Source organism: Aplidium turbinatum, chromosome 3 (genome assembly GCF_918807975.1).
Source record: "Aplidium turbinatum chromosome 3, kaAplTurb1.1, whole genome shotgun sequence".
NCBI lineage: Eukaryota > Metazoa > Chordata > Ascidiacea > Aplousobranchia > Polyclinidae > Aplidium > Aplidium turbinatum.
In genome coordinates this window covers 8,384,596-8,528,774 of record NC_137474.1, presented here as the reverse complement: position 1 = coordinate 8,528,774, position 144,179 = coordinate 8,384,596, and the positions used below count along the sequence as shown (strand labels likewise).

At 37.1% G+C, this 144,179-nt stretch overlaps 6 protein-coding genes across 9 annotated transcripts in view; 1 reads left to right on the top strand and 5 right to left on the bottom strand.

Annotated features, from left to right (window-relative positions):
- LOC145766507 (uncharacterized) overlaps window positions 1-19,234 on the bottom strand; it is a 24,695-nt gene extending 5,461 nt beyond the window's left edge. The window contains exons 1-9 of the mRNA XM_082578232.1: window positions 18,602-19,234; window positions 18,144-18,266; window positions 17,701-17,808; window positions 15,876-16,001; window positions 15,457-15,573; window positions 7,569-7,686; window positions 5,256-5,371; window positions 819-1,001; window positions 148-260 (exon numbers count right to left, since the gene is read on the bottom strand). Of these exons, the coding sequence (XP_082434358.1) occupies window positions 148-260; window positions 819-1,001; window positions 5,256-5,371; window positions 7,569-7,686; window positions 15,457-15,573; window positions 15,876-16,001; window positions 17,701-17,808; window positions 18,144-18,266; window positions 18,602-19,234 (1,637 nt within the window). The remainder of the gene's footprint in view (window positions 1-147; window positions 261-818; window positions 1,002-5,255; window positions 5,372-7,568; window positions 7,687-15,456; window positions 15,574-15,875; window positions 16,002-17,700; window positions 17,809-18,143; window positions 18,267-18,601) is intronic.
- Window positions 19,235-31,749: 12,515 nt separating this feature from the next.
- On the bottom strand, window positions 31,750-39,287 carry LOC145767385 (uncharacterized). The gene is made up of 5 exons (XM_082579195.1): window positions 39,187-39,287; window positions 38,475-38,609; window positions 36,899-37,008; window positions 34,291-34,402; window positions 31,750-33,522 (listed from the first exon to the last, which is right to left on the bottom strand). Exons 1-5 carry the CDS (start codon window positions 39,257-39,259, stop codon window positions 33,008-33,010), a joined length of 945 nt encoding a protein of 314 aa, XP_082435321.1. The 5' UTR covers window positions 39,260-39,287; the 3' UTR covers window positions 31,750-33,007.
- A 2,850-nt stretch (window positions 39,288-42,137) lies between these two features.
- Window positions 42,138-66,898, bottom strand: LOC145767165 (uncharacterized). Of its 2 annotated transcripts, none has more exons than XM_082578936.1 (13): window positions 66,714-66,898; window positions 64,877-65,010; window positions 64,210-64,367; window positions 63,626-63,813; window positions 62,114-62,216; window positions 61,304-61,395; window positions 55,415-55,553; window positions 54,278-54,393; window positions 53,179-53,257; window positions 51,080-51,160; window positions 47,251-47,419; window positions 45,555-46,114; window positions 42,138-45,090 (listed from the first exon to the last, which is right to left on the bottom strand). In XM_082578936.1, exons 1-13 carry the CDS (start codon window positions 66,824-66,826, stop codon window positions 44,494-44,496), a joined length of 2,529 nt encoding a protein of 842 aa, XP_082435062.1. In that variant the 5' UTR covers window positions 66,827-66,898; the 3' UTR covers window positions 42,138-44,493. The 2 variants fall into 2 exon arrangements, with proteins under 2 accessions (XP_082435062.1, XP_082435063.1); XM_082578937.1 differs by lacking the exon at window positions 66,714-66,898 and adding an exon at window positions 66,159-66,308.
- Window positions 66,899-73,351: 6,453 nt separating this feature from the next.
- On the bottom strand, window positions 73,352-82,046 carry LOC145767493 (uncharacterized). The gene is made up of 10 exons (XM_082579327.1): window positions 81,785-82,046; window positions 80,512-80,646; window positions 79,811-79,959; window positions 79,006-79,246; window positions 78,456-78,606; window positions 77,656-77,762; window positions 76,988-77,200; window positions 76,379-76,588; window positions 73,821-73,931; window positions 73,352-73,713 (listed from the first exon to the last, which is right to left on the bottom strand). Exons 1-10 carry the CDS (start codon window positions 81,970-81,972, stop codon window positions 73,551-73,553), a joined length of 1,668 nt encoding a protein of 555 aa, XP_082435453.1. The 5' UTR covers window positions 81,973-82,046; the 3' UTR covers window positions 73,352-73,550.
- A 5,857-nt stretch (window positions 82,047-87,903) lies between these two features.
- On the top strand, window positions 87,904-122,824 carry LOC145767316 (rap guanine nucleotide exchange factor 1-like). 3 transcript variants are annotated; one of them, XM_082579111.1, is made up of 26 exons: window positions 87,904-88,031; window positions 93,265-93,408; window positions 93,755-93,843; window positions 94,566-94,747; window positions 95,591-95,733; window positions 96,794-96,899; window positions 99,087-99,158; window positions 101,369-101,534; window positions 104,316-104,490; window positions 105,342-105,546; window positions 112,564-112,680; window positions 113,279-113,370; window positions 113,518-113,807; window positions 114,901-115,068; window positions 115,263-115,751; window positions 116,017-116,095; window positions 116,286-116,546; window positions 116,706-116,787; window positions 117,394-117,498; window positions 117,813-117,998; window positions 118,409-118,493; window positions 118,905-119,078; window positions 120,125-120,324; window positions 120,582-120,713; window positions 121,112-121,247; window positions 121,619-122,824. In XM_082579111.1, the coding sequence occupies exons 1-26, from the start codon at window positions 88,004-88,006 to the stop codon at window positions 121,733-121,735; spliced, it is 4,023 nt and encodes a 1,340-aa protein (XP_082435237.1). In that variant the 5' UTR covers window positions 87,904-88,003; the 3' UTR covers window positions 121,736-122,824. The 3 variants fall into 3 exon arrangements, with proteins under 3 accessions (XP_082435237.1, XP_082435238.1, XP_082435239.1); XM_082579112.1 differs by lacking the exon at window positions 99,087-99,158; XM_082579113.1 differs by lacking the exon at window positions 115,263-115,751.
- A 1,877-nt stretch (window positions 122,825-124,701) lies between these two features.
- On the bottom strand, window positions 124,702-136,000 carry LOC145767169 (adhesion G-protein coupled receptor G7-like). Its single transcript, XM_082578942.1, has 9 exons — window positions 135,913-136,000; window positions 134,963-135,074; window positions 134,085-134,236; window positions 132,904-133,067; window positions 132,379-132,532; window positions 131,299-132,008; window positions 127,504-127,735; window positions 126,238-126,756; window positions 124,702-125,524 (listed from the first exon to the last, which is right to left on the bottom strand). The coding sequence occupies exons 1-9, from the start codon at window positions 135,971-135,973 to the stop codon at window positions 125,382-125,384; spliced, it is 2,247 nt and encodes a 748-aa protein (XP_082435068.1). The 5' UTR covers window positions 135,974-136,000; the 3' UTR covers window positions 124,702-125,381.
- Window positions 136,001-144,179: the final 8,179 nt, after the last annotated feature.

The window sequence follows — 144,179 nt, the reverse complement described above, 5'->3', positions numbered from 1 at the left end:
ATTTCAAGAAACTTTGCTTGCAACGATTTCTCAACCTTGGTATAACCTGCATTAACGTTGCTTACATGAAAAGCGTGTAAATTTTTGAAAAAGGAAGTGCTGTTTGAGTTGAACTACTGACAAGCAGCTTCAAATTGTAGCGCTAACCTTCTGGGCTTGAAAGGAGCGATGACTGATTTTTCTGCAGAAAGTAGATGCTGTTGCCCAAGAGGCAACTTGGAATTGGTTTGTTGAAGCAAAGTTTGTATGGAATTCAGCTCCTGAAAAAATACAGAAACTCATCCACTGTTGCAATGGTTTAACGTTAAGCGACATTGAATCAAATCAATAAATGCAAAAAACAACGCATCGCTTTATCAACGAGCTGGCTAACATCAAATCACATTGTGGGCGGATCGCTCAAAAGATTATCGAGTTATAAGCAATTTGTTGTGGGAAGTTTTTTCAACGTCTTACCCATTCGAGTAAAAGCTAAAGTAAATATACCAGACTCAAAATCAGCTCCCTTCGATATGGACGAACTACTGCTGTCTGCTTCTACTATCACAAATTTTCGATGTTATCAAAAGGATAATTAATGTGAAATGGCTAGTTGACATGTGGCAATTACACTGCGTGCATTGTCTGCAAATCAGCATGCTTTCGAAAACAGTCGTTTTTAAACTCCTGTCACGAGCCCTTCAATCTTATCCGAAACAAACATAACATCGCAGAAACCTGAAAAAATCTCAAAAAAAGTGAAAACGTTTGCTTAAATCCACATTGTTTAGCGTTTTACAAACACAAAACCACCTGAAAAGATGCTAAGACCTCGCTACCTGAACAGTAGAGTTGAGCAATAAACTGGAATAATGCCGATGGACCCTGTACATAATGTATGGTAACTTAAGGTGGTGGAGGGTTAGAGCGTAGTTGACGTGCTCATTTTCGGCTAAATTTCCTAGGAATGGTTTCTCTTCCGTGTATTCCTCTTGGTACGAATGGTAAAAAAGTTTCAAAGTCTGCAAACACAAAGAAAACACTTTATAAATGATTTTTTTTTTTGCACTTTTCCATCAGAAAAAAAAATGGTAGACCACGTCAGTGTAAAAAATGAGTTACACAAAATTTTGTGCACAATTATTACGCTTTGTTAGAACAAGGTCGTGCAGCATGTTACGCAATGGTTAGGTTTTATATTGTACCAATGTGCACGATTTTGAGTTGTAGGCCGTACGGTTAGCTAATTAGGTTGAGTTCTCAAGATGCCAGTCTGACTCACCTCCCTTGGAAGTGAGGTATCGCTGTCGCATAATTTCAATGCAAAACAAAAACGACAAAAATACCTTTGGTGCATCTAACTCTTGCTGCGTAGGAACGCAGTAGTGAAAGCATGATGCTTTGAATACGCGTTGAGCAAAAAGGAAAGGAAATTAATCAGAAAATGCCGGAAAAAGTATGCGTGGGAGATGACTACACTACAACAGAAAAGAAAGTGTGTTTGGATTTGGTGTAAACTTTACAAGCAATCTTTGTTCAGTAGGTTGCATATGGTTATAACTGAACTGCAGTCTCAGGATCCAATTCAAACAAGCGTTCTGTTATCAGCTGGTGGAAAAAAGATATAAATTACAAGCACGACATACCTACATGTTAAACACTATATTCGCTATCATACCTTTGGCTATAGCAACTTTCTCTTGTAATTTAAATACTGGCTTAAGAATGTTGAAAATAGAATTTCTCTCATCCCAAGATCTGTACACGACACGTGGCAATTCAAATATTGCGGTGAATTTTTTTTATTTAAATACGAAACGAGCACACGTCAAACGTATCGAAAAACAATGCCTCAGTTTGTTAGGAAATTTCTCAAGAACATTTTTACATTGATTTATATTCTGATAACGCTATAGTAGTGAAAACTACCATGTTCATTCGCACCTATCACCAGATAACACCAGTCACCAGGTATAAAATAATTATTAATCGAAATGCGAGTTACAGTAAAATAGCATGAGTCAACAGAGTTTGTTTATAGAGTCGTCATATCCATATGACCTAGCCAAGGTGTCTGAGCCTTGGTTCATAACGACCATTCGAGCAATTACGCAATTTTAATTTCATCCAACTTTGCGACAGGGAAAAGACAGATACCTGATTGGAAATTACCGAAAAGAGTAGAATAAGGACCTAGAGAACAAAATCTATACATCTGCAGACGTTGAATCGATGTAACAATTTTGATGGATTTTGCTGTCTGGGGAAAGCTAAAGCATCGTACTTAAGATAAGACAGCAAAAAAAACAAATATATACAACAATTGAGAAAATTGCGTTAAAAAAGTGGTACATGTACTTTTTTCTGGGTCACTATAAACCTGATGGCGTGACGCATTGCTTGGGAATCATGACCCCAGGTCAAATGCACATCGCGGTTGAGCCGAGTGTGACAAATTACAAATTTTCACGTAATTGCAATTGATTTCCTTTATTTTTTGTTGAAATTTTTTTCAATCGCGGATAACCTTCTTTGTATCGAAGAAAAACTCGCAAAGCGCAAATATTTTACTTCATTTGACGTTAATTTCGTGAAACTGGATCGTTTGTGAGTACCAGAAACTAAATAGTGACATGAAACGGAAGGATTGCCAATTCTTTTTTTGCGATTGCAATTCTATTTGCGGTCCCTTTGAAATACATCCATGAACCCCCACTGGGCTCATATGGTCTTAACCCATTTAGTCCAATTGGCCTATTGCAATAATTTAACATTGGCAGACGTTGAACCAATGTAATAAGCATGGATTTAGCTAGAAAAGTAGTCATATGCCCACTAAATGCTCGCCAATTAAGCAACTTGCTTTAAAATTCAAATCGGATAACGATATTCCAAAAAGGAGATTATGAAGTACTTTCAATATTACAATTACAATCCATTAAAAAATACAAATCGTTGAAAGAAAAAGAAAAGGTTCAATAAATGCAATATTAACGTAAGATAGATGGAGTAAGGAATACCTTACAACCCGTGTGCAAAACCACATTTAAAAGTGAAACCTGTAAAACACAGATTGTCATCGTATCGGTATCATTCATAACCGATGCAATCTCGGACCGCCCAAGACAGTTAACCAAGCATGATATCTCACTGTTCGATGCAGGAAGCGTTTTACTGCAAAGCCATTGACGTCGCTAGAATAGCATCTGGACAGGAAGCGAAAATGTTAGACCTCATCTTGGCAGCAAACAGGATTGCCATAATTATTGCCGATTTTAAAGCCAAATAAACAACGACAATGCTACTAAAAGCGAAATTCAATTTACTGTAATTATATTGATGATGTTTGCCCTTCGTTTTCGAAGATGACCAACCAAGCTGAATTAGGTTTCAATTTGTAGTTGATGTGTATAAGTGCAAAGGTGAAGGTGAGACCTATCTGTTCGGTAAAGCCTCTGTTGCAAAATGGACATGACAATGATGGTTGTCTGGGTTCTTATCTTGTTCAAGACTCGGTCTCGGGCCTTGCAATGTTTCCGTATTTTGACAGCAGACAGCGTAAGCTATTTCTGCGCCTGTAGCCAACAAGACTGCGACCATGGCGACAATACTATTTTGTACATGGATCGCTATGACTGTAACATATGGTCGTTTTGCGGCTAAGCCTTTCTATACAACAAGTTTGATGAAAAAAAAAATACTTCATGGAGGCTTTCAAAGGGTCTTTGCAGCGCTTTTTTAACTACCCACTTATCAGATAACTGGAAGAGGCTTCGAAAGCTGGGAGAGGATTGAAGAAGTTGTTTGTTTAAATCTGCAAGTATTTACCTTTAACCAGCCGCATCAAGTGGCAGTGAAGTGCCACAATAATCTATGAAGCACAAGGCTTTCACTGAATATTAACTTTTTGAAGTTTGTCTGTGAAGAGACTTGACCAAAGGAAAACTATTTGTGTTCGCTTCTTCACTTTGATTGGCTAACCATGGAGTGACGTCAGTAACGGTTTACGTATGTTGAATCGCAGAAGACACATTGTTTTTACTGCTTATCACAACAATTCAGTGGGGAAATCTACAAAGCTAGAAAAAAGCAATAAATCTTTTCAAAATTGACTTAATGTCAAATACCATCCAGTAGGTTGACCCAGACAACAAAATCCGTTATTTTTACATTGATTCAACGTCTGCAGACGTTGAATCAATGTAAAAATGACGGATTTTGCTGTCTGACTAGTTCGAAATGTCATTCTTCATCCTTAGCAAACAGAAGATTAAAAAAATTGAAATCGCTAAGGTTTTGGATCAAGCACAGGCTACAAATAAAATTTGATTTTATGTTTCGTTACAGTTGCCGGTAAGGACAAAGCTTTGGTTCGACACTTACAATTTTAACTTCAAGCAAGCGATTGAAATAACCACTTCACCACAATCATTTTCAGACAAAATTGACAAGCGAAAAATAGAGGGAGTTCACAGCTGCGCACAAATTTTCAGCAAGCTAAGGTCGCCCTTTCTTCATCGTTTCCACTTCGACAGACGTTAAAACGATGGGAAAAGAGAAACTTTCACTGGCTCAAAAATAAACACAGTTGAAAATGCGAAGAAAGCGTTAAAAATATGATGCCGCCGACATTAGCCAATCAAAATCTCGCTTTGGCGATGACGCCATGAACAGACAGAAAGCTTGCTTCCTTTGAGAGAAGATAAATCAATCAAATACAGCAATGACAATTTTCATAAATCAAACCAGGAAGTTTGATTTTTCAGGTGCTTTCAAAGTGAAGGGTGTGTTTCAAATTCCATCCGGTGATTTTCAAGGAAAAACAGCAGCTGACAGTGGTAGTTGTTGAAAACCACTTACGCTGGTATTTATATTTAGACAAATTATGCCTTTCGGAGATGAGATTGCTGTCATCACATCGTATAATAATCATGAATGTCGTTATTGTACAGCATCTAAATTAATTAGACTAGGATAATATGAATAAGTATAGTTGTAAACACACAAAAAACATTATTTAGGAGAAAATATGTAGGCCCAATAATACCATGCATTCTATCGCAAAATTGTTGGTTGTTTGTTACACATCATGAAAAGACGTTTTGAAATTCATTTTTGCATGCTATTTTTTGCATGCTATTTTCTATGCCAAGATAATATCCTGACCACAACCAGTGCAATTTTACCATAGCTGGCTTGTTACAAAGGAAAGCAACATTTCCTTCAATGGGTGAGTAACTAACCCACTCCAACCGCTGATACAGCGTATCACTTACCTCCCACGCGTGCGTACACTCGATATGAATGTGTTTGGTGACGCAGCGACCTATTTCGACGTCTTCTTCTTTGGACAGCACGTCCCGCATGCAATCGTCAATGTGAGGACAGAGGGCTAAAAAAGAGATGAAAAATGCTGTTCATTATCGTTTGCACCTGAAGCCATGCAAAAATAAAGCGAAATGCCTATTTTGCGATTTAAGATGACCCTTGACCCAGTAGTAACTTATTTCTTTCGCGTGATGTAATGTTGCAATACCAAGAAATCGATCATGTTTTAGATAGAACTTAGGCGTTTTAAATAAAGATAACACTAAGCGTAGAAAATGATGTAACGTCATGACAGACAATAAAAAGGAGGCGAAGTACAAATTCAGCCTCAGTTGAATCCGCATACAAAAGAAAAGACTTAACTTTCCAACGGTTACTGAGGCGTTCAAGGAATAGGCAAGTGTTGAAATGTACTTGAAACAATGAAGATCACACGCGCAACATTGAGGCAATTCATGAATAATTCAAATGTTTGACAGCAATTGAAATCTCATAAAGCTTAACCAGAGCCAACACATGGAACTTAAACAACTATATCGATCTATTAAAGCATTTTAATTGTGATTGATGTTGCATCAGTGCAAAACTAGCAAAAAGAAACTTCAAGAAATGACAAATGCATAATTTGTAAGTTGAGTTGATGCTTTTTCTGTCGCACTCAGGCTTAAATCAGTGGTTGAAGATTTAGAAGCCAAGCTCCTATCTACTTTTAGACATGCAATTAGCCGTTCTGCCAACCAGAGCTGGGGACTCAGAGTCGGTGGGATTTTGGCGTGTCCGGAGTCGGAGTCGTTAAAAAAATGGCCAAATCCGACTTGATAAAAAACGACAAACAATAATTTTTTTGGTTGTATATAATACATTTTTTCAAAATATTGTTTGTTGTTCTCCGTATGGCGCTCCGAGTTTTGTTAGAAAATAGACATGTTTGTTGTTGTCAGTTTTGTGAAAGTCACCGCTTCAATTTTGATTACAAATTTAGTGAAATTAATTATCAAAAAAGGGTCAAAAATTCAGAAAAACCTGGCAACTCTCCAAAAATCTGGCAACTCTCCAAAAATCTGGCAACACTGAAACCGGAGTCGGCCAGTTATAAACCGAGGAGTCGGAGTCGCATATTTTTCGTCTGACTCCACACCCCTGCTGCCAACTAAACAACCACAAGCTCTCGACCGATGTCGAACCAGCATCCTTTCGAACGTCGTACCAGGGCTCTCACCACTAAACTAGGCAGCCGACGATTTTATGACTTTTATGTCATTGATCTTCAAGAGTAGAGGTAAAGGTCCCATACTCAGATACTGAGCATTGGGGAATGAGAAGATAAGGTTCTCATTATACTAAGCCTTCGGCACTAAGGAGAGTAGGGTGGCCAGTTCCTTTCTCTCGGCCGCCTTTACTTCAGCAACTACGCCCACCCAATTTATTACACCCTGGGTAGAGGTGAGCGGTGTTTTTCAAAAACCAGCTAAAGCCGGGAGTCGAACCAGGTTTGCATAATTGGAAAGCCAACGCCTTATCCGTTGCGCCATCCCACCGCCTTCCGCCATCCCATCTTCAAGAGTAGGCAGCAATAATTTGAGATTAATAAAACTTTTACCGATACTCCGAGAAAGTTGTTATCTACATTTCTGTCCCAAACGGTGCCATTACTAAAGCCACAAAGAATTCTCTAGTCATGGTTGTGAAATACGAATTGTAACAATCTTCAAGTAGCCTTTTTTAACAACAACTAAGCCAACTATATCTTCCAGAAAGAGAGGTGGCGAATGAAACGACATGGCAGCCATGTTGTTTTTTGTGAGAAGAGCGACAAAAAATATTGATGTTCTGATTTAACATGCAAACAGTCATTCTGTCAACAAATTCTACTGCACATGGATTGAATTCACCTTATTGAAAATCACAGCGCTATGTGCAAAGGAAAATATTAAAAATGTTACCACAAGATGAGATTTTAATCAATAACTTCCTTATTTGAATCGCAAGTCTTTAACCCTGTGATGATTGGATATTCAGCTTGACACAAAGAAAAACCATGTTGAACTGTCGTATTTTCTGGAACAATTCAATGTCATACTTACTCCCTAGCCAGAAAATCAGTCCTGTTGTACACTGATTCAATGTCTGTGCACGTTGCATCAACGTAAAAAGAACTATACTCTGGCTGAATAGCTCTTTGCCAAAACGTGACAAATGCTTGCGGTGATTAGAAATAGTCAATAGACAGATATCACCACACGATTATGTCAGTGCCTCACCATGCAATGCCTTTCGGTTGAATATCACTCCTGGTCCGCCCATGCAGAAATTGTGACCGTCCAAGCCAAGTTTTTCACGTACTTCAGGCACCCCGTGACCCGGCTGGCCCATGTATATCTGAAACCAAAACATCACATCTGTATACGTTCGTTAAACAATATAGTGAACGTCGTACGATAAAAAAAAGTGCCTTCAGGATAGGAAAACCCACATTCCCTACAAACGAAAAAACCCGTCCATTGTTTGTCAAAAGCACTTCCTTAATTCTTAGAAGTAAATTTGGCAGCTACATGCTACATAGCATATGCCTAAGACTCATTCAAAATCACATGAAACTTTTCACAATCACATGACTCATTTACAATCACATAAAACCAACTGTTTGCAATGGGTCATAGATTGCTATGTTGACTTATGGTTCTTCTACGCAATCTGGAATAACCAATGCAATAGCTTTAAGGTGATATGTTGACTGTGGGTCTGCTACTATTCGGTGAGTCCGATTCGGTGAGTCCGATTCGGTGAGTTCCTAACCTCTAACCCCTAACCCTAAAACGGCAATGATAATTAAGCTACGGTACCCGATAATTAAAAAAAAAAAAATGAAAAAATACCGAAACGGGCCATTCCGGTTGACTGTAGTGTTGTTATTTACACGCACATTGAATGACAATTGGGAAAAATAACGAAAAACAGCCCAACCGTTAGTGTGAGGTGCAAGCGCTGAAAGCATGGGTTAAGCTTTGTCCATAGATATTGCAGTTTCAGTAAAACCTTGATAAGGCAAATTACAAATATTCTAGTTTCTAGTAATTAAAGATATACTCAGCATCAGCAAACCAGGCCTCTAGTCAAAAACAAAGCATCACACCCGCACCGAAAATCAGTCATTTTTACACTGATTTAACGTTGAATTAATGTGAAAAGGGTCTACCCAGACAACAAAATGTGTCACTTTTACATTGATTCAACGACTGCAGACGCAGAGTCAATGTAAAAAGTGATGGATTTTGCTGCCTAGGTTAGATAGGAAGGATTCAATGAAAACTTCTGTAACAAACTGGTTTTAGTTTTGAAACGTGTCCGTCGTCGTCGTTCGTGTGAAGCAGAAAGTTTGTGATCAGCCGAATGGAAGGACTTGAAGCTAATTTTTCATGAAGTCATTAAGTTTGCGAATGCCTGTTATTTCTTTGAGAGGGGAATACATGGGACATCCAAAGATGATGTATGTGGCATTGTGGCTGTTTGCTTCGTCACACCACTGACACGCAGCAGAAGCCCTCGTGCCCCAACGTGCCAGTTGCCCAACCCCCGTTCTGAATCGATTCAGCGTCCCACTCCCGTCTTTGAAGCTCAGAACCAAGTGGGAGTGAAAAGGCAGGAAAGATGTCAAATGGAACGAAGTGGGATTATATATTCAGAGCAGTGCTCAGTTCCTCAGACCAGGCATCCGGCATGCTTAAATTAAATAGCTGGAGTTTTGCAGCATGCCTTACAAAAAGGCGCCGTGATGACTGATGATAAACGTTGCTTAATAGGGACATTGAGGGTGGATACGCGATCGTGTAGTATGTGGCAATAGTGCTATGATGCAAGTTCATTTTCGCAAAAAAAAACTCTCAATAGTGCAATTACAACTACAAGAAGGCTTTTTTAAAGTAAAGCACCAATGCAGTTAGATTTGTAAGTAAAAGTGAACAGTCGTTGAAAGCAGTATATGTGAAGAAAATACTAAGCAACAAGGTTATTTCCATCGTTTGAGGGGCAAATATTGATTCAATTGAGCTGACTTAGGCTCTTGGTGCCATGTTTGCCTTCAGTCTCACGGTAACGATCCTAACTAAATTGATCGAAAACTGACACAATAGATAAGAGTTGTGGGTTTTTAATTCAAAATCATCCTTCCGTTGGTTAATACCCTTTAAACCAACACAACGTGAAGGAGCGCGTGGTGCTATTGTTAATATACATACAGTATTTACCCCATTCGATTTATGGGTGTGGCACTTAAATCGAAATTGGGTCAGAATGGCTCATCAGGAATCAAAATTACGTAGCGCATCTGTACAATGTAAGCCCATTCGTCATTGCACATGACCAGGGAACTGTGTTCCAAAAGCTAGTGACAAACCGCCACTCCCACCGTAAGCGAACCCGCAGCAAGGTCGTTTGTATCTACATTTGTGAATATAAGTTAAGCTTAAAGTGAAAAAATTTAAATAAAACACACTCAATCAGATAACTTAAGTAAAGCAAAAGACAAACCACACGGGTGTTTCGTTCACGGTAAAGTTTATGTTAGTTGCATGTGGTCAATTGTGACGTGTAATGCAATGACGTAAAATAGCAAGCAATACGGATTGATCAGGAAAATTCAATTTTCAAAAACTTAACAGAAATATGAGCAACTGATGGTAGCTGTTTTTAATGGATTCGTTAATCGTTACCGCTGGGTTTACTGGGATGGGTTAAACATTTTTGCTTGCAACTACAGGAACCAATTTTCAGAAACTTTTTTTCAGAAAAACCAATTTTCAGAAAAACTGCTGGAACACATGCATATTTCAATATTTGAACAAGCTGGCGAATGATATAATTGCTTTTGGAAATAACATTAAGCTAACTTCTTATGTGGTTTAATGTGATTGTTACATACGACACATACATACACGTAAAGCAAATTTATTTAAATAAGTAAATACGAATTCTATTTGAATAAGTGTTACGTCTGATGGCTGCACCCAGCATGAAACCTTAGTTAGAAGGGGTGGGACTTAGCCAAATCAGTTTTTTTGTAATACACATACAGAAACGTACTAAGATCATAAAAAGAGTTTTCACGACTAAATGTCATTTGTCAAGTCAAGTACAGCACCAAGGAAATCAAATTCAAGCGAATGAAATCACTTTTCATCAATGTGGCTTAAAACTTGCATGACAAAAGTGTGTTGAAAGGAGACGAAATTATTTTTCCAATATCATAGATATTCTTACTTAGCATATTTTGCATACATTTGTGAAAATACACTAAGCAATATCTCGTTTTTTAAAAAAGCTCATTCCAACATGATATTACCGCAATAAATTAAAGAGTCAGAATGCCAGTTATGAATCTATTTGGAGCACATATTTAACAGCATACATAACCTTCAAAAGAAAACACTCTTCACCGTTCCTCACCAGTAAACATCCACAAAATATTTTCATGAGAGGTACTTAAAATTATACATACTATACAAAGAAACGGATCCGAGTGCTAAACTCAACAATACAAATTCTGAAAAGAAAATTAACCAGAAAGGTAGAACAGAATAAAGAATTGGCAACTTTAAGATATTGATGTCAAAATAACAACGGACGACGACCCAGCCAGCAAAGCTGGTCCTTTTTATATTGATTCAACGTCTGCAGACGATAACTCAATGTAAAAAGGACCAGATTTGCTGGCTGAGGAGGCTTGCGCATGTTTGGTCGGAATTGTGAAGAAATGTGACCATGCAAAACGCATGTGGATGTATCTGTATGCAATAGTCACATTCATCAAGAGAAACTTTGGTCCAGGGCAAAAGAAAAATGACTTGAAAAATATGAAAAACATAAACAATGTGCAGAAGAAAGTGCGGGAAATTAAGAAAGAGATTAACTTAAAAATGAGTAAAAAAGAAATGAAGTAGAAAATATCTTGTGAATGTGGTAACATTGAATACTTAAAAAGACCGGTAACGAACAAAAAGACTAAATCCTCTTATTTCAAACAACGATTTCAATAGAATTGTATTGAAAAAAGGGGATTTCTTGGTCTGGTAAACTTAGGAATAAATAATTCCCCTATTGTAAAAGGTTTGAACTAAACTCAAGTGAGGATCAATAGAGAGAAAGCTGCGAACGCAAGATCTATAATCATTATAACGGTATCGGATGAGCCTGTCAAGTTGTGAAGCACCAAAAAAGAAACTCAATGTTATGAGTATAATTCATGGATTAGCAATAATTCGCCATACAATTTGCACTAAGCAACCATACATAAAAATTAAAAGAAAAAAACTGGACTGTTGGCCAAAAAATAATGCTTCTCAGACTAGTTACACAATGAACATGGTTTACAAACGGCATGTGCAAATACACTTAGCTGGAATGAAAGCAGGCAATAATTACGTCAGCGAGGGAAATCCCGAAAGACGAGAAGTCGGTAGCCTACTTGGCGGCATTTTTAAACGGCCTTCCTGAGCTGCAATATTGCAAATCATGTTGCAAACAACACAATACGCACTCACAGATACTTTTTAGTTGACCTTGACGGTTTTCCAAAGCACATCTAAGTAATGCTTTAAAATTGACAATACTCATTTTAGCGCTGAATCTCCTAGCTGCTAAACAATTATAAATGATCAGTGAAATAGAAAGTTGCATAGCCTATAATCTAATTGCAAGGGATGGGGCTTTCTGATCTGGAAGAACATTTTCCCTCCCAGGGCAGTTGTGAAATCACACTCAATGTTTTCAACCGAATGGTTTTCTTTGCAAGGTTGTTTAAAATGTACTCCACAAAATACATTCAAGGGTTAGGCCAATTCGAATCGAGATAACAGTGCTTCTCGTCTGCTACTTTCACAGCGGATTTCCCCGTTGGCGCAGGGGTTGGCCATACGTAGAAATAACGTAAAAACGTCGCCAGTTAACATGCATGGACGAACTATCAGTTGTAGTTGGCTTATTTATAACCAACAAACTTGTCATTGGGCGTGTTCACGGCGACAGCGCCTTTCAGAAGTAACAGCACTTGATCAACTACTTCCGCAATTTGCATAGCGAAATGTGTCGCGACTGGGCCAGAGTTGATATCGGACCCAGGCCTGACGATATCAAGATCGTTCTTGGTAGCTTGAAGTTAAATAAAGAACGGTTAATATGATCTTTGATGTTTGGTATTCTCTCACTTGTAGCTTGCCAAACACGCCAATGCGACATAAATGTCGTCTCCTTACAAACAAACTTCATCAACAACCACAACCTAAAATATTGAGTTATTTTGACGCTTTAACATGTGAGCTTTCATTCGCCATTGAAAGAAGAAAGTGGTGTTGCTTAAATAGAGCCGACTTCGGCAATGAACGAATAAACATGTGACTCACAATCTCACATGTTTATTCGTTCATTGTGTGAGTGAGCCTTGAACACACCGATATTTCGGGGGAAGTATACAGTACAAAATTATGAAGCCACCTTAAAAGAAGTGGATAGCAAGCATATTCAAGGAACTGCATGTCTGCAAAGCACTTCTACACTGGAAGCATCCATTGCCGCTGTTTCGAATGAGTGACCGACGTTCAAAGATATTTCACACAGCGTGCTGTCATAAGTCTTCTTTAATCCTCGCCTAACGTTTTGTATAGTAATCCGTTGTTAAAGCATATGTCTTCCTTGTCATAGGGCTGTAAGAGTGCTGTGATAATCAACATGAACCATTGAAGATACATTTGACTTTGAGTGCTGTAAGTATGGTAAGTATATCTTACACATTTTCAAAGAACAAAACGTCTGACCGTCGGCAGACATTGAATCAATGTAAAAATGACGGACTTTGCTTTCTAGCTAACAAAACACTTTTTGTATGCATGCTAAGCCTTCACAGACGACAAAGATTGTTGAGAGAATGACGTTGTAAGCTGGGAAAAAAATTGTCATTATTATCGGTTGCGCGTTATTGTGGATATTGCTTCAAAACACAAAGCCGCTGCCTTTGGGGAAGTGCCATTACGACTTTCTAACTCATTGAATTCACTTCCTGTAGGAGGACGGTTGAATATCTGTACGCAGCCATTATTCAACATCAAATTTACGTCGGAGAAATCAATAAAAGCGTCAGATTCTCTTGCCCAGATCGGCGTCGGCGGCAACACACGTTTCTAAAATAACAAACTCCACCACTGAAACAATCTAGATTTGCTTCGTAATTCGTACAATGAACGTTGTCATATACTGTTCAAATAATCGATTACCTTCTATCAATCTGGCATAAATGGCAAACATAGGAAGAACGTTCGCTCCTTTCTACGCAATGTGAGCTATTAGTTACATTTTGAAAGCATTTGCCGCGTTTTGGCTCAGTCAAAGTAGTACAAATACAAAGAAACGTTAAAAATTGAATGATGCTGGGCGACGAAACGTCGGAATAATTGGAAATCATCAGTCACCTGAAAGATTAGCTTAGTTTACACTAGAAAAGTGTATCATGTTATTGAAAATGAGACATTGTTGTATTACCGTTGCCAGGAGAGCCACCTATCACTAATTGCAATCATCATGTCATCTTGCAACACTCTTTCTAAAACAGGGGTGGGGAACCTGCGGTCCGCGTGACTGTTCCATGTGGCTTGCGTCAAAATTTCTTTACCCAAAATATATTGAAACAACAGCTCAAAAAAGTGTAGGCTCTTTTTTTTGCTTTCTGCTCTTGCTCTCTTTTTGCCTCTCCTTTCAATGTGGTTGCAACTGATGTTCCTAGTAACTTCCAACATGAAATAGTAGAGCTCCAGAGTGACCGGTACGTTGAAAGCGATGTACCAAAACATTCCACTGCTTAACTTTTATCAACGCTACATAAATGCTGATGATTTTCCAGTCATGCGGAAACATGCTTTGAAATATGTGTCTCTGTTTGGAAGCACCTACCGTTGCGAGCATTTTTTTCCAAATTGAATCTAACAAAAAGTCGGCTTCGCTCCAGACTGACTGATAAAAACGTGGAGATGCAGTTAAAGAGTTTCAACATCTTCCGTGTCAGCAGACATCACACGACTCACCAAAAATAAAAATTTTCAGCCATCCCACTAGCTGTGAAAGTGAAATAAATCATTGTCTATTTCGCTACATTTTTTATCCGTAAATAAAATTTCGAAATTTTTAGTGGCCGCCTGTGTTATTTCTCATTTTATGTGGCCCGCAATACTAAAAAGGTTCCCCACCCCTGTTCTAAAACATGGCATGGGGAATGCTAGATCATAATTGTTTGATTGGTCAAAGCAGTCAAACGTTAATGTGTTGGTGTAAAACATAAGTAGTTTGTGTGAGCCCGGTTCGCCACACAAGAAACTAGACATCTAATTCACAACATCATACCTTTTATTGATTTGGTAAGTGTAACTAAACTACTCGGTAAATACGCTTCAAAAAAATAGAAGACAACGTGCTTCGGAGAGAACCTTCTAAAATTCAATTTTTAGGTCGACTAGCTGGGAAGCAGTTAAATTACAAACAACTCTACCATTTAGAAAATTGGAAACCAAACAGCGAGATTTGAAACCAACATCGGTCTTAGACGATTTGTCCAAGAAATAGTTCTACACTCTATAACTAAGCTCGGTTCCTACGTAGGACATGATTATTGCACTGGGAAATGGAAACTGTTCCTGCAGAAAAAAAACCAACAGAAACTCATACAATTACGTTTACTAACTAACATGTCCAAACGGATATATTTACTGTATATTAGTCTCCTTGCAGATCCATGAAAACATTGACTTGAGCTGATGAAAACGGTAATTGACAACGCACGGATCTTTAGAGAAGTAACAGACTCGCAGAGTAACCGTGAGAAAATCTGCCATTTTTTTCAAAATAATCTTATGACAGGCATGATATTCTAATCAACTATAACCTATCTCTAGAACTCTGTCTCTTATCACAAAACCACCAAAAGTCAACAAGATACCGCGACTTTATTTTGGCTACGAGCTGATAAGCATCTTTTCCAGGCCAGATAGAAGCCAGCAAATCAGTCCTTTTTCACATTGCGACGTATACAAACGGTGTAGGAGGGCAAAAGAACCGATTTAGCTTTCTGGAGAACACGTCAAGTGCTGCAACTGTAAACAGAGCATTGCTTACCATCAGCTTTGAGTCAATCTGGGTGAGGAATTGTTTCAACCGTTTGACTCGAATGTAGACATCATCGTCTGCCCGGATGAACCATTCATAGTCGTTGATATGATGGGCGCACATATACTGAAAAAATATGAGAAATTGATATATTTTAGATTTGAAAGCATTCAATTCTTTTCAGCATCAGCACTTTCGTATCTTCATTAGGATATTTCTATTGGCTAAAAATAAGTTTTTATAATTTTAAAAGAGTCTTGTAGCAAAGAATGAAGTACAGGTTCTTTTTTATAAAACTACCAATCAAACAAAATTCACGATTTCCCTGGTCAATCAAAAATATGACGTAAAAAATCTTTTACCGGATACAAAGTTTGCAAGAAAAGTTCTTTGAAGAGTTGCATCAATTTTACAAATGTTTCTACCACCTTGAGCATTTCAAAGGCTTTCTTTTGGGGAGGATATTCTTGATCGCTTGTTTCTTCCAAGTTAACTACAGGAATACCGTATTGTTTACTGATTCCACGTTGAGTAAAAAACTCAATCTTATCAACCTAGAATTAAAAAAAATAAATCTTAAATTTGACATGAACCAAAGAAGTGAGTAAGTAAATTTTTATAGGTTTTAAATATAGACTGCAAAAAATGCTAAAGTTTTACAAGACTCCTATCAATCAGCTGTGTTAAACCAGCTAAGGTCTGTCATGGCCACCTAAAGATACGGCCTGATTTGTCACATTTTGCAGAAATTTCCAGGTTTTTCTAACTTTGGGCGGAAGTTCAAATAAAGTGTTTTAAAAATTAGATTTTTACGCTTTCTTTATTCTTTTCCCCAGATGATACAATAGGTTCTAACATCCTTACATGTTGAAAAACAAAGAAAATTTGATTTCGAAGATTTTAGTCAGACTGTTAATTTTCAATAACAGTCTGATTTTGCGTTTTTCAACTTACTTTTTCTCATTTGCTACTGCTTCCCCAAGGCAACAAAAAAGTTTTATGTCATTAGGAAACCGTAAAAAGTAAAAACATCTCAAAATGTCAGTCAAGCACTAGCAGTAGCTGTAATCAAAATCTGCAAAATGTGACAAATCAGGCCGCAACTCCAGGTGGCCATGGGTCTGACTAAAAACTCTGTGCATGAAACATTCAGCAAACCATTACAACTTGTAGCTGTAAGTGCTTATAATGATCTCAGCTTGTAAACCTTTGGTCGACAAACTGAAGATTACAGCATTTAGTCTTAAAGTTTCCATGATCAACACAGCTGCCCTTTGATATCTTTAATTAGAAAGTAACAATTTTACATGGAGCATATAAAATCAATAGCCTAGCCGTAAAACAACCAACCACATTTCCAAGTTAAAATCACAATGATAGTGGAAGATTTTGTTTTGAAGGCTACTCTTTTCTGTTGTACTTTAAACGAAATCATTTAGTTCTTAAAAACCTTTTCAATCTAAGGTAGAATCAGGCCCGGATTTAGGGGGGGGCAGAGGGGGCAGTTGCCCCGGGCCCCCCGACTTTTGAAGGGCCCCCCTATGTGGAAAAAAATGTAATTTTGTGTTATTTTTTTTCTTTTGGCTTTTAAAGTTTCTGCAAAATGCTGTGCAGTACCGGACTGATGCTACTGTAGACGTAGAGATGGTTTTTCGCGCCGTAGGCGCAAAAAAATGTTTTGCACGGGGGCCCCCCGATCTAAAAGTGCCCCGGGCCCCCCATCAGCTAAATCCGGCCCTGGGTAGAATGTGCATTTGAAATCACACGTTGTCTGTTATGTTATCAGAGATAAACTCATTCTCTGTGTCTTTGTGCTTTAGCTAAATTTTATCATTGTTCTTCCTCATAAGGACACTACAGATGTGTTGAAAACGTTCAATGTAAATACTACATATTAAATGTGGTGATGTTACTTGACTTGATATGTTTGTGGTGATGTTACATCACAAGTTGTCTGCTCTAGATCGGCATGTGAGGTTTGCATGTGATTTGTTGTTTGTGAGGTAAAAATATAGTTTGTATACAAACCTCAATTACTCCTAGGCGTCATTTAAAAATGACTTACAGCACATATAAACTTAACTGAAAACATAGTTGTGTAACTGGCTGAGTGTTGGACACAATAAAGAATAACCTTATAAATAAAATTATTGAAAATCTAATGACACACTTTCAGTTCTAAGCTTTGACCAATCAAATCAACATTGTTAGTGCCTAAGTGAATACTCAATGTCGTATGATAAACTACCATACCTGGCCACCCCAAGTGTTGTTCACTGCAAGAGCTCTAGTGGATAGAAATTTTTCTGCAGTAATCACACCAACAAAGAGCTTGGTCTTGAGTGTATGTCCACCTTTGGCCTAAAAAAAACGTCTCTGTGGAAAGTTTTTACTTACATATAAAATTAAAATTGGTGGCAATCAGGCCACGGTAGCAATACATTTAAAATATGCAGCACTAAAAAGCAAGCATCTAACTTAGTTATATTCATTAAAAGAAGATATATAAACAACTAAAAATTCTAATGACCTAGCTTTTAACACTTAAAATGACTCTTTGCTTCTGTTTGTCAGCTATCAATTAGTGTTTTGTCTATTGTTTTTCTTTCCTAAACAGTCCACTGAACTCTGCTTAAACCACAAAACTTATGAAAAGTTCAGTTTTCATTGGGCAGTCACAAAGAGGTACCGTCAACCGGAGTGACTTTGTTCACTGGGGTGACTTTGATCTGGATGGGGTGACTTTGATCAGACACTGTTTTAGCTTTGTAATCGCCAATTTGAGTAACTGGACTTCGCTCAAATTCCAAGGATGGGGTCTGAAAGCTAAAACAGTGTCTGATCAAAGTCATCCCATCCAGATCGAAGTCACCCCGGTTGAGGGTAAGAGCAATGCTTAATGTAGTGATAGCAATGTTCAAAAAAAGTCAGAAGAAGTGTACAAAACTCTACAAAAGTTATGGAAAACTTTTCACGATTGATGCTTGCAGAACAAACATAAAAATTAAAAAGGCAGCTGAATATGTTTCATCAGAAACAAAGGTTAACATTAAAACTAATAAAAAGTGTTTCAGTTTGAATAATACAGCTTTTTATACTTATCAAGCATACAAATAAACATCAATGAGGAAACACAAAATATTTGAGTACTTACGCCAGATGGGAACAAACTGCTTTTAACTGGAAGCATGTTTTCTTGATTTTCACGAAGGGATATTGAGGGCAATCGCGCTTCCACGCCAGCATGCTTATTTAATTCTGGATATATTGGGCTGTGTTTCAAACCTTTGTTGATAAGTTGTCTAGCACCATCTATAGTCCACGGAATGGTGCGAGAATATATGATGTGTTGTTGAAATAGTAATGCCGTAAGCGATATGCCGACTAAAATACCAAATATGAAAGGAATTATTTTCTGTCGTTGGTGGGTGAAAATATTGACAAGCGCGCCCATGATACAGCTTTTTCCAAACTCTGACCATTCATTAATTGTATCTTTAAAGTGTTTTTCTTGTAAAACATTCTTGGATAAACTCAGACAACAATGAAGATCAACTGGAGAAACTTGCGAAAAGATTTGTTGATGCAAAACATCACCATGTTTCAAAGGCTTCTCAGACAACTGACAGTCCGCAACAAAATTGTTCCTTCTACTGCGGTCAAGTTGGCAATCAGCAGACACTGTTGATATGTCATATTTCATTGTAACAACATCTTCCTCGACATCTTTCTGTTTGGAATCAATTTCATTGTAAAGTCCTGCACTATCTTGCACGTGATGTGCCATCACGTCCAACCAAACCAATGCAACAGTTTTCTGTTGAAACACATTTACAGAAGTCACTAACTACAACAACATCAGCAATCTTATACAAACCAAGTCAAGACTCAAATGAATTCTGCCTAGAAAGTATGTCCTAAAGTACAAAGCATTATTGCACCACACCATAAGCTTAAAGACAGACTGTGAAGCAATGTGGTATAAACAGTTATTAATGAGCTTGGCCTACCTCAGATACGTTGCAAATTTACTGTGCAGCATATAGTCAAGTGGGGTAAAAAAAAATAGTGGGGTTATTGGGGTAAAAAAAAACACTTACCATCTCACATCTTAAATGAGTAGATATTCACTCAACTTTTTTAGTGTCTGTTTAAGTGGTCTTTGGAGATTACTTTGAGGGGTAGAGGAAAAAGATTGGATTTGACAAAGAAGAGCTATGTTAAATAGAGTAAATATGGCCTGCAAAGGGTGCAAAAAAAGGTTCGGAGGAGTTTATTAAAGGTTTTTGCTAAATTTTAGTGATAGGTAGTATGACTGTTTTAATGTTATATTGTGAGTACTATGTTGTGAGGCTACTAGATGCAACAAAGACTGGGGCCTCCAAATGTTTGTGTAAATTATTATTGAGGTGTTTTTTTTTACCCCAATAAAATTCGTTGATTTGGGGTAAAAAAAAACAGTGCATTTTATGGAATGTTTTGGCTTTGTATTGGTGTTATGTCAACTGCCAAGCAGTATATCACCAAAAAATACAAAAACAAACTTCTGGATGCATCAGTGCCAATGTATGCATGTGTTATGCACAATCAATTGATGTTTTCTGGAGTTGGGGGTCCGAGGTTAAAGTTAGTGTTGCGGGTTAGTCGATCAATAGCGCAGATTGAGAGTACAGAGTGATCCATTGCTTGATAGTGCACAACACATACAATCATACATACACCAACTGTTGTTTTATTTCCTGTCTGTTGTTTTTTAGTTGTATGTTCATTCACAAACTGCTGGTTGATTTTTTAGGATTCACGATCCGCGAAATTTAATCGCCCACTTGCATGTTCAAACCAGAGCTGCAGATAAAATTCAGGATGGCGTGCATAAGTATACTAGACACAATTTTTTGTCTTGGTGCTGTTTTTATTACAGTAATGAGACTTTGCGATTTCAGAATGTGTATTTTAATAAAAAGTGCATACAAAAATTGTGGGCAAAATCGTTTACATCATCATCATGACCCATCCGGTCAGTTTCGAGTATGGGTTTAGCATCTCTCACAGTCCTTGATATATGAGTTACACAAAGCTTCTTTCCTCTGGTGGAGAATCATTTACATTACATATGAAATCAATAGCAAAACATATGAAATCAATATTATAATAATAAAGAAGAAGCTGCTATACTAACAGGTGTTTTTTTTTACCCCATGAAAATTTTTTTTTACTTTAAAGCTGGGGTAAAAAAAAATTCAGGTATTTTGGGCATAATTTCCAAACCAGTTAATGGATTTAAAAAATTTCATTGGGGGATGATAGACATACATGGTCTGCATATTGTGACCAACTTTAGTGGTCATACTTGATAAGCTAAAAAATCTAGGACAACCTTTCTGAAAAAATTTTTTTTTTACCCCACTTGACTATACTTCAAAATATTGAAAAACTTTAAAAATACTTCAAGATACTTCAAAATACTTCAAATAAGGAACTATTGAACAACATAACTTAAAGGCAACTGTTCCAGACAATGGTTCACCTATTCAAACGTCATATAAAAACCGTTCAAGTCTACTGAATATTACGTCATGGAAGTTGCTAGAAAATGTGCCAAAATTGCACCATCGTTAATAAGACTTGTGTCAAACCTGTTTGGACCTGTTTGGGCCTGTTTCGGTTTGAAACCTGTTTAAACATGAATACATTGGATTACTAGCTTTGGACACCTGTTTTGAATTGCGTGACAATGTCTTCATTTATTGCGTCACAGTTACTTTCTACGTGTATTTGAGATATTGATATCTATTCTGGTCATTCGTGAAATGGTTGCTTGAAAGTTAGTCGCACATTTAACTGTTGGCTTAGTGCTTGCTAGCTGGACAAAAGTTCCGTCTTTTATCCAAGTAATCTGTTCTGTAGTGACAGTTTTCAGTGGTGCACGGCGTTGCACCCCCCTCGTTTTCGATAGCCTCGGGCTAATTTTACAGAAATACACTGTTTGAAAAGAAGTTCAAGTGTGTGTTTCTTCGGTCATTATATACAGACGAACGGATTCGGGAACTTTATGTTAAAATTTTCCCAAGAAGAGATTATGGTTTACCGCTGTGACCAGCAACTCAAATTTCTCGGTCACATTATCAGAAAAGAAGATTTCGAAAATCTCTGTCTAAGCGGCCGCCTTCTCGGGAAACGTGCTCGTGGCAGACAACAAACAACATTTATATATATCCAATTTCAATACATCAATCAGCCAACCAAGAACACTTTGGGACACTGCGCGACAAAGGGAACACTGGAAAAATTTGGGAACTGAGCATCTTCTAATTCATCAAAGGCCACATCGGCTATCATACTGTTGATGATGATACTTCAAAAATGTAATACATAAGGTGTTGCCAAGACTGCAGTAACTAGACTGCAGTAACTTCTGGACCGCTACAACAGCCTGTGTCACTGTTTGAAGCTTCTACAGTACAAGTATGTGAGACTGTCACAAATAAACTATCAGAGGCTTTTTCAGTCCAAGGACAAACATTCAAAACCAACCAAACCAATCGCACATTGATTAAAAATCTGACCAATCTTTAGCCAAAGTATTGGTAATTGAAACAAAATATGGCTGGTTCAGAAGAAATAACCTAGAAAACCTAATCTAAACTCAATTTAAGAAAAATTCATTTTAAACCACAACTACACACACATTGTAGCTAATTTTACAAAGTGGTTAAAAATACAAACATAATTATAGCCCTGTAGATATTTAGTCTGTCTTGTTTACTTAGTGCATAAGAACCACACTCAAGATCATGCGGCACTGGTTCAGCTCTCAGCCTGTCTCGGGGTGTGCACTTGAGCAACACAATTCAGGACTGTTCTCCATTTAGCGACACCTAGTGGATGGAATAATTCCCCAGCAACAACATTTCAACAATAGGAAAACTTCACTCTGTCAACCTGGATAACTCCCTGCGTCAGAAGCCTCTACAAGTACAAGTACGCGAAACTACCAGAAATAACCTATATTAGATCAAGGGTTTGTCATTCCGATGAGAAAGATTCAATACCAACCATATATTCGTGCCTTTACTTGAAGCCAAGTAGCCTACTGCACCTTGGTAAAGAGAGAAGTTTCCCTTGCATAGCCTAAACAATATATAGTCTATTCCCTAGATTTACATAGCGCTTGTTCGTGTAAATTTAACAACCAATGAGTTACTTCTGGCCCAGAAACCAAACTTTTGAAACTCTGACAGCTTGTTCTTATATAAAACAAAAAAAACGGTCTCGAAAACTTGCATGTCAGATACGAGCTATATATACAACATAACATACACAACCGTCAACCCTACTACCACAAGTTCAGCATAAGCAAATCAGCAGTTACAGTTACAGAAAAGCACAGCAGACAAGGCGAATAAGAGATCTCCATAACATACATTTTTTACAGACATCGTCTTGACAGCAGAGCAGAACTGCAGAAGTGGTCATAATATCAGTGTTGCCATGCTAGTTTTCAAAAATAAAGCAAATGAAGAAGAGAAAAACTTTTATTTTATCTGTTGTGAAAATAGTATGATTGATTGATAGAATCTTTATCCTCGGACTGGAAAAGCTTCTTGCAAAGCTTAATCTTGGCAGTTTCGCATACTTGTAGAGGCTTTGAATCACTGACGCAGGCCCGGTCACCGAGATTGAAAGAGTGAAGTTTCCAATTATTGAAGTTTTGTTGTTGGGGAGTTATTCCATCCATGAGATGCCGCTGAATGGAGAGCAGTCCTAAGAATGCCTTGCTCAAACGCACCTCCTGAGAGTCGGACCAGCGCCGCTTGATCTTGAAGCTTCTTCGTTCCAGAAGTCACGTTCACAGAAGCTAACCAAATAAGCTATTGGGGCGGACTATGCAGTAAGAATAATCAGTACGAAAAATTATGCACGTATATTTTTTGCGTGATCACAAAATAAGATTAAAAAATAAGTTAAACTCATTTATTTGTTTGTAGCCTATCAGACACAAACTCCACCAAGTTTAAATACGCAACAGCCACCACACAAACTCTCAAATCATAACAGCATCCCTTATCCTAGCCTACATCAATCAACATACCAGCCTACTGCAGGGACGTGCAGTCAGGGGAGGCAGGTGAGGCAGTGCCTCACCTGCCAACATTTGGCAAAGCAAAATTTATATCAAAGATATGGTTATCACAGAATAAATATTAGGCTATTTGTTAAAAAGTAGTAAATATTGCAAGTTTTTGGGTGCTTTTATTTGTGTGAATTGCTGTAGTCGTGCCCCCTTTCCCTCAAATTTTACGTTTCTACACCCAAACTATGCTTTAATTTTTTCTGTTTTTGTGGCGATATTCTTATCGAGCATTCACGTGGTCAAAATTGTTGAAATACGCGAGGAGAGGCAACGCCAAGCTGTGCCTCACTTCACATCAGAAAACTTCCATACACTGCATTATGTGTGCCTTTTTCTTTCGCAAAGTCGCCCAGAAATCATCATGAACGATTTAGCTACGATTTGAGGCTTGCCTCAAATGTAACGTCACAGCTATGAAACTTTTTTCGTCAAGCTGGAATGCCCGCATAGTACGTGGTATGTGACTTCTTGCAGTGTAAAGGATTGTTTCTTATAAAATTTAACTAAAAAATGGAGGAAGATTTAGTATCAAATCTAAGAGATTTTTAAAAACTAAACTTTCAATCCAAAGTTGAAGTCATAAATAAAGGAAGACCGTTCTAAATTTATAAGGTTTGTATCAGACGACTGAAGAAAAAAAAATAACTTGCAACTTTCAAAGAGATTGCTGATCAAAATAGAAGTGGCTGTGTGGCTATGCTTTAAGTTTAAAAATTGCCTTTTCTGCTTTCCCTGTCTCTTGTTTTTAATATCTAGTGATAATGTTAGGACTAAAGAAGAGTCTATAGAACAAATTACAAATGTTTTTAGTGCAAAAGGATAGGCGCGTGGATTTTATTTTTAATAAATGTGAAAGCATGCTGCTAATTTTTTTGATTAGTATGATACCATTTTTGTTGTTAAAAAATTTTATTGTAAAAATGACTTGAAAAAATTAGTGCCTCACCATCTACGAACCTCACCGCACGTCACTGGCCTACTGTTGTAGAAAGTGGGCTAAAGCACTATTATAGCGATCAGATCACATGACGTTGCGGATTCAAACCACATTTGCAACGTTTTACGAGCGTATTTTCTTAGTTAGTACGGTAGCGTTAACAGGAGAGTCCAGAGGGTACTTTTGGACTCGGGCCTGGGATCATTTTAGGGGCCCAGAGATAGGAAACCATCACGTTTTCTTAGATTGGCTACAGTGCTTTTCTTATAAATGTCTTGATTTTGGGCCCGATGATCTCATTGGTACCGGACCCAAGATATTCTCTAAGTCCTGACATCCGCCCAGTTCTCACTGGTTAAGTGGATTAACTCGATCGCGCGATGCTGGTTCGGCTCTCGGGTGTGCGTTTTTGTAACGCATTTCAGGGTTGCTACTAGAGATGTAAAAAAACGTTTTTTTTGTTTTGAAACAAAAAACGAGCTCGTTTTTTTTGTTTTTTATCGTTTTTTTTTTGTTTTTTATTCGTTTTTTTTTGTTTTTTTTACCTATTTTGACATTAAATGTCACAATATGTAGCAATTAAGGTAAACTTATTGCAATAACACAACAGATTATTCATCTGAGGACTCTGATCTTGCATAACTATTTCGTAGCAGACAAATAGACTCTTACTACATCAGATTTTTGTTAGTTTCATTAAATTTGTTCTTGTTCCCAAATAAAATAAGTTTTAATCTTTGATGTTTGTTTTGTATCTTTCTCCTGCATTGCGGGAATATGGGTAAAACTTTATACTTGTCACTTGTCAGGAAAAGTATTATGAAGCATTTATTCTCTCTGTGAACACTGAGCAGTGCTGAAAAACTTCACTTTAAAAGAAAAATTTCTTCATTTAGGGTTGTTAGTTACTATAGCAATAGTCAACATGGGTTCTGGGTATTTGAAAGGAACATTAACCTAACCTTTTCTGACAAATGCACTTACTTCTGACAGCTAAAAATATCAGTGATAAGATCTCTTGCATTATGTCACAAATGATCTGCAAGAAGCATCAATGACAAAGTGTCTAAGAGCTTACAACACACGAAAGGAATACTTCTGTTTCAACATTTATAAAGCATATACATCGTTGCTAAGCTATCAGTTAAAAAAAAATGTTTAAACAAGCTATTGGCAATAGCTTGCATTAGTAACTTATCACAAACAAGGTAATGTGTGTTCTGAATACTGCCATTCAGCGGCGTAGCCAAGGGGGGTTTCAACCCCCCCTTTGGCACGTGTGTGATCTCACGATATTGAGAATGATGCTTTTAGTCTCTTTATGTCTCTAAAACAAAGTTTGTCTAATTTTAAACGAAACTGCATTTAAAGAGCGAGTTTTGCCAATACCAAACATTCAAATATCAGAAGAAAACATAGAGACTTAGCTTTATTTCCGAAAAATGCCGAAGAAAACATGATCTTATCCTTTTGCTATGCCACCAGACAGCACTATTTTACAGGAATATTCATACCCACATTTTTGTTGAAAATGCTCTCAGAATGCACCAAATTCAAAGTCATTTTTCAAAATTTTCTGGGAGAGGCCCCCCAAACCCCCACCGCTGGGTGTGATCTTAGGCGAACACGCCGACGGGCTTTGCCCGTCGGCCGTCAAAAAAAAATTTTAAAATTCCTGACTACGCCACTGCAATGCCATCTTGTATTTGCCAAATTTTCGTCAACCTATTAAAGTGTGTAGGCTACAACTTATAACAAGTACCGGTATAGCCTACTAACACAGGCCCGTAATTGCCGGGGGGCTTGGGGGAGCAATGCCCCCCCAAGCTCAAAGTAAGAGATACATATTGTATTCAAATCTGTTGGGGAAGTCAAAAAACTGGTGAAAATGATTCTGTTAGCACCATCAACTAATGCTTGCTGGGAGCGTTCATTTTCAGCAATGAAGCGTTCAAAAACTTGTTGAAGAACATCTATGACTATGTCTCATGACAGATTGTACAATTTATTGCTGTTGCATGTACACAAAGAAGAAGTCTTTAGCTTGAATGTAAACGATATATCAAGGGACTTCATCAATGCAAACTCTGCCAGGCAAGCTACATTTGGTTTTCCAAATGAGTAATCCCAGACCCAAGACTTTCTATATTTAATTTGTTTTGATTCTCATAGCCTATGTCACTTTGTACAATTATCTTGCTTGTAATTTTGTAGTTGTGATGTAGGCTACTGGTAGGGTAATAGTTATAGGGTTCATCGTCGTCGTCGTCTGAGCTTCTGGGGTCGAGGGTTTATCCTTTTACCACCCCAGATTTACGATGTTCCCGGACTACACTGGAAAGCTGCTAGAGAGCAGCCAGTCTTTAGTTTCATCACCCATGACGCGCAGAACTTCCACTCCGTTAGGTGGCTTGAAGATGGTACAGTCATTGATGATGTGGTCTGCGGTCTGTTCCTCGGCACCACATTCACAGGAGGAGGAAGAAGCCATTCCCCATTGGTGCATGGTTGAGCGGAAAAGCCCGACGCCCGTACGGAGACGGTTGAGGCGCACCCTTGCCTGGCTCTGTAGTGTCAGGCCGATGGGGCGTGTGTCGGTGTTATAGGGTTATTCCAGACAGATTGCACGATAATGATTTTTAAATTTGGGTGAGTTTTTTTGGCAAGGCATCTCAGGTAAAAGCAATTACAATGGAGTAAGATGCTGGTTTTGGAAATATTGTCCATAAATATCTCTTAAAAACAAATCCATCAACATTGGATAGCTGTTAGCGTTTTTTGACGTTTACTGGCAAATATTACACCCCAAAGAGGATAAATTGGTTTGGTGGAGACCTGTACCAGACAAAGCCACGAGGGTCATTCCTGACAAAGTTGCGTGTTAAAAATATTGCATCTATTCTATTCTGCAATCATTTTGGCTGGAATTACCCATGTTTTGGCTGGAATTATCCCAATCATTCGAAATTACTGCTATCTAGCACCTTTTGACTTTATAACATATGCCGTGCCTTTGCCCGAAAAAACGCAAATTAGACTCATTGCAACTACAAATGTTATGTGCATAGCCTTTTACTTCGCAACAGCTTTTGAGCCCCCCCAAGCTAAAATGTATAATTACAGGCCTGTACTAACACCGTAGGCTACCTTCCATAAAGGGCACTTCCATAAAAGGAAAAAGAAATTAACTCATGTGCATTATGTCATGTATCAAATTGCATTAATTCAATGTTTGTCAGGTCTACTGCCACAGCCCACATGCCTGAGAATGAAGAAGCAAGTGAAACAACGTAGGGCTATGCAGAAAACATATGCTGCTGCCAAACACAAACACTTAGGAATTTCAGCACAACAATAAAACCATTTTTACTAGTTTAGTGTTTTTCAAGAGCACTATAATGAAACTAAGCTACAAATTGTAAAAAATTTGCAACTTTTCCAGAAAAATATAAAAAAAAACAATAAAAACAAAAAAACGCGTGTTTTTTAAAACACGTTTTTTTTTAAAAAAAACGGTTCGTTTTTTTTGCATTTACAACTCTAGTTGCTACCCATTCAGCGGCACCTAGTGGATAGAATAATTTCCCGCCAACAACATTTCAATCGAAAAGTTTACTTTGTCAATCTCGATAACCGGCCATGCGTCAAAGGCCTTTACAAATAGCTATGCGAAACTACCCGTGAGGCCTTGACCCCCAAATTGAAAACCACTGGCCTACGCCCAAGGGTGTTTTCCTAGCAAATATTATTTAAAAGGGGAGAAGTATAACACCTGGTTGCGTTGTTATAGGCAAAGTAGGCTATGAAGAAGCAGTCGGTGTAGTCTATAGCGCCCTAGCGGCTAGCGCGAGGGTCTCCAATTAATGAATCGTGGCCCAGTATATAGGCTAGCAGGTCGCAAATAAGTTGCTATATCGATAGTCGCAAAACCACACCACCAAAATGGTTATCGTGCGAAAGTGCAAATTGCTTGAAAATTCCTTAGCCATAAAGTAAATTGATTATAGTGAAACTATTTGCCACCATGAACTCCCAGTCCCATGCACTAAATGCATATAGGCTACAAATCGCATCTATAACCTGGAAGGCTATATCTACTACCAGTGACGATTGGTGAGGGAAAGCAAGGAAAGTAGTGCTTACCTTAGCAAAAACTATGCAAAATATAATGACTGAATTCTAGGTTTAACTTATTATTTTTATCACGTCCATTTTAACTTGAAAATTACTGTATTCGTGACTAGAATTACTACTAACACTTGTAAGTAGTCTAAGTCCTCACCAAACCGCATGTCTTGCCTATAAATGCCAATTGACGCAAACACTTCTGTCAGAAACAATCACTGAGGCTCCAGGTAAGCAACTATCAAACTTGCTTTCCCAGATTCAAAAATGTCAAAAAACGCCTTCGTTTTAACCAATCCTCACCCGTTTTGCAAAACGTCACCAGCTGCTTAGCCAATCAGATGTGTTATGGTTATGGTAGGTTAGTTGTGCTTTTCCAGTGACGTCAATGCGTACATTCGCTAGAGCCACTAGACCAGGAGTTCTTAACCTGTGGGTAATTACCCACTAGTGGGGAATTTGAGGATTTCAAGTGGGTAATTTGAAGTTGGGTTTGTTGTTCTATGTGTACTCCAGTGGTTCTTAAACGGTGGGAAATTTTCCACCAGTGGGAAATTACTGAATATCCATGCAGTGGGAAATTCTTTCTGGTCTGGAAGTGGGAAATTGTTTTAAGTTTTACTCGAATATCCAAGGAAGTAAATCTGATTAGTTAGTCACAAAAGTAATATTTTTTAACAAACACCGAGTCCTAGTGCATTGTTTTACAATTCATCTGGAATCAGATTTGCGTTGTGCAATCTCAAAAATAGAGCCTGACATTGACTCGATCGTCGCTGAAAAGCAAGAACAAAAATCGCATTGACATTAATGGACAATCTTTAATGTTATTTTTCTCATTGAAATTGTTCTTTTTGTTAAATACCATTGTGCTTTGGGATATGTCACACAGGTTACTAGGATTCATTTTGATTTTTCAGTCAGTTTTAAAAGTATGAGGGGAATATAGGTTTATTAAGTAGCGGAAGTGGGTAATGAAAGAAAAAAGGTTAAGAACCCCTGCACTAGACTAACTCGTCAGAATGGTATCTCGTCACGGTAAACGCACAGCATCATAATGCCAAAAAGCTTGTTGCTGTTTTTTGATGTCTCCTCGCCATGTACTTTAGCCTACTGTACTAGCTTTCATAGTCATGCCTTTGCCCTTTTTACAGCGTTGATATAACGTTACTTCGCCAATGAACGTTCAGGTGCGGATGCAATATTTAATTTGTTAAGCTTCTATACGCAGGAGGCAAACTTATCCAGTTTTTGTACAAATTGCTTGCGGTTGTAATGTTTAGGCCTAAGTGTTAGTTTTTGTAGTGTAGGCTTAACTGAATATCTGAGAATGAACATTCATGACGAATTAAACATTTAGACAACTATTATTCCATGTCTAACACAGGATTTTGGTCCTGCAACGTTAAAATTAAGATTGTTCATGACTTCTTAAACATTAAATGGATGTATGATCACGACATAGGCGAAGCACAATTTGACAGATTTTTATTTTTGATTTGTTTTGGAAATGCTCTCAGAGCGCACCAAATTGGAAGTGTTTTTCAAAAATGTCCTTTGCCCGACGGTTACGCCCTTCGTGCCTACTACCTTGCTGCAGCATATTTCCAAGTTGCTTTCCCAACGGTTTAAGCCACCGAACGTCACTGTCTACTACTAAAGCAGTGTAACAAATTCAAGGAGGGGCACTTGGTCACGTGCCTCCCTCCAACATTGAAAAGAAAAACACTTAGCCTAAATATTCTACATTTTTGCAAAATTTTCTTGCTTGTTTCACTCACTCAATCACATATCATTAACCTAACGGGTGTCATTACTCATTAGAAACGCATGCTGGTTTAAACAGTGGATTTAAAAAAGTAGCCTAGCCTGCGGTAAAGTTGTAAGGGCCTCTCAAAGTCTAAGACAGGCTACTAATGAATTATTTGAAAGAGAACCTTTAGCCTAGCCTACTCACTAACTATCCAACAAACAACTAAATCTCAATGTTCATAGAAGTAGGGTAAACTTTCGAAGTTTTACTGAAAGCCTACACCAATACACAATAGCCTACTAGCCTACAAACCATAAAAAATAAATTATTGAAATCCTTCTGCTGTCGTGAAATAAAAACTACTTGAAACGAAACTTGAATTTTAAATCAAAACTTTTCACTCAAACTTGTAACGAAATCCAGTTTTAATTTTATGATATTGGTCAATCACAAGATGTGCGTCTTAATCAAATGCCAAATTGCGACTAAAAGTGCGCAAAAAGTAATCAATAACAATCAGTCAACATTTCCTGAGGGGGCAATCCTTCCAAACTCCCAGCTAACTAGCTTTCTTTTCCGGCCTCGACTTTACATTGTCTGTTTTATGTTGAGCTGCAAATCTTGCTTAAAGTAACTTATGTTTTGACCGCTATAAAAACTAGACCTATAGGCCTAAGTAGCCTTGATGTCAAAGTTGCGTTTTCTATTGTCGGCCCGCGCGGCTACTTTCATTTCAAAACCAGTGAGAGAAAAAGGTTGGGGATCGCTGCCTAACGAACAATCTTTGTCTTTTTAAGTCGAAACATTACTCAGTTTAGTTTGTTTTTACTTTAGGCCACATAACAAAAACAGCACATGCTAAACATAGCAGAGGTCCAGAAAAAGATATAAGCGAACATGAAAACGTGTTTGAATTGAAAGAAAATTAGCCTTATTTGCTAAGTTTAAAACTAGGCGGTCCTAATACGTGACAATCCCGAGTGCTTTTTTCTGTATTGCATTTGGAATTCGCTTTGCATGAGCCAATGCATAACTCAATTCTAAACTTGTAGCTTTTACTTTTTTTCTATAGACCGTCACCTCTGCTATGTTTAGCATAGGCTAATATTGTTTTTCGTTGTAATGGTCAGAAATAAAACAAACTAAACCGAAACGATTATTGTGTATGAGCCAGTTCTGAGCAAACTTGCAAAAACTTTAACTGTAGGAAAGTGAAATAACTGCATTTGCGCTTTTTAGTATCTTTATTTGGGTTCCAAAGATCTCATTGGTACGAGGTCCAAAATACCTTCTCATCGGCCCTGACCACAGCACTGACAGTAAGTAGCTTTTACAGCTGATTTTTTACTTGCCTTCAGCATAACCACAGATTATAAACAAAAGATGTTTTCTCACAACGTTCTCCATTGAGTTAATGAAAGTATGGAGGACAGTCCATGGACAAGTTATAAAAAAAATTGTAAAGCACATTTCATTGATAAATCGTTACTGAATTACAGTCTTTCAACAATGTAAAGTAGCCTATAGACCTATTGTTCTTTACACAAATTTAATTAAACTTGTCCATGAAGAGACTACTTTGCTTTCTTGTATTTCTATACACCCTTAGAGATTCGCATCACATTTCAATGACACGTACAGAATTAGCGTAAGCCAAGTTATACAGCACATAAATTGTTTTCACAAAAATAAAACCCATGCGACAACAAAGAAATCAAAGGCAGGAAAACTCGAAATAGCCCTAAACGTGCGTGCATACTTTTTTAGACCGCCAAAAATGCCACGTAAGTGCGCTTTTCGATGCACAACTAGCTTTTTTAATTAGAATTATAATTATATCAATACATGTTTAGCCAACTGCAAGTTCAGAAAATAGTAATTTTAACCATCACAAAAATTATTTCGAGTGATCGAAAAGATTACAAGGCTAAAGTATATGAGATTAACGAGAGAAAACAAAGAAAAGCTTACAAACTTGTAAACTAACAACAATCTAACAAGAGAGTAAAGAACACCAGACCCACGGTTAAACAGAAATCATCGCTTATCACATCATTCATTCACCAACTTAATAATTATTTTTTGTAACCTGATGAGCCCAGCCTCATGGGCGAAACAAAATACTCAATGGATTAAAATAATTTTGTGGAGCACCAATTGACATTTTTATAATGATGCAATAAAATAAACAACACAACAACAATTTATTCACTTTCAGTTTTTCTCAGTGCGATATCTGGGCGAGCACAAAGTTGATATTTGGGCAAGAATCGCAAAAAGACGAACGCGAAGCTCTTACGCTAATCTAACTAATCAAATTTATTGCAGAACACATGACGATCTTTCACGAAACACAAGTGTTCCACGGAACAACGGTTGAAAATCACTTTAGGGTGAAAGTAAGGTTAGCAACTTTACCTTAAATCTATTCTTACATACGCAAATTAAGAAATCAATAGCTGCAAGCAGTACTTCAAAAAGTAAGCCACGAACTGCAATATTTTACAAAATCTTAATTAGGTCACGACCATAGAAAGCGACCTTCTGCTCTGAAATTCATAGAAGTCTTTTTAATGAAACTTGGGAATGAATTTTTTAAAGTTATTACTTGTTAGTCATCCTTTTGATTGGCTAAAAAGTCGAAAAGAACTTTGATTTTCTTACACCTTTTCGAATTCGGTCGTCTTTTACATTTTCTCTTTGTTTTGCTGGAGATTTTCTTCGCCAAAATGTGGTGAAATTCGACGCAAGAATCTTGGTCTGGTTTTCTGTTGCATTTCTTCGGCATAAATTCTTCTGGATGTGATTTTCGACGAAGGTTTAAGACAGGTTTCCACCTTCTACACAGCTTCTTGTCTTGTTTGCTTAATTTTTTACGTTTCTGAAGACACAACTTAACCATTCCTTGAGAATGATTCGCAGCCAAAATAGGTAATATCTCAGCACAAGCTTTTTTCTTGGGATTTTTCTTGCATTTTCGAAGTTTTTTTGGTGTTGGTATAAACTTCTGGCTTGGTGTAAAGGAAAAAGTTGTTTCAGGAATAAAGGATTCTGTTGTTGGAACCATTGCTGAGGTAGTTGTGTGAGTCGTAGATGTAGTAGGGTTTGTTGAAGTTGTCGTGATTTCTGTTTAAAAGATGTAAATTTTAAACGATGTCCTCATTGTAAATGACAAACATAGCCTAAGTGATTACGCCCATCGTTAGATAACTATTTTGCTGTAAATGTTAATGTGGCCTGCTTTCAAGTAGACTTATCTGTGCTGTAATGATATAAAATTATAATATAGCCTACGGTACGCAGGGTTTCATTTTATTACTTTCTATTCCAATGAAATTGTAGCCTATAGGCTAATAGTCTATCTATTTTGATAAAACTGATTTTGCTTGAACAAATTTAATCCATTTTCGTTTATCATTTCTAAATTAGTTAGCCTAATAGTAGTAGCCTAACAGTAGTAGCCTAATAGTTAGTAGTAGCCTAAATTAGTTAAATTAGGCTACTACAGTATCAACAATTGACTAACATGACGAACAGAGTAAAAAGTCTACACTTTTCTTTAATATTGAAAACGTTTGAAGTTACGTAGTTATTTCCATTTTATGTATTGTTTTTTGAATTATGCAATTCAATCTTATAAAGCTGTTATCAATTATCTGTCTGTAATATTAAAAAAATAATTAATTGCCTCTTTTTTTCTAAGATGTTAAAATTACTGTACAGTTATAGTTTACCGGTGAGCAATCATCACATATGGAGTCTGGTCCAAATAAGATCATTAAGCACCTTCTCAAGTAGGCTTCATTTTATTTTAACCTGTTCAGTCATTCACTCAGACTTGCAGCTTGTAGCCTAATGACTCCACTGACCACAATCATTAGTCTGTCAACTCACCTTGTTCACCACACACTTCATCTGCTCCATCGTAGCAATCAGGGTAGTTGCCACAAATGCTGTCGAAAGCCATGCAACGATATGTATCGTCGTTACAGAGCTCTTGACAGCCCTATAAAGAAATTTGACTTTAATTCTAAAAAACCAGTACCGCTTGATCGTGAAGTTTCTTTGTTAATAAAGCAAATAATATAAACTCATGAAAACTGATAAAGTAGCCTACATTATAGACTAGGCAGGGGTTTTCAACCTTTTTTGCAATGAGACCCCTCAGAGTGATCAACGTAGAGCCTCGCAACCCCACATAAAAATATTCAAGAAAGGAAAATTTAATGCAAAATTTAACCAAATTTAATTTATACCGACATCCAGTTACTGTATGTCTCGTTTCGATGTTTGCAAAGTTTTGAAATCAAAAAAACGTTATTTTCGCGATGCTATTAGGCTACTGCTTTTATTACATTCCATTTACTATCAAGCTTGACTAGATTATGGGAGAAAAGATAATAATTAATGAATAAAAGTTACGTTTTGACCAGTTGAATTTATTGTAATCTTTTATGGATTTGATAGAGCTTTGGTAGAGAGGATGTATTGAAATCAGTTTTAATGAGGTGGTTAGTGCTGCATATTTTCTCAACAAGCTTATCAATGCGTGAAACTGTTGCTGAAAACACACTGAAATTTTTCAAAGCTGTTAGAAACGATACCGATAATTCCATATTTCACATGTGTTGGTTTTGGTTTGGTTTGGTTGGTTTTTGAATACCAAACAACCTTGCTTTTTTGCCATCGCCTGGTTACTGGTAGCTTTAGTTTGCACGAAGCAACGTACAAAAGAACTACGTGAAAATTATCGAATGTTTTCCTATTTTTAAAGCTTTAGCAACGTCTGAAAGCTTAAAGTTTATACAATAGAGCATTTAGAGAAACCTCTGATCGAGGAATGATCGATTGCGAAAAAAGTTTTTTTAATCTTTTCAGGCAAAACATAATTAAAAACGATATATTGGATCTTCAGATGTCTCAGGGCCCCAAACGGCTCCAGACCCTTAGGTTGAAAGCCATTGGGCTAGAGAATTCCATTATTGCGGAGAGTGATCAGAGATATAAAAAAATCAAATGATATCAGACACTGTAGAAAACTATTTTCAGATTGAAGGCATCGAGACACCAACAGAAACATTTTTGTTTTTGTTAAAGCAATAATTTTAAACGGACAAACTTGTCGATATCAGGGATATCTATAACTACTATTTTTTTAAGGTAAACTTATGTAAACCTTTATCACAACAATGCAAAGAACAGTGACCCTACTGGTGTATAAAAGTGTTTTCAGTTCCACAGAGTATCCAATCCCGTAGTTATAGATATCCCTGGTCGAAACACTCTTATAACCTAATCCTATTTCCTCAAGGTCATAAAAATGTAAGCAACAACAACTTTTGCTGCTGATATTTGTGGCAAATGTCTATTTTAACTCTCTTCTCGTTCTGTTCCAACGTGAAATACGTTTGGAAAAATACAGCTATGTTATTGTGAATAGGGACAAAATACACAGACAATTTCAAGTGATAGCGGCCGTCAAATAATTGATTAGGCTTCTTACACCAAGGAAATAAATCAATAGCTTTTTTTCCTTGGTCTGAACCTTAAAACATTTACCAGGCTAACACTCACAGTAGTATTTCAATAAGAATTACTACTGCGAGTGTTAGCCTGGTAAATGTTTTAAGGTTCAGACCAAGGAAAAAAAGCTATTGATTTATTTTCTTAGTGATATTGCTTTCTGTATTAGGTAGATCGCCCATTTGAGGAAGTGTCATAGTACCAGATCACCTTTTTCAGTTGGTTTTTCCCATTTTTGCTTCCTACACCATAACTAATTTCAACCATTCGTCGGCCAGTTTACTCAGTGATTACGCGCCCGACTCAAGATCACGCGGCGCAAGTTCGACTCTCGAGGTGTGCGCTTGAGCAACGCACCTTCAGGATTGCTCTCCATTCAGCGGCACCTAATGAATGGAATAATTCCTCGACAACAACACTCCAACAATCGGAAACTTCACTCTGTCGATCTCGGTAACCGGCCCTGTGTCAGGTGCCTCTACAAGTATGCGAAACTACCGGGAATAACCAATCAAGGTTTTGTCAGTCCGAGGATAAAGATTCAAAACCAACCAACCAGTCATTACAAACTGATTTAAAAGTTTCTATCGGGCGTGCTGTAGTATAACGTACCAAGGAAGTTTTGACAGCAAACAAATTAATTTAAGACATAGACCTATAGCTGCTGGAATATTCAATGTTTCGATATCGATATGTGCGACCATACAATGCAAAGGTTCGCAGCATGATATCAAAAATTGACGGTGTAGGAAATAGCTTAGTTAACTTTTTATGCTTCCAGAACAATAAGACGTAGCGTTGTCGAAAGAAGAATAAACAATGTACCGATTTGGGGTATACATACTGGAATTAAAAGTAATGCAGTACAGGTACAGTATTACAAAAAAATGTAACTCCAGGACCAGTAACGGTACTAAAAAAGAAGCCTAATTCGGTACAAACGTAATTTGAAACCGTCCACCCAGCAAACCAATCTCACCTCGCATCCAATTTCATCTTCTCCATTTTCACAGTCAAATACGCCGTTACAAAACGATTGTTCAGTGAGGCACTTTGCGGAGTTCGAGCATGAGTATAGACATGATGTGCCTACGAGATGCAAAAGCAGTTTTACAAACAAAACCTCAAAATTTTGATACATACTGTAGGCAAGTTATGTTTTAAAATTTTGTTCAACGTTGGTGTTACATTACATCAACCATTGCTTGCGATAATTATGGAAGCTCTTTCTCACCTAACAGTGTACACTGTACAGCCTCCCTAGTGCCTCACTCTACCGTAAAGTGACGCATGCAGATTTCTGTTATGGCCTATGGGAGATTATGATTTAGCCTAATTTCGTTGCATTTTGGAGAAGCTAATTCAACATCATCAGGCTAACACTCAGTTCTCAAACTTTCAGTGACATTCTGAAATTGGTGGGGACAAAACAAATTTTATTTACACTTAAAGAAATGGGAGCTGATGTCTCTCAGCCTCTGCTCTGGTTCCTCCAGGTTATTGAGGATGTAAATTTATACAACGATCCTTCATTTAGGATGTAACCGAACAATCAAACAAAAAAAGTGAACAAACTCAGTCAGGTTCGGAAACTTGTATAATTAATCGATAAAGCTTTCGTCACCGTAAAGGCGGCTTGGGTGTACAATTTTACGATAAACAGAGTTAATTGTTGCTTTCGCTATAGCTTGATTTAAAAATGTGTTCAAAACTAACTTTATTTTGAAGAAATCAAACAATTTTTTCTTAGACATTAAATTCGAGACAAAACCAAAATGAAAAAATTTGCCTTTTAACGAACCTTCAATTTTAAGATATTTATAGTCTATATTTTTTGTAAGCTTTTTTGATCCTAACAAAACTATATGTAAATCTTTAAGCAACTTGAGAAAGGGAACAACTTTATATTTTTTCGGCGGTTTCTGCAGTTTGAAAGTCTTATGGGTGTTTCATTTCAACCGCATAACGAAAACACTGCTTGGATTTCAAAACGAACCCAAGTATGAAGTACACAAATTGAGGTTGAAACGAAATCTCTAAGATTGAACCCTTGCGCCATTGGATTGTATGAACCTGAGTTGACTTTCTGTCTGTGCTTTCTGTCCAGTCATATCAATAACTTCGAACGTGGAACACTTTGTGTCTTGCTTGTGTAAAACAGTAAGAATATACTGAGACCAGGGGCGAACTAGCCTTAGTGGGAAGGGTTAGCCTTAGTTAGGTGATTTCAACAAAGTACAAAAATGTGTAGACTACTGTGTGGGTCTAAAATAAGTTAATCCAACCTTGTAAACATACCAAACATGCAAACAAACATACCGTAAATACATCTACTTTTCTGTATTTTATGGAGGCGGTCGCCCCCTCCCCCTGGATCCGCCACTGACAGAGAGAAAATTAAACTGAATATCGTTGGTATGCCATGTTTACAGTAACGATGCACAATTAAGACTAACAAAAGCCCAAACAGAGCGTTGCCAATATGATGACACTGGAACTAAACTGTAACATTGTTATCTTTGCATAAAATTGCTAAGATTTTATGAAAAACGAACCACATTGTGAGGGATCCTCATCCGAGCCATCAGGACAATCAATTTTTCCATCGCAGGAATATATGTCACTGATGGAAAGACTTCCATCCAAACATTTCCAAATTCCCTTCTCTTCAGAGAATTGGTTAACAGGATCTAATAAAGTAGAAATAAGGTCGAATGCAGAAAATGCTTTTAGGTACAGTTCAACTATGCTACGGAATGTCTTGCGCCACGCTCTCCCAACATGTTTTCAGTATCAGTCTTTTAGTACGAGTCATTTCACGTTCTGCAAATCGATTACGCCGCAAAACTTTGTGATAAAATTTTCGTAAACTGAATGGCGCCAATTTTTTTTTGAAAAGCAATTTCATTTTTACAATGTTTTTTACAGATGATTGTATATATTTCACTTTCTTTGTTGCAAAAAAAAAAAAAAAAGTTAACATGAAGACCAATAACTCTCATAGCTTATGTCAGTAAGCAGAAAAAAGTAAAATGCGCTCCGTTGACAGCTTAGCTAACTAGTGTTTTCGGTTGTGCATTGCTTTAGCGTCTCCAGACGTCAAAACGATGCAAGAAGGTAAAAAATTTGTTTAGAGACATTATACTTTCATAAGTTACTTTAAATCATGTTTTCAGGTAGACATGTTTAAACCATAGGCTACTTTTTTAAACTACTTAAACCTTTTTTTAAACTTATAGATGTAGCCTATTTTTATAAGCACTGTACCTGCTTGTGCATTTTGCAGTGAAAGCATCCCAGACAGCAGAGCACAGACAACCTTAACCAAAAGCGACTTCATCTTTGTCTTTTGTTTTCCTTCAACGAAGATGCTTGAAATTACTATGAATGGCGCCACTAGCTTCATTTTATAGGCTGATTTTTAACTAAAATAAAAAAAGGCTTTTACATTCTCATAAACACTTTTATAAACAAATTTCATCTCACATTACTGTAACGTTATTTTTATTTTTAAAAACCGTTAGTTGTATCCTGTATGGTGAGCGAATATCGCCTGTTTTAAATCAAATTAAAACAACATTGATAAAACAACAGGTGTCTGCAGGAGGCATGCAGCTGTAATTTCCTGCATTTTGTTTTCGTTTTTAATATTCTTTGCGTCACATTTAAAAATTTGAAAGGCAATTTTTCTGGGGAAAATATTGTAACGAATTATCCCTTGGGAAAAAAGAAATTGGCTAATGTCAAATAGATAGTCAACGCGAAGTTGAAAGCTCAGACAACGAAAATTAATTCTTGCCAAATGGGAGCATGAAGTCGAAAATGGTTTGCAGCATAACTTTGAGCGTTGTTTATTTGGTTTTTTAATTTCTATGAAGCTTTGTTTGATTCAGATGTTTAAAACAAAGTTTGACACAAAACGTCTTGAAGTCGGTTTCGTTTCAAAATGAGTTTCTTAATGAAGATTTTTTGTTTTGCTTTACCGGAGTAAAATTTCTTTTCAAATACAGTATCAATATTTTCGTGACAAATTTACAAACGTACAACAATCCTGAAAAAACGTTTTTGCAAACATGATTTTAAACGTTATTTGAATTTATTTTTGTATTATGTGCATAGGTTAATTACTTTAAACAATAAATACTATTAATACTACAAAAAGTGTTCAATGCCAAGCAGAACAAATTACACCAAATATAGTTATTGCTTTCCAAATCCTCTACAGCCTGTTTCACCCTAAAAGGAGAATCATCAGAAGGTTCTTATTCAAATAGAATCTATTCTATTTGAATACGAATAGAATATTTGAATTCTATTTGAATACGAATAGGCTGTAGAAGATTTTAGTGAATAATAAGTTAATAACTATATTTGAGGTTAATAATTTTATATTCCATACTCTATTATTATCTATATTTCTCCACGACGAACTTGGCACCTTGTCGCGGTGTGAAGGCTTGTGTGAGTATCTGTGTTCCAAGTTTCCAACAAAATGGTACCCCAGACAAAGATCAGGTAACCGTTGCCCAGATGGCGCAACGCCCTCCCAGGCGCACAACTCTCTATAAAAACTACTATTTTATGTTAGGTAGGATACATAGGTTATTAGTTTAAAAATTTGTGCATATATATTTTCACTTACATACATGTCATGGGAATTTTCCCATTTCAATACTAACGTTATGGCAAAGCTAAATTACATTGAACAAGTTCTGAGAACATGCGCTATAGCCTTTGAGCGGCAAAGGAATTTTAGCGACCACTCGAACATAGTTGACCTGTTGCGCAATAGATTACCAGGTGCAAGCCGGTTAGCTCAAATCCCACAATCTAACAGACTGCTTTCTCAAGGTTTTATTTTGATAAAACCAGAACGGAAACATTGATGTGTTCGTTGTGTTACTGCAAACACAATCGCAATTTTAACTAAACCAAATCGGTGAAACACCGTGTCAAAGTGTAGTCTATGAAGATAAACTTACAAAAAACGAAAGTGATGGTGAGTGGGGCAGAAGGCCTGGATGTAAATAGCTAAGTGAACCCATGTGCAATATGCATTAGCGTTGGCGGAGGGGTACTTTGGGCCCAGCGTAATTTTAGGGGACCGAAATTAAAAATAAAGAGAAAAGTTTATCGGAGTTGTCTGTGACACTTCCTCTGTTTTCGACCCTATGTCAGTGGTTCAAAGTATCTACAAGCATGCGAAAGCGGTAGCTTTCAGCGTGTAAAGAGGCTTTCTTAAACAAACTTTTAGTGCAGAATCGTTCTGGTTCTCCAAAATCTTTTTTCAGCTACAAACAACCTTCCTATAAGTGCCATAACGTCCGAAGTGCAAAGAGCTACAACTGTCACTACAAACAAAGAAAATGCTCAGGGGTGATCAAAAAAGGTGTCGATATAAGCAAACTGACGATAGGCCTATAGCCGAATTAGAATGTACGTAAAAAATAGAAATTTTGCCGGGACCCAATGCTGACATAAACTAATGTAGTTTTGATCAGCTTCTGTTATGTTTCTAACAAAACTGTTCTGTTTCTATACCACAAAACTTCAATATGAATTCTTTTAACATATTTTTGGGCCCAAGTCGCCTACATTCGGCGATATCCTAATTCATGTGTAGGCCATTCTAGTTTGACGTTCTATGGCTACCATACCACATATCGAAACTAACCTCGAAGCATTAGTTTCACATGTAGGCCTATAGACGTTAAATCAATCTAAAATCACGACTGACTCGCTGACTACAGTGTTATCCTAAAGAGTGAATGTGACTTTGTGATGAAAAAGCCTGAAAGTTATTTTATCTTCTGTCGGTTGCACGTTCACGAAGAGTCTAGTTCTATAAACTGACATCTCAAAACAACAAAACAATTTATGCTGTTGAAAAGGAGCGATCTTCCTGGCGTGAGCACTATCTAACTAAGCTACTCACTATAGAACAGCGAGCATTGTGTTTCGCTGACCATACCAGTGCAGCCTACACACTAGCTCACTAACCATCAAGACTTTTTCCAAAAACATGTGTTTCTCGGCAGTCAATACTTTGCTATATATACAGTAGCAATACTTTGCTACACTCGACAGCCGAGAAACAAAACAATTTATGATTTTATAGAATTCCCAGTCAGCAAATAAATGTGAAAAACGACAGATTTGCTGTCTGGGTTGATCGCTGCCTTATCCATGACTGCTTGTGAGGACGCTGAGGCTCAAAAAAGTCCAACTTTCCGAGATGTTTCGTTAGTATTAGACATCATATCAACACAATTCATATATCAGCACACAAACATAAGATGATTCCCAGCCATCAAAATCTGCTCTTTTTACATCCCCTGGCGACGTTGAAATGATGTAAAAAGAGGAAGTTTTGCTCGCTGAGTTGTCCGAAACAAAAACATAAAGTAACAGTGCTGTTGCTTGGTCAAGATTTGACGTTTAATGATCGTGAAAAGATTGTTTGCGCATAGAGTAAAACTTGAGAAGGCAAACGTTATTTTTTCATAAATGTTACCATATTTTGTACATCGATTCAACATTAATAAACAATGGAGCGGTGCACAGTAGACGAAGCCTGATGCTACCCAGACAGCAAATCAAATATTTTTTACATTGTTTTTTAGAATGCTTTTTACAATGTTGTTTAAAACATAAAAAACGGTTGATTTGCTGTCTGAGTAGTAGTCAAAGCTCAAGAGAAAACCCAGTCAGCAATCCGGCAATTTTTACATTGTAGAAACGGACTGATTGGCTGAGAAGAAAAGACAAGATGTAGTAGGTTTGAATCAACTAAAAAGAAATAAAACTCAAAATGAATGTTGCCAAACGTTGACTTCATACAAAAAATATTGCTCAGCAACGTTCAGAAATAAAGTACTCCGCAGCTCTTGTATTTAAGAGACACGGTTATTCTGTAAAAAAAAAGCGAACTCAGCCTACAAAAGCCTGCCATTTTTACATCGTTTCAACGTTTCACAAGATTAAACTTGTGCAAAAATGGTAAAGTTTGCCCTACAAAAAGATTTCATGCTGAAATTTCCATTGAAGTCACACGGATGCAAAATCAACCGATTAATGCCATGAACCCTGAACAAAATGTAAAAGGATGGAAAATCGTACATAGAAATGAAAATTGCCCAATATTTTATGCTTTCTAGCAATGAATAAGTATTATTAAAATGACATTGCAGATAAAAGAATGCGGATTTGAAAATAATCCTGATATGATCTTGTTGATGATAATTGGACATTATCGGTCACAGTATCATCATCCGGGCTCGTGCCCAGCAAATAAAATTTGTCGTTTTTGCAGTCACAAAAAAAGACGAACTTTACCAACTGGGTAGCAACTCTAATAAAAAGCACCGTCTGGCCAAAATAACTTCCCAACTTCAAAAGACGTCAAATCAGGTGTAAAATTAACAGAGTAGAGCGTGCAATCTCAATGTGTTGCTGAACATGACGCTATACGTTGCATCCACATAACATATTGTCCAGATTGCGTAGGTACGGTAGCGTGGCATAGCAATAAATAAAGCTGAAAGCTGAAAAAAGGGAACCCTCGCTGGCTGAGGTCGTCGTTTTGCATTGATTCAACGTTTGCAGATGTTTAACATTGATTCAAAAGGCGTTGAATGTAGCGACAAGAAATCGCACATAATTTTGCTGGCTGGGGGCATTGTATCACTCTTAGATCCACTGAATACCTCAGAAAAGATAAACCCACACTCGCAAAAATCTCTCCCTTTCATACTAATCCAATGCCGGTTAAATGTAAACCCAGCCAGCAAGGCTTTGCTCATATGCGTTTATTTACACGTCTACAGACGCCGAATCAACAAAAAAGGTTGATTCAATGAGTGGAAAGACAGGGCCATACACGAGAAGGAGATGGGATGATAACCTCTGAGTCCAAGCCAATCATCTTTGATCATCCCACTACCCAGGTACATGCGCCAGGTGAAAGATGCTAGGCTGGGAATTCAATATGGCATTTTGCGGTAATTAAACGATCTCTGATCGCAAATCAACGCAAGAATTAGACGGCTGACGGTTAAATAATACTGTACTGTAAAAGCCACTGATGGCAAACATAATAATCAGACGAATTAAAAAAAGCAAAAATATTTTCATTGCCAAGGCGATGTCGTTTCCCAGCTATCAAAGCCCGACTTTTTCACACTGAATCAAGGTTGGCAAACGTTGTATCAATGCACAAAAGACGTGTTTTCGCGAGCTGGGATATGAAGTACAACAACAATCGTGACGTGAAAGAATGATAAATCTTGTTAAATAAATGAGAAGACTTAGTGTTACAAAAGTGCCTGGAAACGATGGAGAGATGCGCTTATGATGGAACTTCAGCTGGGAGAAGATTGCACTGGTGGCCACAAAACCCGCTCACTGATGAGATTGATTTCCATTTCCGCTAAAAGGTTTTAGACTTTCAAAGTTTTTAAAGAGGCCGTCTTTCCAGTTGGAAAACTGAAATAGTAATGTTCACAACTTCGCCAACTTGCTTTCGGCTACGCTTCACTGACCACCAATGAGATTTCGATGCTTGCATCACGTGCTTTACGAAGTTAGTAACTTTTCCGTTTCCTTAAATTGTCCCAATCCTTTGAACGAACTTCGGTTCACTGGTATCCGCTCCATCGACTGTCGCTTCTGGCAAGTTGCGGGAACAGCAGCCCCCGTTTCCGGCATAGTATTTTCAAATCTTCCGACGATAGAAGAAACATGGCCGGCGGTAGGAAGCCGCTCGTTGTTTTGCACACCTAGGACCAGTTGTTGCTGCTTTCCTGCAGGCGTAGTTCTGGGTCTCTGTTTCGAGCGGAAAGGCGAAGTATTTCCTTTTCGCGAGTTATTGACACGCAAAGACACTGACGATTGAAACATTTTGCCATCATTACCAGTGGCATCCGCGTGTTCGCCAATGGAGTTACCGTTGCATTCAAATTCAGCACGGCTATCTGAGATAAGCGGAGATTTCAGGTCAGAAGATTTCTGCGGCGGGGCGCCGTCCAACGGCGGATGAATCGCCAACTCGCAACCGCTATCCGTTAAAGTGGAAAAAGAGAGTTGATCTCGATGCAGTCGCTTCATCTCTTTGTCAGCTTCCTCATATTGCTTGTTGGCTTCTCTCAAAGCAGCATCCAAGTCGAGTGCAATCTGTGCAGAAATGATACAACCAAAAATGAAAAACTAACCACAAAAACCCTAAAACGAAGAATGCACAGTTAAGATATGATGATTTGACCTTTCATTGCATGACATATCATATGTTGTCCCTGAGGTCGAATTGTGCCATTTAGTTTTAAAAATAATGGTTTAATTTTTAGAATACCGGTAAAAAAATTACTAATAGCGTAGATTTGTTCAAGATTTTATGGAAGCCGAAAATGTTTATTATATTTTTGCTGGTGTTTTGCACAACAAACATTAAACCTAGTGTAGCTTGGTTGTGCACTCATTGTACATGTATAGAGTATGCTTGTAAAATCTCTACCAATACCATATGAAGAAATGAATGCAAAATTCTAGTGTTATAACAAAAATAGTCTTAAAAGTCGTTCCATAAATACACTAACTGCACTATCTAGAAAGGATCTAGCAACAGTAACACACGAGCTTACCCGCTGTTCATCAAAGCGTTCTCCTTTGTCGACGTTGTCATATGCTCCAGGTGACGTCACTGTGGATGAATGTTTTCCCTTTTTCCATGCGGAGTTGCTGTTGTTAGAGTTGACCATGCTCAGGTCAGCAGCCGCTGGTTGAGGATTAACGGGCAACCATGCTGAGTCTAAGTTATCGTAATCGCCGTTTATGCGTCCGTTTGTCCGAAACCTGGTCCGGGATGACTGGCCATTTGGTAGTCTTGACGATCCAGTGTAAGTTCGAGCAAACGCGCTGTTACTGTTATTCTCAGAACGGATCTGGCTTGGTGTCTTGACGTTGTCGATTAAATGGTCGCGCTCTAGTGCTTCCGTGGGAAACTTTCCGACCTTTGAACTTCCGGTATTACGCATCGGATCAGTTGCTTCCGACAGAAGACTCGCTCGAGTGTCGTTGTCGGAGGAAACCTGGCTGTTCGTCCTGGAAGGAGGGAAGTGGGCTTCTCCTTCATCCGAAGAGGAAGAAAGATCCAGTTGATTGTTCATAGAACCCAGAGATCCACCGAACTGATCAGACAAACCTGAAACCAGATATGAAGTCGTAAGTTTAACGTTAGATTACGCTTTATCATTATAAAATAAACACAATTAAATTACTGCTTTTAAAATCAGGTACAATTTGTCTATGAAAAATACAACATTTTTTGACTAGCTTTTAAAATTTTCCGTTATGCGATTTTCAGTAGTGCTTTCCCATTTAAATTCGAGTTCACTTTAGTTGAGAAATATCAGTGATGACAAATACGAAGGTGATCATTGCTGAGGCGTAACTCCTCTAATTACATCTTTACTGAACAATACATAACAACACAAGCAAGAACATTTTCAAATGTGCGCTTCGTACTTTAACAGATAAAACACACACGCGTTTGCCCTTGGCAACTCATGCGATAGCCACTAATTACATAGCAGACAAACTTAAGGAACAGAAGATGACACTAATTAAATTCAATTCGATGAAGGGCTTGAGGCTAACCAGTAACCAGATGTTAACAGAACTATCGAGTTGTAATGAAGACGGTAGTAGAAGAAATTCAATTTATTTAATAGTTGCATTACACGTGAACTTTTAAAATTGTTTGTAGTGTAACATGTATGACGTTACGACGTAATACACGTCGTTGCGTCGATTGCGCAAAACAACTGGCGTCCATGATGTAACAACTTGTCAAACGGGTGAACGTATAATGTACGTGGAGAAAACGTCACCAGCTCGAAACCATGCAAGAGCGCAAGCAGCTTCTTTATGTTTAACAGACTGCTTGAGCCTAGACAAATGATAAAATGATATTTTCGCCCAATGACCACAGAAAAACTAGATTCCAATAAGAATATGCTTCCAAACTTGCCCTTTTTACATCGTTTCAACTTTGCCAGACGTCAAAAACATATAAAAAAGCAAATTTTACTGACTGGGTACTGGGTAGCACCTTGACAAGGAATCACAACTGGATTGTAATGGCGCTTAACACACAAATTCAAGGCCCAGCCATTAAATTAGTCCGTTGAAGTAAATCTACAGACGTTGCATTAATGTAAAAAAAACTGATTTGCTCGCTTGGCAGCTGCCAGACAGTAAAATCAGTCACTTCTGAGATCAATGATCAATATAAAAATGACGGATTTTGTTGTCTGGGTCACTATAATGGAGCCTTACCTGCCCGACTTTCATCAAGAAACTTCCTGATTACAGAATCGGACAAATTCATGCTGTTTTTCGACGAATGTCTGTCGACGGATGCCAGGCTCGGTTCTAAGCTCCAGTTGTCACAATCGCTGGTGATTCGCGCTTTGGACCACGCCACAGTATTGGTTTGCTGGTGGATCTATTGCAAGATCAATACACATGAGTTATTGATGAGGTATGAAGGCAGTAAAGATTGCAAAACTGATCCGTTTTGCGTTGAAGCAACGTCCATTGCATTTAAATCAATTGAAAATCAATTAATTTTAGTTTCAAGAATCTCACAGTTTTGAAAAGGCCGCCCCGCCACGACCCAGTTTATAAAACCTTAAATTTAAATGAAGGTCAAACCACGATTAAATATGATTTGAAAATGAAACCAAGAACGATTAAACAGTTGTCGCCGAATAACATAAAACTGACAGGTGCATTTATACAGCGTCTCACCAAACGCGGACATGCATTGCTTTCAGGGTTAAGCTTTATGCTGATAACACAAACATGTAGCATCAGCATCTCTGATGTCAGGCATCAGCGTAGCTGCATAGAAGTGCAGAGTAAAATACCAATGACAGAAGAAACCAAAACTATATACTATGTGAAGAAAGGCATTCTGTTCAAGATAAGTTCAAGTTCAAGATAAGAGTTAAACTGACTGGTAAAGCGGCGGTCGATTACTCAAGTGGCAAGAATACGGTGCGATACTGATGAGCCCAGCCTCATGGGCGAAACACGTGTCTATCGCTGTCTATTCGATGCTACAATCGGCTGCCAAAAACTTAAACTATATACTTTTTGAAAAAGTTGTTGTCGTGACCGAACAGGGTATCGAACTCAAATCAACAGACACAGACACTTTAACTACTAAGCTGGAACACAACCCTAAGTTTGATAGACATCAGCAGCCAGAGAAGTATCTTATTTTGAAGTGAAACTAACGATAATGTGGCATTATGAACGATTGCGTTGTTCATCTCCAACTCTGTGCAGAATTAAACACGAACAACAAGGTTTTATCTTTTCATTATTAAACCGAAGACGTACACAGCCCAAATAAAAGCAACTCTTCTTCTTTACACTGATTTGACGTCGACAGACGTTGAATCAATTGGAAAATTACCAAATTTGCTCACCGGGGTACAGCATTCCCCTCCCCCTGCTTGCTTTTCAGTTGTTTTTGCAACCAACAACGTTTATGCAATGTAAGACCAATGAAAACTGTTGATTGCCTATCGCGTAGAAGATTATATCATTCAGTCATCATAAACAAGGTGACATCCTCAACAAATAACAAGAGACAACGCCAAGATGAGATGTCGCTAACACAATAGAGATAAAGCAATCAAAACTGTTCAAATGTATCAATGATATTTTATCGCAAAATACATCAAAATAACTTTAAAAACGCAGAAGTCAAATCAAACAGACCCCAGCTAAAACAGTGCATAAAAGCTTTTTTTTAAACTGAATTACATTTACAGAGCATAAGTTTTTTTCCAAGTGATATTTATCCATCTATAAATTTATCTTCCTGGTACAAACGGCCCACGCTTTGAGAAAACTCTAGCACTCGTTCAAACTTCCGTTGGTTATCGAAAATTCAAATGCAACTCCGGATGTAAAGTTTAGAGGCAGAGCATACAATATTAGAGCACAAAAATTGAAACGTTAGTGTTATCTGTTAGTCAAAGCATTTTCTTGACACTTGACAGCCCATCAGTTGGTATCAGATTTCACCTTCAAGCCATGGTGCAAAAATTTGGAAAGTGTAAGTTATGTGCGGCTGGATGCTTTGAAGCCAAAACGTTGCCATTTTCAACAAAAAACAAATAAATCGTTGGCTGGTGGTGCTGCAATTAAATTCATTTTTCCACAAAGTGTCGACTTTTTTAACTTTTTTTTTTTTAGACAATTAGCTTTATTGCAGTAGGCAATGCTCAGTCAGAGAGTTAGAAAAGGCACCCAGCTCGCAGATGTTTCCATTTTTGCATTGTTACAACCTCTGAAAATATCAAAGCGATGGAAAAATGGAAGGTTAAACTTCGAACAAAAACGAGGTCGTTAAACTTCCAGCAAGATACAGTTTTCAGCGGGAGGACACGGACATAATTTTCGCATATTGCGTTGTTGAGATATTATGGAAAGCACCGTTAGAGCAAACTCACTCGCATCATCGATGTGTTATTTCCCTAATGATTTGAATCATGCATTGGCAGAGAAGGTGCCAGGCTTAAACGACAGCAAACAGCAATTAGCGATCAAATGCCAAAACAACTCCAAGATAAGGTCGGTGTTTCGCTTGTTTGACGTATGTTAACGTTGCATATATGTGAAAACGGTGGGTCTTCAACTTCAACCAAGCTAACGCATGCTACCAATACTGTAGTTCCATGTTAGACTATATCAGCACATTTTCGCAGCCAAAAAAACGTTGATGTTTGCATTGATACAACGTACTGTGACGCTGATTTCATGCAATAGCGGCAGGTTTAAGAAACAATTATGATTATGTCAAAACTAGCTTAGTCAAGAATAATGGCTGAAGTAAATAAGTTATACATTAAGTAAAGAAGTAAATAAGTTATATATACATTGCAACACAGTGATAATGGCAACTGCAAACATATTATAAAGAGCTAATGTCACAGTTGGCCAGTCAGTCCTAAAAGTTCAAATGGGGAAGAGGTCACAATATATTGGCTCAAATCAATCCACAATACGCCTGTATGAAGTTCAATTGGCTTACATTTGATCTACGCAGATATTAAGGAGCATTTTCTATGTCTCAGGACTTCAGCAAAATGAGCCCTTTTTTTCCATTTATGCTGTTTATTTAAACGCTTGATTTCCATGCAAATCATTAGAACTTCTTTTTCTAATACGCAACGAGAACATTGTAAGCCTATAAAAAACTGTGGGAGTGTATGTATTAGTCATGTGTTATGGTAGTCGTTGGTAGATTAACTCAATTTCGCCTAATCAGCAATCGGCCATTTCAGTTGTCATCTTTCTTTGTTACAGTTTAGTGTATAAAGAAACGGTGGGTAAACTGCGGCTCGCGAGCCACATGCGGCTCTTCAACATAAATTTTGTGGCTCTTGTATTGAATCTTAATATTACAAAAAAATTAAGTTTATGTTTTATAAATATGTTCTCTCGCGAATTCAACCAAGCAGTGACGTACCTAAGGTATGGCAGGCATGGCTCGAGCCATGGGCGGCACATTGACAGAGGCGAGAAAATCGGTTTGTAAAAATTAAAATTTGTTACTTACACTTTCTTCAAAATCTAATTTGCACCCAACACAATACACAGATCAAAAAGGAGTCTCTCTTTTACTGTAGCCATTGTTAAACAATAGAATTGTGACGTAGCAAAAGCAACATTGTGCCTCTCCTGGCTCATTTTGCGTTCAGTCAGCAACTATTGGAAGTTTCATAAAGTCGCTAAGCAGCAAATTAATTAAAGCTTAGAAGTAGCACCAAAATTTATTTATTCATTTTTATAAGAATTTATAACTTTTTTAATTCAAAGCATCGTGCAACCTTGACAAATGAACACTTGGAAGAATTCGCACAGCATCAACAACTTATCGTCCAAATTTTCAGAGATTAGCGAGTCAAGTACAAAACTGATATGGATAAACAATCATTGTGTTTTTATTGCTGTTATGTCATTTTGTGTCAACTGATTTTGCGGCTCGCCGGTCTTTATAGTTTATCCGCAAGCGGCTCTTTCTTTGAACAACTTTGCCCACCCCTGGTATAAAGCAACGTTGCAATTTAGAAATAATTTTTCTTACTTTGGCTTGGGATGTGCTATCGTCATCATAGCTCGGGTCAACAGCGGTGACCTTGGCGCGGAACCGGTCTGGGTCGAACTCCTGAAACAAGTCACACAACATTTGTGCATCATTACTCTCTATTGAGAGATGTTGAATCCAAAATCAAGTTTATATAATTCGCAAAATAAAAGATGTCTTAATGATTTAAGAAGTCTATAATAATCGGTTGAAATTTGTGAAAAATTTAATAAACAAAATCGAAAGTTTTTGACATAAAATCGACCGTAAAACGATACACAGTAACACAGCTATAATTTATTTTTATTTTTCGATGACCGGTACACATTCTTTGAAAGACGCAGTTAACAGACTAAGTTATAAATGGTGGTAGCAAACAGTAGTAGACATATAAAAGAAGCTGAAAATTTGAATGAATTCAAAACTAGCTTGAAAACATACTCGTTTTAAAACATTCTATTTCACTGAACATTATGACTGAAAGTGCAGTATTATTGTATCACCAACGTCATGTACAGCGCACAGGAGCATAGTTTGGATTGTGGATGTAGCCGAACGCTCTATGATTACAACTAAAATTTAGTTCACAAGTTATAACACCATTCCAGCTAGCAAAATCTGTTTTTTTGCTCTTATTCAACGTCTGCAAATATTGGAAAAGAACGGATTTAGAAAAAAATGGATGAAGGACAATGAAAAAAGGAGGGATTTTGCTAGCAGAGATAAAACTTAGCTAGATCACATGCTATACTGGCACCAATAAATCATAATAACTTTCAAAAACTGAATTGAACTGTTCACCAGGCATTTAGTTCAACAACATGATACGCTCGTCTGGTGTAAAATAAGCTGAACTGTCACAAGGTGTTTCAAGTGATAATGCATTTATTCCAACGTTTCGTCAATCAGACACAACTGATATCTTCAAAGGGCTGGATCAAATTAATTACTACCTGTCTAGCATGTTATAAAATTTTGAATACATATGAAATTTACAGTTTTGGTAAAGATTATTCTTCGAAAGCTTGTCAGGCAAACCTGCATGGCGTTATCGTGACACTACTACAGTAGATAACGCTATTGAATTACAGAATTATATTTGTCTTTCTCGTATTTATTGCGTTGGACTTTTTATTGCATTGGACTAATTTGAATACCAAGTTGTGCGTTTTCTGATTATCACATATCTCAGTCAAAGTAAAAATTGAATATTGCGCAATGAATTAATCCAGCATGGTCCAACTACTTTTAACTTACGGGCCACTTTAGAAAAACGTGACAACATGCGGGCCATTTCCAATGAAATGATAGTGAGTGCGTAATCAAAATTGTTAAAGTTGTTAAAAATCGAAATTGTTAAAATTAATAGCAAATTGAAATTTATTTCAAAGCTCTATCAGTGAGATGCTTGTGGTCGAGGTTTCTCTGATACTATCGTTTCTACATCAATTTCAATGTTAGTGGTAGCAAGTCGGAGACTATCTTCCAGTGTTTCGTCTATCGTTCGATTTCTGTTTTTAGACTTGACTTGCTGAATTCTAGAAAATGTACTCTCACACATGTATGTGCTTCCAAACATTGAGTGCATTTTTAATGCAAAAATTTTCAGTTTGGGAAATCTATCCTTGCTGACTAATTTCCAGAAGCACTCTGAGGTTTCATTTTGCCCCTGCAAATTTAGGTTTAACACATTCATGTGCATTGTCATGTCTGTAAGGAAAGGAAAGCAAGATTGCACAGGAAGTTTAGGTACATAAGGTACATATCAGCCTTTAACACTAGGTATATATCAGCCTTTAAGAAGCCCAGTTGTACTGACGAGACCTGATAGGTTGAAATAGTATAGGCCCTGCTGTCTACAACTTTGAATTAAATTTTTGACACTTTTTGTCCAAATGCTATACTTGTTCTAATTAAAATTACTTTCTGTAACATAAATACAAATTAAATCAATACTGTGAAAGCTCGCGGGCCGCAAAAATTCTATCCGCGGGCCGCATGCGGCACGCGGGCCTGTAGTTGGACCACGCTGAATTAATCGATTGGGCCGGATCATAGAAATACAAAGAACGCATCTTTAAAGAAGACATTCGACTCACCTTCCTCTCCTTCTTCCCGCTGATGATCCGAACTTGAGGATCAAGAGACTGCTGGCTGTCTTTCTGGCCGCCATTATATCTGCAAATAAAACGTCATTATAGAGTCAAAAAAGCTATCCCTCATTATTGTGGCATATTTTAAGGCTAAAGTCTATGGCTCAAGAAGCAGTTGCAAGTGTCAATTTACTGATAAAGTTTTCAAGTCTTTTAAATGTTTTTAAGTTAAAGAATTGCCAATCTAATAGAAATAACGCAGATGCTGTTGATACCGTACGTTAAAAAGCTTACAAAAATTGAAAGAGCGCAAAATAAATTTACATCCTAAGCAAGCCTGTAGATTACGAAAGCTATCCACATGACAGTGAAATCATTTTGGTGGGTTCCCAGAAAGCAAATCAACCGTTTTTTTACATCATTGATGATTGCAGGCGTTTGCAATGATAAAAATAGTTTATTTGCTGTCTGGGTTAATGCTCATACAAAGGGCAGAAATTTGAAAACGATTTTCGTTTAAAAGAAGAAGCCAATAAACTGATGTACAGTGTAGCCTCAATCCTACGCAGCAACTGTAAAAACAAAAGACAAGTCAGAAGCCCTTTTTCTCCCGTGGTATAATTTATCATTATTGTTTTGTTTATTTGCCCTCAGTGCCCTACGCTTGGAGTGGCATCAAAGCTTTTTTGCATTCCAACACAGGCACATGATTTGACACTTAATTAAAAAATTGGCATAACAAAATGAAAAATATTTGACAAAAATAAACAAAATTTTGACAGTTCCTTGACCTTTGGCGGCATCAGCAATTCAACACTGTTGCTGAGCCTTGAAAAGCAATAAACAGTAAAACAACGTTATCTAAAAAGGGAAAATCCATTATCCAAACTCTAATGTATATGAAGGATTTTCAGTAATCTGGGTCCTACAAAATAAAGAAAGTAGCATTTGGGTATAAACTATAGATTGACAAAGTTACCGTATTTTTCATTTTAATTTTGGGATACAAAGATACATAATGGGCAGTAGATTACGCGCAGGGCATCTCATCCAATTGCTTTCTTTGTACATGTAAAAATGACTGATTTTCTGGCTAGGGTAATACCTTGTGAAGCCGTCGCCGCAATTTCTTGGACTCTGAACAGCTCTAGGCGGCTCAGGGGGCGGAGCTTCAACGTCAGGCGATAAAGCGTCCAATGAGATCTCTTCAAATGAATCTTGCTGTAGGATGCAAGTAAAAAGTTTGTAAGGCTAAAAAAATGAGGTAAAACTAGTCGTTGGTCGTCGAGAATTTTACATCATTTTTATCACTAATACCTCAGTTAGGGAAGTTCATTCAATTATCAACAACATGTGCCAGTTTCGGCCAGGCAGACCAAAGACAACGTCGTTCCAACGTCATATTGCGACTCAAAAGTATCAATGTCTTTTCGGGGTGACAAATGCAATGAGAGAATGCTGGTACAGTGACAACCACAAAAAACGTGTCTTTTAAAGTGCAACTGCACGATGACTTTTACCGCATTCTGAAAAAGCATGTTTCAATCTATAAATACCAATCTCGCCGTTACATTTTATCGCTATGTTTATCTCAATAAAAATTATCAAAACCATGGTTCTCCACGCGTTTGTATATTTGGCCACGTTGTTGCAATGGTGGATTGTATTGCACAACACACCGGGTTATGACGTCAGTTCGAGACAGACCTCAAAGCGACAATTGCTTTTACAAGTCCTTTCGTTATTTGATGCCAAGCCAATCTCGGCGAGTTTGGCCTCCACTCAGTTCGCCTTGAACTGACGTCATATCACCAGATGGCGTTGGCGAGTTTGCCACTTCCTGGTAGCGTGAGAGAGAAGCGCTAGAGAGTGTGGCAAAAAAGGCCGGTTTCTTGGCTGTGGGCATCAATTGTAAGGAAGTGAGTTTTTCAACCGATACCGGATGTCTTGGCAATGGATTCTAGCCAATTGGTGTTAATTCGATTGTGCAGTTGCACTTTAAGGTTTGAAAAGATATTAAAACGCTCTATCGATCAAAAATTAACAACGCAAAACACAAAGGCAATTAGAATCGGATAGAACAGCAATCTGATTTGAAATCACGTGATCGGGGCGTTTGACGTCGTCATGTCTATACAGTAAATGTCGATTAATTGAAAAGTAACAAGAAATTCCAGGTTCGTTTGCTTTTATGTAACAGGCAAGAGATGGAAACTGGTACAACCTACAAAATAACACTCACTTTTTGTAGCATTGTGACCGGTTGCACATGACCATTTTCTTTCACACGAACCACCACCATATTTGCTGATGTGACATTATTTTTGAATGGCTGCGTCGCTTTATAAAGGGCTAGATTGGTTCCCACGTGATCCATGTAGCTGGAAGGAAATGTTGAGGTTGAAAAAGTTAAATGAGTTTGCTGTAGATTGTAGAAGGCACAACCTTTAATCCAATGCAAACAAACGTACATAACTTATGAAAAAAGATGTGTATAAAGTACATCGGTTTAAAAAAAATACTGAAATAGATTTTAATTTGAACGACAAAGCATATTAGACTCTTTTAGACATGATTAATTCACAGTTTGAAGAACCCTAGCTTTATATAATATGTAGGATTTGCGGAGACCTTAGTGCAAGAAGATCTTTGGTTTTAGTTGTGCACTGCTTGTAGCAACATGAAGTCAAGAAATCAAAAACTCAAGCTATCAAAGAAAGACGAAAATTCCAAGCATTGTGTGGCCAACAATAACAGTAGCTACAAAGCAAAATTTAAAACAGCGATAAAATCAAGTTTAACGTTTGCAGACGTAGTACAAAAGTTAACAGAACAATTGTAAACGGGTTGATACATTGAAGCAGACTGTTCCAACGTACCAACGTTGTCATCAGTGACGACTTCCGTTTGAAAAATCCAACTTTCGCACAATGGTTCGAAAGGCAAATTGTCAAACATAGGCGAGCGGGAAATCTTGCAATAAACACCCGTGTGTACCCAAATGCAATGGTTGTATTTTGAATATATAATTATATATACAAGACAAACGTTATCTACTTAAAGTCGAAGATCGTTTAAATTATTCACTCAACTGGTCAAGTGCACAAAACCCAACTGCAAGATTGCGATACGACGTTTCAGCAATTGTGAAGTTACATGACGCGGTAATAATAACCAATCACCGAAGAAAGCTTCAACCACGGCTTCAACTTAGGGTGAAATGTTGAAGCAATGATATGGTGTGACATTTTCACGGAATGGCCCGTTTCGGCGAGTCCGATTCGGCGAGTCCGATTCGGCTAGTCCGATTCGGCGAGTCCGATTCGGCTAGTCCGATTCGGCGAGTTCCCTATTCGGCGAGAGCCTTTTTCGGCGAGTGCCCTATTCGGCCAGTTTTTAAAATTTTTTAAATAAAATTATCGGGCACCGTAGCTTAATTATAATTGCCGTTTTTACATCGTTTTAACGTCGCTAAACCTTGAAATCGTGCAGAAAAGAATAAAAATAAAATGTTTGAACTATTAAATTAAAATTCGTCATGTCAGTTCAGTTGTTTTTGTTTCTAACCATCATATCAAAAACAATACACGTCCACATAGCAAAGGTAGAAGCGACAAAACGCGAACGTTAAAACGTGCTTGAATTCGTCATGTCAGCAGAGTTGTTTTTATTTCTGATCATGATATCAAAAACAATACACGTCAACATAGCAAAGGTGTAGAAAAAGGTAGAAGCGACACAACGTGAAGGGAAAATAAAAAAAAAGAAAATGTAACAAACAAAATAAATAAATCATATAATGATTGATTAGTTTGGATCAACAAATGTGTGGCCTACAGCTTGGATTGAAAGGAAATTATCGGGTACCGGTAGCCTAGTTATCCCGACCAGCAAAAAATTTGTTCCAAGAACCCAGTTAGCCTAACAGTTCATTTTTACATTGTAGTAACATTAGGCTAACTGGGTTCTTGGGACAAATCGAAGGGCTTCTGTGAATGTTTCTTAGTTTCAACGTATTCTAGTCAGCAATAGCTCCCTTTTCTACACGATTTCAACGTTTAGCGACGTTAAAACGATAGGCCACACATTTGGTTAGCCTTTTCATTCTGTTACTACAATGTAAAAATGAACTGTTAGGCTAACTGGGTTCTTGGAACAAATTTTTGCCGGTCGGGATAACTAGGCTACGGTACCCGATAATTTGCTTTCAATCCAAGCTGTAGGCCACACATTTGTTGATCCAAACTAATCATTTTAACTATTCAAAAGTACTAACTTATAGACATAAACATGATTTATTTATTTTGTTTGTAACATTTTCTTTTTTTTTCCCTTCATATCTTAAATTTTTCTGAAGGTGTTGCGACCGTGCCAAATTTCTTTCAACTCAACTCAATAGCGTCACAAGCACGTTATAACGTTCGCGTTTTGTCGCTTCTACCTTTTTTCTACTCCTTTGCTATGTTGACGTGTATTGTTTTTGATATCATGATCAGAAATAAAAACAACTCTACTGACATGACGAATTCAAGCACGTTTTAACGTTCGCGTTTTGTCGCTTCTACCTTTGCTATGTGGACGTGTATTGTTTTTGATATGATGGTCAGAAATAAAAACAACTGAACTGACATAACGAAGTTTAATTTAATAGTTCAAACATTTTATTTTTATTCCTTTCTGCACGATTTCAAGGTTTAGCGACGTTAAAACGATGTAAAAACGGCAACTATAATTAGGCTACGGTGCCCGATAATTTTATTTAAACAATTTCAAAAACTCGCCGAATAGGGCACTCGCCGAAAAAGGCTCTCGCCAAATAGGGAACTTGCCGAATCGGACTAGCCGAATCGGACTCGCCGAATAGTAGCAGACCCACATTTTCAAATACCTTGGCCAGGTCCATCACCTTGGAACTGCATCATTATTGTTGATTTTGTGATCATTAATTAAATGTCTTGTGTTGGGGATATGTATCTAAGCTTCTTGAATCGGCTCAGTGCTTTGCTGACCTTGGTAGCTTTGCAGACAGCAATTTCTGTCATTTTTGATTTTGCTGTCTGGGTTTCTCGTTACTTTATCAAGCATTCTAAAAAGTGTTCGTACAAAATGTCTCGCTTTTACATTTAAACCATTCATCAATGTTTGGGAGAGCTATTTGTTGTCCCACGATGTACATCAACAATTTCTTAACAAATTGAAGATTTCTTGTTGCAAAAAGTGTGCATTGTGTAGCATTATATTGCAGCCCACTTTTTCACCATAGCTTAGTCCTTAGTAGAACTAAAGTTCAGCTGAAAGTTCAAGAAAACGAAACAGCATCAATGTAGTTGTAGTGGCATGTGTTTTGATTAATCCAACATTTCGAATGTTACTTCGTTACCGAATGTTCACAATTTAAGGTCTTCAAAGTTGGCTATTTCTAAATCGGCTCAGTGCCCAACAAAAAAAAGTGTTTTCAAAGTTTTCAAATAAAGTAAACCACTGCCCCTGCAAATGGATGAACAACTCAACGGATAAGTTGCGGCTCAGTGACCATGAAATTTCAGAAGTCACGTCCAGATGAAAGTTCGGCTATTGCCCACGTCTTATTATCATTTACCAACGTAAAATGAATGTAAAGAGGAGTATTTCGGGAGAGAGAAACAAGAGATAACCAGTAGCCAATGCCAAAGTATTCTGAGTCATTCCATTGTTTTTAAAAAATTTGAAACGCAAAACTTTAAAAGCTGACAAACATCACACCATTTGATATGAACCGCATCTTCATAAGCTACCTTTAACTTCAGGTTTCAGACGGTTACCGGTAACTGTTTTTGTTTGAAGAAAGTAATTGCTTTTGTTTCTGACGTAGGGTTTGTTCGCATGATTCACAGTTGCTCGATCTCGTTGTGATTTAGTCTTGAAAAATTAATCAAGGGTTGATAGCCGTTGCTACACCTCAGGGGACAAACACCTAGCTTTGGAAACGAGGAAAGATTCTTTATTTAACGAAACCTAGCAAACGAGAGAAACTTCACAAAGTCAAACTCAGTGGCCGTGCCAGGGTCAGTGGCTCAGAGACTAGAAATATGCAAAACTCCCAGAATTAAGCTTCAGAATAAGTTTTTCAGTCCGGAAATTTCAGGAAAGTTGCAAGTGAGCAACAAAATGGAAAAACCACGCAGAAAAGCCGCTACATGAAATAGCTTATACTGAAATAGGGATTACAGCAACAAGCCAGTGCTCTGCATGATCAACTTAGCATGCACATTAACACGTTTGCATCCGGCACACCAGTAGGCTACGCTGCTTGCATACTTAATGAATCGTTTGCTTTCACGATAATTTGTTGTTGTATAACGTTGAAATACAGCAAAATATAACTGGTATTGGTTTGGTGAAACACAGCAAGCAGAAAATACATTTTCAGTGAAGCAGCCGCTATAGCGACCATTTATCGTTCAAACAACTTTTTATTGTGTGTTAATATCTAAGAACAATAAACAACAAAAAACGTTAAAAAACGTTAATATCTACATTGTGAAGTAAGCAACAATTACCGGTATGCTGCTAAAAGCGAAACGCAGTCTATTGCACAACCTCTTATTGTTTTTCCTGCTCAAAAATATCGTTTGACTGGAATGAAATGCTTTTAGAAAACACTAAATTGTCATATCGTCCCAACGAGTAACAGACCTTAAAAAAATTGTATTTATATATAAGAGAAAAATGAGATCCAATTAGAAGCAAGTTAATCTCTGCGGGAAATAGAAATGCTTAAAATTTCGGAAATCTGATTGAGTAAAATGATGTAGCTTATGTCGTATCTTTATCGATTCTATACTAAGATATGATTTTCAGTAAGGAGTCATGTTAACTTGATATATTAACAACAAAAAGCTTTATTTATTGAAAACTTGCATCGCCAAATAAAGCTGCAACCTCAAATAAGTTTTGACAACAACGAAAAGTGTTTGGTTGAACTTCAACGCAAAATCTCAGATTAAACGATAGAGGCCAAGCACTGCCTCAGGCTTTACAAGAGACAACAATTCTAAATAGAGTTTACTAGTTGCATATCACTTCATCAACTTCCTTTATAGTTTCAAAGACAAACACCACCTAAACCATCCATAAAGGATGTGGAACCTTATTCAAGGTTGGAAATATGGGTTTAATGACTGCTGTTGAAATATGAAAAATTAAATTTAAACTACCAGTAAAATCGTAGCTTGCAATGTACCAACAAGACAGAACAAAAAAAACAATAACCTATCCATGCCTGAAACGCACTTATCGGTAGTGCAGTAAGAAGCCCCGTTGAAACAGCGTACTTGAAACTTTTTAGGTTAGATTCAGGCAGTGCATTGCAGTTAAACTGCTAACTAGCAAAACCTTCTCAACCCAGAGATAGAAATTTCAACACATTCAAATCCAAGCTTTCACAAGAATAGACAAAATACTGTTTCTGTCACGTACCGTACTAGCAAAAGCGGCTTGCAAGCGGAAGTATCAATGATGCAGCCAGTTGCAATGCATGCAACGTAGAAACCAGCTACAGAATATCTTAAAAGAATCTCTCGGAAAACACAAATAACCTTAGAGAGATTACGTAGAAAACTAAAAGTGTGTTTTACAACATAGCAGAAACTTCTAACAGTGCACGCAGGCAGCAAGTCAATGATTTCGGTTGGTAATACATACTCAAAACCACATGTTCAAAAACACATGAAAATGCTCTGTGAACACGAGAAATACAGTTTTGCCTTGAACTCGAAGCGAATCCAAGCTGTGAGCCAAATCTTTCTATAAAAATACCTGGCTCTAGGGGTTAAGAAAGCACTTTGTTACTTAGAAAGTCAAATTATCCTTCATTCTTCCTCATGGGAGAAGTTCAGCCAAACGAGTGAGCTGCGTGCAAAGGCAAGTCCACTGGGTAGTGGGTACTGTACCCGTACTTTTTAAATGTAACCAAATAGTTATGTAGTATGCCTTTAACACCACAACATACCATTCTAGCCAGTTCATTAGCTTAACGGTACAATAACATTAAAATATCAGACTTTTAGTAATCGGATTACGAAGACATTCAACATGTACTTGGGATGCTGATGATATTGTAATGTAGTTAATTGCAGTGTACAAGGCTTACTTCGGTGGCTCTGAGAGGCAATATGATGAGCGACAGTTAGCAAAGCATCCCTCATCAAACGGGTTAATTCCATTGCGAAATTTTCCAGTGACCTGCAAAGTTAACTTTCACTTGTGAACAAGAAGTCCAAATTAAGATAACAGCAAAAGTAGGCGTAAATAGAAGTGCGAGTAGACTGTTATTTATGAACACAATACAGTTAAACGCGGCTTGACTGTATTGACGCCTAGATACCATGTTTAATTAAGGGTAATAGAAATATTAGTTGAATGAAAAGAAATTTACTGGACAAGAAGGTGGCAAGTGGCGTTCTGGAATATTTGACTTCAGCTCTATTTTAATTTACTCCTAGAAGGAATGCACATGAAAAATTGACGAAAAGAGTAAATAACTTTCACAATATGATGATAGATTGTTACAATTAGATGCTTTGAAAATTTTAATTTTTTAAACGAGCTTGATAGGAACGTAACTAAACTGTGTGGCGTTGGGTAAATGTTATTGATTCTAAAAGTTCTGAAGATGCTTTGGATGTAAATCGAGTTATTGCAGTTACTTACTAAGCAAGTAATGTAATCAAAAAAGAAACACCCATTAAATTGTATGGATTGGCAAAATTATTTATCTTCCGACCAACACAACAAGAAATCTCCAATCAAGCAATAAAATATTGAACACTGGTTCAACGTTAATTTATATAAAAACAGATGAAGCCTTTGAATCACCATAAGCATTCTTAGCTTTGACCAGTTTTTCAAGACAACAATGCCACAGTTTCATCGAAGGGCTAAGTATGTTTCCCTTACCAACCTGTTCATTCGTTGTTCTTCCCCGGACAACCAAGGTGATGTGAAAGACAGTTAATCCGAAGACAGGCAAAAATAAAATAAACACTATCACCAGGATAAATATTCTGAAAATGAATTGTAATACATTTAGTTCTGCAGTTACACAGTAAAAGCTTGCAAACATTAAAAAATAATGCAAATAAAAAGAGTCTCCAGTTTCTGTATTCATTGACCCCTTTCAAAATCATTTGAACATTAAATCAGAATAATGCCCTCCATATTAAAGGCAAGACCACATAAACTTTATGATGTTAGCAAGCAGTGGCAATACGTCGACAAACGCATAAAAATTTCATAAATTTAGTAGCTGAGTCATAATAGTCCATAACGAAGCTGCATTGTCATCATTTAGTTTGAATAAGCCTCGCAATCTTTAGATTTGGAATGGCAAATTTAACAGGAAATAAACATTAAGCTGGTTAGAAGAATGTCTTTTGTGGTGTAAATCGGTCACTGCGGTCACGGGGTCTGTCAAGACTTCACAGTGTTGTGCAATAATATAAAGTTTCGGTTCATGGTTGATGAAATTTTCATGTATCTTACTGTAAAAGATAATCTACTAATGCTGGTAATGAGATAACATGACTCTAAAATGAAGTAAACAACTGTTTCGGAAAGTTTAAAAACAATTTTTCAAGATTAATCAAGCTGTCATTTATTTCCAGTGAGGTAAATTTAGGTACGCTTACAACAACTGAAAGAATGTTTCCATGCAATCCAGTTAAACACGAAGGAACAGTTAAACACCCTAATTAAACCAAGATGCTATTTACGAAATTATAAAAATCACTACTAACACCTAGCAATTCTTGGTTGTTTGGTTTGGTTTTGAATCTTTATCCTCGGATTGACAAAGCCTTGACCGGTTATTCCTGGTAGTTTCGCATACTTGTAGAATGTAGAGGCTTTTGACGCAGGGCCGGTTACTGAGATTTGCAGAGTAAAGTCTTCCGATTGTTGAAGTATTGTTGCCGGGGAATTATTCCATCCATTAGGTACCGCTGAATGGAGAGCAGTCCTTAGAATGCGTTGCTCAAGCGCAGAGTTAAACCAGCGCCGGTTGATCTTGAAGCTTCTTCATTCACGAAGGCACGCGCTGACCAACTGAGCTATCGGGGCGGACAAACAATACTTCTTGTTTAGAAATACGTTTAAATAAAATCACTACCAGCTTACCGTTTGATAAGCTGTTTAAGAAAATGATAAACATTCTTTGAACATGTTCAAACCGAAAATGGAATACTATCAGACGTTTTCATTTACTTTGTGCTTTCACCAAAAACAGTGTTAACTGGAATGATGTAAACTGGATTTACATCCAATTCACTGCAGACCAGTAAAATCAGGCTCAGAAACAATAAAAAACAAACTTAAAAATTAACTAAATATAGACCAACAAATAACACGATTTTTCAAAAGCAAATAGCATTATATTAAACAAGATTACAGAACCAAAACATGGAAAAATACTCACGTTACTGCAATAAATGGATCATGTGTTTCAACATAGCTTTCACTATAAGCATTTCGTATGACAAGCCACAAAGATATGACAAAAGTGTTCACCATGTGTAAAGAAAGTGTTATAAGGAAGGTGAAAAAGTAGCGGTAATTCCGGCGCCCTATGCAGTTGTTAATCCATGGACAATGATGATCGAATTTCTGCGAATGTTTTAAGAAGTAAATGCATCACATAAAGACCACTGACAACATGTAGAGCCTTTGAAGCTCTGAGTTACAATGTAATATCAGCGAAGACTTGATCCCAAAACTTTAGAGTCTACTCGTTATTCAGGTTTTCAACTCTTTTACTCATTGCTTTACCAAAGCAGCACCATGTATCATTGTATCGATGTCGGACAGTTAACTCAGTAGAGTACTACAAACGATCGATTTTAAACTTGTAGAATTAAAAAATTTATATTATATATATTTTAATGATATTAGTCATACCCACAAATATATATCACAATCAAACCAATTCAAAAAAACAAGACTGCTCAGTGAAGCTTAGTAATAAACGATGTTATTTTTTTTTGAAAACCTAATGGCACATACCTCAATACAGTTATCACATGCACTGCAGTGAGACACTCTTGGTGGTCGATAAAACTTGCATGTGCTGCACCATTTCATTCTTACTGAGATGTCATATATCAAAGCCGTAAGATGAACAGGAGCTCTTAAATCGTCTTCATCATCTTCTGGTGTTGACCCTACAATTATAATTGCACAATGCACATGAATGCTGAGAAGAATAAATATTGAAGAATATTCTGTTTAATTTAGTGTACAAATACAATACTTGTCAAAAAATATACTTCCTTGCTGCTATCATGAAATATATTCTCAGCTTGATTTAGTGACATAAAGCAGATGTAGTGACATAAAGCAAAAAAAGGCAAGAAAATTAAACAATAACTATGCTCATCATGTTCTCAAGCATTCATTTTTTTTAAATTGCAGAATTGCTGTATTAAACATCATATTATTTGCATAATTTATAGTAAACGCTTATGCCTGAAAGCAGGTAATACAAGCTTTTACATTAAGTTGCCAAAAACATGTCTGTTTCAACAAATTACTATGCAAGAATTATTTCAAAATTATGTAAACTTCAACAAATGATGGCACTTGAGGATACAAAAATCGCACATTGGAATGCTTCTCAATCTAGAATGAAATTTTATGATACTACTTAACTACTGCATAGCAAAAATCTTACGTTTTGAATAAGTTCCTGGATTTTTTAGACCAGCTGTGACAAAATTGATGAGAACGTAGACATACACTATGGCTACGTATGTTATGAGCCATGGATTCCATGATACTGCAGGTTCTAAAAGAATCTTTCTAGCACTGCAAAAATGAGCTTATTAAATGACATGTCAATACAATGCACATGTTGCTCTATGAAAATTTAAAGTTGGAGAAAATAGTGTGAAACGCGTTGAAACCCATAAGATTGTTTGCAAAACTTGAGGCTAAAAGTAAAGTGCATTGAACAACAAGCATTGCCCAAAAGATATTTTTAACTTATTCAAATGACTAATGCTTGCTTGTCAAAATTACCAATTGATTGGTCAATTACCACCAGATAGCAAAAAGTGGTCTACTTTTTGCTAGATACAATATCATTTAAACAAAAAAACATCTGACACCACCGCTGTTGCAGAATATATACACAACACTCAGTGGCGAGTTTCAGAATCTGAAATTGTCGAAAATGAGCCTTGCATGTTATTTTACTACATATTGCAACAAATGTAGGTTACATGATTACATTTGGGGATGGTTAAAAATGTTTTTTTAGTTGTCGCTTCTTTTATCTAATTGTATTTTTATCCGTGTTATTTTATTTTCATACTATTTCCAATCATTTCATAAATTTTTTCAAGTACCGTATTTTACGGACCATAAGGCGCACTTTAAATTCTTTTTTTTCCTCATAAATTGATCGTGCGCCTTATGGTCCGATGCGCCTTATGTATGGATCAAGTGCGGTAGTGCTTTATTACCTACACTCAAAACCAGTACCGATATACTATTATATATGGTCCGGTGCGCCTTATGGTCCGGTGCGCCTTATGGTCCGGTGCGCCTTATAGTCCGGTGCGCCTTATGTATGAACAAAAAACTAATCAAAGCAATTTATTGACAGTGCGCCTTATAGTCCGGTGCGCCTTATGGTCCGTAAAATACGGTAGCCTACTGTAACAACTGTTTTCATTCGTCATAACAAAGAACTGCAAAAGAAAACTGTGTTGAATTATAGTTGCTGAGTAACTTATTATAAATTAGTTTGCTGCAGTTTTAATTAAGTTTTGTAAGTCAAAAGTGTGGTTGCGTGCTCTGCAAGTGGTCTTCTTCTTGCGTTTGAGGCCGTCGCAGATCACGTACGTTGTTACATCCAGTAGAAGAAGAAGCAAAAGTACAAATTTTGTTCCAACATTAAAATTTTAGACAAATTGTTGGTGCAAAAAAACGAACATATAAAAACAACTCACATCTCTAGTTGTGATACGAACAATAATCTTTGAAAAAAGGCCCACCAACATACCAAGTCTAAAAACTTAAACAGAGATTTTAAATCGTAACTTAAAATCACAGACGAAATTACATGTACCGGTATCAAATTAGATCACATATAGCTATTCCATGACGCTGTATAGCCTATGGTAGATGAGATTTCATACCAAATCAATGACAATACGATATGCAATAATTTTGTGACAATAATGTATACATAAAATTGAAACAAGCACACATAACAGATAGTCAACAAACCACATAAAGAAACCTAATATTCACATGTTTGAATACGCTAGGTCTAGTTAACTAAAAATGTGTCCATGATTGCTTAGGCCATACACTGATATTAATCCAGCAATCAATCAATTTTTTATTTATCAAAAAAACAAAACACAAAAATGATATAAACCAGTATACAATACAGTGTTTACAGTTTAGGTTCTGTTACTGATATTCTAAAAAAATGAAACAAATTACAATATAATAAAAGTTTGCAGTTTAAAACTGTAAAAAGGCACAAACATGCTTACGGAAAGGCAAAGAATAATGCAGGGATGGACAGAAGAAGAGAAGTTGCAAATACAATGGGAATGTATTTTTTTATGTTCCTTTTTCCCATGCTTTCCTTTCTGTCATCAGACATGGCCAGAGTTCAAGCCATCTTTGATACCTCAGACAACCTTAGCCATTCTCTTCAAAAGTTAGTCATCTTTAAACATGCTGAAACATCATTTCAATATATACCGGTATGTATATTATCATAGACTATAGTAGCCTATTAACTTTTGGATTGTTTCTCTTTAATGTATGCAAAACCCTTGATCCAGAACATAAATCCATCAATCATGTCTTAGGGCTCATACCATGTAAATTTATACAATGGGTTAATCACCACTGTCTCCAAAGAAGCACATCTTTTAGGTGCAGACAGTTAGAGACCTGCCATCCTGCCAAATAGGTGCACACTGCACAGTGCACACACTATGGGGTCAGGAATCAGGATATTTAAGTGTGGTGCACTGTGGCACCCGGTCATTTAGGAGCTGACCTACATCATTATGTGCTTGACGTAATACTGCAGACAGTGGCTTACGCAAAATTTTCTCAAAGGGGGGGGTGTATTCAAAACGCTTGTCAAATTGAAAACAAACAAAAAAATGCCCATTTGCTAATTATAACCAGCAAGTTATATTGTATAAGATTAGTTTACCCGGGAGCAAGTCTTTTAGGTGCTGACAGTTAGGCGCTGGTCTAATAGGCGCGCACACTGTGGCGTCTGGATATTTAGGTGCGGAGCACTGTGGCGCCCGGTCATTTAGGTGCTATTCCTAGTAAAGTCTGTAGATTGTATCAGCTTGGCAGCTTGCCAGAAAATTGTATCATGGCTTCAGTGAGTGAAGCTGCTAAAACCGGCAATGCTTTTCACACAAAATGTTACATTGAACAGAAAAATATATTGTTGTTTTATTGATTTATTATTGTTTTATTTGTTGTTAGTCCAGGTTTGCTTTGGTGAAAGCTTTATCAATAAATTATTGAAGCTTCCAACATTATTGAGTTCATTTTTAGTTAACTCTTTCGCGACCATGGACGTATACACACGTCTTGGGATTTTTGCCATGATGACCAAGGAAGTATCCCTACGTCCAAGGTTAAAAGGTAGCCTATTTCAAGCAAAAAAATAATGTAAATGATGGCAGATCCATAGTCTTTGCCTGTCCTTTTTTGGCTAAGTAAAAAAAAATATTTTGGCGGTGCAGTTATCAGATGAGGACTTCTTAAAGATGGGGACACAGTGGATTTTTTTTCTTTCACTCATTGGAATTGGCAGTCAAAACTGGCTAGGCAACCCCTTACTTTGGAATTTCTCGATCAAAAAGACTGTAGGCTAAATTACGTAAACTTTTTGCTTAAAATTTTCCAAATTTCTCCATAATCATTCTGCTGTACCTCCTAAAGCATTGCGCGCAGAAACAAAGTAAATTTTTTCTCATGTGCAGAATTGTTTTGGCATTTGATTAAACTACATATATTTTCATATTATTGTATCATGCTTGGGTAGTAAAAATTATAATGAAGGTACACTTTTCTGCCAATTTTTAATTTTTTTAGAAGTTAGAAAAAATACCTTTTGGAAAGTTGCTAGTTGTACATAGAATGTTTTAAATTTTATTGCAAAGCTTTGCATCTTCGGATAGCTGAAGAGTGAAGATGTATGCTTTCATTTGATGTCAAGATTGTGCGTCTACGTCGATCACATGACATGTTTTTACCGCGTAAATACAACAGATTTGTGTGAAAAATGTCTGGTAATTTAGATTAAATATAAATTACTTCTGTTCGGGATGGATTGGCCATGTGACGAGAACGCGTAAGACGCTCTACTACTGTTCACATGAATACATTTCTACAGAACATATAGGCTACACCTTGGCTACAAGTTGCAAGCATAATGGTGAGACTTCGCTCGTTATTAAACCTAGTCCGGGTTTTGACGGAAAACTAAGTTACTCTTCACTCAAGCCCACCTCCCGCTTGAGTACAGCCTACGGTACATTTTTTACTGATGTTTAGTTATTATTTGACCTAACTAAAAGTGAACTCAATCTCATACATTTTCGGAAACTTGAATAATTTATTGATAAAGCTTTCGCCGGCGCAAACCTGGACTAACAACAAATAAATGCTGAACACGCGCATTAAAAAAAACAACATATTTTTCTGTTCAATATAACATTTTATGTGAAATCATTGCCGGTTTAAGCAGCTTCACTCACGGAAGCCATAACATATTTTTCTGTTCAATATAACATTTTGTGTGAAAAGCATTTCTGGTTCAAGCAGCTTCACCCATATATTCTTCTGCGTAATATAACATTTTGTGTGAAAAAGCATTGCCAGTTTAAGCAACTTCACGCACTGAAGCCATGACCAACAACGCACACGCATTAACAAAACAATATATTTTCCTGTTCAATATAATATTAACTAAAATGTGTCCGCCCCTCCCTGCCAAGCTGATACAATCTACAGACTTTACTAGGAATAGCACCTAAATGAAGGGCGCCACAGTGCTCCGCACCTAAATATCCAGACGCCACAGTGTGCGCGCCTATTAGACCAGCGCCTAACTGTCAGCGCCTAAAAGACGTGGACCCGTTTACCCTGCTCAGCTTGCATATTTTGTTAGTTTACAACAGCTAGGCAATTTATTTATAGATTATGTATATATTTATAACTAAGTGGGTTCTTGGCTGTACTTGCATAGTCATTAGTCAGGCACTGCACAGTGCACACAGATATGTTTTAAATTGAAATTCACTTTGTAACACTGCGGGGAGAACTGTCGCATAATCAAGCATTTTTGATAAATGACTATGAGTGTAATTTGACACACCAAATAGCACCTAAATATCCTGACGACACAGTGTGCATGCCTATTTGGCAGACACCTAACTTGTCTGCACCAAAAAGACTTGGACCTAAAATTCTACAGAGTACTTGTCTGCTTGACCGCACTCCTGCAATTGTACTACATATACGGTACATAGTTTTGCGTTTATCTACGTTGTTTGTTTGTTGCTCACTGCTTGTAATCAGTATGCTGTGGCCACATGTTTTTAAACGTTGCAGCTGAAGTTCTTCAGCTGGAGCATCCAGTTTTAATAGGTACCTAAGTAGTAAATTTAAATGAGTTTCAATAAGTACATATGTCAAACATTTTCAGTACATTTTAATATGTATCATTAATTCAATATGTACCAGAGAGTATACCTCAGAGTATCTAGATGGCACTCTCAAGTAATATAATAAATATTTGATGTTGTAAGCACCGAGGTGCTTTTTCATCATTCTGATATACTATAATCTATATACATAATACATATATTATCATGCTCAGGATGTTGCTGTGCTAATTACAGCTGTGTATGGGTGAAATACTGAGCAGTGCCGCTACAAACTAAAGAACTAGTTACATATTGCTGGTGCCAAGCAAACATTAATTTAGGTTGTCAAGATGTGATTAGCAGAGTGTCTTTGTTAGTTGTAAGCACAAGTCACACCGCTATGAAGTGAATAATCAATTCCATAAACTTTATGTGCGACTGACTCTGAAATCATACTTTACTTTTAATGGCTTATGCCATGGTTTTCTGCGATGGTTTCAATAGCTAATTTGTATTCACACAAAGTAATTTTTAAACTCTAAATTTAAAAATATAATTGTCAGACTTCATTGTCAATCTAGCATAAAAGGTCTCTTAACCTATTTTGTGGGGAACTATGAGGTTCTAGCCTACAAAGTACGGTAGCAAAGGAACTAAGGTTAAATAGATAAAGTAGGCTATCCAATCACAAAAACTTCCATTAACATTACATGAAGCCTGTCTAGGCTACAAGTTTTGTTACAAACTATCACTATTTCTACAATTTTGATGGATGGCACTAGCCCAGTTTTTAACAACCCTTCAGCCTACTACAGTACTTGCTTACTGTCACAATCAATGTGCAAGGCCTCGCTACGGGCTGCTTTGTATCTTGACCGAACGTGCTGTTTTGATTGTGGAATTCTTGAGCGATATGTTATTATTATAATATTGTAACATTTTGATTAAATTCTTATGTAGCTTGAAAACAATCTCACACAAATTTATGATATTTTTACCATATAAGCAACCATTAGCAAATTTTTTTTGTAGCATGCTAGCAGCCCATATTTATTTTTCACCAAGTGCAAATATCTTCACTTTTTGCTATTTTACTAGAGGGCAGGCAGTGATACAAATTAAATCATTGAGCTCTGTGTTGTTAGCAAGAATCAAAGCTCATATTTGTGCGGTTGGCGTATCGGCTAATTTTCTTTCCAGTTAATCCTGCAGTTTACTACACTTTTCTTGGACATTTCAGATTAAAACCATTTTACAAACTCAAATTCCCTGCAAAATGTGTTAGATTGATACTAGTGCAAGACTGATAAACCACAGCTAACCGCAATACTCTCAAAAGAAAAACAAAAGCCAAGCCCAAGATTAGGAAATATTAAACTACTGAAGGTAGGCTGCTGTCCGTCCGCTTTTGGATAATCCTCCAGTACGGAACCCTGATGCTGATGGAATGGTCGCTTCATCTGATTTACAAACGGTTGCATTTTTATGAGCTGTGCAGAAGCAATAAAGTTAGTTTTAAAAAGCAATTCAATATTTCTTGTTGAAAACTTGAAAGCAAGTTTGTAATGAGACATAATAAAACTGGCTAATTGACTCTTCTGATGACGGTAGTAGGAGTTCAGTTTTAATCCGGTGATGTCTCCGCTACCGAGGGTGCCCGGATTCACCTCCACATGCCGCAATCGCCTTCACACCCTGTCTCCACATCGATCTGTCTAACGCGTCCTCTTTTGTTAAGACCAACTTGCTGCTTTCTTCCACAACTTTTTCACGTTTTCTTGGTTTTCTACGACCCTCCACTCGCAACTCCAGCGCTTTTCTCAAAACATCATCTTCGTCCCTTCTCAAAACATGTCGACCATACCACCTCACTCCATTCGCCTTCGCCAACTTTCTCAACAACATTCTCATTCAACCCAAGCAAGTTCATAAGTTTTTCAGTATTCCTTTTGTCTATCAGCTTCACACCACACATTGTTCTCACCATCGCTGTCTCAGTTCTTCACCATGTCTCACTTTCGTACAGCATTGCAAATTTCACGCTACTAGTATAAATTCTTCCTCTTATTTTCAACGAAAATCTTCTACAATATAACAGCTCTCGACACTCTCTGAATTTCACCCAACCAAACCTTATACTCATGCAGTCACTGCTGCTTCACAACCACCATCACTGGCATTCAATCTAGGCTAGGCTATCTCCAAGATAGTAAAATGCATTCGCTGATTCAACTTTTCAACAGGACCAACCTTTTTTCTTCAATCATCTTGCATCTTTCACAATCAAAACTATCTCCGGGCCTGCATGTCACTCTCTTCATCTTTGCACATTTTTGTGGGAGAAAAAGTGGACTTCCCTTCTTCTCCATCAAACAACTTCAATTTTTGCAGTAGGCTAATAATCAGCGGAGTTATAATATAACAGGAAAGCAAAATTTATGTAGCCTTTTTAGACTATTAGGCACTGGTAAGCTAATGAGATTTCAACATTCCCAAAACTAAGAAGCTTTCAGTTCTAGAATGAAGTTTCTCGCTATTAGGCTACACAGTAAAGTTGAGCGTAAAGTGAAGCCGGAGTTTGCCCGATTTTTAGAGATTGGATTTGGAGTTTCATTTTTCATAAATTTCGGAGCGGAATGGATTCGAAATCTGGTTCAGCAACTTGCATTTCAGTTAGGTAAATTAAATTCGTCCCGTAGCTATAGTTATATTTAGTAGCATTGACAGGAAATCTGGGTTAGGCTACTTTTGGACCCGAGATAATTTTAGGAGCCCGGGAATTTACAGAAACCACCGCGTATTCTTTGGACATTATGCGTTTTTCTCAAAAATTTCTTGATTTGGGGCCTGAGAATCTTATTGGTACCGGGCCCAAAATATCCTCTCAACGGCCCTGGTTATGTTTGTAGAAGTAAAAAAAAAGCTTTCTACCAAGCGGTAAAATGCGTTTGAATGTGCGCCACTGAAAACATTCACGTGATATTAAGATTGATCAACATTTTTGCACCCTTGAATTATTTCGTATTATCGCATTGGCTGGTAGACTGCATTTTTTTTGCTAGTAGCCGTCACGTTTATTCAAGAATTAAATTTTGGAATGGATCTGGGATCTAAATGACATTTTTCGGAGTCGTATTGGAGTCTGGTTACATGAAGGAGGAATCTCAAAAATCACACTCCGCCCAACACTACTACACAGCTCAACTAGCCTATTTGCATTAATTTCATGGGCGATGTGGTTTAAAAATGCATTTAGGGCGTAGATTTAAAAAAACCCTTGTTGTTGAGCTATTTTTACATTACAAAAGCATCAGTTTTGAGCATATTGTTGAATTTAAGTCTCAAAGACTGCAGGTTTTCCAAGCTTGAAACCTTTTTTTTCTGTGCTTGTGGAGAATTGCTTGGCCCACTACCGACAAGCTGTTATCCGTTATAGGACTATGCTCATTCGTTGTGTGCGAGTTTTGTAGTGCTGTAGGCTTACAATGCAAACCAAGTGACAAAGCGAAAAACGGGCCAAGTTCCAGATTAGCAACATTTACTGCAAAAATAAAGGATTTTCATTCAACAAATAACAACGGTAGCAACTAAATAACAACTTGCAAATAAGGCACCGTTCATTCGCAAACTTTTATCTCAGTTCTTTTTTGTGCCTTGTAGTTTTCAAGCCTCCATTCAAAGCCTGTAGCATATGCTGTTTCAGAACACAGCTTTTCGAAATCTTTTGTGGCGTAAAAAATCGACTAAAACACCAACGGCAACTGAATAAAGAGGGAGCTGATGACCGAAAGAATGAAGAACTTCGAATCGTCCAGAAGGGCGACAGTCGAGTGCTATCTCTTCCAATGTTGGATTAGTAAAACTGCAAAATGAACACACTTTTAAAAGACCGAATTTAACCAGTAGGCTAGGCTACAAGGCTAACAAGGTGTCAAATAATTTTCATAAATTTGTTTATTGCGTACTTACTTCAATTTTGGTGATGTCAGTTTACCAAAGAAATACTGAAAGGAGTCAGATTGAAAAATATATTCAGGTTCATTAAAATATGGTTTGATCGCCTTGCAACAGAGGTAGTAGCTGAAACAAAATAAAAAAGCACAATCGTAAATATGGATTAGGCCTACTTGCACTAATTGCCAGGCAATAAGCTTGACCATTCAAAGATGAAGTAGGCCAAACTAAAAGCAATAAAAACTAATCGCTGCACTTTAAAGTATAATATATTTTGACAGGGATCTCTGAAGATCTCTGAATTTTACCAGTTGGAAATTTGAACAATGCGATTTTTTCAGTGGTGGTTGGTTTAGTTGTTTTATATCCACTTTTACATTTCAGAATACAGCAAGTAAACACCATGGTATCTAAACACTGGCATAACAGCACTATCCTTAGTTGTATATATTTATTTAGACATTAAGCAAAAGTTGCAAAAGCAAAAGCAAAAGTGCGGCTCAACCGCCTTCGTACTGGCGTCGGACTATTTCGCTTCAACATGCACAAATGGGGGATGGCTCCATCCGCGATCTGTGAGTGTGGCATGGAGGAACAAACCGCAGACCACACCATCTGTAACTGCGCCATCTACCATGCGCCAAATGGTGTGCGTGGACTGCGTGAACTGGATGACGAATCAATTCAATGGCTGCTCGACACCTGCCCAAACATTTAAACCGCGTCGCCGCCACTGCCCAAGGGTGGTAAAAGGCAGAGCCCCTCGACCCTTGAAGTGGCGAAGAACAAGGTTCAAACGAAGAAGAAGAAGAAGAAGCAAAAGTTATTAACCTAATAAAATCATGTAAAGTAACTGATAGGCTAGTGATATAACGCACATTGAAGGCAGTGGCTATTTGACCGGCTCCGGTCTTTTAATCTGAAACACTATTTGACTGATTATGACGTATTCTTTTTCTCTTTTAAAAGCAAAGGACGAGAGAAGAAAAAAGTGCACTGTTTTTATCTTGTATATAGTGTACAGCCTAACTGTAGGCTAATGCTTAAATTCACTTGATATTGCTATTGTTGGAGGAACAAATACTTTTCATTAATGGAGGAACAAATGGAGGAACAAATACTTTTCATTAATCATTTTAGTAGGCCCACGTCTTTGATTTGCAGCGTTTCTGTTTGTATAAACAAAGAACTCAACATAAAGCGCCATTATGATACACAACATATTATTTTTTTCCAAGTTAATTGGTCAAACAAGGAACGGTAAAGTTAATCTACTCAAAAATAGCTTTAAAACAGCAAATTTCTCTGTTACAAAGGAAAGGAAAACCAATGAATCAGAAAATTATTTTGCTAGCTACAATTCTTTTGCTACCTAAATCTTTTGCAATAGATGAGAGCACAGACACGACAGATAAGCCTACAGCTGAGCTGGCAGTATTTGTGCGTGCAGTAAACAAAGATTTGGATGTTTAAGAATTTGTTCAGCTGATTCCCGTCAAGGATATTCTGAAGGCATTAGGCTAGGTCAACGCCTTGAAATCATGCCCTGAATCTATCAAAACTGGTATTAATAGGCTACGGCCCGCCAAGACCATGTAAAGTTTGGCTTTGGCCCGCTGTTAGAAAAATGTTTTCAACCCCTGGTTTACACATTGCGTTTTCATAATTGCCTTTCGTGCGAACAGGTAAAATTTTCCATTTTTGAGCCTAATTTGGTAAAAAAAAAAAATACAAAATGGTTCAATTGCTCTATAGCGCTTTACAAAATGTGGCGATGTACACACAAATAAAAAGGCAACAATACACACACAGTTATAATACCACCTGGGAGTAATAGTATGCAGCATTATACAGACAGTACATGCATATGTAATGATATCACTGTTCTAACCATAGAGAGCATAGAAAATAATTATATTGATTGATAGATTTCTCCACCAGTCACACGCAACCACACCCACACGTGCTGCACATCAATAATGGACTCAACAGAAAAGTTTGAAAATTGGATTTCATCATTGAGCTATCAAAGATATAATCAAACTACTGTGTATCAAATGAGATGAAGACCTTTTTTGGAGCTTCCTCTCTGATTTGCCGTTTTCGCTACCTTTTCAAAGAAATTTGACTTTCAAAAGTAGGTGGGCCAGGCCCACCTAGAAAATAAAGTAGGTGGGCCCAGGCCTACCTGGAAAATAAAGTAGGTGGGCCTGCGCCCACGTGGTTCCTCCATCGCTGGGCCCGGAATCTTTTCAGAGGGCCTAAGAACGAAAAAACACTTTGTAAGCCTATTCTTTGGTATATTATTGTTTTCTTTAGAATTCTTTAGTTTGAGGGGGCCCGGGCTTTTCATCCATGCCGGCCGGGCCAAAATTGTTCTTTCAATGGCCCTGGTTAGAAAACCGTGATTGAAAAGCGGGTAAAAAACTGTTAACGTGCCAGTCTTAAATGCTTCGTATATAAAACTTGCACTAAACGAGATGCATGGAACAGCATTAATGGACAAAGTGAATTGGATTTGGATGGATTTGATACAGCTTATAGAAAAGAGAAAGATCTAAATATTTACTGACTTCTCTTCTTCCAAGTCAGGACTTTGCACATAGCACACTCTCCAGCTCAACATCTTCAAAAGATTGGTTGCATCCTCAGTGCTTTGTGACGTTGCAATGACGTCGGGGGACGTGACGCAGTGAATAATATCACTGTTGTCAAGAAATAAGTCATCGTCTGATTCCTCATGCTTGAGCGACTTCAAGGAATGGAAAGGGTCGCAGAGTTTGCTTGAAAAACGTAAATAAATTGTAACATAGCAACAGTGATTTTAAATATACTGTAGATTATCTTTTATTTTTCCTGGTTGACAAATTTGAGTGAATACCACAAATCTCTCAGTGATAGTGACTTCTCGTTACAGTTTATTTTTGTTATTGTCGATCTAATTCACGTCAGAAGGAGTTATCATCCGAATTTGTGGAACTAACCAACACAGATTGCCACGGATGCAAGACCCCTGCTGCAGCGGGGCAAAAAATATGTTTTTTTAGATTAAAATAAAAAAGACCAGCAGCACTGAACAACATTGCAGTTTTCTAGTCTAGTCTTAGTGAAGAGACGCGTCGAAAGTTTGAGATTTTTTATACTTTCATTGTATGTTTTTTTTTTTTTTTTTAAAGACCTACCATTCACTCCAATGCAGCATGTCAGCATGCACGTCAATGCCACTCTGCCAGTGACATTTCACGTTCATGTGACTGTCACGCTTGAGTGGACACGGAGTGGAAACTTGCAGCATTTTCGTGCAAGCAGTGTAGTGGTAGGACGTGACATGCATCTGGTAGATCCCGGGAAAGACACGGCCGATGCGAAACTCTCCACGGTAAAAAGAGGACATGCTGGAACGACAGAGTTAGGTGGTAGACAATGAGCGTGACATGAGAAACGTTCAAAAGCGCAACCAATCTTCACTGTGCATGACTATCGGGGAAAATATTTTTTAACGATTTGAATTCATAAAGCATCCATATGTGCATAGTGATACTTATTGATATTGCAGTGATACTGAATATTGCACCTTGGTGTAGGCCTAATGGCTGTCAATAAAGGAGTAAGAAAGAGGACTGAAACACTAACAGTAGATGAAATTGTTTTAAAGTAAAATATGATAATTTACATTCCAGTCGTCTGATAATAAGGAACGAGAAATATAGTAAAAAAAATTCAAGTGTCTGTTGACAATGAATTTCAAATATCGATTTAAATGAGCTTTCACGTAAAAAAAAAGACAAAAGTAATTATTTATGACACGCAGAATTTACAAAACTGACCAGACTCTTGCTACGAGCATCACCTGAGGGGATTCGAACCCGATGGGTCGATATTGATGAAGCCGTATTCGCTGTAAGCGTGGATGAGTTGAAGCAGATAGACCGCAAGAATATCCGCCATTGAGAAGTACTGGAATTTAATAAGAGACTATTCAGATATGACACTCTCTGGGGAAAGGTTTGTCTGAATCGTCATGTGTTGCGGGATACACGAAGTGTAGAAGGTGGTATCAAATAACATATGAATAGCATCTATAGGCCTAAGAAGGCCTATAAACAACAACATTGTTTATAATAATTCAATAAAAATAGCCGTAAATTTTTTGTAGAGTAAATGACTAAGATAGGCTTAAAAGCAAAATAATAAGAACTAAAAAATCTTGCAAAGTAAACGGATATAAGGAATAAAAATTTAAAACGTTTAAAGTGATCTTTGGTTGAACAACTAAATCATGTTCATTTCATTTTAAAATCAGCAATGAGCATCCTACTTTCTAAGATCAGCTCAGTTTTCAGACTAGCTGATAGTAAATATTCCCCTATGACTTTTGATTGCAACAAAAATCTTAAAGCAATTCAGCTTGATATTTTTACGCTACCGGTACTATTTGTTATGCAAACATAGTGGTAAAAAGCTGCTGTTGCAGTTTCTAAGAAGTGATATGCACAAAAAGATATCGTGGCGGAGAAGGCTGCAAAGTTACAGATGCTTCTAGGATTGCACTGGTTTGAACATTATAACTCTGCCAAATAGCGCAGAAATTGCTACATGAATTCAACATGAGACAGCGACAAAGTGAAACCGTGGCGTACTCCTACTTACATCGTGGTGAAAAATTTCAGCCACGCGCTCGGTATTTTCCCAGCTATCGTTTTCCGTCAAGATTTCACACAAAGCTGTGGATTCCAACTTATAGAAGTAATGGCGAGATTCCGCCAACAACTTGTTGATGGTTTCCTTGTATTGAGCGGAACTGAAATGAAAAGAACCTGGCTACAAACGTCTTAAAACAGATTGCTTCATAGACACTTATCTTGAAAAACTGTATAGCCTACCACAAAGACAATGCATGTCGAAATAAAGTCTTCATACTCAACTGACAAAAAAAATCAGCGTTTACTTGTCTATGACTTGTTTTTCTTAAACAATAGACTGTAAAATTCACCAAATGAGATGAAGACTTTTTCCGGAAAAAGAAGTTAAGCTAGCCACACGCCCACTTCGAGGCTCAAGTGCTACTTTAATACGGGAACTATATTATATCACCTGTTTAATCTGGCCTTGCCGGACTGTAGGCTACATATAAAAAAGGGTTTATTGTAAACTTAGAATGTAGGTAGCTTTAACATTGTTATTTTAGGTTCTATTCAACCTGCAACGGTTTCGAAAACGCAGCTTGTCGTACAGGTCCACTATTTTATGAAGGAATTTTTCCAGTGAAAGTTGCATTTTTTTTCTCGGCGGTTCCTCGTCTGCGCTGCTAGTTGTTCTCTCCTTTTCACTACTTTCCTGAACATCTACTTCTGACTTTACTCCAATCTCAATATGCTCAACTTTTGTCACTTTTTCCGTAACTTCAGCTTTCTGCTCTTGTAGATTTGAAACGTCATTTCCTACAGGCAAAGATAGGCTACATAAGATCGCATTTGCAGTAAAACTGGCATAGACAAGTTATGTCCCAGCCACCTAATGCAAGACAACAATCATCAGGCGCAACACTTATTAAAATAGAATTCAAATTTATATATTTTCATCAAAATAGCACAACGGTAGCCAAAAAATTGTCCTTTTTCGGCCTTTATTCAAGAAACCACATGATCTATCCTGTAGATTTCTCTATACTAAAGAGTTCATTGCTGTTCATAAGAGTTCAGCGGAAAGTACCCTACTCTCTGCTGAGTAGGCAACTCTCTGCTGAGAGCGCAACCAAGAAAACAACTTATAATTTTGACCACAAAAGAGATTGTATGTCATCAGATTCAAGAGCATTCTTTTACCCAGCAAAGCAAAACAAGCATGGACTGACAAACTGCATCATATAATGACAGCAGACATTTAAAAAAAATTGGCAAAGGTGGAAAAATCTTTATTTTTCAACTAGCCCTGATATCCGACAATCCACAGTCCACACTCTCCCCTACTCACAATCAACATCATTACAAACTTTTACACCCCACCATTAAAATTGTTGTTGGCTTGTATTTGAACACTGTCAAAATGTTCATTCTTGCAAATGTAAGCATCATTCATAGTGGACACACATGCAGGTATCCCTTGAAGGCCATCCCCTGCACCAACAGAAAAAGATGAGGTAGTTTGCTTGAACCTGTGAAGCAAATTGAGGGTTTAACTATAATATTTTTTCTATTTTTTCTTCAAACAACTGAGACTGAAACAGCGATATTGACTGAGGCAGAAACACAAAGAATTTTTTTAGTTTTTTTTTGTTAATTGTTAAATAAGTTGAATATTATTTTGCTTGCTTTTTTGATTTGGTCAATGGGTATTGAGCAGGTAGAACCTTCTATAGTTAGAACTATAAGATGTGCACAAGCATTTTAATAGAAACAAAATTCCTTAATTTGTGTTCTGTATATAGGCTATCTGTTTTAGGTTTCAGTACACCAAGACTACCCACTGACTGCCTAAAATCTCCCTTGAACGATCAACATTTTCATATTTATCACATTACCGTATACAGGAAAGTTTCGAAAACACATTAAAAATGTCTCCATCTGTTCCGACTGCTATGCATTTGTAACACAGTTTAAGAACTACAATAATATACGTAGACAAACAATATGACAAATTGTTTCAAATAAGGATGACAAAATAATCAAAACGAATAACGATGAAGCAGTCTAGTCAGATACAGTACCTGATTCTTTTGCCATATCTATGATCTTGAAAAAGTTTGGGCTCTTGATAACAAACTAATGTGGTTCTGTTGGATGGCAAAGTAGATTGCAGATATGGTGTTTGTGAGTGGACAGCAGGTGTTTGGTAATATATGCTGAAACAGTAATGCATAAAGTAAATAATAAAACCCTGTATCAAAAGATAGTTCCGTATAAAGAATGTACATTGAACTAAAGCAAATAACTATCCAGACATGTAGCATGCACGAGCTCAATACTTAACTAGCAAATAAGGCAAATAAGGCTTATTTCCTTAAAAATACAGGATGAGCTGTATGCAGTCTACATCCATCTAATTTCTTTATCTATGAAGTGAGAAATGCAGTGGATGCAGGGATATCTAGAGAAGGGGATATGAAGGCTCGCAGCGATTGCCTTATTCTCATGACACTACCAGGGCGGTAGTTTGTAGTGCTTTAAGCATTTTTTTTTTAAATTATAGAATGTTTTGAAATGCAACTGGTACAATGAGCTACAGAAGACAGTTAGAAAATGTTACCTAGAGCATATTTAAAGAAAACTTATTTACAAAGGCAGTTGAAAAGTTGCCAGTAAGCTGTTTTTCTTTAGAAAGCCTTTGCAGTAGGCTAGATGTAAAGCAAGTACTGTATATGAGTAGTTGAATTAACAAGCAACCACGAGCATGCTGTGAATATCCAGGCCTGATGCTAATAGCGCAATGCAAGTTATCATAACAAGATTTATTTAACTACTACTATCGGTGCCAATTGTCATTTTACGATAAACACAGATTATTACCGATTAACAAAAGCCCTTCTATTGTCAGACGTAACAAAAGCCTTCGTATACCTTTCTTTACATATCCCTGAGTGGATGTTATACCACTGGTTATTAAATTTGACAAAACAATCCATATTTGCAAAGTGCTGAACATCTTTAAACTTCTCGTTTCTGACCTGAATAGCTTCTATGCCATCACACCAATAAACAGTAGGCTAACCAGTTTAAAGTCAATGGCCATCAGAAAATGTAAAAGAAATACAAAAGTACCCGTAGTAACAGCTCATACATATTATTATTGGCACAATGTTCGTGACACCACTTCGATAATCACTATTAAAGTGTTCATCTATTAATTCCATAAGTATTTTATTGTGACAAAATTTTCAATTCTGTGGTGGCCTGTTTTAATTCACAATTCTGTAGGTTAATCCAGGGGTGACAGCACAACCCAGTAATTTGTCAAATTATTATGTACTAAACCTAGCTCACCTTGGTCGTAAAAGCTTGCCATACATCGAAATAGGTAAAGCTGCACTTTGAAAGTTTCCTCCGAAAAATCGTCGATATTTCCAAATTGAAGGCTGCGGAGTTGACTGGGAAAATCGCAACGGGTTCCAAAGAAAATCTTGTGTTTGATGGTTAATTCCTCCATCTCCGCACTCATTGATAGCAAACATTTCTCTGACAGTAGGTTTTGACAGTTTATCACTTGTAAAATTGAATGCGAATGACCAGCGTGACACAACCTACCTTCTCAAGTGATGTAAATTTCCCGGATTCAGAGTTGCAGAATGCAGATTTGCAGAATGTGGATTGTTAATAGTGTTGCCAAACATCTTTAAATTCCCAAATGGATTGCCAATAAAATTAGCCGAATCGTTCCACTGCTGTCAGACCCAACATCGATGACATAATGAGTAAGCTCGCTGAACACCTGCACCAAATTGAAAAATTCAAAAAACCAACATTTGTGACTGCTAAAATTTTTGAAACTTTGAAAAAAAACTCGAGACAACCGCAAAACCATCAATTTTGAGTTATTGCAGACTTTCAACCAAGGTTGCCAAGTAATTTAGATGGAATGAAAACGATATTGATTTTAAATTGAAATAGGTCTGATTGTGATAATCTGAAACGCGTTGCTCAATCCTACATCACAAAGTTAAATAAAAAAATATTTTGAAGTTTTTTAGTGAACATCCATTGGAGTTTTCAACAACAAGCTTAGAAAAGAGGAATGGTGTTTACTTTCGGCAATTGCTTGCCTTGAAGTGGTCTATTTATTTTCTGTTGTTTATTTATTCACAGTAGTTTGACCTGTGCAGTTTATTTCACCTGTAGGCTACTGTATTTTTGCCATGCGAGTTTCTTCAAAGATATACAGATAGCCTACTCGCCAGTTTCTATTCAGGCTCATCATCATCTCCGCCTGCAGCAGATTGCGCATCAACATGGGTTATTTGCTTCCAAGAGTGGCGATTTTGAGCCAACTCACCCAGTGTCGCCAAGTTGAGTCCGGTCCATAATTGGATGTTGTCTTGCCATCGTTTTAGTTGTCTGCCACGTTTTCTTTTTCCTTCTACTTTCCCTTCTGTGCAAGTAGGTGGGCCCAGAGGCGCAGCAGTCAGAGTCAATCCAACCTCTAGGGGGCGAAGCCCCCCAGACCCCCTTGGCATTCCTGCATTCCAAATACTTCATGTCATTTGTACATTGAGTTTTCATGATTGCCTTTCGTACCACCATCCGAAAAGTTTCCATTTTTGGGCCCAATTTGCCAAGAATTTATTGCTTTCAATTATCTTATTATTAACTTTTTTACGAAAAAATTTCAAGTGTACCGTAATACAGTAGCAGTCACCTGTTATAGTGACAGTTGAAGGAACCTTGTTTCTTCAATCTGAGCAGCGTAATAGAACATAATACCGGTACACATTTTATATCAATTTTGTATCAAGTGTCAAAGGATATCAGTACCGTACGGTACTTGATAACATTGAGAAGTCGAATTCGTCACAAAATACAATATGATACAGAATGCGAAGTTGCAATCGGTACTTCAACTTGTGATAACGTGTGATATTTTTCAACTCCGTGTCCGTTTGGTAGCCTATATTTTAATGCAGTATGTTTGGCATAATTTTAGAATTATTTTTGGAGGTGATCTTTTCATAAATACAATTGCAAAATTGAGCTAATTGATAAAGTGATTTTTTGAAAAAGACAAATTATCACATAAAGATTCAAATACTGCTTAGTCCAATTGGCAAAACAAATCATCTTTTTATTTCAAATAGTCTTTGAAATGTTAGTTTAACTATAGGCACTAGTAGAAATCCTCCTGTTGCAAAATCGTTCTCTCTCACCTTAAACGGCCGAAACATTAACAAAACTGATCAAGTAAAATATCTTGGAGTAACGATGAACCACAGATTGAACTGGAACGCCCATATGTCTGACCTTTACACAAAATTGAGTAAAGTAGCTTATGTGGCATTGCTTACAAAATCAGATAGGCTAGACTATGTCCCAGGGCCATTATCCACATTACGGTTAATCCTACTTTTCATTATTTCAATCAAATCTTCAATATTTGATAATTAATTGGGGTAGGGCCAACAAAACGTTAGTACACAAGGTGGAACTAATTCAGAACAAATTTATTAGAACGTGCTTGTTTGGTGACCGGAAAACCTAGACGACCTACATGTAGGCTACAGCAAATTTTCAGGTATTAAAAGTGAGTGACCTTGCAAAACTGGCATATTCACAGTTCATGTTCAAGTACGAAAATAATTTTATGCCAGCATCATCAGCATATTTCTCTGGCTACTTTGTTAAACTAGACGACATGCATCAATATGATATAAGACATAAGGCTAAAACCAGATTTTTTCTTCCCAGGTTTGAAACAAACTTTGGCAAAAAAACACTTCATTTCTTGTGTGTGCAAGTGTGGAGTGAAATTTTACACGATATAAAAGATTTACCGTTCAATTGCTTTAAAAATAATGTCAAAAACCAACTGATACATGAATATAGGCTACATGCGTACCTTAAGTGCTCAATACAATGGATAACTTACCTTGACAGTATATTATCATATCGTACTTCTTAATCTTTGTTCTCTACAGTAGTACCAAATTGTCCTGTTTTTATATGTTTTACATAATTATTGTTGCAATTCGGTGGTGGTATTCACGTTTGTCCCCGTTATTTTAGGAAAACTTTCGCAAGTGCTGAAACCTATTCTAGCACACAATCACATATTGGTCGTTGCTTAATTCTTAGTAGCTGGTTTGAATCTTCATCCTCGGCTTACTTAGTCTGAGAATGGAGATTCAAACCAATAGCAGTTGTTTTTCAATCTTAGTGGCGAACCTTTTGTATTCATTGAAGTAGTGTGGCTGCCTCTGCACACTAGTGTGTATGAATGTGTAGTTAGATTTACTGTGATGGTGTGGTGGCTGACTAGATGACTGCTTGTGGTCTTTCGCTACCATCCTGATTGTGCCATAATCTCACCAACAGTTGTACAATGCATTTTTTTGACAATTACACTTACTCTGATTGTTTGTTGATATATGGTCAGGCCCGTAGCCAGACATTTTCAAGGGGGGGTTCCCAAATCCAAAATTATGGACCTTTTGATAACTTTTTTCTTGGCGTGTCCACAAGCAAGCAATCAAAACATAAGAAGTGGCGTAAATAATATATAGACCAACAAACAGAACAAACTTCAAATTATCAACATTACAAAAACGAAATAAATAAATAGGCTACAAACAATTTTCACATTAACATCAGCACGTTTACAGTGGAACTGACAGGGGCGTCGGAATCGGCAGGCAGAGGGGGCAGACGCCCTTTTAAGGTCATGTAAGCTACTGCACATTTTGAAATATAACAATTTCTGCTATTCGCTTTTAGCCTAAATTGTCTACGATATGCGAGGTTCTAAACCAGGGATCCGCAAATAGTGAGCCACGACCCAAATTTGGGTCGTGAGACCATCCACAGTAAGTCGCAAAAGGGTTTAAACTTACTAGAAACTGACATCCCGCAATGGGCTACTCAAGCGACTTGCAGGCTCCAGCTGGGAGGCGAGAGATGACACTTTTGCGTATAACAGCCTTAGTCCTTGTCTACTCTTCAGCAGAGTAGCCTACTGTGCAATAGTTTGGTGCTGCAGTGCTCACTGCCACAACATCGACACTGCTATAAACAGCGTCCTGCGCACAGTGACCGGATGCCTGCGCCCCACACCATTGGACAATCTCCCCATTCCCGCTGGCATCCAACCGGCTGAGCTTCGCCGCGAAGAAGCCACTCTGTCTCTTGGCCGACGGGCACTGGAGCCTAACCATCTTCTCCACCACAAGATCTCTGCTCTCCCAAACGAGCACCCCGTCGACTGTAATCAAGACACCTATTCGTGCCAGCGGCTCAGCTTCTGATCAACGAAGCTGATGAACAAAACATCTCTACGGCTACTTGGGCAGACCATAAATGGAATTCTGAATGGAAGTCAAGCACCACCAGACTCCATTCGTTTATTTCCTACGCCGACATAATCATGCTCCATAGGTCTAACACTACAAAGACAGGCGTGGGTGCGCCTCAACAGTCTTCGTACGGGCGTCGGGCTTTTCTGCTCAACTATGCACCAACGGGGAATGGCCTCTTCCTCCTCCTGTGAATGTAGTGCCGAGAAACAGACCGCCGACCACATGTTCAATGACTGTACCATCTTCAAGCCAACTTACGGAGTGGAAGGTCTGTGCATCTTGGATGATGAAGCCAAAGACTGGCTGCTCTCTAGTATCTTTCCAGTGTAGTCCGGGAACATCGTAAATCTGGGGTGGTAAAAGGAAAGACCCTCGGACCCAGAGGCTTAGGCCTACACGACGACAACAAAGCCCACGGATAATAGGTCCACTCGCTTATTAAGCCCAATTTTGTCCATTCCTGAATTACTGAAGGTATAGGAGTGGTAGAAAATTCCCCCCGCTCAATAAGCCCAAAATTGTCCGGTCCCGATGTGGGCTTAATAAGCAGGGACGACCGTATTGAAATTGATATTAAATTGCAAAGCACTTTGCGCAAAATTATATGCTTCTGAAACATTTGAGCAGCGAAGATTTCGAACGATTGTTTTTTGGGTCGTATATTTGTGAACCCCTGTTCTAAACAAGCAACAAAGATTACCTTTCGGAAATACACAAACGTTTGTGCACTTATCGAACAATCGCGCTCCTCTTGGTCAATACTGAACGCTGTTTTAGCGCCATGAGACGAGTAAAAACGTGGTTTCGCAGTTCGCACCACAATGACAGACAACAGTTTAATCGACCGAATATTGGCTAATATTCACAAACAGGTGATGGACACCATTGACATTGCAACACAAGGCATTATGACGCAGCAAAGATCAATGTTTAATACTTTACTATTGTACAATCTTCCAGAAACCTCTTATTCAGAACTATGTGGAAGGTTTCAGCTAATCCTGTGATCGTATGTACACTACACCTTCTCCAAAATGTGGACCTTTTTGGCTCAAGGGGGGGTTCCCGAGAACCCTGAGAACCCCCCCTGGCTACGGGCCTGATGGTGCTGTTAAATCAAAATAAATTGACTTGACTTGAGTTAAATATACGGTAGGCCTACTTGACAACATTTTCAGATTTGGCAGCTCTTTTAATTGATTGCCAAGAAATACTATTGGTATCTGGCAACTCTTTGAAGTTAAGAAAAATTACTAGTGGTTGTTGGTGGGTTGTGTAGCCTACTGTAGTGCAGCAATTAAAATTCATTTTGTGTTTGCATAGTGCATAGTATAATGAATGTATTTTGGTTCTGAGAATTTCACCTAGACTAATTGATGGAAGCTTCGGACTAATTTATGTTAGCATAGCCAAATAGTGAACAAAACCACTGTCAGTGTAGCCTACCAGCCAAAATTGTGTTAACCTAATGCAAGGTGCATAAAATAATCAATCTAGTTTATTTCGGCTAAAACATTTTTCATGCTTGATGTTAGAGATGTTCCGTTTTCGAAGTATCCACAGTGCTATAAATTATGTTTGCAGGATGGTATTTGAAATAATATCATAGGCTACAAAAAGGACTTTACAGAAGTAAATGCAAGCTTATTTTTTGGTAAACAGAACACTGCAAAGTGTCTTGCAAACTTAAAAATAAATCTTGATATCATTATAAGGTTATAAAAAAGATTGGTAAAAATAGGCATCGTAAATTAATCGGTTATAGGTTCCATATGTTTATGTATATAACATTCGCAATCCTACCGCATGTGTTCATATATATATCCTACACAACACACATACCGGTAGCCTACTCATATGAATGGATGGTCTAAAATACCTCTTTAAAGAATGTAACAGTCAAATTTGTGCAGGTAATTTTCTATGCAAGGTTTGATCTATTAGCTTTGTCCAACGGTCATGTTTACCTTTCAGTCAGTTTTGAAAAGTGTGGTAGTGTACTGGCACAGTTGTTTGTTTAGAACAATTACTGCAGAGTCGAGCCTCTGTCGGTTTTAACAAAATGAGATTATCAGCTTTAACAATTTTACTTATTTGTTTTATAGGAGGAATAATGTTAAAACAATTGACGACACTATTTCTACTCATATGGGATATTGATATTGCAAATTAACTTTTCGACTGCTATAATGTAAATCCTGAAATGGCAGACAACACTACTGAAAAGCGTGGTAAGATTTATTCACTGTGTTTAACTCTTTATTTAGTATATATTGAATAAAACTATATCTTTGATTGGCTATTATGCTAAGCAGTAAAATACCAGTGGTACTTACATTAAGCAAAACCAGTGTATATACTTACATTAAGTAAAATACATTAAGCAAATGTGTGGCCTTAAAAAGTTTCAATAATGATTTGCTAAAAAAGGAATCAAAAAAGAATAGATTTTAGCAATCTTCTTCTTATAAACCTTTAGCCTATTATTTTCGCCTCTTCAAGAGTTGAAGGGCTCTGCTTTTTACCACCCTTAAGCAGAGGCAGCGACCTGGTCTAGGTTTTTAGGCAGGTGTCAATCAATCAATCAATCACTGGTTTATTTTTTTTCTCAAATTATCACGACAAATACATTGGTACATTACATAGAAGTGAGAGAGGAAGGAAGCGAAAGACCTTATGAGGTCACCAAGTCAGCTTCCACCCCGGCGGCAGTACCGTATTTTACAAAAAAATACTACCAATGAAAATTATACTGAAAACACTTAGAGAAAATAATGAAACGTTGAATAAGGTTGCAATCGCAATGTGGGGGTTAGTAAATGCAAGCCAAAACATGAGAAGATTCAAGATTGTATATGAACATAACATAAAAAAACAAAACAAAAACAGAGAAATCAAACAAAACACAAATTAGATCCCAAAAGTTGTCAGACACGTCAGATCAATTTCCATGAAAAATACACAACAGAGTTACATTTAGCAAGAGTAACAACCGACCAAGTGCGTTTGATATTGCTTTTTGAATGAAAAGGGAGACAAACATTTAATTTCTGAAGGAACCTTACCCCATGCTTGGGGTCCCAAGTACTGTAGCATTTTTTGCCCGGAGTTATTATTAGTTCTGGGTAAGAAATATTGGGATTTTATCTTGTGGCGAGTATTATGTTGATGGATATTATTTAAATCATTAAAATAAGCACTAAAACAATCAGGTAGAAGTCCATTTTTATATTTGTGCATGAAATTGGCATACTCAATTTCAATTAAGTCATTAAGCTTGGGAACATCAAATTTAACATATAATAAATTTACAGAGGCCTGTCTAGGGTAAAATAAACATGCTCTAAGAGCTTTATTTTGAATAACTTCTATGGGATGTAAAATAGATTTATCAGCCCTACCCCAATTTATTAATGAATATTGTAAATGAGATTGAAAAAGAGCAAAATAAACAACACGCAATGTACTAAGTGGTACAAAATGTCTGAGCTTATATAAAATTCCACAAGTTTTATTTAGCTTTGTGCGAAGACAAGTTAAATGTGATTTCCATGATAGCTTGTTGTCAAGGGTAACACCAAGATATTTAATTGAATCTACTTGTTGAATAGGATTTCCATTAATACTTAATTGAAAGGATTTGGCTTTGAAAGGATTTTTACATATTATCATGTATGCAGTTTTTGAATAGTTAATTGACAGCTTATTTTGTCTCATCCAAATATCGACAAATTTCATTTCTTTATTTACTCTTTTTTGAAGGCAAGTTAAGTCTTTATCTGTCATATGTAAATTGGTGTCATCAGCAAATAATGTTGTTTTAAAATTTGTTGCATTTGGTAAGTCATTCACATATAACAGAAAGAGTAATGGCCCTAAAACAGAGCCTTGAGGGACACCACATTTTACCTGTTCAAAGTCAGATGTATTTCCAAGTATTTTAGTACATTGTTGTCTATTAGATAAGTAGGAATTTAAAAGACTCAGAACTTTACCTCGAAGGCCATAATTGTAAAGTTTGCTTAGTAAGATTTTATGATCTACAGTATCAAAGGCTTTGCTTAAATCCAGAAAAATTGAGCATGTGAATTCCTTTTGATTCATGGCAGATAACAGTTCGTCATATATTCTTGTTGTGGCTAGTGAAGTGGAGTCATTACTTTTAAAGCCATGCTGGCATGTAGACAAAATGTTATGTTTGTTGAGAAATTTATTAATTCTTTGATATAGAATTTTTTCAAAGATTTTAGAGAATGTCGACAGTAAAGAAATTGGTCGAAAATCAGTTAAGGCTTTGGGATGAGGGTGTTTTGGTACTGGAGTGATTTGTGATAGTTTTAGACAGTCTGGATAAACTTCTTGAGCAATGCATTTGTTGAATAGTTTGACCAGGACAGGAGTAATGACACATTTAGCTAATTTAACAGTTTTAGTGGAGACACCATCCAAACCAGGAGCTGTTTTTGTTTTCATGCCATTGATACAATCAGAGATTTCGCTTTCATTAATATCTTCAAAAGCAAATGATTTTAATTGACTTTTTATATCACTACGTGGTCGTGGATGTACTGATGGTATTTTAGCTGCCATTTTTGTTCCTATTTCAGTGAAATGTTTGTTGATTAGATTTGTAAAATTCATAGAATCAGTTTCATACGTTGTGTCATCAATGATTATATGTTGAGGTAAATTATTTTTTGAGGAAGAGTTTTTGTATGTAGTTAGATCATTAATCACTTTCCACATTTTTCCAGAATCATTTTTGTTAACGTTAAACAGATTGTAGTAATATTGTTTTTTTGCAATTCTTTTTAAGTGTGACAGTTTATTAGAGTATGCTTTGTAGGAAAGAATCTGTTTAGAATCATCATGCCTGTAACACAATCTGAAAAGTTTATTTTTTGTTTTGATTGATTTGTAAATGCCTTTAGTTATCCAGGGTTTAAGTGTTAGTTTTTTTTCACGTCTGGTTAATTGTCTTAGAGGTGCATGTTTGTTGATCATAAGTTGTAGGTGAGAAATAAATTGGTAAAAGTTACTGTTTACATCAACATCAGTTAGCGCTAGGTTGTTTTCAATATTTTGCATACCATCTTGCAATTCTAGCAAAAAATCTTCAAGAACAAAATTTTTCCATGACCTTTTGTATTGAGTATGTACATTAGAGAAGCGTACAGTAGAATTCTTTATGATTGCAAAAACAGGTAAATGGTCAGATATGTCATATTTACAAATTCCACTAGAAATGTTTTGTTTGCAGTTGTTTGAGTATATATGGTCAAGAAGAGAAGGAATGTTGTTAACAAGAAATCTGGTTGCATTTTGGATGAGACAATTACACCCAAGCGAATTCAATGACTCTTTATAGATTGTTATATTGTTATTTTTTAGAAGAAGATTGATGTTCATGTCACCACAAATTAAGTAGTCTTGTTTAGAGTTTTCTATGGCTGATATGGAATTACATAGTTTTTCTTGAAACTGATTGAAGCTGTAGTTTGGATGGCGATACATGACACATATAACAAATGCTTTACCTGTTTTTTGAGGAATTTCTATCCACAAATCTTCACATTCTGGCAATTTAAGGTTGAGGTCAATACGCAATGCATATGGAATGTTCTTTTTTATGTAAAAGGCAACCCCACCAGCTTTCGTTGTTGAGTCACTATGAAGAAAGTTATAATCAGCAGCCACTGAATTGATTTGTCATCTAGTTCAAACCACCCACACCGTTTGGTAGGGGATAGATGGCACAGCTGTAGATGGTGTGGTATGCACTATGCAGTATGTTCCATTGTACCCATTGCGGGCCTTGCCACACACAAAGATGGCAAATAGAGCCAACCCCCATTTGTGTATGTTAAAGCGGAATAGTTTGACGCCAGTACGCTATGGTTGAATTACACATTGGCAAGTTTAGCAATGTAAAAATTAAATGTATCATAATATATTTACCGGAAAAAATGCATCATGATTAACAACTTTAATTAATTGAGAAATTTCTACCTCTTGACTAAAACCTTTGAGCTGGGGCTTTTTCCGGGTAGATTTTCATACTTCAACTGTAGCAGAATAGTCTATGAAAACACAAATCATGTTGGTATGTTTTAACTTGATATCTCCACCACGTTCTGATAAAAGCTGCAAATGTTTGTGAATCGCTCATTCACCTTCATCTAACCAAGAACAACTTGTAATGTAAAAGCAGGTGTCCACTTTTTAGACATCAATTTGCTTAACAACACAAAAAATTAGCTATTTCTAACAAAGCGTTAACATTGAATTGTTTTATGATGAAGCCTGATTTGTTTTATTAACTACGCAGATAAACCTGATAACTTCTTGACTATTTTGCTGAATGGTGTTCCATTGACCGCATTTTGTTGTTGACAAGGCATCTTACGACAAAATAATAGCAATTCACTTGATGATTGTGAATTTTACAACTGTTGTATTCGTTGTCATTACACTCTATGTTGTTTCAATAAATTCAGATATAAATGGTTTTAGTTTTTATGGGAGCAAGTCTTTTAGGCGCAGACAGCTGGCGTCGGTCAAATAGGTGCGCACACTGTGGCGTCTAGATATTTAGGTGCGGAGCACTGTGGCGCCCGTTCATTTAGGTGCTATCCCTAGTAAAATCTGCAGATTGTATCAGCTTGGCAGGTAGGGCAATGCTTTTCACACAAAATATTATATTGAACAGAAAAATATGTCATGGCTTCCGTTAGTGAAGCTGCTTAAACCGGCAATGCTTTTCACACAAAATGTTATATTGAACAGAAAAATATATTGTATTGTAATGCGCGTGTTCGACAGTTATTTGTTGTTAGTCCAGATTTATCAATAAATTATTCCAGTTTCTGAACATGACTGAGTTCACTTGTAGTGAGTCAAATAATAACTACACTAAACATCAGTAAAAAATATACCGTAGCCTATATTCAAGCGGGTGGTAGGCTAGAGTGAAGAGTAACTTAGTTTTCCGTCAAAACCCAGACTAGGTTTAATAACGAGCAAAGTCGCACCATTATGCTTGCAACGTGTAGCCAGGGTTTATATTGCAAATAGAAATGTATTCATGTAGTAGAGCATTGTCTCATACGAAGTCGCCACACGACCAATACATCCCGAGTAGAAGTAATTGCGAAAGGTAACAGATTAAGTAAAGTTCCATCTGGCTGCAACCTGTGTTCAGGATGTGTCTAGGACTTTACTAGGAATAGCACCTAAATGAACGGGCGCCACAGTGCTCCGCACCTAAATATCCAGACGCCACAGTGTGCGCGCCTATCTGACTGGTGCCTAACTGTCTGCGCCTGAAAGACGTGGACCCGTTTTTATTATTAAAATGACCTAATATAAGTTTTAATAATGATGGAAACTTTTTGAAAAGTTGGTGATAAACTTTCAAACTGACCAACAAAGATTATATATATATAGATTCTTTTTTGTTTTTAGATAATCCCGGTAATGTGGATAGTGGTATAAAAGTCACAAAGAAATTACGAGTTGCTGGAAGAAGATTGACTGAATCATTTAAATCTGCAGCTATTAAGGATTTTTATCGGGAAAAGTATCGTCAGATAAGAAAAAATGGAAAAGGTGGTTTAAAGCTTATATTTATTATGGAATTAGAAGCTCTTTTACTATTGGAAAATATTTATATATGTTATTTTGCTTTTCATTTGACTTTAAAACATGCATCAGCTGAAATAAAGTAGACATATTCTTTATCCATACGTAACACGGCATCAAACTTAAAAGTTTAACCTCAAAATTTTCATGCATTTACGTGTATATATTATAAATTCAAAGAATTTCTGACAAAGGGTTGAATTTACAAGTTTAATTTTTTTCGGTAAATGATGATATTAAGGTAATGATATTATTGTAATAAGGGTTAAATTTAGCTTGTTTATTCATATTTAAAAGCAGTATTTATCACCAGGTCGCCGTAACAAACACCACTACACTGCAACCTCCTCTGGTGGAAGTCAAGAAGATTTGAATGGATCAAATGAACAATTGACTGGAAAGGTGAACGATTGTTTTCTGCGAGATTTTAAACATGCTTTTATTCTTTGTTTTTATTGATATTTTTATGCAATATGTCACTGATGTAGCTGTGAATTGGTTTGAAGGTATCCTAGTATACATTGATGCATTGGGTAATACATAGTGCATTTTAATATTTTAATAAAAAGTTAATATTGCCACATACACCTTTTTCTTGTTTCAATGAGACAAGAACTTCGTTACAAGAAATGTATTTTTAGCGTTGAAATGTATATATTACCGGAATGGCCCGTTTCGGTGAGTCCGATCTCTATTCAGTGATTTTCTCAATTTTTTTTTTTAAATTATCGGGTACCGTAGCCTAATTATCATTGTCGTTTTAGGGTTAAGGGTTAGGAGTTACGGTTAGAGGTTAGGAACTCACCGAATCGGACTCACCGAATAGTAGCAGACCCATATATTACAATCCAACTTAACAGAACAGTGTTTCCAAACAAACTTCTAACCAGCCAAGTAGGCTATGGTACCACAATATTTAAAATTTAAATAAAGAAGGTGTGAGGCTTGAGTCATATCATCCCTGCCCTACATTGCTGGATGTAATTTGTTTACATGGTGCATGCTGTTATGTAAGTGCTTCATATTGGTAATTAGGCAATTTCTTTTGTGTTTTTACAGCTTTATATAATCCATATATCCTTGCATGTTCTTACTGCATCAATGTACTGTATATGTTTTTATAGGGGAACGAAGAAGCTAAATTATTGGATATGTGCAAGGATGTCAAAGTCGGTTTATTGTATTTTGAAGCCATTGTTGCTAAGAAGCGAGTAGAACAATTTTCCGGCTCAGCTACACAAATTCTTGAAGTTATAATAAACATTTTAGAACTTCTTTCACGAAGCCAGTATGCCTTCGACGTAAGGTGAGTTTGTAGGGTACTTAGCATTAGCAATGTGTCTCCAATTTAGATGTAGCTGGCATTTTGTTTAATCAGCAGGGCAGCACTAAACAACACAGTATATATATTAAAAAGAAAACATACAATCTTTTGTAATTACACATTTTATAAATCAAAGCAAAGAACTACACAATGTATTGTATATACATCTTATATCAGGTTTTTTTTGGCCTAGCCCTGCACTCCCTTGGTGTCACTTATAAAACTTATGCCCTCCTTTTCTCAGTTAAGTTATTTTCTTATTAATCAAAGTCAAACTATTTGATTTAAAAAAAAAGTTTAATTTCCATTATATATAATATACATAAACTTTTTATATCCCCATATGCTGGTATTGAACACTACACACAAAGTTGACTTTAAAGCAGGGCTGCAATGCTGCTGCAATTCAATTTTTTTTTTTTAATTATTGCGTACCGTAGCCTAATTATCATTGCCGGTTAGAGGTTAGGAACTCACCAAATCGGAGCAGACCCTGCTTTTTCAGATGCAATGATTTGTAACTTGGCTCCAGCTTTTTGAAGACACTCAACTAGATTTACATTCAAAATTAAGCAGCTTGAAAAACTATTCAGAAATTGAACCAGTTTTTAAATTATTGCGTACCGTAGCCTAATTATCATTGCCGGTTAGAAGTTAGGAACTCACCGAATCGGACTCACCAAATCGGAGCAGACCCTGCTTTTTCAGATGCAATGATTTGTCACTTGGCTCCAGCTTTTTGAAGACACTCAACTAGATTTACATTCAACATTAAGCGGCTTGAAAAACTATTCAGAAATTGAACCAGATTTATTGCTTTCTCAGCACTGTTTTGATGTCATGCCGAAACCATGTCATTCAAAGCCTGGCTCAGTTTATCCACTGGTCTGACCGAATGCTGTTGGAAGCAGACTCCTTCCTTACCGAAGCACAGGACGAGCGTTCCAAGACAGTGATCGAAATTATTAGTAAGTGATAGTGCAGTCCAAGCACGATTGTGCGGAAAAAAAATTGAAAATAAAATCCTTTTAATCAAAATATGTGGCTGATGAACGTAGGAAGGCCGTTTAGAAATCTGATTTTTCTTCGAGCTAAAACTGGTCTAATAAACTACTTTGGGATACACAACACATTAGCAGATAACAAACCAGTACTACAGCATTAGAATTCATTTTTTTACTTGCACTAATTTTAGGTTTCGACATTATAATTATATCAATGTTATTATGCTTCCTATACTTGTCTTGTATTGTATGTCATATGTACTTCGAATAACCCATTGTAGGACCGGTAAAAAGATTGCATTAGCTGCTGAGACGACCCTAATAATCTTAAAACCGTTTTGAAAAAAAAAAAAACGCTGCAAGAACCGCTTACAGTTGACCAGGGCATGAATATTTTATGTCCTGTGTTAGGGCTTGCTGATTCCCTATCTATTTACTAGACAGTTCAAATGTTAATCCCGGACATTTGCCTTTGTGCTCCATTGGCTTATTGAACAAGAGAATGTAGTCATTTGACATTGTTCCAATCCGAAGCATATGTGTATCACCACGTAGTTTGTTCAGTCTTACGACGAATTAAAGGTTATGTGCTACAAAATTTTTGAAAGAAGACTGCCTAGCCTATGTTATTATATTCAACGTACGGTATTTGTTTTGTAGTAAAGGTGATGGGATACTGATAAGCAATAGCCTACCGCAGCTTGTTTATGTAAGGTGAAGGTTGTTTAATCTTTTCTTAACGAAAAGGCTCTGCAGTCTGCACGCTTTTTTTACCTACTTCAATTTTTGTTTAATGTCCTGTTTCGTCATATCGTGTGAAGTGATTACCATTCTTTGATCTTTTATGTATCTATTTTGTATGTTTAGTTTCTGCTTGGTGAAGAACGTGCACTGTGCAGTTATACTGGCTTTGCATAACGCCTACGCACAATTGTATCTGATTGTTTTGCTCTTTTATTTTACTTTTTAATCGTTTTCTTATGTGTAGTACGGTAATGATTAATGGACTATTATATATTTATAGAATCTGTGCAAAAAGGCGTGGATGAGTTGGTGAATGAGGCATTAACTAAGATCCAGGCTGGCAAAGCAGCTCCACTGTCAATGACATCTCCTAACCGGACTGTCAGGTCAGCTTGAATTGCGGATTTATATTTAAAAAGGAATGAACTTTACGAAACAGGCATTCACGCAAGTGCTGCATGCCAGTCAGCAAATCAGCCCTTTATTACATTGATTTAACGTCTGCAGACACTGAAGCAATGTAAAAAGGGACCAACTTGCCGGCGGGAATATGCTTGCTTGAGCTGTCACGCTTATCTGTCTAGTTGAAGCACGCAAACTCACCAGCTTGTATTGTTTGCTTTATGGTTCAAGATTGTGCCCCAATCATGCCCCTATACTAAGTCATTTTTTCGGATTGATTTAACCTCTGCAGTCGTTTATTCAATTTAAAAAATGGCTGATCAGCTGATTTGGTCAGACCTTGCTGTCACCTCATACAGTCAGAGATGCATCCATCTCATCAAACGTTGCTTGCAAAACTGTAATACAAATCAATGATTTCAAGAACCAGTGCAAACTCTACAAGCTGTTGATTGGCCATGCTCGATAGTTGTGACTGGAATGTTCATGTTGTTGTTGGTGTCTGTCGTATACACTCAGTATTTACAGCATTTGCTACCCAACTTGTGACTGTCCACTCCAAGAAAGATGGTGTCATTTTTATCAAACTGTGGATTTTTTTTCGTTTTTTAGTTGAAAATAAACAGTTGGAAATCGTTTAATGACAAAGCAAGTTTTGTGGTGGCAAAGTTTAACAAAAACTACTCGGCTTATTGAAGTTGCTTGTTTTTGTTTTAGCAACGAAAGAATTAACTGATAATACGTATTAACTAAAGTAGTCCATAGTTTTCGTTTGTTTTTGGAACAACCTTTTCAATATCAACAATATATAATATTGCGTATTTCTTGATGCTTACAATTAGTTAGCTAGTTACCTTCAAGAAGTTGAAATTTATTGCATTTTATCAATATTTTCAGATTCCTGATGAGGGCTTAGGTTAAGCCGAAAACGTTTGAATGTTAAACTATTTTGTAAATATGTAAAAAATATATACTGTTGTAATGCTCAACCCTGTGGTATTGTTGTGTCTTGCCTGTCTTTGGTATAAAAAAGCAAACTCTCTCCCGAAACTATAATATAATATATACTTTATGTTGTGTCGCATTTCTCAATGAAATTCCACGAATCAAGTTAAAATAAGTTACACTCATTTTTTTGCATTATTATAACACTCACTGTTCTGATCAGATTTAAAGATTGTCCATTACTCATCTACACTTAGTCCTCTTTTCATTTTTCAGTACTTAAGGGCATCTTAAAAGCTTTATCTTCCTTGAAAATAGCAATTTGTTTACATGGGCTTGTGCAATTTTAAATTCCTTGTTGCATTTGGGTGTGAGGCAAGTAGCTCCATCCTATAACACGTTGATTTGTAGTTGGAAAATTTCAAATTTATGTAAATATAAACACATTCGCACCACACCACTTGTCGTGTTGATAATTTCTGCCATTGCTTTTGAGCGAGCTTTTAAATTGATGCAACGTCTGCAGACATTGATTTAATGTAAAAAAGCACTCATTTGCTGGTTAGATTCTCCTCACTGTTTACCTAATCACGGTAGATGGTGGCAGAAAACAACTTTTGATAGCTTTCACATAATCTCTTCTTTATAATCTCCACTCTTTTTCTCCAGACTCGCATTGCTCAGAATTGTATTTTTTATGTTACAAGCCAGAGTTGAAATGTAGAGTTCTCTATTGACTTTCATCTTTTGCTGTTTATGATTCATGTAATTCTTTTAGTGGCAATTAGGCATTTTTAGGCTGTACTACGCTAAATCTACCATTTCAAAGGCGTGCGTTTTAGTTGCTGTTTATGGCACGAAAAGCTTATTTTAAAAATGCTTTGATTTCACAACGGAAGCAAGAAAGATATTTTTAATTTGCTCTCTTGAACTTTCGTTTACGATTTTTTGCTAATCTTTTTATGTGAAAGCTTGTTTGATTCAAGCGCTCTATTAATGTAAATTTATTAATATGATATTTTTGTTTCACCAACAACTATAATATGAAAATAAGCCAATCAAAGTTTACTTATGAATAATTATATTTATAGGGTTTGGCATGCTTGTACAATATCACATTTACAAACAGCACAAGTTTCTCATTGTTGACTGTAAACAGTAAGCAATTAGAAAGCGTTGCCATTTGTAAACTTTGTCTTGTGAATGTCATCCATCTTTCTCTTTAGTCTTCCCGATGCTTTTGGCTCATTGAGAATCACCAATCATCACCGGAGCAGGTCTTTGGCTTTTGTACCCAGGTACTACTCTTAGAAATAGCTCCCTGTGATAAAAAAAAAACACTTTTCTTTCTCATTTGCACGAGCATTTGATTTCTTAAAAACGCCAAAAGACTACCCAGTGCTTGGTGGTGATGTACACTACATATGCGCACAAAAAAAATCTTTGTTATTTCACAGAAATCATTTGCTTTGTGTTGAAATAACAAGGAAATAAACCGTTGCATGAGATTCTGTTTTTGTGTATCATTTCGTGGTTTTGCATTAGCGCAATGTGCTGCTCTGTATAATGTATCTACATACAGTATATATCCCAGACAGCAAATCCGTCATTCAACGTTTACAGACGTTGAATCAATGTAAAATGATGGATTTTGCTATCTGGATAGGTTTCCAAGTAACTAGTAAAAGTCATGAGAGAATTTCCTGGCAAGTTTTTGTAAACATGAAGATTACACAAATCTTTCATTTTTTCCGAAAATTAAAGTGATAGTGGTTGGCGTACTATAAGCTCATGGGTAGACTATTTATGCTAATCTCCTTTTGAGATATTTTTAACTGCATCCGATGTCTTTTTGGTTTTCTTGCAGTGTAAAGTGTTGAGTTTTTTAAGACCTCACCTTTTAACTTAGCTACGTTTTTGTTTACAGTTGGCTGTTACTAAAAAAAAGCTTTTACCTGTATTGCGCTACTAAATATAGCATGTTTTGTTGCCTGGAACGCAACAACAGCTTAGGCTTTGATGCGCTTGCAAAATATAGTAGGCTTTGAATAGTGTGTTGGCCGTTCAGCATAAACAATGAACGTACTGAATGCATTTAATTCTATCGTAACAATCTTTGACGAAATAAAAACAAACGCATATCATGACTTCACATAATAGCCGATACGATGGAAGGTTGATGTTTTTACGCATTGTCAGTGTAAATAAACTGCTAACCGGATTTCATTTGGGTCATATTTAAAACGTTGAAAATGTTGGTTGGATATTTTTAGAACATTTTATAACCTAAACTAGTTTTTTAGTGATTTTTTCTTGAAAAATATCGTTGATGCGTTTTTCAAACTTAACTTTCAACATGGCTTATTGCCTATGTTACAATATTCTGTGCAAACACTCCATGCTTTTTCTAGTTAGGAAAAGTGTGGCTTTTCATAGCACGAGATATTTTGTGCTTGCGAAACACTGATTGCAGAAAGTAAGGCACTTCGTTCATCGGCTAAAAGTCTCAGGTCATGTATTGGAAAGACGGAAACTAGTAATTTGGTCTGTAAAATGAAACCGTTCGTGAAAGAAGGGAACACTTTGTTTGTCCACTTGAGCCAGTAGGAAGTTATTTCTCGACATTTCTGTATCAGCTAACTTGTGTGTTGCGTTTGACTAAAGAACCAACCTTTATTTACACAGTCAGCAAACCAGACCTTTCTTGCATTGATTCAACAAGTGCAGAGGTTAAAACGACGCAAAAAGGGACCAGTTTGCTGGCTAGATTAATTTTCTACCTAAAAATGGCCCACTTAACAAATATGGTCCTTTTTACGTTGATTCAACGTCTGCATACGTTGGAACCAATCCAAGGAGGACCAGCTTTGCTCTCTGGGTTCTCCATGCTATGCAGTCCCCCAGACAGTAAACCCACCCTTTTTTTACATTAATTTGCATCATCTGCAGACATTGGATCAATATAAACAAGGGTTGATTTGCTGTCTGGGACTCTGCATGCTTAACACAATTTTGTTTTTAGCCTGCTTTATTTTAACAATTACTTTGTTTTAACAACTGTGAAGGAAAAGAAGCATACTTTCGAAATTTAACTTTGGGAACGAGAGCTCTTAAAGTTACATCCGGGCTATTTGTTTGGGTGAAAAGACTGAAACTAAGCGTGATTTGATGTGGCATCTTAACTAATTTCCTGCTCTTGAATGCACGTCGCCTGAGAATTTTTTCTAGAGATTTGATTTCAGTGTGCCGATCGATCAGAGACTATTGGCCTGATCTAAGTATGATGCCAAGTGTAAACCATCAAGCGAATTTCAAACGATTTTCGATATGAACGCACGAATTTAACTTCACTGAATTGCCTTAGTTATTTATATGTCATTTAACTTTATTAACATTGTTTTGAGTTGTCGGTGGTTTTTGTTTATCTAACCTTCTTGTTTTGGAATGAAGCTAAATTATTATTGCATCGAGGTGCTATATTTTTTAACGAAACTACATCTTTACTTAGACTTGATTTTTCACCTCAAGAGGAAAATGTCCAAGGACTTCATTCTTCAAAGCTCCCTAACGCAGAGTATGTCGTTCAAAGTACTCCACCTATTCCTCCAAAGAAAAGAGACAGCCTGCCTCCTAAACCAGTCGGCGTTGTTGCCCCATTTAACCATGTCGATAATGTAAGAACGTGTTTCAATATTTTTTTTAATATTTGTGTGTGTTCAAGGTTTGGTCCTGATTATCTTCCGTGCTGTTCCCTACCAATGTTATGATCTAACACCAGTGTGTTATACAGTTTGGAAAGGATAGTGTTCTTTTGTAGTATTTTTTATCACATTACTGGATAATATATGAAAAACGTCTTTCATATCAGCCTGTTCCATGCAAAAGTATCACATAACGAAAGGGTCTCAAGCTCCAATTGCTGTGAGGGCCAAATGAACACTTTTAAATTAACCCGAGGGCCACAATAGGCCTACACAATAAGAAGTTAATAAACAAAATAATACAGTTAAAACGCAATAAAAGGAAAGTAGTAAGAACACATCAAGAACGTAAGGTAGCAAGCAAAAGTAGCAAGAACAAAGAGATCGAAAAACACTGTAAGAACGCAAAAAACGTAACAGAAAAAACAAAAAAGAACGCAAGCGAAACGACGGAACTGAAGAGTAAAAATCTAGCAATCAACTTTCAAAAGCGCGAAAAAGACTAAACCCTTGAAGAACTAACTTCAGCAAATACCAAGGTTCCTATGAAGATAACAACACAATAAAAGAATAGGGAATGCAATAGCGATTTAACAATACGAGTTTCTGAAAATTGAATGAGGCTGTTCACCGGGCATTTAGTTGAATAACATGATGCGTTCTACTGGTGCAAATTAAGCTAAACTACCACACGATGTATAAAGTGACAATCTGCTTTTTATGCAACGTCGGAATAAAAAGCAGATTGTCATTTTATACATCGTGTGATAGTTTAGCTTAATTTGCACCAGTAGAACTACCACATCATGTTATTTAATACGAGTTTCTCGTAGGCAATATAATGGCGCGACAGTAGTGACAGTCCTGTGGGCATTTTCAGATTTTTTAAGCAATTTGAGAATGTGTTAAATTATCTTTCTAAATTGATAAAAAAAAAAATGTTCCGTATTGTAGTTGTTAATTATTTTCAAGTTTAAAATCTATCGCCGGGCGCACCAAAAGCCCCCACGGGCCGGGGGTTTGAGACCCTTAACATAACACATGCCATCGACTAGCAATACGGAAATGGTAACCCGTTCACTTAGTTCAGAGGTGGGGAACCTGCGGCCCGCGGGCCAAATGCGGCCCGCGTGACTGTTCCATGTGGCCCGCGTCAATATTTCTTTACCCAAAATATATTGAAACAACAGCTCAAAAAAGAGTAGGCTAGGCTCTGCATTCTCGGTATATTGCGAATGGCCTTCTATGACTAGTTAATCCATCATAGAAGGCAATTTGTAACAACAATGTGACCAGTTATTGTTAATCGGTCAGTTATGCCATTCGTGAAAAGTGTTTTGCAGAGTAGCCTACTTCTCAAATTAGCAAAATTTTACGTTGTATAATGGCTTCTGCAAAGAAAAGAAAAATTAGTGATGAAGGCAGAATGTTCCAGAAAGTTTGGACAAACTTGTACTTTGTTGAAGTAGCCTAAGTGGCAAACCTGTGTGCATTGTTTGTGGTAAATCTGTAGCAGCAAAGAAAAAATCACATTTAGAGCGTCATTATGACTCCTGCTATTTGAAACAGCTAACAGGGCAGGCGAGGCAGAATAAGATTAATGTCCTTAGAAGAGAGTTACAAGCGCAGCAAAGCACTTTGTCAAGGTAGGCTACTGCAAACAGGATGAAGATATTGTCAGAACGAGTTATGAAGTTACCATACTGAACTGATAGCAAAGAAGCTGAAACCACATGCAGATGGAGAATTCCTGAAAGAATGCACTGTCACCGCTGTCAAGCTACTAGCTAAAATTTCGAAATTTTTAGTGGCCCGCCTGTGTTATTTCTCATTTTATGTGGCCCGCAATACTAAAAAGGTTCCCCACCCCTGACTTAGTTCATCATCGTTTCTGTTTCTTCTTACAACCGTGTTTCTAAAAACTATAAATTGCAGGTTTCGTTTCAGTTGATGGCTTCCAACTGACTTGTGATCGATTTTCTAATTTTAGATTTGGAGGAAATTATTGTGCAGTATTAGATTTCCTCCAAACTGTAGCCCACCATTGCCTGCCATTTTTAACCCGGTAGAAGTCATTCAATTTCAACATTTGCTGAGTCGTTCAGTCAAAATATATTTTTGTAAAACAACAACACTTTGTATCTGCTGTTGATCAAAAAATGCGGTCGTTTGTGCGTAAATAGTGAGGTTGTTTCCAATTAACCAATCCGATCTTTTTTACATTGATTTAACGTCAGCAGACGTTAAGTTAATGTAAAAAAGGACATATTTGTTTACCGGGTTGGGCTCATACGGAAGTGGTTCCAACTTCGTCACATTAACAAGACCAAATGATAATGCGTAACACAGCAAACTACACAATCGAAATTTTAAATGGTCTTTAACAGTGAGAAAATAGGCCAATTTTTTAGTATATATGTCCGATGGAAAATGTTTAAATAGAATTGTCCAATGTCCAGTCGCAAGGTTGTCAAAATATGAACGTTGTATATTTATTTCAGCTCTTTGTTTTCATTTTTTCATTGGACTCCATCCCCTTTTATTGTCTTTGTAGCTTTGACATCATTTTTTTGGGGAGCATGGCTTGAGTCTCGTTTTAAATGCTGCGTATAACTAACAATGAGGGTTTCACACAAATTCGAGGCTATCTTTTTGACTGTCAAGGTTAAAATCAATATCAAGACTTTAAATTAATTCACCAGAAACCGAATTTTACCAAATACCTTGACACTGTTAAACATTCCCGTTCAACAGGGTTCGGAAAACTTCCAAGTCATGTTTGGCTTCAAAGGCCTCACGAGGTCAGAAGAATCCTTGCTTCAACAGTATGACTATCGATCTCCAATGCTTCTATCTCGCTTATCTATTGATCCAGGTGACAGATCCAGCTTCTGTTCCAGCAGCATAAGTTCAGACACCACCAGTACAGGTAGTTACGGACTTTATTGATCAAAGGTAGAAATACTCCCACTGGGCTTCAGTTTTATTCTTGTCTATTTGTAAACAAACTTGCATACATGGAAACTGGTAGATAATGCTATGAACGTGTAGGCTGTAATTGAGTAGAGATCGGTTTGTGTGAACAATCAATTAAGAAAATCTACTTGAACGTTTAATATTTTAGAGAAGCGCTTATTTCCTAGTTTAAATACATTTTAGCTGTATTTCCATTTAATATTTGTTTTTGAGATGGTTCTTATTCATAAATTTTGTTGTGTTTGCTCATTCGCTTTGCATTTGCTCAATTTCGATGAGCCAAAGTCAGTTTTTTTTTTCTTTGTACATATCTAATTTAAGAAACATCATTCATTCTTCTATTTAGTATGGGCCTTTACAGTTTACAGTAGTTTCTTTTTGATTTTGTCTAAAAAAAAGTAAAAGTGGTCCCATGCTTGTTTCAAGTGTCGAGAATGAGAAGATATGGTTCTCATTGTACTAAGCCTTCGGCATTAAGGAGAGTAGGATGGCCAGTTCCTTTCTCGGCTGCCTTTCCTGCAGCAATTTTGGCCGCCTAATTTATTACACCCAAGGTAGAAGTGAGCGGTGTTTTCAACAACCAGCTGAAGCCGGGAGTCCAACCGGGTTTACATAATTGGAAACCCAACGCCTTATCCACTGCGCCATCTCACCGCTGTTTTGTGTACCGGAGCGTTACATGTAAAAAAATTTATTACAGAATGGTGTTTTGTAGAATGGTATTTTTCCCTGAAACACCTAGTTTTTGTTTACAAGAAGAAACGACACGATAAACACGCGCTGAAGGTGTTATTCATATTTCAGACAATTCTGATTTGCTTATGAACGGTGGGGACGCCTCCGAGGTGGCTCATAACATCCTCAAGTGGCACTGTAAATCTTCAAACAATGGAGGAGATCATACGCGACAAGTTGGAGCTCTTCCAGATCGTTTTCATCCTCCATCTCCTCTTGATCCTACCAACAGGGATCGTCCAATCTCCTATCCGAATGATCTGATACCTATCAGGTGGGATGCTCATTGATCAGCTTAATGTCATGGCAATTGCGCTTAACGTAGCGTGGAGCATTTTCGTTGGCCATTATGTTTTGGGTGCAACTACCGATTTACCTGCTGGTTGGTTTACTTGTGACAATGAGACAATGTGAAAAAAAGCTTTATTTTCATATTTGGGTGATCGTGAGCTTTGTGTCATTGGAAATAGATTCCAAACCACTTCAAGATCTCTTTTTTTCATCGCTTCCACGTAGCCAGATATTAAAACGCTGCAAAAATAGCAACTGCTGCTAGCCACATGTGGTAAGTCTCATTCGACTGCGTGTGGCTCTTATATTTTTCGCCATTACTGCAGCATAGTATTATCAACTGCCACTCGCGTTTTATCTGGATGTCGCCTCACTGTTGACGCCACTTACTAATTTCTTGCTGTTCAAAACTGTTACTCAACAGTCTCGGCTCGATAGCACTGAATGTTTTTCGCCTGGTTGAAGTTAGAAAACTTTCATGTTAATTTACTTACATTCAAGCATGACTTCCCGGGGCACAAAAAGGTAATTTTCACGGATAACTGACTTTTATTTATAGTTTATCTGAACTGCATGTCTTTAACCAAACGCTCCATTGGTTTTGTTTTTACCATTCTTAAAGAAATTGCCTCGTTTTTGTGAAAGTCAGCAGTCTCACTGCAACTTGTAACTTCTTTTCTGGAGCTCACTTAAAAAATCCACTTACTAGACGACGTTTATAAACAATATTTTGATTAAAAATTTTGTAATTTGATGAAACATCAAGGCAAGAGTGAGAGTTACGTACATCGTCCAGTAACAAATCGGTTACTGCTTTGTTTGTGGATTATTAAGCGAAATTTTCTTCAATAAACAATCTCGAACACATCGATTAACAATTTGCAAAACTTGGCCACGGCACAATAATTAATAACCATTAAAACGGTTTGCTTTTTTTTGTTCCTTTCATCAAACCACAACGAATTCATCAATTTGCATGGCGCCATTTGCATGCGGCTGACAACACAGGGTCAGTTTCTCGGGTGGCTCGTCGACCTTTCTCCAGCTAAACGACAGCAACCTTGGTGACAACCGGCCGCCCCTTGCTCACTCCACGGGATGCCTGCTTTCAAGGTTTGTTTTCTTGTGACTTCCCGTTCTGTTGTTTTGTCGGTGAAAATGTTTAATTTTTTAGTTTTACACAGCGTTATTGTCCATAAAGGTGTTGAGACACTCGTTTTCAAGCTGAATGCTTGTTTATAGTTTTTCAAACTTGTTGATATTTTTAGATCTGATAAAATTTTGTAGTCTAAAGGTAAAAGTGCAAAGATTAATTGTCTTTTTGCTTTTTGATAAAAAACTAAGCAAGCTACTGACAATGTGTATGCGTGTGATAGTATTATTCTAACCGACATCCAAACATTACGTTTATTTGGTGAAAGGTCAAAACTATGTCCGTATCATGAAATCGCATACTAATCGCTTGCTGGGCACCCGGTAAAACTTTGATTTTATGGTTTTCCGATTCTTTTTGGTTTAAAATCATCCTGACATTCAATTCTTGCCTTTTTCTCTATTGTTCGACGATTAAGCATGCCGAAATATTAATCCATACTTCAAAAAATTCTAAATTGAATCCTATTGGTTTTTATCCGCTTGTGCACTATTTATTTTACTGATTAATTATCATTTTTCGTCGTTTTGCATGTTTTTACGTCTTTGTGATGATGCTAGGTTGTTGAAAAACAACGAGGGGTGCCACTAAAGTATGTGATCTACTTGCATGCAGATAGTTTTAGTTACTACGCAGTAAACTGAAATACTTTTCGTCAGCCGACTTAATGAAAGTTATACAATTTCGATAGAGAGGTTACTATCTTCAACCATAGACAGATAAAGCCAAGCAACCACACGGCATTTAACATCATACATTAGAGGGAACATAAACTATAAACTACGAACGTTTTCGGCCATTCTCAAGTTAGCCCTTCTCAATTCTCTTCCTTAATGAAAGTTCGACTTTAAGACTACATAGCCTAGCGGTGAGAGCCTTGGTACGACGCTCGATAGGGCGGCGGTTCGACACCGCTCAAGAGCATGCTGCTGGGTCTTTGGCCAAACACTCAAAGGCGTGCATGAATGTGGACACGAAGTTTGGCTGTTTTGCCTTCCAGTCCACTTAATCTTAGAACTCTTCAACCAGCACGGTAGGCTACGACAAAAAACTTCAAATTCTGTGATTTTTGTCTCTTTCCGTATCAGCAAAAGACATACGCAGTATCGCGTACGTTTACTTGTTCACAGGAGCTTTAAAAACTAAAATGAAATTAAGATTGGCCCATGATATGAGAAGGACCCACAGAGGATACAAACTCTTACTGATATGCCGACTTCAAACAGTTTTGAAAATGATCTTTTTAGTTCAATTGACCGGTGTTGTATCTCTACGGCATAGCAAAGTCGTTTTTATGTAAAATATTATCCAATGCATTACATATAGTAGTTCGCTAAATTTCGACATTTCATATTTTATTGTGAAATGAACTCGTCTGATCGGTCCGATCCCACGTAGTTTTTGTATTTAATCTTTAATTTTTCACTTTGCTGGATGTTCTTTTTCTAAGTTGTTAACCCAATCAGAATAGTTTTCTTCAATTTTTGTGTCACTCGCACGTAGGTACTACGTCATTAGTGACGTCACTAATCCAATATAGTTGATAGTCAATTGGGTCACTGCTTGGATTTGCGTCTTTTGTGCCCTAATTTTGATTTGAACGGTAATGAGACAGGTTGATCCAGCGAATTGATTTGGTTTTGAAATATGACGTCGACATCAATAGCTTTGAATATGTCTATTTTTGCTTCAGTTGTCACAAGCAGTTTTAACAAACAACAATGACTACGTGGTACATAGAATAACTATCGTTCTAAAGAACCATGAGTGTGGTCTAAATGCTGTGTTATTTTATCTAAATGCGTTCGTATTGTTATAGCGTCAGTATTCCCCGCATGAGTAAGAGTTGCACTTTAGCCGGATAGACAACTTCCTTTCGCTGGTGCATTGTGCAGCGATCTGTTTTACTATATGGTCAATTGGTCATCTAACTTTTAAACCCACATTTCCTAGAAGCTTTTTTCTTTATCATTCAACTCGGTTATTTTTTTGTATAATAGTTACCAGCTATATTGCCCTTGCCCGGACATCAAAATCCGTCATTTTTACATTGATTCAACGTCTGCGGATGCTGAGTCAGTGTAAAAATGATGAACTTTGTTGTCTAGGTTCAAATTATGACACAAATACAACGTCAAATCAACATAAAACATCGCAGTTGCTCGAGGTTTCCGTTGGAGCCGTCCGTCTTGGACATATATGACATCGGATACAATTACCCTTGAACACAGACCGGGGCTGTAACTCGTCAATGAAATTATTTTTTCTGGTCCACACACGTCATCCCGTACAGTCAAACGCCAATACCGCAGGAAACAATATTCTGATGCGGATTGCTTTATTTACGTCATCAACCCACAGGCTGCATGCGTGTGGGTGAAAAGCTGCATTTCAACATCAGAATGTAAACCTTTTGGTGGCTATCATCATTCAGATAAAAGCATACTGATTTTCATCGAAGCTGTTGCGTCCTACTACCAGCCAAGTAACAAGCACAGTTATTTTTACTGAAGCACAAATTTTAAACGAAAGTGCATTGTGTTCTTATGAGGCCATTTTTACGCTTTGTTGATTTTAACACTGTGATTAGAACGGTTTTGAAGGCATTTCACTGTCTCGAATTACTTGATAAGCAAATTTTTGAAATATCTTTGCGGTTGCTGTTCTGCTGTGAGGTTGAGCAATTCTGTTACGTCATGGACTGACAGTGGTTACCCTTTTTGCGGCGGTGTAAAATTTCTTTCGTTTTCGAAAGCTGACACTTTTCTGCTGTGACTAGCTTGAATGGTATCTCAACACGTGAAATAGTTTAGAAAACATTCGAGTCGCTCATCCCAATTAGCATAGTTTTTGCAATGCTTTTCACGATGAAAAACATTTATTATTAGGCTACAGTCGACGATGAATCACGCTTAGAGGTCTTTCGTGCTATTTCCTTTACATCTACAATGTAAATGTATTTCTGTTATTTGCAATATGCAGTCAAATGACGTGGCGGTTGCCAGCAACTAAAATGGTCCGGACAACAAATCAGTCGTTTTTTTACATTGATTCAACGTCTGCATGCGTTGAATCAATGTAAAAAACGACTGATTTGCTGTCTGGGGGGTTGTATTCATGCTTGGACAAACTTGACAGTGTCAGAATGCTAAGTATTGGTTTTGCCAACTTGATTGCAACAAACTAGGTCGATTGGGTACTTGTGTTTCACCTGAAAACAATGGATGTTGAACCTACGTAAAATGCTCAAATCTTTTGTTCTGGTCTAACACAGTCCAGTGATGTGACGCAATAAATTGTGACGTCAGTGAAACTTCTTCCGTGATTGCTCAACTCAGGAATTTGTTAATTTGGTGACCGGAATAAACAAAATAGCAAAGCAAAATACCAAACAGCAAAATATATCATTTTTACATTGATTCAACATCTGCATCAATGTAAAAATGACAGATTTTGCTGTCTGGGGCCTTTCTCAGAGAACTCTTTCCAGACGGGGAAAAGATGCAAGAATTGAAATCTTTTCAGACAGTTGTATCATTCAGTTTTTCGTTGATTTGCTGGGTTAGGTGTAACCTTTTTCCAACTGTGCTCCACCCAGAATAAAAAGAAACATCCTCATAAGTTTTTTGTATAGCCTATTTTAAATAGATTTTGAAAAATTGTTCACATTTTCAGTGCCAGCAAAGTAGCCTACATCGTTTTATGTTGTTTCTTTGTGCTAAGTTTGCATCATAGTTTAGTTGTTACGAAACTAGCTGAGAACAATAAGTTGAGCTGTTACGCAATCTGCAGGTGGTAAACATGGCTCGTCACTTTTTAAAGTGCAAGTTTTACGTAGCACCACTTTTATGCAATCGTAAACCAACGCAAAAATGCATGCACTGTTCAATCAACTATCTACAGCGCTTCACTTTTTTTCAACCAGGAAATCTGTCCCTGTTTCGATGTTGGATAGTGCAAAAGGGCAAACAGGATTTGCTGGCAAGGCTGTTACATTTCGCGCCTCCATATTTGTGCAAGTTAACCATCCCTCATCATGCGAAGCGCACAGCAAAAACTGCGTGGACAGTGGACGCGGTTTCCCCACACATATTGAATCAGCTTGTAGAATTGATCCTTTTAACATCGATTCAAAGAAGTTAAGGTTGCATTGCAGTGACGCAACCTGAGAACTGTTTGTTGGGCATTTCAAACAGCTGAAAATTGTATCCTAATTTTTTGTAAAAATGTAAAAAGGACAACCTCTCTTTGCAGGAATGAGTCACCACAACACATATTCTATAACATTTGAAGCACCGGTACTGAAGATATCTTGTGTTCGGTTCTTGGGCTGTTAGACATTTTTTTTTTGGGTCAAAACGAAATTCTTAAACAAAAAAGGGCAACCTTGTTAGCTGGTATAACAGAGACTTGGCTTTTCAGCAGTTGTGCATGAGATTGCGTAATTTCACGTAAGTTGGGATGACTTATCTCACGATATTTGCTGTAATTGAGATTCTCTACTCATGACTCCCTTTGAGCAAGCTGACTTGTTGTTTGTTGAGATTGTATGCTGCTCACGATATTACTGTGGTGATTGTTGTTGTTCTTTCATGCTCTGTTTTGTGGCACTAGAAGTTTAAACATGTTCAATTGCTCAATCTAATAGATGGCTATTGCTTGTTGCTCTGATTTTGCGTTGTTTTCGTTAAGCAAAGAATTAACTTTTTGTAAGCTGTAGAATGTAGATAAATGAAGTCACTTTGACTTAAACTGTCAGTAATATACGCCATACGACAATAAAACGCTTTCAGCAAATTCTTTTCCAAGAAAGCAACGGAACATGCTTTCCGCTTTTCGTTTGTGTTTTGCGGCTTCAACTTTGCTCAGTTCGGATGCACGATTAATTAAGTTTAAATAGTATTTAAACTTAATTTTTTACTTCTCAGAACAGTTTTTCTTTCTATTAATTTCTGTTTGCGACCACTTGTTTGAATTTAAATTGAATACTTTTTATTCAACAGGTGATTTTTCCTTCTTGCAAGTGTTGAATCATTTTATCAAGGCAGCTTATTTTGCATTTGCGTCTGTAGCAAAGATGCCATAATAAATAAATGCCAATCTCGTTGACAGTATCACTTTTAAACTAATACATCTTGCATGCTGTACTTACCCGAGGTTGCCAGATTTTTTTTTCATGTATTCGGCCCAATTGCCACCAAAAAGTAGCCCAATCATTTACAAGTTGAAACTACATTTGCGACTGCCAAATTTTCTTGCCACTCAGAAACAAAACTAGCCCAGTTTTCCTGCGGACCAGGCAAAACTGATTTTGGCCATCAAGGTTAACCAATGTAAAAAAAACAGATTTTGTAACTCCACTATGTTGTGGTACCGCAGATGAGGCGGTTGTTTCGATTCCTCTGAAACCACTGTCTTTTCATTGCGTTGCGTGGCCGAGCGGTGAGAGCGTTTGGCCGATGACCGTGAAGCCTTTGGTTCGACGCCCGCCAAGGTTACGCTTGACAAGACACAATGTCACGTTGTAACGCGAAGCTTTGATTATCATCAGGGTTGGACAACTGTGAGGTAGCATCGGCTTCTGGTAACAATTTTGTTGAATAATATCCATCTTGATTCTTGACCCATGTTTTTCTGACATTAAGAAAAGTGATACTTTATAATAAATTAAAATTGTATGTACTTTACGTCCAGTTGGCGTACTCTGAGGCTGAATACATGATATTTCATTGTATTTTGGAGAAATTCTTCAACAGACATCAGTGATTTTGAGGTTTAGTGCATACGTCTCCTACATATCTTTATTCACCGCACTTTGTGAAGAAATCATATCTCTTTTTTTTCAAGTCCTGGCCCCAACCCACTGCAATACAACGGAAACGAAGACTCTTCGAGACAGTCACTTTGCAGCAGCGGCTTTGGAGACACGGATTTTCCGCCTGTTTTACCTGCGAAACAAAACAAGTATGACCATCAGTGTTTACATTCTGCAATTAAGAACATGTTATTGTGCACCGATGTATAATCAAAAACAACTTGTGTTCACTAGGTGCATAAGTTAAGTCGACAAAAACTAAATCTGTGTAAGAAGATTATGTTGAGGACATCACTAACCCATGTGGTACGTGGTAGGCCATTAGACCAACTCGAATAAAAGCGGTGCTCACTGAATGCGTCAACATTCCTCTGTCACTGTAAAGAAAAGAAAGACTCACTGTTCTGAAACAAACTATAAAATTGAATTTGTTTTATTTGTAACGGGCATTTGTAATCTCAAACCATAGTAGATTTTTTCAATCTACTGTTGAATGTTCAAGACAGGATCATTGCAAGAAGAAACGTTTGTATCATCCAAGTTGCTTTGCACTTAGGATACACTGAGTTTTCTAACACTTTGCATAATGTTTCTAGAACTGTTGCGTGTAAATATTTTGTGGCTAAACGCGAGAAAAAACTTTGATAATATAGAAGGCATATAAAACTTTCGACTGTCCCCATGCTGACAAAGACAATTTTCGATATTGTCTTACCTCGTTGTAACTAGTGTGGTTGGATTTTTCAGATTCCCATTTGCCAACCATGCATCGCCGAAGGTATTTGATGAAGATCTTGAAGATGAAGAACCGCCTCCTCTTCCTACCAAAAAGAACAAAAGTAAATATTTTCAATCAACCTTTTGCTCTCACGAATCCAACACGTTGTAACAATTGACGATTTGTTGATCTTTAACAAAGTATCCTTTTCATTGCAATATTTCAAGCTTAAACGACAGGAATAGGACACACGTATTTTTTTCTCCAGTTGATCTTTACATGGAGCTCTTTACTCAAGAGGAGCCACAACCTCCTCCGATGTCCGACATATACAGGGAGACAGCGCGGAGGTATCGTGGTGCAGATGACTTGCTTGTCACATCTCCTGGATTACACCGGGGCGGGCGCAACCACCAGAGCACTAATTCTCATCACAGTGGTGGTAGTAGATCTCCTAGTGAAGGTTTGAATCGACACAGCAGAGCATTCACTTTCCATGCGACACAAGCACCACCTTCAAAAGAAGACGGCCAGACTACAGCAGCTCCATCAGCCACCGTGAGTCATTTTATGGCAATGTCTTTTTCACGGAATAGTTTTTAAGTTAGCATCTTCAGTACTAAGCTACTATAAAGTTGCTAGCTAAATCAGTTCATTGATTAACTCTAGTTGTTGTCATAAGTCATATTTTCTGTCCCAATGATTTGAATTTAGAAGTTTTACTCATTGGAAAGTACTATGCTTTTTACACCTTCGACAGTTAGCTGAACTTTTGGGAAGTGATAGTGTATTATTTTGAACCCGATTCTATAAAATAGTTTCGTAACTTTTTCACAACTTGTCATAGTTTCAATGGTGTTGTACCCGTGGCCTTTACAAATATCGGTAACTGCAATGCTGCTGTAAGGATGTATCGCGTATTAACATTATTTTCATTTGAAATGCAACTTTAAGTCAATTTTTACGACGTTGACATGATGACATTTTGTATTCAAGGCAATTTGTCGACTAACTGTTGCTATTTAAAATTTGAAAACAAGATTTATTATCGCTTCGAAGTAAACTTCAATAATTATCACATTGGTGTCACTGCTTAATGAAAAGGTCAAAGACGGCGAATATAATTACGTAATTTTCGCGAAACAAAAGGTCGACCTGACAGCCAGTGTGGCTTTTTATGACCGCTCTGTGCTACTGCATACTTCTTGCTAATAGAGTTGTAAAGCTATGTTTGTTAAAAAAAATGCGATTCATTGTTTTTATTTTAGTGGATTATGACTTTATGGTTTTTCCCAATCAAAATATTAGTGCTAATCTGGCGCTGGAGAGAAACCCAATTACGGATCCATAGGATGCACTGCCTGAATAGTTATGTTTGAAATTGCGTTAGTAGTAGGTTCAGGATGTGTATCTACGCTTTTGTAACGTTGTTTAAAGTAACATAAGGAGTTTGTGGATAAATGTGCTGCTGCCGTATGTATTAACCAGAGGAATTTTGCAAAGTTTTAAATCTTTCAATTTGGATCAGGCAAAAAACCACTCGATAGCTTTGTGGTCTGTGTGTTGTGTAAAACGCAGATAGCAGAGGAATACAAAGAGCTGGATTGGGTATCTTTGTCAACTCAATTTAAACTTCATCTTTTTTCATCAGTCCACTTCTCCTCATCATTTGAGAAACTCGATCACATCTTCTTCGTCTGGATACGGAACTCCTTTGTACACTTCTGAATCCAGTCTCACTTCTCTTCAAGAGCAGACTCCATCTGGATCTCTGTCTGCTTCCCAAGAACCCCCAAATCTTCCTCCGAAGAAAAGACAGGTACCTTGGTTTCATCTGCATGGTGACGTCATTCAAATGCATTTTAAGAAACTAAAGTGCAATCGTGTCATTCAGAATGCTCATTGCTCAACTTACGTTTTTCACTAATTTTGAATTTGAAACACAGTTTTTGTTACCAGAAAACTTGCATGGTTTATTTTAAGTTTTACTTATTTTGGTTTCATTTTGTTCAGTCTCTTCGCAAGCGTACGCATATCTCGTCACCATCAGTTCCTGCTTCTACATTTCCGCAACGATTGCAACATCAACTCGGGCCCCACACTGCGAGGCCCGACCTAACGCATTCTGAACATAATTTCCAAGAGACAGTGTTTCAGTTTCCCCCGCCAAACGGGTACCCCCCGACAAGTGACGATGTAAATCTTCCTCCCCCAATTTTACCGAAGCGAAACAGCAAAACTTTTTTGCGCAAGACAGTTGACCAACAGAGGATGCGCTGTGAATCCCTGCCTGCTAACAACGTCGACTATTATCATGCAAACTTGCACGTACAACAACAAAGCATTGACCTGATACGTCATGTTACTTGTTTGCATCCTGCCCAAACCGGTATTGACTTGATGGGTCCGGATCAAAAATCCCAGCCAAACACTGTACTTCCTCCTTTACCTCAAAAATCAACTGCTCGTGTAGCGTCCACTGTGTATCGCAATGATTCTGAGGTACTTTTTTATGTTTTATGTTTAACTGTTCCCCAGTGTCTACAAACGTTAAATTCTTACACAAGTAATATAAAGCTGACTTTTAAGTTTGCATTGCATAAGCCATTTGCTTCTGCCGTCTTTTGAACGTTGCACTTTCACATTTTTTTGTTTTACTAACTTGCAAAAAGTTTTAATTTTTTTCTGTTGGAGACCTGAGTTAACACGTCAATAAAACGTTACTAGTCAACCTTCCAATGTTGTAAATTATCCTTAAACTTTTTAGAGAGCTCCGGCTGTAAACTTTGTCCTACTTGAAGATACCTCAACGTCAGAAACACAAAATACAGAAGACACTGTGGAAGGTATTTAAATTTTCTGCATTTGTTTCTTCTTTTTTTTTAATTAACCCATCGTATGCGAGGAGTCTGTGTTATGTTGTTGAAACGCAACTTTTAATCTTTCATGCACTTTGCTTGACGGTATTAAATCTTGACCGATGACTTGAATCCAAACTAAACCGTGTGTTTTGCTCACAAGCGATTTTTCTTCCAGTTCCGTCACCTACTGTGGACCATAGCACTACAGCAGTGTCTAATGGGAAGGACAACATCAAAAAAAACCCCAAGTCCCATCGTCACAGCACGGGTTCTAAGGGTTGTGAATTACCGCCCGATGACCCTGGTAACCTGTTAGAGGTGGTGGATTCCACTGAATATTTGAGCTTCCATCGCCATAACAAAGATGATGTCCCTGAAGTGTGTGCTGGCTGCATTGATGCGTTGATCGTGTATGCCGCTGAAGCAAATAAGAAAAGTAAGCAATACTTGAAAGTGGAGCTATTCTTTATAAAACTCTCCTGGTGGTTTTTCTGCGTGATCTTTTGTCAAGGTTGAAATGTGCCATCTGTCAAACCCTGAAGCTGATGTCAACGTTTGAAGGCGGTCTTTTAACGTTGTTTTTATGCACTTTTAGATTTAATCTATTACGAAGCGTTTCTGACGACTTACAGGACCTTCATTTCACCGATGGAACTGCTCAAGAAACTCCTACATCGATATCCTTTGAAAAGCTGTTGATAGATTTTACTATAAATCCCAAGCCCATCTGTAATCTAAGTGCAGTGAAAAAGTGACAACTTGGTTTAATTCGTAGATTATTTATTCACTGATGATTTAACTAAAGTGAACGTTTTTTTCAGTGTCATCCTAAAGCAGATCTAATCTAATCCTTGCATTGAACTGCTTGGTGATGCAGATTCCGTGTTGTTACGAAAAAACTCCCTCTGTCCTGCCTAAATAAAGGCATTTATTTTCATTGTGGAACGTCTGTCAAAAATGTGCATGTTCTCAACGGAGCTATCAACGTTAATACGAGTTGTTGATAAAACGTCTTGTGTCGAGGAAGAGCAAACAATTGGCTTTTAAAAACTGGTGACACTCTAGCCAACAGGCTACATAATTTTCAACATAACCTGCTTGTTGCCTAGATAAGCTACTGCGCATGAGCCTTCTGAACTGAAAGCTAAAGTCGGTTGTAGATTAGCGTGTAGTCTACTTGAGTCCCATATTTGCTATGGAGCAAACTACACTGTGTGAAGACCCTGAAGGACTATTTTTAATATAAAAGTTTTATTTCCTTGACTTCGAATATTTGAATCCACGCAAAAAGCGTTCAGCTCTGAGTCTTCTGCTCCTGCGGACAGGACCAACAGCAGAACAAGCAGAAATGCCTTCTTTCTTCTCTTGCGGGTGGTCGATGAACTCAGGTTGGGGATTTTTACTGTGGTGTGAAACTGTCAGACTGGTTTCTTATAGTTTATGCACTTGTGATTGCAATTTATTACTTTGTCACCTAGCCAATGTGATACGTTAGGTTGACATAAAACAGGAGATTTATGTCTAGAGGAAGTAAAACTGTGAATTTTTGGTTATCTTCGTTCAAGAATATCACTATTTTCGATGCATGACTGATCGGGGTAATTTACTTTTCATTGAGTGTTGCCCCGATTTTTACCCATGGAACGACTGAAGATGCAAGAATTTTTAATTTATTTTTTTAAACATTTTCTAACCTGTTCAGTTTGGTGGATATCACTAACGAGATGCTCAGCTTGCTCATGGAGCTTGTGTATCAGCTGCTGTACCGTGGGGAGCTTATGCTAGCCAAGCTTCTCAGGAACAAAGTCCTTTCGAAGCATGAACACCGAAAGATTAAGAAGATCGAAAACTGCGTTTTGCCTTTGGCAACACTGGGCATTACTTCCAAGTGAGCGGAAAGATAATTTGAAATTTTAAAGCTACTGTGAGCTGCAATTGGTTATACTGTCATTGAAATCAACTGATTTGCAAGCTTTCAATTACCCGTCACAATTCGTACAACTAAACTAGATTATCTCAAACTCAATCAGTGCAATTTATTTTCGTAACGAACGTTTACTTGGCTTATTTTTTCAAAACATCATCTTAGATCAGTGACTCCCAACCTGAGACCTTGAATGCAGTGATTTCAGAAAAACAAAGTATTAAGATTACATATTTTTGAATAATTTTTTCAATTTTTTACTGAAAGTCGCTTTCAGTAGTTAAAGAGTCCGTGGGCTTGATAACTGTTTGTAGGAGGTCTACGAATGCAAAAAGTTGGAAAGCAATGGTGAGATCAACCAACTATTTTCACAGGGTTCACAGCGTTCATGAATTCAGCAGCGAGAAAATAGCCGAGCAAATGACGCTCTTGGATCTAGAGATGTTCCAAAAGATTGAGGTCGGTTTTTTTCTGAATACTGAAAAAGTTTGGGTGTTCATCAGGAATATTATTGTTTCTAGCAGTTGTTGTTGCACCGTTCATCTGATGAATGCGAAAGTAACAATGGAACATACGAGTTGTGGTATTGCTTAGCTGACATTTCGCTAACCATGACAATGCGTATCCTCGGAGCGAAACACAAACAAAATAAAATTTGCGAAGTTTTATACTGCAGTACGGTTGAAGGCAAGAGAAACACCAGTGAAGCAATAAAATAACTTGAACGCAAAAGTAAAAGCAAAAATCATACATCAGATAAACGTTGTTACTACTGCTAGAAACGAAAAGTTTTTTCAGTGATTTAAATCTATTTCTATTCGCTTTTCACATTTCAGGCAGAAGGAATAAACCGTTTTCATATTTTTTTAGATCCCTGAAGTCCTCCAGTGGGCTAAAGATCAGTCGGAAGATCTCTCTCCTCATCTCACACGCTTCACTGAGCATTTCAACAAGATGTCCTACTGGACCCGCACTGTCATTCTGACTCAGCAAAAACCACAAGAAAGAGAACGTCTTTTGAATAAGTTCATTCGAATAATGAGGGTGAGTTACTTTTGCCAAAGCAAATTATAGCAGTAACAACAACCGTGTGTTATTTTGCGTCCATTGCGACAGCTTCCAGTACGCTGCGAAACACATTCGCAACAGACAGCCAGTAACACCGAATGGAAAGGCATGAACTGTCCTGTCGAGACACAGCCGCGCGCTCTGGCAGTGTCGAACCGACGTCCTTTTTCAAAATGGAGTCGGTGTTGGCTTAGGCAACGCAAACTCTGGCTATCCATTGATCTGCTGAAGGTTTGATATTGAAAGCTGGCAAGGGTTCTTATGTACACTGTGTTGGGTTCACTCATGATTGCATGTGTTCCATTGTCCCCGACGTCTGCAGACGTTGAATGAATGTAAAAAAACAACTGATTTGCTGTCGGGTAAGAATAAAACAATTAATGTCCAAAACGCTGAACTAGCCACATGCTGTTGTTGTTCTTTCCGCAATAGCATCAACTTTGGTTTTTCTTTTAAACTAAGTGTGTGTTGTTTTCTGCAAAATCCACTGCGTGCCGTTTCAAAATCAACTATCAGCATTTTTGACCAAAATGAAATATTTGTCGTCAAGTTTACAAACTGGATTGATTGTTGGCACAATGCTTTTGTGTTCACCATGAAAGTGCCAGCTTTGTTTCTTTCATCACATGATTCGTTTCACCGCAGCTCAAGAATTGAAAGCTTTCCAGCTTGCAAAATCCGCCCTTTTCACATTCGGCAGACGTTGAATCAGCGAAAAAAGGACGGATCTGGCTCGCTGGATTCAATCTTGTCTTTTGTGTTGTTTTTTTTTTGTTTTCAAGAAATAGGTTTATTGGCTGCGAACTTTCAGAAACAGCGGAATGATTTCTTTACGATTCGTGCAATCGATTTCTTCATTGACGTCAAACAAGCGTCTGTAAATGCTTAAATACCGCAACAGGTTGGAAATTTTCCGAAGTGGGAAATTTCGTTTCTAGCCTTAGACTTAATCCTTTCCAGCTGTTGAATTCTTAACGATTGCGTCATCGGTTCCGCTTGACTAAACACAGCCTCTATTGCAGCATCTTCGCAAGTTGAACAACTTCAATTCCTACCTTGCCGTTCTATCCGCGCTGGACTCCGCTCCTGTGCGCAGATTGGAGTGGCAGCGGCAGACAAGCGAAGGATTGCAGGAGTACTGCCGTTTGATTGACAGTTCATCGTCTTTTCGAACTTACCGTGAAACTTTGGCTGAAGTATCTCAACCGTGCATACCTTACCTGTGAGTGGCTGATAATTGCTGTGAAAAACTACCCAAGCAGTTTATTCTGTATATTTTTATATCAAAAAATATATCACCAGCAATTTTCGTTACTAATTTACTATTTTTGTTGTTGATCTAACATTCGTTGACGTTAAGTTGTCAACGTTTGTTTACACATTGTACCAGTCTGTAAGTCAATCCCTTTCGTAGACGTTGAATCAATGCAAAAAGGGGCCTCATTTACCTTTATCTTCATCTCTGATGTTTTTTTCCAGGGGATTAATTCTTCAGGATCTCACTTTCATCCACCTCGGTAATCAAGATGAGTTAGCTCCCGGAGTCGTCAACTTCCGAAAGAGGTGGCAACAATTCAACATCCTGGACACGATGAGAAGATTCAAGCAATGGTACAGCTTGCTTTTACCAACTTGTGACGTGTTTAAGTGACGTTTATACTTTGAACAATGAGACCTCACTGGTGTAAACGTGCTTTTTACAGCTAGAAGTGTGTTGATTTATTGACCTATCCACGACATCGCAACAGCCGCTAGTGTCCTGCTGGCTTTCTTTCACATGAAAGCACATTTTCAAAAACCTGTGCTCTTAAATTGAAGATTAATAGTCTTTTTTGCAATGGAAAAGCTCTCAAAAGAAACTTTAAACTGATCAAATAGCAAAATTGCTGAGGAATAGCGGTCATAAAGTTTCTCAAGTAGTTTTTTTACTTCTTTTTAACAGTCGAAAAGCACAATATCGCAATGCCGCACTTACACAGGTCTTTAATTTTATCCGTTTTCACTTTCAGCCAATATCCCTTCCGGCGAGATGTGGACGTGCTTCGGTTTCTGGATGGCTTTCGTGACTTTTTGTCGGAAGAGGCCTTGTGGGATTTATCGCTTGAAATAAAACCAAGAGTCCGCAGGCCTAAGAGAACTCCAGTGGTAGGTGCTGAGATGATGAATGAATGTGTTTTTTTTTTCATTATTCTCCGTTTTTTCTTTATGATGAATGTTTTTTCGCCATAACAAATGACAATACCTTCTATTCAAGCTAAAGTGCTTCAATTTTCACTAGTTTTGTTTTAAATTTGTTGAAATAAGTTTATGTTACATTGAGACAATATCTAACATCAAAACTCTTCTAAACCTTTAAATCTAACTGAACCAATGATGCGTGTATCACCTCGCTAAGGTGGCTTTAAGTTTTCCTTAAGTTTTGTGCAAAATACGAAACGCAGAGTGATTTTCGGCTAAGATTTGTCAGTTCAGCAGGTATTCAGTTTATGAACTATATTTCAAAATTTGCATTTTAGGACGATGATCAACAGACCGTATCATCAGCTGATCAATCGTCTGACGACGTTTTAGATTCAAGCTCTACAGCTGGAAAAGAAGACAATAGAAAATCTTCGGCCACTGATGCTAGTTAATCGTTTTATTTAATATCGGCTGAAATTTCTTCAATTAGTTTTGTGTTTTTACAGCTGCACTTCTAAATCATGTTATTTTGCCAATGCAATGTATGATAACGTGAAAGTGACGAAAACTGTCAAAACTTTTCATTTAACAACTGTCTGCCGCTATTACTCTTTCCAAAGTCCACTGCTAATATGCGTTTTTATTATGATATAATTTATGATCTCAATTTTTGCGATAAATCATGTCCCAAAAACGTTAACGCATCGAGAAAACGGAAATTTAATTTTTGATGTGTTTACTGCGCCATTTTGTGATGCTTTACCCTTCAAGTAGTGACGAATCCCTGAAAAGAATTTTTTTTTTTTTTTCTTATCACAAAATTGTCAAGTTTACCACTAAAGTTTATTTTCTATTTTTAAAATGTTCGTTTTTATCCAGAGAAAAACTACGATAAACCAAGAACCGCCTAATGTTTAAACCTTCAAATCAGTTACCGAAATCTCGTACTATTCTGAAACACACAAGATACTGCGCAGTCACCAATTGGTCGGTTCATTGCCATGTGTCTAAAACTATAATCGTGACGTCACACAAGTCTTCGAGGGAAGTTGTAGTTGATCCCAGCTACGCTAGTGAACCAGCACTGCACATGTACCATAATTTATAAACCTTTTTTTGATTACTAGACTACCATATACATTGCTATATTTTTGCAGCGATTAGAGTTTGTTGAATAGATGACGTTGTTTCGCGTAGCATGAAATGTTGAAACTTGCCTAGAAAGAAAACTTTCGGGCGGTAAAAGCAACTGTTGGGGGAAAACGTCATTCTACATTAATTATGATGGTGTTAAAACGTTGTGATAGTATTAAAACATGTTTTGAGGGGGAGCAAAATAATATTTTAGAGGGATCGTGATCGCCCTCCCTTGGCTGCGTTTCTGACTTGCCCTGGTTTTGAATGCAATGCATGCGAAAGCTAATCCAAGAAAGATTCGTTTTTATTAAGTTATTCAAGTACAGAAATAAAGATGCCTTTTAAGGAAACTTGTGTTATTATTTTTATTGAACAAGAACTTTTCACAAACTATACAAAAATAAAACGTTTAATTTATTTCCTTCGCCAGCGTCCCACTTCGCCACTAATAAAGTAAACATAGAATCTATCACAAGAATGTGAATATGTTTTTGCTTACTCAATATTTTCACTCGTGGTAGAAGAGTTAATCGCTCATGCGTTGATTTATTTACAAAAATGATTAAACACTGCATGAACAACGAAATGTTGCGTTTATAAGTTACAAATTGTTGCAATAAGTCTTTTGCAAGTGTTTTTCTTTTCCATGTCAACGCTTACGATTGCTACCCTAATTTTCTGTTTAATATCCCCTTGTGGAACAAAGTTTTATATTTTTGCGTTTGTTTTTCGTCTAAAAGACTTTAAACCGACGCAGATTGCGTTTTGCTTCCACTTCCATTGCATTGTCGTTGCGTTACGATCGAAAGTCAATTTCTTCTTGGGCCCGATCAGGCCCGGATTGGGGGGGGGGCAGAGGGTGCAGTTGTCCCGAGCGCTTTTTGTGCCCCCGGCTCAAAAGAACTTTTTGCACGATAAAGTGCCCCGGGCCTCCCATCAGTTAAAATCGCCCTGGGCCGATATTCGTCTCAGTTATCTCACAAACGCAACGACTTACAAATCAGTCATGACATGACGTCACGTGACGTCATTGATGCTTGCCATTGACTTTTGCCATTTTCTTACACTTTACGTATTCATTGCATTCAAGTGTTGTGCTATGTTTTACCAGCATCTTTTTTCGTATGTTGTCGTCTGCGAGCAGTCACGTGATGTTTGCGATTTCGCATGACGTTTTACAAGTTGTTCTCCTTTCACAAGCTGTCTAACATCCTATCTCGTAAATTTTCTTTCTTGTTGTTGTACGCACGAAAATTAACAAAAAGCATCAATTTATTGCGTGTAAGTTGCAGTAGCTTTGTAGGCAAAGAAGGTAGCGGATGAAGCATCTTTTGTTTTGTGGAATAGCTAAAGATGTCAGAGATTTTACAGGCTTTCCCAGCTCGCAGAATGGTTCTATGTCACCAGACGCTCGCTTGAAGAGACTTTGAACCGCTGACGCAAACCCAGTTTGACGAGTGAAGTTTCCAATCTTTAAATTGCCTGTGAATAAATTGTTACTAGGTGCTGCTGAATGGACAACTGTCCATGAAATGCGTTTTTCAACCGCACATCTCGGCTTAATAAGCCGCAAGATAAGGCGGCGCAGGTTCAAGTCCGGCACTTAACCAACTGAGCTATCGGAGCAGACATCAGCTTTTCAGCAAGCTATCTACCACCTACTCTTCGACAAACTAACTGCGGTTTATGTCATGAATCTTCTTCTGCCTTGGTCTGGAGTCGCCACAGCCAATTTAGATCCCTCCCGTTTCGCCATGCAATAACTTATGTGCGTGACGTTTCCGACTCCCTGGGCCTGTCATAGGATATTCGAGTAGCACTGATATGATAAACGGCAGGTGGCCTGAACAAGCAGTCCGCCCCGTTAGCTCAGTGGTTACACGCCAGACTCAAGATCAAACGGCGCTGGTTCGACTCTCGGGATGTGCCCTGGAGCACTGCATTTTATGACTGCTTTCCATTCAGCAAAACCTAGTGGATAGAATAATTCTGTAACAACTATCGGAAACTCCAATCTGTCTCTCTCGGTGACCGGGCTTGCGTCAGTGGTTCAAAGCCTCTACAAGTATGTGAAACCGCCAGGATTAAGTTCTCAAAGAAGCTTTCCCAGTCCGAAGATCAAAAGGATTAAGCCTACACTAATTTCTGTTGATAAATTGGACAAAACAAAGTCAAGGCATCACTCGGATTTAAATGGGATTCTGACTGAATCACTTCCAATAGATCTGGTAGCCTGTTGCCGATAATTTTATGAAATCAAGATCGTTAGTGGACAGGGAAGTTCGTAAAGATTTTATTTGGGTAAAACGCAACTTTATGATGAAAAGTCGATCGAAACGAAATTACTTGCAGACTGCAAAGATGAGGCAGGTTTGTATGATTTTCAATAACGTCATGGAAAGACTATTCTTACGTGAAATTCTTAGAACAATAAATGTTCCTTACGCTGTAGGCACTTTCGAAACGAATTCTCGTTTTGAAGTAAGTTAGGTATACTTTGCTTCGACTAAGTTACTAGATGAAGAACGTGTTGGGAAATTGAAATCAATGAACAAAAGTTGGTGTTGCAAACCAGCTTAACAAACAGAAAAAAAGTCTTAGTTTCTTTTGAAACAACATTTTATGACTTTTGTTCTAGAATTAATTAAACATAGATCAAAAGAGTAAGATAGACTACCAAATTTCGCTACTGATTTATTTCAAACTCGTGGGACGTTTAATGATCAATGAATAAAAAATCATAATAAGTTAACCACGGTAGCCTAAAAACAGTGGCCGGGTTAGAAAAACGATATTACAGTAGAAACACTTGAAAAGGTTAGCGTCTTTCCATCTTCTCTTTCTTTTTTTCCGAAGGATAACGTGGAACACCTTCTTTAATAGAACACAAGCCTCTCCACTGCAGCTTTCCTATCGTTTACTTCGTGTCTTCACTTTTTGAAGAAGTCATCCACAGTGCAATCAACGTTTCAGAATTCTAATCATTGCTTTTCTCACTTCTCTTCCAACAATGCAGTAAACCACAAAAAGAAAAAGACCCTGAAGCCCGTTCACAATTGCGTTCAAGTAGAGAAAAGCCAATGAGGTCTGGTAGTTTCCAACACCTAAAACATATGAACAGTAAAGAAGTGAGTTTCAACAAAGTTTTAAACATTCTAAAAATGATTGAGGAATCATAAAACCAAAGTAGAAAAATTATATTTTTGAATAACCTAAAAAAGCTTCATGTTAAAATAGATGTTAGCCTATAGCTACCATGACGCAGTGAAACAATTAAATTTTGAAACGTTTTATTTATTCAGAAATACAGCTTGGAAGGCTTTCAGGCGCTATTTATTATCAGGAAGTGCTTGTTCTTTTTTGTCTGGAAACTTTTTTTTTAAACGTTTACCCGAAATTCTATTTTAAAACACTATTGGAACAATGTAGACCTATACAGCGTTTTTGCTACAGCCAAGCCTGTATCAAAAGCAGCCAATGAAATCAGATTTACAAATCAGGGGCCGTAGGCTAATACAGACAATTAGAAACTTCATTAAACATGATCTGTGGTTGTTTCAAAGATGTTCGCCAATGCAGCAATTTCTTCAATTTTTACAGTACCGTAAGCTACTTGAAAAAATATGTTGAGTTGTTAGATAGGCTACTTAGTTTACGTCTGGGGCTACGCCCACAATCCATTTGACACAGGCCCCGCATTTTCCCTAACACCAGCCATGCTTTCTGTAGGCTGCGTAACTCGAAACTGTAAAAGTTTGTACATTGAGCTAATATAATTAATCAGCAGCGCACACTGATTCACTGTAATTTTACGCACCAACAAGGAAGCTAAGAATCCATGGAATTCCGAGTGAAGGAAACAACACAATGATGGCTCTCAGCGCGTCTTTAGTTGCCAATATTTGTGATTCCAATAGATCTTTTCTCTGTGGTTCGGATCTTTTCATTTGAAAACTGACTTTTGCAACAAATACAGATACACGAATGGAAATACAAATATTAATTAACACGCAAATAGCGACAGGAACCACCACAGCAAATAAGAGAAGTGAAGACTCCGGACTGAACCAACACTGGTTGTATTTTTTCATTGAAGGTAGATTTACTCCCGAAATATTTCCAAATTTGTCTTGAAACTTATAAGCTTTGTTTATTTCAAGATAAGAATCATCCGCAAATCTAACAGCAAAAGAAACACCAACTATCACCCCTGGAACGACCCAGCCTAGGAGAAAGTTGCAAATTCGAAGCATCGACGCTTTTTTTCCTGTGTATTTTAAAACATCCTTTGATGTTTTCACAAGTAAACCGATCCCTTCTGCTACCATCCAAGTACCTAGAAAAAGAAATAAATTTTGCAATCTTTTTGAAGATGTGGGATACCAATGGATAACATTCACAATGAACCAGAATGCCACATCAATAGAGCTAGTCTATGTAAAAAATATCTTTTTTAAACTGTGGTTGATATAATCAAAAGCTAACAAACTGTGCTTTGCTTGGAACAAAATGACAAAAAAAAACATATTTTGAACCAACCCAAAATTGAACGTGTTTCAGTTCTGGAATTTTTGCTCAGCCCAATGCGTAAAATTATACATAATTACTTAAGTCACCAGATCATCAAAATTTTGCATGGCTATAACAAATCAGGTATTCAATAATATTGTACGCGTAAGTGTTACAAAATCAGTCCGTTTATAAAAACGTTTGCACGGGAACATGATTTGACCACAAAAGTGCAGTAGGCTAAGTTTAAGGTAGGCTAAGTTTAAGTACAGTAGGCTAGTTGTTAAATCTAGATTTGTACTAATCCAAAAATACCGCATCATGAAAAAGTCAGTCGCTGCGCAAGATTTGTACGTTTCAATTGACATTTTGCATAATGTTTCAAAACATCAAACCTCTTGCTTTCTGGTCGTTACTTGTTGTAATTTTTCGAATTTAACCAATTTATTGAAAAAATAAAACTTAAACTCAATCTGCACCCACAGTCTTTCAAGAATCATTCTTCGCATGCTAGGTCGCAGGATATTCTAACATAAAACGATTTATCAAATAATGATGATGACTGCCAACTTACCTGTTGAGAGAAGGAAATAATGAATGATGACCGCTATTGCGACGCAAGCTCCCTCGTCACCAAAAGCCAAGTCATAGAAGAGATTTGACAAATGAAAGAGAAGAAGAGCCATGGTGAGATTGATTTGGATAATGGTGCGGTCATTTCTTATCTTCTTGCGTACAGCGATGAGAATAAGCAAAGTAATGAACAAAAATACAATCGACAGCAACTCCATCATAAACGAAAGTATCTGAAAAGACATACATGAATGAAATCAGAAAATTTAAATCTATATGTCGTGTGCTAATGGATATCCCGGGCAGTTCTTTGACATGGTTTTACAACGTTTTCTTTCAAAATCCGCATCAAATATTGACGTCATAGATTTTCATAACTCTGTATTCATATCTTTTCTAGGTAAATAATCACTTGTATATGCTAAACAACTATCGAAAATCTTTAAACGTAAATTCAACATCGATATTGTTTTGTCCCTCTATACAAAACTTTTAAAATTAGGAAATATTTTTAGCTGAAATCTCCCGTTCCCCAGTTTCTTCGATCCAACATTGTCTATAAATAAATTTACTTGTTTGTGTGACACGAACCTAACGTACATAGGTATGTCCGCAAGACCTTTGGCTACAAGAGCAACGGAACACCTTAATTTGGCAGATATCAACAAACACAAGGCAATTAATGACCAAATGTATGAGTGGGATATCTATAAGTTTCTGGGCAGCCGATTGTAGCATCGAATAGACAGCGATAGACACGTGTTTTGCCCATGAGGCTGGGCTCATCAGTATCGCACCGTATTCTTGCCACTTGGGTAATCGATCGCCGCTTCTTCACAGTGATATCTGTTGTGACGTCAATTTTACATCAGATTCATTCATTCGAAAATGTCAACTAGAATTTGAAACCAAAAATCACGAGGCCCATCCAATAAAGCAACACAATCCTCAGCTCAACAAGCAGTTATCCGCTGAAGGGGCATCTTTCTTACTGAATTTATATTAGATTACGTTTGCCTCATGTCATAATTGCTTCCACGGATTGTCTTTTGTTGCCGCTCCCTATCTCGCAATCTTGTCATGTGATTACACTCTAGTATACGTCACAACAAAATGTTAACAGTTTTGGTATCTGTTTTTCAGATGTGTGTATTAAACTCAATGCGCATTGCAGTTATTTGTTCGGTCACATATCGTTATCTTCATTTATAGCTATTTGTTTTTTGTTTAAATGTATTAGGCATTTCCTGGTGATGGCAAAGAGTTCTTGGCGAAAACGTTTGAATCTATAATGTCGTTATTCTGTTAGTGTATTGCGTTTGTTTTGAATAATTCTATTCAATCCTATTAATTTATTGTCAGTCATCTGTTTACGGGATTGTAAAATTGCTTCTCTCCCGAAATTATGCGAAAATAAAATTTACATAGGTTGTAAAACTGATGTTATTTTGTTGCAACGTAAAAACAACAACTAAATTTGATTTTTGTTGAAATAATTCAAGGTTACAAACAAGAATATTTTTTATAAATAAAGAGCTGGTAAATTTCAGCATTCAACTGGGCAAAAAATGTAGAATCAGATTACTGTTCCAGGTTCTTGGCCCCGTTAATAGATTTGACCAGTGCCGGTCTTAAGGTATTTCGGGCCCTGTGCGGAATATGCTTTGCGGGCCCCAATTACAATAATCCAATTCAGTATCGTAGCTAGGTACATTGAAAGGGGAAGGGCGGTGGTGGCGGCATGATTGCCGAAGGCGACAAGCAGCGGCGGGGGGTCTGGGGGCCCTCCCCCAGAAAATTTTTAAAAATTACTTTGAATTTGGGGCATTCTGAGAGCATGTTCAACAAAAATTTAGGTATGAATATTTCTGTAAAATGGTGCTGTCCGGTGGCATAGCAAAAAGATAAGATCATGCTTTCTTTGGCATTTTTCGGAAATAAAGCTAAGCCTATGTCTCTATGTTGAGTCTGGATGCAGCCTATTTCGTCCCCTGAAAAATCCGTACGGTACCCTGAAATTGTGTAACAAAATTAAATTTCGACCTATTTCGTCCCCTGAAAAGATCGAGAAATTTTGAAATGTTTGCGGCAACTCCGATCAACGACTTCGGCTAATGTCGTTTTTTTTTCTCGATCTTTTCAGGGTACGAAATGTTCAGGGGACGAAATAGGTTGAATTTGTTGAGTCTCTATGTTTTCTTGTTGCTTTGTTGAATTTTTCCATTGAAAATGACAAAATTACTGCATTTTGTGAGTAAATTGCGGGCCCCCTAATTTGCGGGCCCTGTGCGATCGCACGGTTTGCACATCCCAAAGACCGGCACTGGATTTGACCACTTGGTTTCGCTTATCACTGCCTATGTAACAAATAGAATCAATGCAAAAAAGAACTGATCTGTTGAATGGATGATGACTATGCATTATTTTTCTTCCATTGCAAAGACAAAAACTACACTACTGCAACTGATGGCAATTATTATAGATAGCTTGCAGAATGTATTTTAAACTTTCAAACATGCGTAACTCGATTTGAAAAATTAGCAACAGATTTTGTTTAGCTGCGCCTGAGAATTAGGCTTACATGAGTACGTCACTGTGACTTGGCGTCAATTGTTGAGAAAAAAAGTTTTCGATTACCCAGATTTAAAAAAAACATGGGGAAAAAATTATCAAATGGTATGACTAGGACAAATGGGACAGACAATAACATTTTGTTTTATTCATTTTATTTTCCTACATAAGTACAGTATACGTGTATTGTAGTCTGCTTCATACCTTTTTTTGTGTAGTAACTGTGTAAACAATTTCTGTTTAAGAGATTTATCACATAGACTTTACGCACATTTGTAACAAACAGACTTGTTGCAAGCTTGTATTATAAAAAAAACATTACTATGCGTCAATACATGCTTGTGAAGTTTTCAACTCTGGCTGACGTACCAACCTGGAAATCCCTGAAGTTTTGTATTGTAGGCTACGTAAAACTAGAAAACGGGAAATTGACAAAGTCAGTGAATTGCGTGAATTCTTGTCGGTATCACAATCGCTAGACTGTTGGCTACGTCACTAATACGTAAAACACAAACGTGACTTGACTGTGACTAGTTTCTGTTCATGGCCGAAGGCTGTTAGTTCCTGAACTGAAGTCCAAAGAGCTCAAACTTATTCTTTTAATACAGATATTCTTACCACAATAAATTTGCTGAAATTTTAATATGAAGCAAAAGTGTGAATGGCAAGGAAATAGGAAAAAAAACTTCCTGTGGAACGGAAGGCATTCGAAATAAAATTTTGGAATTTTTGCAATTTGAATTTTGTTTTTCGATGCGAAACTTGTTGTTTTGATTTTGTTTTGAAAAAAATCGTTTCGTTGTATCCTCGAAACCGAATCGAAACGCACGAGAATCTTCGAACCAATCAAACGCACCCTAAATTGGAAATATTGGCTTGGTGTCATGTATTTCAAAAAGTTAACACTCACATATTTAAGTCTACGACAGTTTGCAGCAACACTACTTCAAAAATCGTATTGTTTTTTATTTTTTGTGTAATGAGTTTCATTTGATTTGGAACCGCCTGTCATAAAAGAATATTTCGATTTCGTTTAAGCCAACAGAGGACGCTTCGAACCCCCCCTGTTCGAACCATCCACTGACAAGATAAATATAGAAACGGAACCACCTTTTAGTAATATTTTTCATTTTAGATATAAAAAACTTTATACTTACTCTATTGAATAAGGAAGTATTTTAACTATTTTAATTTAACCTATTTGAAACTGTTTTAATTTATTTACCTTAGCACTCTCTGGAATTTCTACAACAGAAACAGAGAGAAGTGTGGCAAACGTTGTGGTGTGATTGCAATAGCACGTTATAGTCTCCAAGCTTTCGGACTCAATTGTTTTACATCCCTTAGAAGAAAATCGTTTTTTGCCAACATCCACAAAGCCGCATTCAAACTGGACATCAGTGAACAATACAGCACTAAGTGCGGAGCTAGGGTCGAAAACGTCGCTGTCAATTTGTTCAAAAGATATCTGAGATTCCCATTGAACGGAAAGGTTTGGCGTTACGCCAATGTCTCTTTGTAAGCCAAACGCAGTCAAGAAATCGGTGGGTAGAATTGCATAGTTCTTTTCTAAAGGTGCCTGGTTCCTCTTTTGAGTCTCATAAATCGCACAAGTAGATTCTGAACCTGACAGCACTTGAACACTTGCAACCTGAAGCAGTAGAGACCCGGTAGGATTCAGACTGGGTGTCATATGAAAGGAAATGTTCTTCCCTCGCAAAGCAAAATCTGCAGATTTGTCTTGAAGTGTTTTTTTGGATATAGCGCCGCGTCGAATGTGAAGGAAGTCTTTAATGATTTCTGTCCTGATTCCTACAGGAATTTGATCGATTACAAGGGAAGCTGCTTGCTGTAGATCAAACTCAGTCCTTGCTAAGATTGTTGCAACAGCTTCTTCCACACCACTTCTATTGGCCATACACACCGGAAAGCCGACTATAAAAAAAACAGCAGTCAAAATTTTAACTTGTTTATTATCCACTATTACGTTGCCTAAAGGTGTCTAGCTTTAAACCACAAAATCTGTAACTGAAATGCAAAAGTCGAAATAATAAACACATTTCCCAAATGCAACTGACAAAAGGAACACAAGGCTTATACAAGATTGCGAACCAGAATCTCTAGTATTTGGAGTGCTGAGAAGAACTTATGCTGTGCTATTTGTAATGTGCAGATCTTTTTGTGTTTTCGGTATTTTTTTAACTTAAATCCACGTTTGTCTGCCAGTAGCCTACACACCCTATACTTGTTTTCCACTATAGTAATTTGACTAAAAACACATTTTAAAGTCTAATTTTGCACTGACCTAAGCATTGTCTGATGCGACTTATTCTTGAAGCGAGTGAGGAAGACACCTGACTTAATTCTTCAAAGCCAGTTACATTGATTGGAATGTTGGGTCTTGTAAAGGCTTCAAGTTTCTCGTAATCGACATCTTCACCGGCTGCAATCGCGTATATCTGTGAAAAAAAAGAAGATCTCATTCCATACAGTATTGATATGAATACGTAGGAGCCACGTCGCCAGAGTTGTTGATAATGACGAAATTGGTCAGGTTGCCAGGTTTCAACTTCATACACACTAAACCATTTATTTGAACATTATTACATTAAGATATTTTAAAACCTTTTTCGTAGCGTTCCATGTAGTAAAATCTATGATGACATTCTAATCGTAGCTTAATGTACTGTAATTGTTATAAAAATTTTCATTAATTTGTTTGTTAGCCTATATTTTTACAGCATAGGCTATGCCATAGCCCATTACTTAAATAAAAAAATTGTTAGGTTACAATGGAGACCAATATCTATATCAAAAAACGATCACTCACACTGGCATTCCGCTGCCTCAACAAACGGGCCGGGAGCTGTGCTTTCTTACCCACATCTCCGTCAGTGATTAAAAGGAAAACGTTGTTGGCGTGTGGACGATCACCGTTAGTGACGTTAAACATTATTGTTCTGGCGTACTCCACAGCTTTGCCGGTTTTGGTGCCTGACGTAGTGAAAAGACAGCTTTAAATATATATATTAGCGTGCGATTGCATGTGCGATTTACTGTGCACCGAGGAGACCTAAAGGTCGAAACAGCGGCGTCCTGTAGAGATGTACTTATATATGAATAATATTATTAAGTTACCAATACTTAAGTCACCAAGTAATTTGAGTCGATGCGATTGCTCTAGAATGGATAAAAAAAACTGTAATAAGAGCGGTTTAAAAAAAAAAAAAACTTATGTTCAGCCTTAACATAAATTGCTGATATTTTTAGGACACCAGACATTAAATACTTTTCTAAAGGAGTGCAAATTAGTAGCTTAAAAGATGCGTTATTGTGTGTTTCTCACATTGCTATTGGTGTTGTGTAATCTATATCTTTCCATAAAGGTTATATGGCAGGATATATTTTATCATCCTTTTGTTGCAATTATGTCAATACTAAAATATTGAACTTCAACACATGAGTTTTTTGTGCTAAAACGTCAAATAGCCGTTATTTGTAGCCTAGAGCGTTGAGGATGTTGGCTGAACTGCCCGGAAAGAAAGAAAGCCAAGTTTTGAGTCTACCTTCATGCATAGCATATCGTGTCTGGAATTTGATGGTTGTTCAACTAACCAAACACGATTTTTAAATCGATAATTCTCAATGAAATCGGGGCTACAATTTTCACTCATTTTGGAGATCATGTTTAGCCAAATGTCAAGTTTGCCTTATCAGTCTGAAACGTTTAGGGTTACTTACTCAAGGCCATGTTTCCATTTTAGCTTTCACTTTTGCTAATTACCGGTAGTGTGTGTTTCTGCAGAAGCTGTAAAATACTTTTTCTTTTTTCAAAATCCTCTCTTAACTGAACTTGAATGAACGTCTTTCGAATTTACACATTTTTATTTTTACTTTGAATTTAGTAAAAAAGGCCTATTTTTATGTCAGAGTTTCCAACTTGAAAACGCTCTTACGACCTGAGAACGTAGTCGGCAATAACCAATAATTTGAAATCGAACCTTAACCCACCTTCACCATTATAAGGAATACTATTGATAGCCTTAATTAAAGCTGTTATGTTGTTGGGGAATTCGTTGAGAAAGATACGTGATGTTTCATCGACGACGCTGTTGAACCTGAAGACACCGATGTTTGTAGAGTCGAAGGCAACGTTGAAGTTCCTACAAAAATAAGCGCTTGAAAGTGCTGATGTCGGTAGTAAGCCCATAATGGAACTACCAAGTCGTTTCATTAATGACTATGCTCGAATTACAACTTTCATTTTGTAGGTTATTGCTTATAATAGTTATGATATCGCATTGTATTATGGGTTATAAGTTAAACAATACATATTATATTATTATGAAGTAATTACTGTGACATAGCGTATACAGTCTTATCGTGCGTTCAATGCAGAATATTGTAATAAGAAATTGAGAACATTTAGTTTTTAAAGTTTTCAAATTTCAAAAGAGTTCGTTCAAATCATGGAAAAAATATGGAGTGCTGGAAGCATTAAATCTGAAGCTAAATTTGTTGAGCTTATCGTAAGAAAGCATAGACTTTGCGTAAATTTGTTCTTAAAAGTTAAAACCATAGTAAAGGCTAAAACGACTCTTTCAACAATTATCTGAAAATGAACGTGGCAACTAGTTCTAGAAACGATAATTGTCCAGAATCCAGATGAACACACAAACTTTTCAGTATTCAAATTATCTGAAAGTGAACCAAATCAATTGTTTCACGTTTGAACTTAAAAAACTAAATGTAATAACCTACCTATTACGCCAGGTTATAATTGACATACATACTGTACATGTTTACCATAACATCATGGGAAAGGGCAACCTTGATGTAAAAACAAAAAGTTTTATGCAATAAAAAATTTAGCGATGCTGTTTACTAACTTGATGAACGACGTGGTAAAATTCAAAGTCAAATTCCAATTAGCTTCAGTAACAGAACTTGAAGAATCCAAAGCGATCACCAAATCAAGCAGTCCATCTCGAGGACAGCTTGCTAAAAATAAACGTGAAATCTCTTGCAAAAGATGTTTTAAATAAGACCCCTTGGAGTCATTTAAGTCAAAATTTATTTTAATGTATTTTAAAACATTAAACATTTATAGTATCAAAGTTGTCTACTTGTCATTACCTTGTCAAGACAATTTTGAACAAATTTTAGTTGAGGTACAAGGTAACATTTTTTAAATAACTAAAAATTCTCAAAACTTGGTTTCATCAAAATTCAGTTCTATTTGACTCAGTTACATGATTTTTTTAACATCGAATATTATTGTTAATACTTTGTTGAAAAGAAGTTTATAAAACAGCTTTTCCATTCAAAGCTCTTTAAATCCACTCAAGTTCACAATAATTTTAATAATAAGTTTCACAATAATTTGTTTGCATTTGTACCAAGTGACTTTGTGAATCAAAATAATCGTAACACAATTCAATTGAGGCTTTTTGTCGAATCGTTTACAACAAAACTCGAACAGAAAATTTTTAAAGTTCAAAACCTTAAATCGCCTTTTCTGCAACATTTTGACCAATATCGGTACATCGTATAAAAACTACTCTTAACAATAAAATAAACTGATAAATATTTATTATTTTGTGTCTGTTCTAAAATTACAAATGCAATAACAAAATGAAGTGCGCATAAACCTTGGCGTGAAGCCTGTGGCTCTAAATTAATCTGCTATTGCACAAACATAATTGATATAAATGCAGTTTTCGCTTCCTCTATATATGGAAAATATTTTGGTATTATCTTGATCATTCACTTTACGAGTGTCATGATCTCGTTTAGCGAGTTAATGTTATTTTGAGATTCATGTTTGCTCATTACTTACCACTCTGCCCATTTGAGACTAATCCAATCAAGAATATTAAAATAAACCTTGTTTCTTGCATTTGTACTGGCACAACAGCTTTAAAGCATTAATATCACTTAATTTTCAAAGTAAAACAAAATGCAATTCAGTTTTTTTAGTAATTTTGCAAAGCATATACAAACAAGTGAAATAGCTCATCCTCACATACAAACCAGACCGCGCTAGTATCACAATCAACAAATACAAGATTGGTGGAATATACATCAAAACAGTTTAATCCCTAGCTTGTGAATGTGAGCTGGGCAGTTCAAAGATGGTTTTCTAATTAGCAATAATTTGTAGATAAAATGATCTACTCAAATCACTGTAAAACTACACGTAAGCAACAAGAAAACTTCATTATCAATTTTTGTTACCGAGCCTGAGTTAATGATTCAAAGCCGCCATATGCCTTCTCGGTGAATTCAAACTTAAGCTTTAGCAAAAGCGTTTTCAGTTCTGAAGTACTCCCGCATTGAAATGTCCTACAAACAAACCGAGCCAAAACTTTAAAATAATATCAAATCTCAATTTGTTGTGACTGGCAAACTGTTTGAGACTAATTACATTTTTCCAGGAAGTATTCGCAACGGTCTATTCTGATTAAAACGAGTCAAAAAAGCAACATTTTTACAACTAAACTACTTAGACATTATTACAAAATACTCTATGACTCAAACCAGTGAAATCACGGATGCAGATTGCCTGTACTGAGTGTAACTGTAGACCAAGAATGCTTAAACTTTTAAATAAATTGCACATTGTTCATAATCGCATTCTCGGACGACTACAAACAAGAAAAAAATATTACAACTCAGCTCTTTTAAATCATAACTGTTGAAAAATGAATGTAAAAAACAAAAAAAATGTGTTCTGTTTTCTAACAATTAGCTTACCGTTGACTAAACTATAGTTCTTTTAGAAATTACCAACGGTCTATTCTGATTAAAACGAGTCAAAAAAGCAACATTTTTACAACTAAACTACTTAGACATTATTACAAAATACTCTATGACTCAAACCAGTGAAATCACGGATGCAGATTGCCTGTACTGAGTGTAGACCATAGAGTGCTTAAACATTTAAATAAATTACACATTGTTCATAATCGCATTCTCGGACGACTACAAACAGGAAAAAAATATTACAACTCAGCTCTTTTAAATCATAACTGTTGAAAAATGAATGTAAAAAAACACAAAAAAATGTGTTCTGTTTCCTAACAATTAGCTTACCGTTGACTGAACTATAGCCTAGTTCTTTCAGAAATACTATACCTAAGAATGTTGTTACCCAGTTTATGAATATCTACAATCCACGAACAATTACACATCGTTGGATGCACCAACATTATCCACCGGTTAAAACAATCGGCCGATTAAGTAACTTATTTCATAGACTATTTTTCCATAATGCATCAACCTTAATACACTGATTTGAAATCGCCGATTACTGATCTACAGATAAACTTGCCTAAACTGAATCTCAATAATAACGTAAACTTGTATTATGTGGAGTTTCGCAAGGTTCAGTAGGCCTATTAGGTCCATTTTTGTCTTCGTCATGTTTTAATCATAGACGCCAGTTGCTTTCGTTTTCAAAAACTATTCTCTTAATTCGATGTTGGTGCAATCGGTTTTTCAAAAGTTGGCGTTAAATTACGGCAGTTCTATTGCTATTTTACCGATTTAGGTGAAAACAGTCATGATTTTCACGCTTGGATCCATATCTCTGTTTTACAGGCTGCCTGTTGTATAAAAAATGCTTTCCTGCTTATTTTGAAAGCAACCCTTTGAATTTATTAATCGCCTTTTTGAAACTGCCATAATCTGATCAAATGTTACAAAATCCATCAAACAAAAGTTTTATTTTCATGGACTAACTTGTTTAATTTCACTGACTAACTGCTGAACTCATTGATTAAGAAAAGGATTTCTTCTTTCAGGCTACTTCTTCTAGTATTTTACTACAAGTTATTTGTTTTCATAATGTAAGTAAAAACTTGAGTTTCGGTACTTTTTCTGCTTTTAATTAGTCAAAGAATAATTAATAGCAGAAGAAATTGTCTATCAGCATATTCCATACGTTTCTTCAAGATTTATTTTTGTATTTATCTGTTTTTAATTATTTCATCAAAAACGCAACTTTATTATTTAAAGTCGCTTGAGGCTTATCTGACGTGAAAAGGTTTGATAAACCATCTAATCTGGACGGTGATTAACTAACCAAGCCAAAAAGGAAGTAACACATAGACAGCATCTATATCTTTCGCATGTTTTCATGGATTTGCCCTTTTTTTTCTGCGTCACAATATATCGATAACAGAAATATTTTGCAACTGAATTACGTTATATGTCACATAAGTAGGCGGCTGTGCGACTAATTCAGGATTTTCCGTGACGTGATAAATCTCTTATAACTTCGTATGAGTTTGCACTGTCATCTTTAGAAACGGAAATAACATATATTAGTTGCGGCATAACGTACAAGATAGCCTGTAATACTTTTGAGTTTAAGATAACAATAAAAGTTCAATAAAAAAAAATTCCTAAATTTTTTCTGTCTAAATTTATGCATATGTGAAACTACGTTAAAATTTCGATTTCCTGACACCGTTTCATCTCTTTGCAGGGGCTGGTTATCCTCCCGGAAATTTGAGAACTTTCAAATATCCTCTCTTGGCTGTGGGAGGTCAGACGATCTCTGTCGCGTATGAAATTAAATTATAGGCCTACTTTGTTTTAACAATCTTGCTTGATAAAAGTGGAAGTCGCTTTGATATAAGATATAAATTTTCCGGCTGATTTGCTGTGCTAATTAAAAAAAACAAAAAAACATACAGTGTGTGTAACATGTACCATGTTTTAACTAACAAATTTAAATTATGAGAACATCTGGCCGACACCTATAAGAATGGCAATTCGCAAATGCACTTCAACTGTGAAAATTCAAAACCTAAATTCTGCTCTCACGGACAGAAACCCTAGACAGAAACCCTAAATTATCCTTTTGTAGCTAGAGACTCAGAGTCTCTCAATAAGTGAAAGACTAATTAACATCAAAAAGCCTACACTTGGGGCTCGTCAGTCCACTCAATAATCAAAAAAGCCTACATGTGCATCCAATGAGAGAATGCAGACTCGACAATCTCCTACACCTCTTAGGGCTACGATCTCTCGCACTCTTTCACTGGATGCACATTGCATGTTTTTTTGTTTTTTTTATTTATGTGTGTTTTGCATCCAAACACATATAAATGACCATCCATCCATCCTACTCCGTCTCTGGTTTTATGACATGCTGTGGTGTTTTTGGGAAGACAATTTCAGTTGGTTCGTAAAGCATATTCATTAAAGGACACAACTGGTTACCACATGGTAGGTCTACAGCAAGAACAAGAACCCCAAAATATTAAGACAGGACGTTTAAATAAGATTCTACACAGAAGTACTTTAAGAATGATCAAAGTTTCAAAAAGTTTCGCTCATTGTTGCTTTGTAAATACTCCAACCCCACAATATTTTCGGATGGTTTTTAATATCATTTTGCAGCTCCAGTAGCATAACACCAGTACTGCTTGTCTAAACGCATCCCGCAGGCCTAGCCAAGTATCTAACTCTGACCACCGCTATAGCGTTTAGACAAGCAGTACAAACAAACACTGACATGTAAAAACTGCAAATTCTTTTGAGGTTCAATTTACTTTAAATTTCACAGAAAAAAATGGCTAATCCTGGCCATATTATTGTTATCATCCCATTTGTGTATTCAACCAAAACCTGCTTGTTTGTTTGTCGTATCCTAAAGGCTTACACCCGGTGGTTGAAGATTTAGATTAAGTGAACAGGAAGGCAAGGAAGCCAGTATGATTCAACCTTACCTTGATTCAACAGAAAAACATAATTCGTGCAATGTTTCAACCCAGCGTAGTTTAGTCAGAAGTACACCACAGCAACTAATTCAAAGCTTTAAAAATTAGCTTTTGTTTAAGACATATAGGCTACTTACATTTATTTATACTAAAAAGTTCTGGGTTGGAAAAGTTTCTGTTTGGAAAAGAATAGACTAAATAGCCTAATTGAAAATCTCAAACGAAATGGCAAGTGACTAAAAACACAAACGAAAACGTGTTTAAGCGTCATACGAAAATCAATCTTTTTATGGTGTCCTGGAATTTTGTCAAACGTTTATCACAGCAAACCGTAAAGTGGCACGCTGAATATTTGAATAATATCAATTGAAACTCCGAAAGGACACACAATGCTAAAAATAGACACATAAAACCCCAATGATGCCACATGCCCATGACATCAGCAAATCTGTTTCTGTACGCCTAACTGTTTAGCTGACAAAACTATGCCTGTGACAAAGCTTCAGTAAAGCTCATTTAGCTTTGCTTACGTGCTGACTGACTCAAACTTGACAGTAAACAGGCTATCCTAAGAACAAGTGATACACTCTCCAGACTACCGTACTTGATTTGTCAATGATATTGATAATTGCTAAGTTATCAGAAAAGTGCTTGTATGCAAAAGCACAGAGAACCATTCTATTTTGTTTATGCTATATCAGAGCACTCCAAACTATCTAAAAGCCTAAAGTCTGGATAAGACGTTGTATCGTAGCCTACTTGTCAGAGCACTTAAAACAAATGTGCAGCAAGAAATGTTACATTGATTTACATCAAATGTGTGCATTTTCTTGCTTGCAAAATCTTCTTTCACTCTAGGGACGGTACGTTACGGGACGCGCAACTCCGTTGTTCCTTCAACATTAGAAGGGTCAATTGCCAATTTGACATTTTTTTACGCTTTACTGCAGGCTTGCTTTCAACTAAAAACCTTAAATTACTTTAAAACCAACTTAACTCTTCTTACATAACCCATAAAAAGTAAAATATTTTGTAAATTAGAAAAAAACGTAACCCTTCTAGTGTTGCGGATAAGCCAAAAGCGGATGAAGTTTCGCATCCCTATGATCTACAATCCCTATTTCACTCTAATAATCCTTTTTATCTGATCCTAACCGCAAACTAATTTGTTATAAATTCAGCATCGATGTACAGTCAATGCAATTTCTATCTGAGTTGCTCGAGCAGTGACACACTGGTTCCCATTGGATCTTCAGAAAACTTGTAACTGATGGAATTCGGTAGTCAAATGGCGTTTTTTTTTTGCACTTTTGTCCATCTATCATGTGTTGTCTTTCAATGTTGTTCACAGCCAACTTCCTGTTTAACTTATGAGAAAACATCAAAAGTTTGGCAAGAATATCCATTGAAAACGTGCGCCTTGCTGATCGGAAATTTGCAATTCGGCTTTTCTATGCAAAGATTGATACAGTGAAACGTTACTTGGTGGTGGTGCTGAAATTTCCTGCTTTCAAAGCTGTTTGTTCAGTCAGCAGAAACAGTAAAAGCATAAAAATTCATAATCTATTGTTCGAAAAAGTGTTTAGGCCTACATTCAAACAACAAAAAATACGAGTTTGTTTCAAGATATAGTTGTTTTCTTTCGATGTTTTTGAAACGAATTGTTTTGTTTTTAAGAAATATTAAGTTAATATTACATCAAAATTAGTTACTATAGTTCACTAAAAACCTTAATGGCCTGTTTCACCACAATAGGATCATTGGAAGGAACTTATTCAAATAGATCAATGGGTTCAAATGGATTATTTAAATAGATAAATAGATTTTATTTGAATAAGTTCCTTCTGATAATCTTATTAAGGTGAAACAGGCTGTTAAGGTTTAACTAATATTGAAGGAATTCTCTCTGCTTGGCTTTTCGCTTGGCATTGAGCACTTTTGGTAGTATTAACAGCATTTATTGTGCAAGTTAATATGAAATGTTAAACAAAATATTTCGTGTTTCTGCTTTGTATTTCCTTTTTTGGTCACTCAGAGACAAGAATTATCCCTTAATTGATTTAATATCTGTAGATATTAAATCAACGTAAAAGAGGGCTGAAAATAAATCAATAGCTTTTTTTCTCAAGTCTAAACCTTAAAACATTTGACCAAGTTAACACTCGCAATAGTATGTCAAAAATTCTTTAACAAAAAAAATTTTTGAAATAGTATTGTGAGTGTTAACCTGGTCAAATGCTTTAAGGTTTAGACTTGAGAAAAAAAGCTATTGATTTGTTTTCTTACTGATTGCTTTCTGTGTTAGGTAGATCGCCCATATGAGGAAGTGTCATAGTACCAGATCACCTTTTTCTAGTTTGTTTTTCCCACTTTTGATAAAAGAGGGCTGATTTGATTGCCGGGTGCGAATTCTTAAAAAAGTATTATTTTTGAATCACAGACAAGCAACATAAAGTAACCTTAGCAGGTTTAACATGATGTACATACAAAACAAAATATATAACATAATGATTCAAACGTTTTCGACACGTACGTGTGTCCTCATCAGGAATTAACTCTGCAATATACATAAAAAGAAAAATAGTAAGATAAATGTGACTTTGCACTATAACTGTAACGACACTCTGGACTGAAAAGCACAAACTGAACAAATGACACACGAATGATTACGACTTACGAGTACAGTCGTATGTAATACATTATGTTATACCCGCTAAGGTTACTTTGTTTTGCTTGTCTATGGTTCAAAAATGCAAACTCTCTACCAAAACCTTATCAAGTCTTATTTTCTGGACAAAGTTTCGAAAAATTTCGAGCATTAGAGTGTTGCAATTTTCTTGGCTTTCAGTTTTACATCAACGCACGTAAAACGTAATTTCACATTTCCTTTTTCGTCATAAAATATGTAGTTTGAGCAGTTGCGTTGTCTTATAAAAACGCACCTGTGCTACGTTGCTTGCTGCCTGACGATGAAATTACTGCCGGAGCCAGCCACCACACGACGGACCATCCGACCCGTCATAGGCCGACCTTTTTCTGTTGAAAAAGTTAAAGCTTGTCTCCTTGGCCGCCTCCGCCATTCCAAATTTTACGGACAACAGTTTTCGATCCACGCTCTCCTTCCACAGGTACCTCGACCCCCCAGCCTAGCCTCACGATCTACTGTAAGCTGGTGCATAGACTTTCCCTCGGTGCATCGTCATACCAAAATCACGCACCTCCGGCCACCACGGGGTGTGGCACGCCGGTTCTTTGGAGTCTATGACCTGGCTAGTGGCTATGCATACTGTGCTTTTCTCGCCGTGTCATTTATTTGCACACGTGAGTTATCGATGCAAATAAAAACAGTTTGTCAACAAAACAGTGTGCCACTGTCTGCAGTTTATAATAAAAATGAATAAGTTTTACAGTGGGCCTAGTCTACGAAACCAAACGCTCAGTTTTAAAAAATATTCTTACCAAAAATACTATGTGATGAACACGTTTGGCTAACTTCCATGCAACGGCAAAACGGAAGTGTAATCTTTTGCAGCGTCTAAGCACACTCGGATTGCGCTTACGTAAATGCGTGACTAGTAGGCTCCGAACTTCAGAAATCTACGCTGGATTGAGAGGCCTAACTGAATCAAACAGCTTCTACAGTATGTTTCGGTGCCTTGACGTAAGAGTCTGAATGTCACCATTGACGTTATAATTCACGTCAATAATACTGACTTGGCAACGTACCTTGCCAGAGTTGGCTGCAGGGGCTGTTAATGATAATAAGCTGAAGAGGCTGCAGCCTATCCTCGCAAATTATTGGTGAAAGTTTTTACGGTATATTTTCTGGTCAATAGATAAGAAAAAATATCCTAAACGTTCTGTCCGTACTTTTACAATACTTTTTAACATTGTTTTGGCAACACTGCTGCAAGCGATTTTTTTTTAATTTTTTTTTATTACTTTTGGCTGTTTAGAAATGCTTTGTTTCAGCTTTTATGACTTTACAGTAGGAATTTTTCTCATTGTTTCGCTTTCATTTTACTCTTTCTCACAAAATTTTAACTTAAATTTAGGCTCAAGGCTTTGGCGCCAAGAGCGCGTTACTTCAAAGAAAAGAAAGCGATAAAAGTTTGTCTCAAACATCAGGCAACCAAAATGTCTCCTTGATGAAGACGGAGCGTTAGCTTTTTAGGCCAAAAATATTATTAAACAAAAACAATTATAAAAAAAAAGCATTATTAAAATATAAAATAAATGCTTAAATATATTTTAAGCTATCTCCTCAAAAAAATGATAATATACTGCAGCTGACATGAAAGATTTTAATTAAAACGTAACAGTAGGACTACACTTAAGTTCAGCCAAGAATCAAAAGATGGATTTTGTTAAAGTA

What these genes read in the sequence shown, in the direction of transcription:
- LOC145767385 (XM_082579195.1), bottom strand. Translation starts at nt 39,259, where the DNA reads ATGAAGTCGCTTTTGGTTAAGGTTGTCTGTGCTCTGCTGTCTGGGATG. An exon ending in TGAGGATCCCTCACAATGTG is followed by an intron (nt 37,009 to 38,474) that starts GTTCGTTTTTCA and finishes TGCATCTCGTAG; the next exon opens with GCACATCATGTCTATACTCA. An exon ending in TGAAGTGTGTGGTGAACAAG is followed by an intron (nt 33,523 to 34,290) that starts GTGAGTTGACAG and finishes TCTTTTAAACAG; the next exon opens with AAATCACGACAACTTCAACA.
- LOC145767165 (XM_082578936.1), bottom strand. Translation starts at nt 66,826, where the DNA reads ATGTCTGATGACAGAAAGGAAAGCATGGGAAAAAGGAACATAAAAAAA. An exon ending in GAAGAACAACGAATGAACAG is followed by an intron (nt 61,396 to 62,113) that starts GTTGGTAAGGGA and finishes TTAACTTTGCAG; the next exon opens with GTCACTGGAAAATTTCGCAA. An exon ending in CGGTCACAATGCTACAAAAA is followed by an intron (nt 54,394 to 55,414) that starts GTGAGTGTTATT and finishes TGCATCCTACAG; the next exon opens with CAAGATTCATTTGAAGAGAT.
- LOC145767493 (XM_082579327.1), bottom strand. Translation starts at nt 81,972, where the DNA reads ATGTTTGCTATCAATGAGTGCGGAGATGGAGGAATTAACCATCAAACA. An exon ending in TCGGGTTCGAATCCCCTCAG is followed by an intron (nt 77,201 to 77,655) that starts GTGATGCTCGTA and finishes CTGTCGTTCCAG; the next exon opens with CATGTCCTCTTTTTACCGTG. An exon ending in CTGACATCACCAAAATTGAA is followed by an intron (nt 73,714 to 73,820) that starts GTAAGTACGCAA and finishes TTCATTTTGCAG; the next exon opens with TTTTACTAATCCAACATTGG.
- LOC145767316 (XM_082579111.1), top strand. Translation starts at nt 88,004, where the DNA reads ATGGCAGACAACACTACTGAAAAGCGTG. An exon ending in CAGTATGCCTTCGACGTAAG is followed by an intron (nt 94,748 to 95,590) that starts GTGAGTTTGTAG and finishes TTGCTTTCTCAG; the next exon opens with CACTGTTTTGATGTCATGCC. An exon ending in TCCTACCAAAAAGAACAAAA is followed by an intron (nt 113,371 to 113,517) that starts GTAAATATTTTC and finishes TTTTTTCTCCAG; the next exon opens with TTGATCTTTACATGGAGCTC.
- LOC145767169 (XM_082578942.1), bottom strand. Translation starts at nt 135,973, where the DNA reads ATGCAAGAAACAAGGTTTATTTTAATATTCTTGATTGGATTAGTCTCA. An exon ending in AGTCTCAAATGGGCAGAGTG is followed by an intron (nt 135,075 to 135,912) that starts GTAAGTAATGAG and finishes GTTTATTTTTAG; the next exon opens with CAAGCTGTCCTCGAGATGGA. An exon ending in TGAGGCAGCGGAATGCCAGT is followed by an intron (nt 132,533 to 132,903) that starts GTGAGTGATCGT and finishes TTTTTTTCACAG; the next exon opens with ATATACGCGATTGCAGCCGG.